Source organism: Phyllostomus discolor, chromosome 6, assembly GCF_004126475.2.
Source record: "Phyllostomus discolor isolate MPI-MPIP mPhyDis1 chromosome 6, mPhyDis1.pri.v3, whole genome shotgun sequence".
NCBI classification, from domain to species: Eukaryota; Metazoa; Chordata; class Mammalia; order Chiroptera; family Phyllostomidae; genus Phyllostomus; species Phyllostomus discolor.
Genome location: NC_040908.2, coordinates 14232704 through 14366132, shown reverse-complemented (window position 1 = coordinate 14366132; position 133429 = coordinate 14232704). Strand labels below are relative to the sequence as shown.

General features: G+C 52.6%; 3 protein-coding genes across 4 annotated transcripts; all 3 read right to left on the bottom strand.

The window, feature by feature from the left end:
• Positions 1 to 11811: 11811 nt before the first annotated feature.
• On the bottom strand, positions 11812 to 91233 carry DPYSL5 (dihydropyrimidinase like 5). The gene is made up of 13 exons (XM_028516648.1): positions 91118 to 91233; positions 57311 to 57575; positions 35021 to 35179; positions 32861 to 33040; positions 32160 to 32228; positions 30473 to 30517; positions 28889 to 28964; positions 27655 to 27811; positions 22864 to 23005; positions 21563 to 21705; positions 19618 to 19825; positions 16654 to 16822; positions 11812 to 14857 (listed from the first exon to the last, which is right to left on the bottom strand). The coding sequence occupies exons 2-13, from the start codon at positions 57569 to 57571 to the stop codon at positions 14772 to 14774; spliced, it is 1695 nt and encodes a 564-aa protein (XP_028372449.1). The 5' UTR covers positions 57572 to 57575; positions 91118 to 91233; the 3' UTR covers positions 11812 to 14771.
• Positions 91234 to 98234: 7001 nt separating this feature from the next.
• On the bottom strand, positions 98235 to 105300 carry CENPA (centromere protein A). 2 transcript variants are annotated; one of them, XM_036027746.1, is made up of 5 exons: positions 104998 to 105300; positions 99856 to 99962; positions 99389 to 99466; positions 98915 to 99085; positions 98235 to 98588 (listed from the first exon to the last, which is right to left on the bottom strand). In XM_036027746.1, the coding sequence occupies exons 1-4, from the start codon at positions 105110 to 105112 to the stop codon at positions 98951 to 98953; spliced, it is 435 nt and encodes a 144-aa protein (XP_035883639.1). In that variant the 5' UTR covers positions 105113 to 105300; the 3' UTR covers positions 98235 to 98588; positions 98915 to 98950. The 2 variants fall into 2 exon arrangements, with proteins under 2 accessions (XP_035883639.1, XP_035883638.1); XM_036027745.1 differs by having other exon boundaries at positions 98235 to 98590; positions 98941 to 99085; positions 104998 to 105299.
• Positions 105301 to 107361: 2061 nt separating this feature from the next.
• Positions 107362 to 124986, bottom strand: SLC35F6 (solute carrier family 35 member F6). The gene is made up of 6 exons (XM_028517486.2): positions 124748 to 124986; positions 116047 to 116119; positions 115137 to 115308; positions 114658 to 114870; positions 113590 to 113700; positions 107362 to 112141 (listed from the first exon to the last, which is right to left on the bottom strand). The coding sequence occupies exons 1-6, from the start codon at positions 124822 to 124824 to the stop codon at positions 111672 to 111674; spliced, it is 1116 nt and encodes a 371-aa protein (XP_028373287.1). The 5' UTR covers positions 124825 to 124986; the 3' UTR covers positions 107362 to 111671.
• Positions 124987 to 133429: the final 8443 nt, after the last annotated feature.

The window sequence follows — 133429 nt, the reverse complement described above, 5'->3', positions numbered from 1 at the left end:
ATAATCCTTTCCTACGATTACTTGTTTTGATGCTCAATTTGTCACAGATTTGGCCAGTGAAAGAAACTTCAAGCTCCTGGGGCCTTTGGATTTGTCCCATCATTCTTTGAACATTTCCTTGCTTGCTGGCACAGATGTCTCGGGCGCACCCTGTCCCCTCCCGGCCCCAGCCCTGGAACTGGCCACTCCCCAGGGAGCCATGGGTCCTCCTGACTTCTCGGCATTCTTTTTTTTTTTTTTTTCGTTTTCCCTTGCTCCCTAAATCTTCCCTCAAACAATGATGGTTCCCAGGGTCCCCATCTCAGTTTATTCTCGATTCCCTCCATTCACACTCCATCTGCGGTCCCATCTACTACCTTGACTCTGGATCTGTGTGTCCGTTCCCATCAGTCCTTTCAGCTGTCACACCTGCACACGTGATTGCCCTCTAGACATGCCCGACCCCGTGTCCCTCAGGAAGCTCAAACTCAGTGGGCGTAAACTCACTCACCCTTCCCCCAAAGCCTACTTTTCATATCTTTCTTACTACTTGTAATGGCATCACTACCCAAGAAAAACTTGAGCTCCCTAACCCACATCTTCTTGCCAACTGCCTGTAACAGAACAGTCTTCCAGTACTTCTGTTCCACCTTTAAATGGCTCTCAGATCTTTCCTGCTTCTCTATCTCCATCACCTTTACCATCTCTTGCCTGGATTATGGCAGAGACTCCCACCTGCTCTGTCTGCTTCCCGTCTCTCCTATGTTTGGCCCATCCTCGACATGTTTGCTAGAAGGCCCTTGCCAATAGATAAGTCTTATCGCATCACTCCCCTGCTTTAGTTCCACGGCTGTCCTTCTCAAACTGGCCGAAGTGACTTCTGAGCATGACTGGGGGGGGGGGTCCCACCCCCACAGGGACTTGAGGGGGTCCCTGTGAAGAAACAGAGTGGAGGAGCAATGGAATAGTTACCTCTCTCTCAAGTTTCATTTTCTGAAGAATGCAAGAATCACATGATTTGAAAGGCAAGACTTTTAGCCCTGGCTGGCATAGCTCAGTGGATTGAGCTCGGGCCTCGAACCAAAGCATCGCAGGTTCAATTCCCAGCCAGGGCACATGCCTGGGTTGCAGGCCATGGCCCCCAGCAACTGCACATTGATGTTTCTCTCTCTCTCTCTTTCTCCCTCCCTTCACTCTCTAAAAATAAATAAATAAAATCTTTAAAAATAAAAAATTAAAAATAAATAAATAAAAGGCCCTTCCATTAAAAAAAAAGGGGGAAATTTTTAAAGAGAATCTGAACTCAGACACCTCCGTGCCTGTACTGCTTACTGCTTTGGGGGTTACTTGAGCGGAAAGCTTGAGGAACACTGGCTTTAAAAGGTAAGACTCCTTCACATGGTGGGCAAGCTCTGTTACAATCCGGCCGCTGCTAACCATTTCCGCGTCGCCTTCCATTCCCTTTAGGGCCCAACCTCATTATCCCTCCGCCTGTGTGCCAGCCACACAGGGCAAGCCCTCGCAGTGGCCCAGTAAGCAGTTCTGTCTGTTTCGTGGCTGAGCCTGCCTGACCGGGTTCTCCCTGCTTGGAGTCTCTCCTTTCCCGTCATCGGGAAAACTCCTCCTCATTCTCCAAAACCAGCCTTAGAGTCATCTCCTCGGTGACACTGTCAGGGACCTCCTCCAGAGAGTTAACACGCTACGCTCTCTTCGGCACCAGACGCTTTCTTCATCATGGTTCCCACCGCCTGGTGTTATCATGTTGTTCACACCTCTCCCCGCCAGGGGTCCTCACGCTCGAAGACTATCTGATTCAGCACACTACGTGGGACTGAAAACAGCCAAGCAAGTTAAAAACGATCTGACCTGTCTGTACTTTTCCCTGGGTGACTGGGGAGGCCAGGTGGTGGAGGGAGTAGAAGAAAGTGGGTTAACTCTGGCCGGTGAGGGTTTAGATTTTAGATCAGAACCCGCAGGGCGGTCCTGCCTGGGTGTGAGCTGGAGGCAGGGCAGAGCTGTGATGCTGGTAACTGTTAACGACGGTGTTCATTATTCATTCGAAAGTAGCTGAAAGTGGAACAGGGCACTCAAAGAGGACTGATTCCTACACACAGGAAACCCTTGACTTGGTTTTAAAGTTTACAAGGACTTGTGTACGCAATATGTAATTTTACTGAGGAATGCATTTTCATCACACGACTTGGCGAAAATGAGCCCTTATCTAGAGAGCGAATCTAACCCTCCACCCTGCTGGAGCCACGCTAGCATTGGGTCTAACACTTCCTGGTTATGTGACCTTGGGCCTTGGCGTTTCTCCTCTGCTGTGATGGTTAAATGCGATAATATACGAAAAACGCCCAGCAGTGTCTCGTACACAGCAAATATCCAATAAATGGTAACTCTCAGTAATAAGCGAAACTCTCATTAGGGTCAAGAGGTCACTTGAGTTTCCTTCTCAGGTGTACTCTGCTTCACTATACAGGAAGAAATATGCAACTTTGGAATTTGCAAAGGGCTTAAGACAAACCTCCTATGAACATTAACGACCTACTGTATTCAGAATGAACAGCACCTCTTGCCAGTGGCTTAGATCTCGAGAAGCTACCCTGCTTTTGTGGAAGACGTCCACCATGATGGTGAGGTGGGTGGCCAGAGCCTGGATTAACTTGGATGAGTTCGAGGTGGCCTCAGGGTCCCCGGACCCTTCTCTTTCACCCTTCTCAGGCTTTGCATCAGCACCAGCTGCCCCGGCTGCTCAGTGGGCACGAATAGTGCCTCTTTTCCTAGTGATCACCAGCTCGAATGTCAAGGCCAACTCATGTAAAGGCAGCCTCAGACAGAGGTTAGGAGCATGGGTTAGGGTGCTGCATGGACTTGAGATGAAATACTAACTCTGTTCCTCACTTGGCCTGTGGCATGCTATTTAACTCAGTTTCTTCATCTGTAAAGTGAGGATAATGATAGTACAAACCTCAGAGAGTTAATATAAGGATTAAGTGGGGTCATGTTCATCAGGCGCTTTGGACAACACGTGGTGTGTTGTGGGCATTCAGTAAACAGTATCGGCTAGTACTCTTATTTTAAAAGTGAAGTGTTACATTCTGTGTAGACGTCTTCGCAGAGCAGGTGAAGTTCATTGCTCCCATGGCAATTTGAATTGTCTTTTCCCACGATGTCTCTTATTTATAAAGGGGAAACTCGCATTTGTTCAGCCCCCACTACAGCCAGGCGTGAAATGCACACCATTTCCTATAACCTCCTGGTCATCTCCCAAGGCTGGCAGCATCTCCATGTTCACAGTTAGAAGCAGAGGCCCCGAGAGGTTAACTCGCTTGCCTAAGATCACAGCTAGTGAACATCAGAAGAAGGGTTTGAACCTAAAGCCAAACATCTTTCCTTACCCCACGCTGTCTGCGCTTTCTGTACTGTAATTACTTGTCAAAGTGTCTTTCCCCCAAACCAGTCTGCGCAGTCAATCAGCGCAGGAGCTGCACTGGCTCCATCTTTGTACCACCTAACGCATGCCCGACAGGTGTTCTGCCAGCGCGCATTAGATGGGAGGTGGAAAACATGTAAGGAAACCTAAACTACTGATCTAGTGTCCAGATCAATTAAGATGCTGAGTTAAATTTACATTGATGTAATTAACAAGTAATTTTTATTTTTTAAATTGAGAGCGAGAGGGGGAGAGAGAGAAGAGGGAGAGAAAGAGAGAAACATCGATTTGTTATTCCTGTTATTTATGCATTCATGCGGTTGATTCTCATATGTGCTCCAACTGGGAATCAAACCTGCAATCTTGGTGTGTTGGGATGCTCTAACCAACTGAGCTGCCCTGCCAGGGCACAGATAACATTTTTAGTGTAAGTGTGACACAGACACTATTTGAGACACATCTACACTAAAAATACTAAACGTTATTTATTATCTAAAATTCATATTTAATAGAGCATCCTTTATTTTTTAAAGATTTTATTTTTTAAATTTGTTTTTGGAGGGGAAGGGAGAAAGAGAGGGAGAGAAACATCAATGAGTGATGTCTCTCTCGTGTCCCTGCACTGGGGAACCTGGCCCACAACCCAGGCATGCGTTGGACTGGAACCAAATCAGTGACCCCCTGCCTCGCAAGCCGGCACTCAATCCACTTAGCCACACCGGCCAGGGAGCATCCTGTATTTTTATTTGCTAAATGTGACAACCCTGAGATGGGCCTCGCAAGGGACAACTTCCCCAGGGGTTCTCTTGGTACAAGAAAGGCTGCTATGGCCTCCCATCCACACTCAAGGCTGACCAGATCCTGAGCTGCTCTGGGGAGCTGGGATTGACAACATGGTAACCTAACATACCTGCTTTTCTTGGGCTTTAACCTGTTCACGGGAAAGTTTTAGGGTCAAAGAAGTAGCCACTGATGAGCTTAAAGCGCCATCTGGAGGCCTTTATGGGTAGTACAGTGGTCAGGGGCCATCTCAGCCACCCAGGACTCCGGGGAGCAAAGCAAAGTCAAACAAGGAAGAGAGAGGGTAGAAGGGGAGGCCGGTCTGGAGACAGGCAGGGGAGCGTACACCTTCCTGGAATTTTCAGTTTACAGCTGCTGCTCTGGCGGCCCGGGAACTGAGGGCACGGGCTCTCCGAAGGAGGGCGTTGCTCAGGGCTTCCCTTTCCCGAGACCCTCTGCCTCTCCAGCTGTTCCCCAGGCCTCACGGTTGCCCGCATGGTTTTACATTCCCGCCAGCAGTGCACGAGGGTCCCAATTTCCCACGACCTTGCTAGCGCGCGTTCTTATCTGTCTTTTTGATGATCACCATCCTAGTGGTGGTGAAGGGAAATCTCATTGTGGTTCTGATTTGCATCTTCCTAATGATGAATGATGTTGAACTTCGTTCACAGGCTTATTGGCCGTTTGTAAATCTTCTTTGGAGAAATGCCTATTCGGATCTTTTGCCCATTTTAAATTGGCTTGTTTATCTTTTTTATTATTGAGTCATAAGAGTTGCTTATATATTCCAGATACAAATCCCTTATCAGGTCTAAGGCTTGCAAATACTTTCTCCCATTTTGTGGGTTGTCATATCGCTTTCTTGATAGTGTCTTTTGAAGCATAAAATGTTTTAAATTCCGATGAAGCCAAAGTGATCTAGTTTTCCTTTTGTTGTTCATGTTTTCCCATCATATCTATGAATTCACTGCCAAATCCGAGGTCATAAAGATTTACCCCTATGTTTTTGTCTAAGAGCTTCAAAGCTTTAGATCTCACATGTAAGTCTTTCATCTGTTTTGAGTTAATTTTTAAAATTTTATTTATTTATTTTAATTGTTGTTCAAGTACAGTTTTCTGTTTTGAATTAATTTTTACATGTGTGTGAGGTCAAGTTCCAGCTTTATTCTTTTGCATGTAGATGTCTAATTGTTTAAACACCGTTTGTTGGAAACTGTTTTTACCGATTAAATCACCTTGGCATGTTGGTCAAAAATGAGTTGACCATGGACACATTTTTAAAAAATGACTTTCAGTTCTCTTTGGTGGCTCCGTCCTCGTGCCAGTACTAAACTACACAGTACTGTTTTGATTACCATTGCTTTTTGAAGCCAGGACGTATGACCCCTCCAATGTGACTGCCCGTCTCTCTGTCCAGTCCGAAGGGGAGCAGTTTGCCCTTTGTCCTCCCCTCTCTTGCGGACCCAAGAATCATTGTTGATTTTTCAGCCTGTCCAATTCTTTGCTTGTTGTTGTTAGGACGGAGTAGAGACTTCCAAACTCCTTACATGCAGTACGGGAAAGTGTCGTAAGCACTTTATGGTATATCTATTACACTCAACGCAAAGCATTTGAATCGAGAAAAAAGATACATCTCTAGTATTTTACTGGACAGACACTGTGGTTCTTTACAGATGTATGTTTTGTTACTCTTTCAAATAGACTTTTTGAATTTTGCTTATAACCATAACGTCGTCCACTCTGCTTCCCCAGCTGTGTCTGGAGGTTTTCTTCTTTCCCCTTCCTGGGTTTTAAAAAGCCCCCTCCTCTACTGGCCATGAGCCAATTCCTGGAAGGGGTCTTCATTTACACCCATGGGTATAAGAAAGCCTATCCTTTCGATTGTTAAGCAATAGTGACAGTCATCAAGTTGCCACTTGGTGAGGCTTTCTCCCTTCCTGCGTGCAGACTGTCAGTAAATGGCAAACCTTAACTTTAAATTCTGCACCTGTGGCCTTTGGGTTTTGGGCAACATTCTAACATAGTTGCAGCAGAGTGTGGCACAACATGGAGTCCGATGACGGTGGCAGAGGGTGGCCAGATGAGGCCCGAGTGCACACGTGGTGAGACCTACCCATGTCCCACTCTCCAGGCATCTTCTGTGCCTCCCTTCTGCTGCCTGGGATGCTGTGGTTCGCCCTTGGGTGGTTTTAGTTCAAAAAGCTTTGCCACATAAAGTAGGCACTGGCATTTTGATTGGACAATTTTTATTGTGTGTGTGTTCGGGAGAGGCTGTTCTCTGCACTGTAGGATGTTTTAGCAACATCCCTGGCCTCTGCCCACCCCATTCTGTCGCACCCGCTGACCTAGTTTTGACAGCCAAAAGTTGTGTCCAGACATTGCCAAGCATCTCATGAGAGATGAAACCCACCCTGGCTGAGAGCGATTGGGCTGGACTGACTGAGTGAGTTATCTTGGCCCCAGGGGTCAGAAGGCAGCCCCTACCCCTGCTGAGACGCGGTTCGGACATTACAACCCCCAATCTATTACAGTTGTTTAAAAATTGGAAACAGTATAGCAGAGATGTCCGAAATTACAACCTCAGCCCGGTCGTTCCTGTGACCGTGATGCCAGACAGAGGCGTGCGTGGTCGCGCTGAAAAAGTGAGAATTACAAAAGGAAAGCAAAATCCTTTCACAGCTTCCCATACAGACTGATACCCAGGAGAAAAGGCAGAACCATTTTTGTGAACATCAAGTAAAAACCGTAAAGTGCTCCCAAAGCATAAGCCCAAACCCTCCCGACTTAGACAAGATACCAGCCTGGACTGTCCCCCCAGACCACAATTCACCGGGGAAAATTCAACTGTGAAGGCCTGGCCGTTGGGAAATCGAGGGTCTCCAAGACCTCAGCAACCCCCACATGGGGCCCCTGGTGCTAAGATACCCCGGAGGGTCCCTGCAGATTTCTCCTCCTGCGGACACCAGGAGTTCTGTTGGAGCACTGTGGGACAGGGACAAGGCCTCCAGACCCTGCCACCGAAGTCTCCTTTCCCTGAGGGCGCAAAGTGCCGCAGTCCTCCCTCACGGACATGGTTCCCCAGCGCCTGTGGCTCCCACCGCAGTAGAGGGATGGAAGGCCGACTCCGGGAGAGGACTAGTTTACCAAGACCTGCTCCAGCACTTGGCATGTGGCGTCTTTGGAGTGGACCAAAGGGAACAGCTGGCCACAAGGTGAGCCTGGACTGCAGACCTTCAGGGGCTAGTTCACGACCAGGAATCTAAGACAGCAAGAGGCACTGAATAGGTGTCGACATTTAAATATGCATGACCGTAAGCGACTGGTTTTCATTGTGAGGCGATCTTTGATTTACGGAAGAATTTGTTTCCCCCCCAAAGGGGCTCAGAGAGCTGTAATTCACAGAACATGTTGTTCATCTGTAGAAACAAAAATAGTGTTCGGTAAGCCCAGGGTCTCCAAAATGATTGTTTACTGTTAATAGTAAATATGTGAAGAATTTGCATTTTGAGGAAAATAGTCAACACATTTGTGTGATTCGAGCCGGAAAGCCGATATGACAGCTTGAATGTATTTGGGTAAAGCTAAAAACAGTTAATTAAGAGACGGGTGCTACAGAGTGTAAATAAAAAGTGTGTGTGTAAAAAGGCCTAATTTTGACTCACGTGTAAAGGGCATTTTAGATAAAACCTTAAGAGCCTGTGCTTATGTATCTCAACCCTGTGGCATTCTACGATACTAATATCTTCTTGCCCTCTCATTCAAAAATGAAAGATTTTACAGCTGATACCGAATTGGAAAAAGCTTCTAATGGGGGGGGGGGGAGTCATTTAGCACACATCCACAAAATTTAGTACAACTCATAGTATGAGATACATAGTATTTAGTTGGCCAAGGAAATTGCATATCGTAATAAGAGAACCGTGTAGCTCACAAAAGGGAATAATGCAAATTTAAAAAGCTGTCCTAGACTTTACCCAGGTGATCAGTCACCTTCAATGGTGACAAATCAGGTTGATGTACGAGTTTGCACCATAAACGTCATGTGGTGAAAAGAATGCTTCTGTGGCCTTCCTCCTGAAAACTCATTGACACCAGCCAGCCTCATTTTATTTGTTTGTTTCTTTTGAGAGACACCACAGTCAAATTCCAAGAGAGGAACATTCTACCAAATACCTAACACTACTCAAAACCATCCCGGTCATCAAAACAAGGGAAGTCTGAGAACCGCCAAAGCCAAGGGGGCCCGAGGAGACCGCCGACCGGACGAGGTGTTCTGGGCGGGGCTCTGGGACAGAGGGAGGACGTTCGGCAACAGCTGAGGGCATGGGAACGCAGTGCGAGCTTTAGTTCAGGACAGCAGATCAGCACTGGCTGGCTCCTCCGCTGCACCGGAGGCGCCGCACTGACGTCAGACGTCAGTCACGGAGGCGCTGCGGACTGCAGACGGAGTGTGGGGACTCTCAGGGTTACCGTTCCAATGTTTCTGCAAAGTCAAAATCGGTTCTAAAAAAGTCTCTTTTTTAAACCAAGAAAACTATACAGGGGCAGAATTAAGGTTAAATTTAAGGAAACCTTAACATGCAAAGGATTTAATTTGTTCAAAAATTTTAAAGGAGGCAGAATCCATTTGGCTAGAACTTGTATGTGAGTCTTGCACTAAGACCATGCGGCTGTGCATGCCCCAGACGGTGGCACAGTGGGACTCTGGGACCTAACTTTGGAGGGTTGAGCCACGTGAGTGGGGCTAGCCAGCAGTTCTTCCCTGCACCCTGTGGGAGCGGACTCGCCCCGAGGACAAGACTCAGAGCCAAAGCCCACGAGGACTAAGACCTGGCAGAAAGTACAGAATCGAGAAAGTAAAGATTTTAAAGCACCAACACCATTGTGTTAACATGTTTGTAGTGAGAGAGAACCTGGCCCTGGTTGGGTGGCTCAGCTCATTGGAGCATTGTCCCCTATACCAGAAGGTTGTGGGTTCGATCCCTGGTTAGGGCACATACAAGACTCAACCAATGAATGTATCAGTAAGTGGGACAACAAATTGATGTTTCTCTCTCTCTCTCTCTCTCGGCCCCCTTTCCTCTCTCCCTAAAAATTAATTTTAAAAATTAAAAAAAAAAGAGAAAGGATCTGCACACATTTGGCATTTTATATATTTGTTAGAGAAAATTTTGGCTTATTAGAGCAAGTGCCTCATGACTAATTTTACATGTGTAACTTAAGACTTACGACTTTAAGTTGAAATCTTACTAAGTTTATGCTTAGCAGTGAAACATCCAAACCAACCCCTAAGCTCACTATATTTATAAGCTTAATTTATCAGATTGGTAAAAATTATTTAGTATTCAGGAAAGATACTAAAAAAGGAAAAAGAATTTTAAATGTTGTTTAAAATGTAAGGTGTTTAATTAAGTTTATAAGTGGGATCAAAATCCCCTTAAAGAGAAATGACAAAACCTGATAGGCTTACAACTTTCAATGGGATAGTGAGGTCTGTGGCTCAACTGAAATCTCAGGAACGTGCCCCCAGGCCTGTACCGCTCCGCGGCACCCGCAGCCCCGGGACCTCAGGAAGCCTCCTGGAGCTGTGTCCCAGGAAACCCGTGTCCCCACCCACTCCAGGAGCACCCACTTTCCCCACTCCCACCGCACATTGCCCCTCATCTCTCAGCGATGGGAAATTGTACCTCCTGAGCAGGCATGTTAACAGTCTAATGAATACATAGGTGCACATAAGGTGACCGTGACATTTGATATCCAAAGCAGGACATATTTGAAAGTGGAAGGTGGCACTATTAATAATTGTTCTAGGGCAATAGACTTAAACCAGAGTTGTCCTGGGTGAAACAGGGAAGCTTCCTGCAGGTCTAAATGTGTGGTTTGCAAATACACAAGGGGAAGAATCCAACTTCCATCCTAAGACCATGTCAAACGTCAACAGAATGTTAGATCTTTTAATGTTTTACTGGAGAAGTACTAAGAGCTCTTCAAATGTGTTATTAGCAACACTGTCCAACAGCCTTTTATTAACCTAGGACTATATAGGTCTACCCTCCCTCTGTGCTATGATGTTTTTTCTTCCTTCCTGGGGTGTCTCAAGACCATCCCTCCTTCCCCTGCTACAATTTCTAAAGATTTCATTTATTCATTTTTAGAGAGAGGGGAAGAGATGGAGAGAAATATCAATGTGTGGTTGCCTCTCTCATACCCCATCCTGGGGACCTGGACCGCAACCCAGGCATGTGCCCTGACTGGGAATTGAACTGGTGACCCTTTGGTTCGTAGCCTGCACTCAATCCACTGAGCCACAGCAGCCAGGGCTACAAGGCACTTCTTAGTGTCAGGTTGGACCTGTGTGTAAAAACCAACCTGTAATTCTGAGTAAAGAAATGCAGGGTGATGGTTGCCTAGCAGCTGGCTGGTTTGGGGTTCCCAAAATGCAGATTCTCAGGCTTGGTCAAGCCGTATTTTACTGTCTGTGATCCTTTCTCTCTACTACTACATACATACACACACACAAAGGCATTAAGTGTGTTCCTGGGTACCTTATTTTTTTTCTCTATAAGTCACCTGCGACTGCAACGTGGCCTGCCAAATGCGTGCTCGCGGCATTTTTCATCTGAACACAATGGATTTTTGGCAGTTAATCAAATTCTAGCGTGCCTCCACGTTACGGGGAAACAGTAACACAGATGCTTTGGCTCAGGACCGTCTCGGGGCCTCAGCACCCTGCAAGCCGGGTCCGGGCGCCTCCATCTGGCTCAGGAAGCCCACTGGGGCCTGTGCACACAGCTCGTTTCCTTAGTGCTTCACCCTAACAGCAGGGCTCCGGGTGTTTCTTTGGCCTCGACCTGCCTTTACTTGCAAGAAGCTCACTGCTTTGCTGAGAGCTGGGAAGGTTCCCCTGCCCCAACCATTTCCCCGCACGGCCTAAACCTCCTCACTAGGGTTTTGTTTTCTGGGGCTAAGGAATAAGTGCAAGTGAGTCTACAGCACTGGAAGCAACAATTCCACCCACTCCTCAGTGTGAAATCGTTAGAGCTGTGCGTTCCTCCCGACTTCTGGCTGAGACCTGGAGAGAGGGCGGAGGAGTCTGGATGAGGGCAGGCAGGCTTTGCAGGTGCACGGGCCAGTCCAAAGGTGAGGCTCTGGGGAGCCGGGAAACAGCCTGAAGATCCCACACACTGGCCTCAGGATGCCTTTCGTCATGTGATTTTTGCAAGGCCATAGTCCCAATGCCTAAAGGGCCCACTGTGGGAAGATGGTTTCCAAAGTGGTAGCTGTGAGAACAGGTGACATGCTTCCCCCTAACTGTCCCTGTTTCAGATACCTCAGCAGCCTTGTCCCGGGAAATGTGGTGCCACAAACCTTGGCATTCTTCCCACCAGGTGACAGAACTGACTGTGAGCTTCTGGGCCCCCAAGGCTCCCATCGCTCAACTTTTTTTTTTTTAAGCCTGCAGACCCTGCTCAGGCCCCCTGGAAGCTGCTGCCTGCCAGCGCGGGCGTGGAAGACCAAAGCCAAGTCTTCTTAGCAGCTTCGGCGTCCCCCCAGCTACTGTAGGAGGGGTCTCCGCCAAACCCCCTCTTCTTAGAAGAAACACAACCGAGACCGAGTGAGAAGTAGCTACAGTTTAATACAAACCTGCACCAGAACACGATGTGTTGGGCTGTTTTGTTTTGTTTTTGCCTCAAATGGGGGGCCAAAGCACAGGACCGTGTGTTGTCTTGGGGTTCACACAATCTTAGCACCATGACTTTTACAGAGGAGTGAGGAAGTCACTTGGGTGCTGGGGGGCTGGAGGCTCCGTCCCGACCCCAGGCTGTGCCTGCCGCCTGGGCAGCTGGAGGGGGTTGGGTGTCTGTGTGGTTCTGTGGTTTCTGGGTCAGTATGGGAAAAGCCCTCGTCACGGCATTGGCTTGACAGAGACCTACTGTGGACTCCTAGCACTACACACACACACACACACACACACAGGAGCACAATTTTCTGTAACTTAACCCCACACACCTAGAGAGCAGCTAAGGCAAGAACGACAGTATTTATTCAGCAAGTACAAGACCAGTTTGAGAGCTGCATTCAGTGCAACCAGAGACCCTTTCATTCCAAGCAGGGAGGAGCCCGCCGTGCTGGAGGCGGAGCTGGCCGGGGCTCTGCACGGGGGCAAGGAGCGGGTGGTGGGGGCTGGCCATTTATTTGGTTCCTCGAACCTCCCTCTGATTTTCACCTAGAAGCTGCTGGGCAAGGGTGGGGTCTGTGTCAGGATCGGGGTGGATGGAGTGGAAGGCCACGGCGGACCACTCCCAGGTGTGGTCTCCCAGAGCCCAGGCCGTGCATCTCTCAGGTGGAGGCACTCGGAGGAGGTAAAGCTTTCCTAGCCCAAGCAGGGACGCCCTGCCCGTGGGCCGCCACCACTGCTCAGCTCTTTGGCATCTGCCCAAGGCCCATGACCCAGCAAGGGCTGGAAGAGAGAAAGATGCTGCGCGCTGTACCACGGGCTCAGCGCCACGGTGTCCCGGCCCGGACCCTGGCGCCCGCCCCCATGGCTGCCCCCCTCGGTGACTGCCTTTGCTGCCTCTGCTCCCTGGGCTGCGGTCTCTGTCAGCTTAGCCCCGGAGTGAGGAAGATGAGCGTGAAGCGACAAGTGAGGGTGTGGAGGCGGCTCAACCCGCAGGGGAACCCCCCAACAAGAAACTAGTTCTGGCTCACACAGTGAAGATGCATTAATTTGTTCAGGACAAAAACCTACCTATCTGTGCAAAACAAAGCAAAATGCCTACCAGGGTGGTGAGTCTTCTAACCGGTTACACTCTCGGTAGGGTCTACAAGGGCCATCACCCCACTCTTCCTCTCCATGGCAGGGGCAGACAGCCAGGCTCCTAAGGGTGGTTACGGACACTTCCGGGGTCAGAAGGCCTAAGCTTCCCGGGCCTCACCTTTGAAAGGGGGAGAATAACACATGCCGTGCTGTGAGAAGCAATGGAGAGCTCGTGTATGGAAGTGCTTTGAGAAATGAGAAGCACAACAGAAATGTACGGGGCACGACCACTAGCCCAAGAGACTAGCAGCCATGCGCTGCCTGGGGCGCTCACACGGAACGTGCAACGTGAAGTCGCTTCCCCGAGGGGAGGACGAGGCTTCCAGAGGGCGGGCAGCTGGGTCACTCCCCAGTTCACTCAGGGTGGAGTTCACCCAAGCCCCTAGTGTTTCCATGGAAACCCCCTGGCCCTTTGGAGGCAGGGAGGGCCCAGCTGGATGTGGGAGGCGGAGGTGGCCACAGCAGGTGAGGGCAGGGTGCTGAGCGCAGGAGACTGGAGCCCCGGCGCAGCAGTGTGGGTTGTACAGTCAGGTCCCGCTGGCCTGGTCTCCTCCCGGGCACGCACGGGCCGGCCCCCTCCCCCTAGCCCTGCTCCCCCTCTCTTAGCAGGCACCAGGCGCCATGCCAATCACACAGGAGGAGCAGCTAGGCCTCTGTGTCCCCAGTAGGGGGAGTTTACAGGAAGCTGGGTTTACGGGTGGTTGGGGGCGTTACTGCTGGGAGTGATCAGGGCCAGAGATGGGCAAAGGTCTCCTCGCTCCCCAAAGTTCCCCGGGGCCAGCATCCCGGGCCCCCTGTCAGAATCTGGGGAACTAGACCGGGAAGGGGAGGGGTGGGCATAGGGCCTGGGACAGGGCCTGTGCAGCCTGGAAGACTCCTGTGGGGAGAAGGGGGGCCTGCAAGTCCAGCACCCTCCCCGACCCGTGTTCCGGGCCGTCTGGTCGGTGTCGAGTGCAGCATCTCCTAAGGTCCACATCTATTCCTGTTTCTATGCTATGCTAGCGACACAAAGCACCGTTATTTCTCACGGGATGCACAAACAAGTTGAACCAAACCACGGCGCAAACCAAACGTGCAAAACAAATCATGTACACGCGCCCGGCACCAGCCTGGCACCCCGCCCAGCTAGCTCTTCTGGGCGCGACTCGCGGAGGGCGGGGTGGGAGGAGGAAGGAGCTGGCAAAGGGCGCAGAGTGTCCCAACCACACCCACACCCAGGGTGTCCCATCCGCACCCACACAGGGCCGGAGTCGAGTCAGGGAAAACGGGACATTCTGGGCATGGCTGGGCAGCCAACACCTGTCTAGCTTGAGAAAGGTGACCCCGGGGCCTACGGGGGTGGGGAAGGGAGTCCTTTTAAAGCACATCTGCTAAAGTGCTCCGGACAACTGGCGGGTTGGCCAGGGGCAGGGCACTGCAGCCTGGGCCTTCCCGAAGCCAGCCCGTGGGGGCAGGGGAGAGAGGAGGGGCTGGGCCGGGCTCTATGCGTTGGGCTCTGTGCATAGTGTGAGCTTCCCGGGCCCCACGGGGCCGGGCAGGGAAGGACTGCAGCAGGAGGAACACATCTCAAAGTGCCTGTTAGGGTCGGCTCGAAGCACAGTGAATCGCGTGTCAGACGTGGGGAGGGCTCCCGGGTCCTGTGGCCCCTCAGGTGGTGAGCTGCCCGGCCCAGCCTCTCCCGCCCCTGCAGCTGCGGCTGGAGGGTGTGCGGGCTGGTGGCAGCGGTGCATCCTCGCTTGCGGGGGCTGGTTGGTGCCTTTACCAAATGCCGCTCGACCTGCCTCCAGGGGGAGCAAGGATTCGAGCCGAAGCTCGCTTTGGAACGTGGTCGTCAATCTGAGAACCTGCAGGGAAGGAAGCAGAGGGTGAGCTGGGCTGCTCCCGCCTGGGTCACAGAAGCAGGGCCTCCTCTCCTGGTGGAGGCTGGGAGGCCCTCTTGGGACAACTCCACCCCATTTTACAGGTAAGGACACAGGCTCGGGGAGGTTGAGAACTTGCCCAGCGCTACAGTGTGTGAGCAGCAGAGTCTGGATTTGAACCCAGGTCTCCCTGATTTAGCACCTCCATGATTAACTGCCCTACTATGCCACCTTCACTGCTCCCAAACTTGGACATACGGTCTCTTGCCAGGAATCCAGACTGTGGACTGGCCTATTAGCGAGTGGGCCTTTGTCTATTTGCCTCAGGGAATAAGAGAGAAAGAAGGGAGGTCCCACTGTTTTGGGAAACCAAAGAAGCACACTCCAAAGGTCCCCACGTCTTGAAATCCCAAGACTTATTTAGAAGAGGAGGCCCAGTCCCCCAGAGAGCGCAGTGGGACAATCTTCAGCCCGTCCCATCCTGCACAGACAAGGTTTGGGGCAGAGGGAGGGTGGAGGCTGCCTAATGTTGGCTGAGCCCGAGAGCTCTGCCCCGTGGTTGCTCTGCCCCGAGACCTGGGGTGGGAGCAGGAGCAGCCAATGCCAGTGGGGCCCATGGCTCTGGGCGCCATGCCCAGGCAGCCAGGGGAGTCCACACCTCCAGGATTGGCAAGGCCGAGGGGCCACAGACACTCCACAGCACGGAACCCTTTCTGACTCCTGCCACTCGTGTCCTGTCGCTGGTGGGAGTGGTAGTGACCCTCAGGGTTGGGGAGCAGTTATCTGGGTATTGAGAGGAAGAGGAGTGGCGAAGAGGAGCCCTCCCCACAGGCTATCGGGTCCTCAAACAGGAACCACGTGACGTCTGCCCGAGCTGCCCCGAGCGCACAGCTGGCCACAGAGGAGGCTCAGCAGGCAGCCCCGGGGTTAGTTCTCTGTCTCTCAGGCAAGGAGGGTTTGTATGCAGGTCTCATGCCACGCCCCCGCCACGCCACGCCCCACCCCGCCCCCAGGGAAACGCCGAGCTCCCAGCGGATCTGGGTCCTCTTGCGGTTCTGCCCAGGACGGCACTGGCAGAGCAGATGCATGCTGGGCCTGCGCCTGGGTGAGACCCAAACGCTGTTCAGGGAGGTCCGGCCCCCCTTCCCAGTGCTGTCCGTTTCCATCCAAGTGCCTGCAGGACCAGCTTGTTCTCCATTGAAGGTTACCATCTCTGCGGCAGTGACCGTGCCCCGCCCCCCGCCCCGCCCTTAACTACTGCAGAACGCCTGGGATTCGAGTTGTTGACAGGAAATTTCCTGGGCAGTCACACCCCACACATTACACACTGTGTCACATGTAATACAAGTCCTAGCAAAGAAGGTGAGGGAGGAAAGAGGAAAAGGGAAAAGCCAGGTCTTTCAGAGAGGCCGGGAGAAGAGTGGGGAGGGGGAGGGGGTACAGTCCCACGTGGCACAGAGAGGGTTATCCTTCCTGATCTCAGACCTTCTCTGGCCTGCCATCCGTGTGCACGGCCCTCCAGAAGCTTCCAGGGACCGAAACAGAAATCACGTGAGATCCTCCTGCAGTCCACGGCCTGTTACGGTGGTGCGCAAGGACCCAGGGGAGCCCTGCTGCCCCCCAATACTTGTGTGTATTTAATAATGGACTCCACACTCATCACTGGCCATGCGACAGGGGAGGAAGGAAGAAGACAAGAGGAGAAGCAGCACCAAGCCCACTGCCTGGCTGGGCCACCCAGCCCCCCTCCCGCCACCAGCCCCAGCGGCCCTTGCTCTTACCAGAGAGGCTGAAGCTGGATTCGTGAAGGTCCCTCATGCCCCCGTGTCGGGTCACGGGCCGGGTAGGAGTGTCTGCGAGTGGCGTTCCCATCTCTTTTTTCCCAGGATGCACAACCACAGCGACATCACCCAGGTAGGGAGTGCGGTCCACTCCCCTAACCTTTAAGGTCTGGGGGTAGGGTGGAGGAGGAAAGGGGAAAAGGCACCATCAGATTCCCCCCCCCCCCCCCCCCCCCGCCAATGGAATCATCCCCGGGGCTGGCAGGACTCCAGGGGCTGCTGTGCAGTGCAGGCCCCAAGTTACCGGGACAGAGGCTTCCTGTACCTTGAGCACCAGGGGCGGAGAGTTCTTTTCCTCTACCTGCTAAGTAGCACCTGTGCATGTGTGCCCGTGCCCTTGTGCATGTGCCGAGAGGAGACTCCCCCTGGGTCCCCCCAACACCGGTGGAGCCCCTTCCGGGCAGCAGCCGGACTTCGGAGGCATTTGGCCTTCCGGAACAGCCCTCCTGTGGAGCTGCGTGGTTCCCCTCACTGGCCCGGCTACAAGAGGCCCCACCTTTCACTGTGATCAGATGGCAGCTTCTCGGGGACAGGGGCTGCCTACAGCTGATTTGTAGATGGGAGTCCCCCAGGAGCAAGGCCAGCTCCCCGAGCGCTCACGAGGGCCACGGAGCTAAGCACCCACACTCTTCGAACAGGCTGCCTGGGACCAGCCGCGGCCCCAGAATGTGACGCTTGGTCGGAGCTCTTTCGGTCTTTGCCAGGCTGCCCTTGGGCGTCCACTTCAGAGGCCTGGGTCCCGGGGAGGGGCGGGAGCAGAGGCCCTGGGAGAATCCTGGTGACTGCCAGGATTCTGGCAGAGCTGACATTTCCACTTTTACACTTTAGATCATTGCTGCTCAAATACCAGCTTTATGTGCCTCTACTTCGTCGAGAGTGGAGGGACCCCAGCAATGGCGGCACCTCAAGGCCCACGAGCCTGTGACTCAGGACCTCGGTGGTCACAGACACTCACGTTTCCTTCTTGTGCCTTTAGGAACTCGGGACTCCCGCCCTGCCCTGTCTGCCCAATCACTTAAAACACCATGTGGCACTCAGACGGACAGAGGACACCGGCATTGCCTGGTGCCAGCATTCCCCTCGCCCGCCTCACACTCCCTCTGAGAGCACGCTGGGCCAGAGGGTGGAGTCAGGCTGGGGTTCTTGTGAATGAACCTGTGGCAGGGGCTCCACTGAGGACCAGGCTCAGGGTGAAAGGAAGTCTGGGTTAGGAGACCGAGAGAGAGCATGACGGCCAACCTGCTCGCCACCCCACCTCATGGACACGTCCCTCCTCCGGTCCTTGCATCTCTCTAGGGCTGGGGCTCATGGGCGGCAGGAGCCAGGGTGTTCTCAGAAAACAGGGAGGGTGGAGTCTGGAGGGGCTACTCCTGAAAGCCTCTGGGTGGCCGGCCCCAGGAGGGACCCAGGGTGGCACAAATCAGGACGGCCTGAGGGACTCAGAAGGGGAGCTTGGCTTTTGCAAGAAGGATTAGAGAACTAAGATAATAAGAAAATTTGGGTGAAGAGAGGTCACGTGACCACTCACTGGCAAGCGTGCCAAGCCAGAGGCAGCTCTTGTAAGGTCTGCTCCTTAGATATTATGCAGCAGATTTCCAGAGCTCAGTAATGTGGCAGCTGCGTCTATTTTCAGCCACAGTCCTTTAAATCTCCGGTGCCCTGCTGGGTGTCGGAGCCGGCCGTGAGTGGAGAGAACAGGACCTGAGAATGGGAAGCTGATGCTGATCTGTCAGTGGTCACAGCATGGGGAGTGGGTGGGGGTGGAGATCACCTGGAAGCGGCCCAGAAACCGTGGCCCCTGGGCTACTACTCAGGGCCTCTGGTGAAAACACACACACACACACACACACACCATTTCTGGGTCTCCCTCCCCGGACAGAAAAGCAGCGGCTGACAAGGCCAGACTGTGCAGTTTCCCCGACTCCCGCAGAAACCACCACTGCCACTACCTCCAGAAGACAGGTTAAACACCTGCAGCGTGCAGAGACCGGGATGTCCAGGGCAAAAGGGACAAACAAAAAGGACATGAGATGCTGGGTGAGCACATTTTAAAAAGTGTTTTTAAAGGACTGATATGTCTTAACCATGCCACGCCTACAGCAGTGGCACCCCAGGGCCCGGGCAGTAAGGAGCCATCCCAGCCAGGGAGCGAGGCATGGGACTCCGAGGCCCTCACTCGATGCGTCTGGGAATGCTCGCCCGTTTAGGTGGCACCTGCAAATAGCCAAGCAGGCACATTCTGAGGTCCCAGTAACACGGCTTTAGGCCAGAGAGAGGGGGACAAAGAGCAGGGTGCTTTTGGCTGTCTCTTTGTCAGACTTGCTCTTTTCTGCTGATGTGGCCATAGGCCGCAGCCCTCGGAGCTGTCTGTGTGGATCCAGGCCTGGCTCTGTAGGGCAGCGCTCAGCCATACAGCTGGGCGGCAACCCCCAAGCAATGGGGGAACAGCCAGCCTTCTTCCGGGTGCGACCCTGGAGATGTGAACTACTCCAACCTGGCCCGACCACTCCGTGTTGGGGGCCCCAGACTCAAAGCCCACCCAGCCCACTGCAATCAGAAGGGAGGGGGGAGGTTTTAGGAGCAACTCCAGGCCATGATAGGGACCCCTTGCCCTGGCGGAGGGCAAGGATCCTCCCGGAGGCCACACGTGGGAACAGCCGTGCACAGCTCGTAGTAGTAATCGCTCAGCTCCAGGGGAATCGGGGACCCTCCCCAATACGCTTTACTTTGTCACAGGTGCTTCCTCCCTACTAGATATCATTCCCGAAGTGGCCACTGCAGGCAACAGGATTCGGTGGGAAGAGAGAGTGAGGACGTCTCTGAGATTTAGAGCCACCGTGGGCGAGGTCCCCGACAGGGGCCGCAACCTCCGCTCACACATCTTCCTCCCGCCCCTCCCCTCACCTTTTCTCTCTGGACCAGCTTCTTGTAAACGGTGTCTGGGAAGGACCGCAGGGGACAGAACTTGCCGGTGCCCTCGGCGCACATGAACACACCGTTCTCGTACACGACCCGCCCCCGGCTGATGGTGACCAGCGGCACGCCGTGGCAGCGCATGTTCTCGTACAGGTTGAAGTCTCCTCCCTGCACCTGCGTGCTGGCCGAGATGGTCCTGGCGGGGAGGCAGTGGCGAGAGAGAAAGCTCTGAGAAGAGGGGAAGTTGCTGCAGCTTAATGGGAACGGAAGATGTTCAGGGGGAGGGGGTGATGCTCAGGGGAGAGGGAAGGTGCCCAGTGAGAAGGAATGATCCCCAAAGGCTGGTGGTTGTGGACTGAAGTTTGTAGCTCCCCCAAATTGATGTGTTTAAGTCTTAACACCCAGTACCTCAGAATGTAACGGTATTTGGAGTTAGGGCCTTTAATTAAAGCTAATTACAGTAAAAAGAGGTCACTTGGGTAGACCCTAGTCATTTCTGACTGGTGTCCTACTAAGAGCAAACTGAGACACCAGGAGAGCGCACGCAGAGGGCATGCGTGTGAAGAGGGAAGACGGCCTTCCACATGTCAAGAGGCCTTGGAGCAAGATCAACCCTGCCGACACCTTGGTCTCAGGCTCCTGCGCTCCGAGCTCTGAGAACACAGGTTTCTGTTGTTTCAGCCCCACAGGCTGTGGCACTTTTTAAAGCGGCCCTGGCAAACTGATGCACTGAGGAAAGAACTCTGGGGGTCTTTCCTCTAACAGGCAGACCTCCAAGAGAGACCGGGACCAGCCCCTGGGGTCAGGGTGCAGAGTGGGGCTCCTCAGGCCCTAATGGAGGGGAGAGTGTTGTGGGGGGGATCCTGGCGGTGCCTGGAGTGAACTTTCTCTACAATTCAACTTTTATTTTCCATGTCCCAGCACATTTTTGTCTGTCTTGTTCCCTGCTGGCTTGTGCACCTAGAAAAGTACCTGTGAAACAACAGCATTTACCACACGCAGGGGTGGGCAAAGGTAGGCTTACAGCTGTCAGTATGCAAAAGCTTATTCTTGTATTATCATTGATTATTATGTTATTTATTAGTATTATTATTATCAACCAACTTTTACCCACCTTTGTATTTGTTGACTGAAATTTAATATTTTTTTTCCTAAACAAACTTAATTGTTTTTTTTTAAAGATTTTATTTATTTTTTTTTAGGGAGGGAAGGGAGGGAGATAGATAGAGAGAGAGAGAGAGAGAGAGAGAGAGAAACATCAATGTGCAGTTGCTGGGGGTTATGGCCTGCAACCCAGGCATGTACCCTGGCTGGGAATCGAACCTGGGACACTTTGGTTCCCAGCCCGCGCTCAATCCACTGAGCTACGCCAGCCAGGGCGAAATTTAATATTAAAAAATGATTCTCATTTCCCCTGCCCACATCTCCAAGTAAAAATGATGCTTTAGCTTTGGCTGGTGTGGCTCAGTGGATTGAGTGCCAGCCTGCAAAGTGTTGCGGGTTTGATTCCCAGTCAGGGCACATGCCTGGGTTGCGGGCCAGGTCCCCAGGCAACCACACATCGATGTTTCTCTCCCTCACCTTCTCCCTCCCTTCCCCCCTCTCTAAAAATAACTAAATAAAATCTTAAAAAAAACCCAGTAAAATGAAAATAAGAACTCCAGGTTTGCGCGCTTCCCAGGGCGGTGCGTCAGGTCAGATGAGGTAACGACGTGAAGCGGCTCTGAAACGCCGTCAGGCGCCTGCAGAGGGCGCAGTTCACTGCTGTGCTCCCAGCGCCGGGGCTCTGGGAGGCCCTCAAACGTGTGTTAAATTGAACACGCCCTTCTCTGGGCTGGAAGTAGTGCAAAGATGATATGCTTTTGGAGTGCTGTAACACAAGTGCCTTAACACCCCCAGCCCCCCAGCCCGGGGGCCCGGCAGCAGGTTTTACTTGGTGGCTTCCGGGTCCCACACCACCACGTCGGCATCGGCTCCCGGGATGATGCGGCCCTTGCGCGGGTACAGGTTGAGAATCTTTGCCGCGTTGGAACTGGTGACGGCCACAAAACGGTTCTCGTCCATCTTTCCTCCAACCTGAAACATTGCGGGAGTGTCAGCCAGGCCCCCTGTGTGCCTCCCGGCCCCGCCCCCTGCACCCCCCTGGGCTCTGGCCCGCGGCCTTCCAGGCGGTCAGAACAGTGGTGCTGGGGTGGACAAACCGCGGGCACTCTTTCGGAAGAGCCCGCCTGCTTGACTTGGCTCCAGGCCCTTGCTGACTTCTTTCTCCTTCACGCGGCAAAAACAGCGCGTGGGCCCTTGCTCCAAAAGGCTGCCTACCTGGTAGAAACCTACCTCCTGGATGTACGACCAGCTCTGCCCATGCGCGCTCTACAGAGGAGTCAAGAGCCTCCCTCCTCCAGAGAGCGACATCTATTCTGTGCTCTGGGAAAGCACCTCACTGCCCCACTCCCCGCGCCACCCACCCCGACAGCACGGTGGACTCTCTGCAAAGAGGGTTCCGGGGCCATCTCCTGGGCCCTCCCTGAGCTGGTGGCTTGGGCAAGGACATCAAACCTCCTTGGGCTCACGCTCTGTGCGGCACCTGGTCTGTGACAAGTTAAGACCAGCAATGCATGTTCCTCATGGGCAGAGCAGGCGGGATTCTAATGAAGCCCCAGCCCCTGTCTTTATTGAAAAGTAACTGAACAAGATATATCAAGAGCCTTAAACATGTTCATATCCCGTGGCCCGGAAATCCACTTCTAGGAATGCGTCCTCAGGAAACAATCAGAAGAGCAGACACGTGCCCATGAGCAGAGAGATTCTCTGCAGCATCACTTTCAGGGGCAGAAAGTTGGAAGCGCTGAAAGCTCTAAACATCAGGAAAGGGTTAACTGAAGTACAGGACTGCCGCTGGAGAAAATATTGTTTAACTGTCAAAAAAGATGTTTCTAAAGAATTTTCACTGATAGAGGAAGACACTCAAGAGGTGTTATATGAAAAAAAAAGGGATGAACCCAGCTATTAAAATGCAGTACATCATAGAACTAGGAAGAAACATATTAAAATATTAAGTTCAATTTCTGGGTGTGGAATTATGGGAACATTTTATACTAGGCCTTATTAGCTTTCTCATCAGGAAAAAAATGTTTTCAGTTCTATTTTTGAGGGAACCAGGAGCTGGGGTGGACCTGCCCTCCTCAGGGCCAGACTCCGCCGGGACCAGAGTGGGGAGTGGCCTCAGCAACGTACCACGCCTCTCTCCCAGATGACGCTCATGCGGTCCTGCACGCCACTCACGCCATGTGGGATCTTGGTGAAGTCCTCCTTGCCCATAGCTTTCTGCTTGGTGGTGAAAGGCCGGTGGTCTGACGCCACGATGTTCAGAGTATCGCTGGGTAGGGTAGAGAGAAGGGTGTGCCCAGTGAGGGGAGGAGGCCAGGGTCCCAGAGGGTGGTGACAGGTACAGGAAAAAAGCCTGTGTTTAAGAACCAGGCAAAGCTGATTTCAACCTCAGCTCTGCTACTTAGTGGCTGTACAACCTCTAAAGAGTGATTTAAACTGCAAGGGCCTCAGTTTCCCCATCTGTAGAGTGGAACAGGTGCCGAGGGTGGCTAGGACCATCAGTGTTGCAGGAGACATCGAGAGGCTTTGGGATGGTGACTTTTAAGAGTTAGGATATTGGGCAGAGAAAAACTGAGCTTAAGAGTTTAGCTAGAGTAAAGGAGGAGGTGGTTTTACCGCCATGAAACCACGCGAAAACTCCCTCTCATCCCCGCCCTCAACCCCCACCAGTCCCTGCCGGCAACAAGCACGTGCTTGGTAAAACACGCAAGTTCAATGCTAAGCTTTGCAAATAACTCTAAGCCATGGCCTTCCTAGGATGTGGGGACTCTAATGGTCCAGAAGGGGAAATGAGGGACAAGATGGAAAAGTCTGCCTTGTAAGCCAGCATCAGTGTGCAGGTCAACTGGGTCGCTGTCACTGCCAACGACCACCATCCTCAGACGGTTCCTGAGGCCGGTCTCCACGCCAGGCGGTGGATGGTCAAGCACGGCCAGGCCCCTGAGGGCCTTGTGAGTTGACTGACTATGGACTCGGGGCGGAGATGGCGGTGAGAGAGGGTACGCGGTGGCAAGCCCTCTGCCCGATGAGGGAGGCGGACAGCCAGCCCATGCTCAGAGACTGCTGGAGGCCTCAGAGATGGTGAGGGGCAGAGAGACAATCTCTGTGTCACCCAGGCCGCCAGGACAGCTCAGGGGGGCAGGGAGGGGACTGAACGGAGCACGGGGGTCACGTGGGACAACTGCTTGGACCACACGCTGGGGACCTCAGAGTCTAATTCTGCTTGTGGGAGGCACCGAAGCCGTGTGCACGTGGGCCTTCTAAGGTGCCCGCTTGGGGAGGGGTCTCTGGGAACAGAGGGCATTATTTCCCTTGGTGAAGGGGCCTGTCTAAGGCTCCTAGATGTCCTGGGTCAGGCCGCATGGAGGGCTTTCTCCACTGGGGCCCGGCGGGGTTCATCAGTCACAGCTCTTGCTAAATGACCGATATTCTTGGCCAAGTCCGCAGTGAGATGACTCAGCTCTCCCTGCGGCTTGGGCTGCTCTCTCCCCGGGCCAGAGACACTGTCAGGCCCTCTCAGAGCCTGCAGGAGGGGTTCTTCCATCGGGCAGAGGGTCTTTCCTAGGGTCCTCCAGGGCTCCCCACACTCCCCAGGCATGTGGAACCCACCAGAGATGCATGGGATCTTTAGGTTTCATGTTGTCCTGGGGGTTCTCCACACACCTGGGCAGGGCTCCTATCAGGAGAGGCACCCGTCAGTGTCACGGGCTGAGGGTCCCCGACCCTCTGGGCAGCTGGCTCAACTCCCATTCCTTAACCGACAAGTCTTATTGAGCACCCACCATTCCTTTCGGGTGCCCCCGGGCAGGTGAGAATGGGTGCGGTCACACATCAGGAGGGTCTCTGAGGTCTCCCAGTGCTGCCCTGAATCTGGGCGATAAGGAACACCCACCCCTACTCTTTCAAGTTTAAAACATGACCGGCTCTGTTAAGTAAAATTTTACATGTTCAAATGAAAATAATCTGGTCCTCTTAAGAAGTCAGATTTTAAACAGAGGACGAATCCTTACCTCTAGAGGTACTTTTTTACCCTGACCCATCCTAAGAAGTCACATTCTAAAGTAGCTCACCATGCCCTGGCTGGGGTGTGGCTCAGGGGATATCGGTTCACAGTGGCCTGTGAACCAAAGGGTCGCAGGTTCAATTCCCCGTCAGGGCACATGGCTGGGTTGCAGGCCAGGTCCCTGGTCAGGGGTGCATGAGAGGCAACCACCTATTGATGTTTCTCTCCCTCTCCTCTTCTCTCCCTTCCCCTCTGTCTGAAAATAAATAAATAAGACCTCTAAAAATAAATATGTAAAGTAGCTCATTAGGAAGATGCTCACGTTTTCTTACAGGAGCATAACTGGCATCTGGGCTTCCTATCAAGTGTGTTGTATAATATCAACCATCACCAAAAAATGTGTCATGAAAACAAAATTACAGCAATCATAAGTTCCTATAAATAATTAAAATATTAAAACCGTGCTCCAGACTGTAAAATTGCTCACGTTTACCGCATGCACCGATGAGAAAAGGGATTCAAACTATTCTCATAGTAGTTCACATGAAGTGGCAGTTCTGTTTAAGTGGATAGAATGCATTCAAATAATTTAATAAATCTGGCAAAACAGGCTGGATACAAAACTCCACCTCCTCAGTGACTAGTCCCTTCCCCGCCCCCCCCCCCCCCCCCCCCCCACCGCCTGCGTGTGCACGTCTGGGCACTGTGGTCTGGGTGGGCGGAGCACTCACTGTGTCTCTATTCTTTCAGTGCATTTGCCTGCGGTACGCAGAGAAATTTTAAAAGATTCTTTGACCTTAGAACCGAGGCCAAATAATTATATTGGATCCTTGATACTTGTTTGTTCTTGTTGTGACAATAACATTTTTTCCCAACAAAAAGCATTTTTAAAAGCAACAGCTGACCAAGCGTTTATTTCTCTCTTCATCCTCTCTTACTCTCTCAATTTACTTAAATCTGCTTAAGAGCCCTGGCTGGTGTAGCCCAGTGGATTGAGTGCTGGCCTGTGAACCAAAGGGTCCCCGGTTTGATTCCCAGTGAGGGCACATGCAGGCCAGGTTTGGGGGTGCATGAGAGGCAACCACACATTGATGTTTCTCTCCCTCTCTTTCTTCTTCCCTTCTTCCCTTCCCCCCTCTCTAAAAATAAACAGAATCTTAAATTAAGAGCTGCTGGTGCTCGGTCTCAGAGCAAAACTATGGTCACTGCCCCTGTGCCACCTCCAGGGGCCGCCATCACCCGGCCCCCACGCCCCACACCGCCCTTTAGGTTGTTAACACGGCAGGACGCCAAGTGGGAGTTTCCTGGCTGTTGGCACCCAGGACTGAAAACTAAGGACGTGGGCAAAATAAGGGCTCCGTTACCTAAGACAGCCCCTTTCCGCTGGGGCTGGTCGCCTCCCTCGGCTGCCCCCCACCATTAGCCTGGGAGAAGTTTATCGGCACCCGCCCCCCAGGTCCATAAAAGCAGAAGACCAGGGAGGGGACTGTGCTGTTGGCAGAATGCAAGTCCTGTGGCCTTTTTCCCTTTCCTTTTTCATGGCCGAGTGGTGCTTGCCTGCCCTCCCCCCACCAGTCTACCTCAAAGTCAAGTGGGGGGCATTTTCAAGAGGTTCGCCTGTGGAACAGAGGTGTGAGCAGTGGGCATCTGGGTGGGAGCTGGACCGGGGGCCTGCCTCTGCGCCCCGGGTGAGGAGGTCAGTGGCCTGGGGACAGCCTGCCCTCCCCTGTAGGGAGTGGCCTGGCTGGGTGAGCTTCCTCTGAGCCCCAGACACCAGGGGAGGTGGCCAGGCTTAAACTGCCGTGCCAGGGTCCTTGTTCTCAGGGACACTGCTAGTTCTGGAAGCTGGAAGGTACAGGTAAACGAGGCCGAGCTGGGGTCCGCCTCCTACATCTGGGGACCGTGTGAGGACGGCACAGGAGAGCCCAGGCTGGGCATGTGCCCTGCACCGGGAGGGCCCCGATGGCCAGTCCCTTTCGGCCCGAGGAGCAATGACAACTAATGCAGGACTGCAGGTGGGAGCTTGGGTGTGGAGAAGAATCGCCCCACACCATTTACTCCCAGTCTCTCTCCCCGTCCCAGTCCTGGGCTGGGGGTGGGGGGGGGGGGGGGAGGGGAAGAGACTGACTTTTGAACTGAACTAGAATTTAGTCACCAAAAGGGCAGAGAAGGCAGTGGCCTCTGCCCCAAATGTCCCCAGAGCCGAGAAAGAAGGTGCGAGCAGTGATTGCGACAAAACGAAATCTTGAGCCCTGGCTGGCATAGCTCAGTGGATTGAGCACGGGCTGGGAACCAGTGTCCCAGGTTCGATTCCCAGCCAGGGTACATTCCTGGGTTGCAGGTCAGAACCCCCAGCAACCGCATATTGATGTCTCGCTCTCTCTCTCCCCCCGCTTCCCTCTCTAAATAAATAAATAAATAAAATCTTTAAAAAAATGTTAACTCCTTTAAAACAAAACAAAACAAAAAAACCCCCACGAAATCTTTTCACACGTGTGCCCCACCGCATCCAGACGGTCACCAGGCCGTTTCCTGTGGAGTGGGATCCCGAGGGGAAGAGCAGCACCAGAAAAAGAGCAGCTGGCCAAGAGGAGGACTGGAGGGAGAGGAGGGATGGAGGGAGAAAGTGCGGAAGAAAGAGGGGAGGGGGAAGAAGGAGGCAGCAGCACAGGAGAGAGGCACGCACCGGAGAGAACTGCACGGGGAACAGGGCGGGGAGGGAGAGGTGGAGACACAGAAGGAGAGCCCACACCTATTCCAGGGTAAGTCCAAGGCCACATCCTACAGTTTCCTGGCAGTCTCCCGTGTGAGCTACCAGTGTCCTCTGGAATTTTGGACAACGGGTTTCCCGGGAGGGCGTGCGCGAGAGTCAGTGACAGGCTACGGGGCTGCGGGGTCCTGCGTGGGCGGCTTACTTGGCCAGCAGGCTCATGAGGTAGGTCGAGGTGTTGGTGTCCAGTCTCAGGGGAGGCACTGTGACGTAGGCGGCCGCGTGGGACCAGTCCTGGTGGTAGTAGTGTAAGCCTGTCAGCGTGGCGTGTGCGGTGGTGGTCTCGGCCAGCACGACCTTCCCTGGAAGGAGGAGAAGGGTCAAGCCGTCACGAGGAAGCCAGGGAACCTGCGGAGTCATTGGTCTGGGCATCTCATGTGACAGGTGACAGAGGTGAAGTCAGGGAGGAAGGGACTTGCTTAAGCTCACCTGGGTGTTTCAGAGCGCAGCTGGGTTCAAGGCCAGGGTGCTCGCTACCTGGACACTGAGTCCCCTGCAACTGAGGGGAATGGAAGGGCAAAGCCACCAAGGCAGGACAGCACCGGCAGAGCCTCAGGGGGCACAGGTGGCTGGGGCGTGGGTGCTGCAGGGTGCAGCGGGAGGACGAAGGGCTGTGGAAGCCAGGCCAAGGGGCAGTCAGGACGGTTTCCTGAGCAGGCAGGTGCTGTGAGCCCCTTCGGGAGAACTGCTGGGGGAGGGGTCTGTCACAGGGGCTAGAGGGTAGGGAGACGAAGGTGGGATGGCCAGGAGGCAGAGCAGTGGAAAGGCTAGGAGCCCTTGCTCCTGATGTATGACCATGACTCTCAGGTTTATGACCGTGACTTTGTCTCCCCCGTCTGCAGGCCCTCACTCACTGGCACCCCGACAGGCCGGCACTATGAGCAAGTACAGAGCCTTCAGGTGCGCTCTGGTGCTCGGCAGCAGGAGTCCCTTCAGGTGCCGGGCTCGCACACAGGGGTCAGTAGGGGAAGTTGGGTCCACACACTTATTTCTCTAGGGGTGTCCCAGGCATCCCCTGAAATGTCCATTGGACCTGGTCCAGGATTTCATGCTGGTTACCGAGGCAACCACTAGTAAAACCCAAAAGGCCGTCAAGATATCAATGAACGAGTCAATGAAAACAGAAAGTTTTGCCAGGCCCAGAGGAGGTGACAGACATTTCCAAGATGCTGCTGTGCATGTAAATGGGCGGGGGACACCGGTCCTGACGGACTGAACCCAGGCTAGCGCAGGGCGCTGCTGGGAAGACAGGTGGGCAAGAGGGAGGGCAGGCGCAGGGCCCGGCCTGGAGAGCCGGCCGTGGAGTGCACGGAGCTAGGGTGCCCATCTGGCCTCAGCCCCACCCCATGTGCCCTGTCCATCCCAGCTCAGGGACTCACCTTGCATCTTAGCAGCTGCAATGACATCGCCAGCCGAGATGCTGGACACGTTGACCAGGTAGATGGGACAGTGAGTCTGAACACGGAAACACGGTGGGAAGGAGACAGCATCAGCCCCACAAACCAAACGGGCACCCACGTCGCCCTGGCACCTCCCCTGGCATCGCTCAGTCCCACCCCCAGGGTGCCAGTCTCACGCTGGGAGTGCAGCCCCGGCGGCCGGCCGCCGCACAAGCTGCAGGAGAAGCGTGTGCAGCAAGGAGGGGCAAGCTGGGCCAGCACCAGGGCCCAACAGGGGAACGCACAGGGGGCAGGATGTCGGGAGCTGAACCTCATGTTTTCTACCAGCCGACAAAGTTTTTTTTTAATAACTTAAAACTATCTTAGTTTGATAGCCGTGACTGTGGCGACTCAGAGATAGTTGTATTACATTCTGTGTTAAAAACGGCAGTGGCTGCTGCTGAGGGCTGCCAGGTCAGCAGACAGAACGCGCCCTGGAGCCAACAGAACACAGAGGGCTCAGGGTCCAGAGTCTACACCAGACAGGGCCGGTCTTACACAGAGACGCCCAGATTTCGTAGCAATTAGCTTTCTCTCCCCCGAGCTGTGTGACCTCGGCCCACGGCTCAGCTGCTCTGGACAAGCTGCTCTGGAGTGGAAGGGGAGGAGCTGCCCTTTCGCTGTTCAGACCCTTCCACTGGGAAGTCGCTGACACAACGACAGTAGAACAATGTCCTCATCCAGCCCCCAGATTCATCAGCTGCTGACGGGAGACCGTGTTTTCCCAAATGCTACCCCCAGCCCTTCCGTGCGTGTCGCACTCGGACAGAGTTTAGGAGCCGGCCCCGAGTCTGATGTACTTGGCACCGGCTTGTAGCTCTGAGACCAGCTGGATTTCCAATCTCGCTGTGTTCCCCGGGGATTCCTAACAGCACGCCCCCTGTTTACATCCTTCCAGGGAGCCCGGGTCTTTCCAGGGGAGAGATTCTCCAGCAGGAGTCGCCAGCAGGCTTGCGAAAACACAGATGGCTGGGCAGTGCCCCGAGCTCCCGACTCAGTGGGCTGCGTGGGGCTGGGAACTTGCATTCCTACGTTCCCGTCTGTAACCAGTGACGCTGACGCTGCCGGTCCAGGGACCACACCTGGAAGGCCGGTGTCTCGGGGAAGGGAACTTGAATGATCTGAGCAGCTCACACCGGTGACGTCAGAAAGAGAAACGGCCTTTGCACAGCGCTCTGCTGTTTATAGCACTTTTCCTCTCACCACTCCTTGGTGAGGACTGATGCCGTCACCCCAATTTTAGGTGACAAAGCAGTGTAACAGAGCCGTCAAGTGCCTTGCCTGCGAGCGAAGGCTTGTATCGGGTAAAGGCCCTGCATCTCTGGCTGGGTGCCACCCCCACATGCACCAGCGCCCTGACCCCCCCACCCAGCCCCCTGCCTCCCTGGGGAGCCTTTTCCTCTTGAGCAATGATGCTGGCACTCAGGACAGAATGGGACTCCGCTGGACAGGTTGGTTTCTGACCCCAGATTCCAGAACAGACTTAGGGTGAGCGGTGTGGGTGGAGGGGTGGGGCCTACTCACCCTGTTTGCAATGGTGATAACTCGGTGGGTGGCTTCAGCTTCCACCTGTTAGAAACGAAGGACAGGAAGAAAACGAGCGTCACTGTCTCTCCCAAGTGAGCCCACCTGTGGCTGAGACCCGACTCCTCACAGGCACGCTGTGATGTCTGGCACAGAGCCAGAGGGGCCAATGGCACCCACCGGGCTGGCCGGGACCCAAGCCCCAACCCCCTCTGCTCGCCCTGAGAGAGTCCTAGGGCTAGGTGTGCCGGGTGCACCCTCGCTGGGTTTTATTGGGGCCTCACTGGAGTGGAAACGAAAGCAAACGGAAACCTGGAGTTCCGTCGCTCCCTGTTTCCTGGTGTATTCAGTGTCTCCGCAGCCACCACAGCACGGTGGCCAAGGAGCGGCATCGACTGACCTCAAGCTGGAAACCAGCCGAGAGCAGGGTTTCTGAACCTCGGACTATGGACATTCCGGGCTGGGCAGTTCTCTGTGGTGGGGAGCTGTCTGGGGAAGGTGGGATCTTCAGCAGCACCTTTTGCCGCTACCTACTGGATGCCAGGAGCACCTCACCCCTCAGCTGAGATCATCAAAAATATCTCCAGACACCAACAAATGGCTCCTGGGAGCCAAATCGCCCCCTGCTATAGACCCAGGACCCTCCCCTTGAACCAACAGATGACGACGACGGTCATTGTTGCTATTGCTGCCACTCCAGCCAAGCGTTGCTCTTCCACGCGTGTAACTGAACGAGTCCACTCCTGTGCCCACCCCCCGCCCACCCCGGCTCTCACAGGTGCAGTATTTACTTTGTTGAATCGGGTGCATCTTTCTTGGGCAATTCTTAGGTGTCAGAGCAGGAGCTCTATTCAAGGACTCTGGCAGACAGAGGCAGACCGGGAGAGGAGGAAGGTGGGACCCCTCCCTCCCAGGCTGACCCACCGTGGCCCGACTTGGTTCCTGTCTTATGGAAATACTATCACACACTGTCTCCAGCTCCTCACCCCTCCCGGCCTCCCCATGGGCCCCTTGTGGACAGCCAACCGCCACTCGGCACTTCAGGCTTTGCAGAAATGCAAAGCAGCTTTCCCCTCACAAATGGCCAGGGTCATAGGGCAGGAAGGCATTATCTGTCTAATGCGGTCCCTCTAGAGCAGACTTCTTTATCAGGGGCGTCCTGAGGGATTTGTAGGGATGTCCTACAAACCTACACAAGGACAGAACCGGAGGGCAGAAGCAGACCAGGGCTCTCGGGGAGCATTTCCGTGAGTAATAAGGCGCTGGGCGTGGAGGGAGGGAAACGGGGCGGGAACCTCTGGTTTCGGTGGGAAGGGTCCAAAGTTTTCCTCAGATACCAAAGGGATTTCATCCCCAAATGCTGAGTCACTGGCTTATAGCCTGAAATTTCTTCTAGCGTCTGAAGAGACAGACCTTTTCAGTCTGTCTTTTCTCTCCCAATCCAGTTTTGGGCACAGCTGCCCCTGGGGTGCTCCCATTGTCTCCCCCAGACCCTTGCAACCCGGTTCAAACGAGGCCGCGTCAGCCTCAGCCGGAGGCAGCTGCTCCTGGAGAAGCTTCCCCGGGGACCTTCACCCGCAGAGAAAGTGACGCGGCACCACCGACGTTTAGGGGCGCCTCCTCCGCCCTGAAGACCTCGTGGATCTCCGGAGAGGCGCCGCCACGGACGCACGGGGGCCTTCCTCACCTCTTCCGGGCGGCTGATCTCAATGCCTTCCGGGCCGGTGATGCCCAGATCCAGCGCCTCCTTAGCGCCCTGAGTAACGGCAAAAGAGGGTACACTGAGAGACTCGTAGAGACATCAGAAAATACCGAACCCAGGGGCAGCGAAACGTGCTAGACACAGCTCATCCGAGCAGGCTTGCTGCGCCTCTCGGTTGCTCTGAAGAGGGCCCAACAAGCCCCCGCCCCCCGTCGGGAAGGCTCTCCCGAGCCTCGCTTCCCCATAATCGGTAACGTCTTTCCCTTTTGAAATTGCAGCCCCATAACCAGAGACCGGGCCTGGGACACCAGAGGCGAGCATTTTTTTTATTGATCTGGAAGTCAGACTTTCCCTGCTGGAAATCTCATTAAAATATTTCTTAGAGCTGCTTTAAATTCCTTCGCTATAATGGAATTTAAATAGAGCATTAGAATAAAGACATCATTTAAGACGCAGAACCCCTTCTGGACTCTAAAGAGAGATTCATTTTTCACAGACAGTCGGAGAGTCGCAATTTCCTGGCAGAGATCTGTCATCTGGGGCGGTAACTTGTACGGCTGGTTTTGTCTGAGCATCGTGGGGTAGGCATGGTGGTCAGGAGTCAACCCGAGAACCCTGGCGCCCCGGCCCCCTCCCCCTCCCCCTCCCACCCCACCCCCTCCCCCCAGCATCCTCCGCCGCCTTGCCTCGGCCACGAGCTCTCCGTTCTCGGCGTGGACTCGGGCGATCGCCCCGATGTCTCTGCAAGCGTGAAACACTTGGTACAGCTCGCTGTCCCGGAGCATGTACAGGTCCTTGTAGGTCATGAACATCTGGAACGAGTTGACACCCTTCTCCCTCACCAGCGTCTCCATTTCTGCCTTCACCTGGGGAGCAACACGCCGAGGCCACGTGAGCACAGACGTTCAAGCTCCGCCCCGCATGGCGGAGGTGCGGCTCCGCCGGCGGTGGGGTGGGGGGTGGGGTCGCCGTGTGACCTCCGCCCGCAACCTGGCAGCGTCTCGCTTTCCCCCCAGCTCCCAGGCTGCTCCGCGGTCCCGTGAGCAAGCGCAGGAAGACGTACTGTGAAAACTGTCAAGCCTGACACACACCCAGGAACTGTACTGTCACCTTCTGGGCCTGTCCCTCCCACCATACAGGCTTGTCCTGCGTTTCCGACTCCGCATCGGCCTTACTCACCACTTTTAGTCCTGTGGCCTGTTCCTCTGACCCCATAAAATGGTATCACAAAGAAGACACAGTAACGCTCAAAATTCAGAGGCCCAGGGGTAAATCTAACGCAGGAACAGAGCTATGTGGGTAAGCAGAGCCATCCTAACATTATTTAGATTGGGAAAAAATGGAAGCCACACTGGCCCATGAGAGGCAGGAAGCTGAGGTCCCCCTGCTGGACAGAACGCTAGGCGGCCATTGCAGCGAGGCTCACGGAGACCGTGCAGCCAAACAGAAAAACGCTCCCACTGAACACAGAGGAGTTACCAGGGAAAAAGCATGCCTGAAAAAAAGACTGGAAGGAAATAGCTAAATAGCAAATAGTGATTGTGTTGGGGGGATCAGATTATAGGCTTCCTTTCTTTTCTAATTTTAAAAAATGGATTGTTAGAAAAAAGAATATAAAATCCTAGATGCATGAAGTCCCACGACCCCTGGGAATGGCTGGTCTGACCTCAGAGTTGCCGAGAGTCCCACTGGGCCCTCCACCGCAGGCCAGCACTGGGGGAGGGGATGCAGAAACCCTGGGGCGCAGGGGCCACCCCTCCAGGAGGCTGTCTGAAATGGGCAGCCCCCGTCTGACAGACATTCAGCGTGGTCTGCACGTTTATTCTGGTCCTGGGATGGGGGGTGTTCGTGGTGTGAGGCCTGAGGGCGCCAAGGCCTCTCACCAGCCCCAGGCTGGGAATAAGGGAAAAGACCCGGTGGCCTCACACCCAAGGACGGAAGTACAGCGATGCTTCTAATTACCACCTCGGAAGGGAGGCAGGCCCTGCAAACCGGGGTCCACCACTGAAGGACTTTGGAAAATTTCTTAGTGCTTGTTTCTTTTCATAACTCCAGGGCACCCACCCAAGTCCTGAGACAAGATGACTCATGAATAATTGATGAAAGAACAAATATCCAGGTTGCTTCCCTGGGGTGATAAACTGTCCAACTCCAGGAAGAAAGCAAAAGCTACCCGCCTGTGTATCTGTTTTCAGAGAGCAAAACTGGGACTGTGGGGAGACAGGAATAGACGCTGGGCCTGGGGCAGCTGGACCACAGCAAAGCCAGGCACCTGGGGCACAGGCTGAACTTCGAATGGGCTCAGAGGGAGCCAGCTGCAACCACACACCACGAGCAGCCTCAGTCAGGGCCTCAGAGCAGGAGCCGGGGTCCCAGCAGGAAAGAACTGCCAGGCGCATGCGTACCAGGCAGCACTGAGCCAGGCCGGGGCTCCCTGTGCTGAGACCTCAGCTCGGCGCTGTCACTCTCAGCACAAAAACATCGCGGCCCTCGGAGCCTGCCCCTGCCCGAGCCCAGCCCTCGGCAGCACGCGCAGCAGGTGTCAGCGGTACCTAATGTCCGGCACCAGGGGAGGCCGAAAGCCCTGGGGTTGGGGCAAGGAGCCAGTGCGCTCCCCATCTCAGACTCTGCGTCTGCTGGAAACCGGGCTCTGCAAACCAGCAGGGCAGGCCCGCCCACTGCCAGGCGGAGCCCTGAGTGCTTCATCTTTTGGCATTTGGGGGAGTTAGGAGGGTGGTGGGAGGCGTGTCCCACGCCTGCGGGAGAGCACCCCACCCCACCGGCTCCCGCCAAAGGGCCCCTCTGCCTAAAGAGCATCTGTTCATCTTTCAGGATCCCAGCGTTACCTTCGGGGCCCACCAGGTGATCCCCACGTGCAGAGCGTAGTCACAGCAGACCTTGGGGTCGGCCAGACCCCGGCACTTCTCGTAGGCGTCCACGAGGGAGGTCTCCTTGTCGGGCAGCACGTGGCCGATGATCATGGTGGTCCCTCCGACGAGCGCTGCCTGAGGGGGCGGGAAGAGCAGTCTCGTCACCTCTCTTCCCGCACCCGAGACTCCCGCACGGGGAGGCACGGGGTCCTCAGGTGGACATACAGGACATCCACGGACCCTACTGCCCAGGAGGCCGTGAGGCCCGAAGGCAGCAATATTTGGGAAACCGAGTGCTGTCTGAAGGCGCAGGGGCCGGCATGCGGCCACCGTCACTGTGGGCCCAGCACACAGAGGCGCGGCCTCCTCACCTCGGGCTGCGGATCGGCGCTGGGAAAACCACTGTGCGTGCTGCCCAAGCCTTCGGCCGCCCCTGCTTCCCAATGAGAAGACCCTGCTGCACATCTTTTGGCCAATTTGAATATATAATCAGATGACAATCAAATATCTACATGTGATATATGACATAATACAAAAGATGATCAGATGTTTACTTATAATAGTTATTCATTTAGTTGCACATAAACACTTAAACCATAATAAGTAAAATGTTAATTTGGATGCATATGCTCTCACATGTCATGAAATAATTCTACTCCAAGTTTTCTTTTGCATCTTCAGCATCAGGGTCCTTGTCTTTAGTTTTCCGAGTGCATTAACTTCACTTCCATCCATCTGCCTGAGTTTATCCGTGAAAAACCGTCCTACTCACAATCTCCACAACATACCACTTAGAAAGGACACCTTTGAAAAGCCTCATGTGTGGTCACAAAGCACACCTCCAGGAATGATCACTAAACCTGTGTTAAAGACCTCCCCACACCCGGCCCCCACACTTTTGTTTAAAACCAAAGTTGATTGGGCAAGTTCCACAAGTTTCCAAAACCAGAACTGACCAAAGGCTGCTGTTCTGGGCTCGTGAGCTAGTCTCAAACAAAACTACATTAAAGTTAAAATAATTGAGACAGGACCCCATAATATGAGAGACTTTGGGGGGCTCTGATAATATGAGGCACTCCTCTTTTTCCTGGCGAGTAGAAGGCCCGTCTGTTCGGGTCCGTCCTCCCAGTGACGGGGAGTCTGATCCAGGTTCTGCCCCCAACTCTTCCCCTCCCAGCTCAGTGACCTTGGCCAGGTGCCTCAGCCTCTCTGAGAGGCGGATCCTTTACCTACGTGGTGGGGATAGCTTCCTTCTCAGAGAGCTGTGAGTGCCAGGTGAACACCACTCATAAAGTGGACTGTGTGCAGCCTTGTCCTAACGTGTGTGTTTAATCACTCAGAACTTAGCTGTTTGTCTGCAGTCTGTCGGAGAGAAATGAAATCGTCTTAATGATTTCGTGCTCCTCTGTTCAGTTAAGTCCTTGATCGCAAACCAGAAATATTGCTGGGGAATATGGACCGGAAAGAATGTTAGTTCAGTGGCCAAAAAACAATTAAAACGAAAATTCTCGCAAAGTTGATTTTCCAGGCTGATTCTTGGTGGGCCAGGCTGCCGTGGGAAACCCAGGGGTCTGACTTTCTGCAGAGCCTAAAGCGACCACCAGAGGGCGCAGTCCTGCGGCACCTGTGGAGGAACCGCGATGAGGGCGGCGGAGAAAGGGACAGAATGGGGAGAGCAGCAGATTGTAGCTTTACTAGCTGGCTTCTATTTCTGACTTGGCTGGATTGTGCTGGGCTGATTCATCCCCATAGCAGGTGGTTGTACTCTACGTATTTCGTCCTGAAATGCGTTTCTTGCTTTTACACATGGACATGAGGGTGCCTCATATATTGGGATTTCAAACACTAAGTTATTACATTTTTCTGTGGTTCCGGATTGCTTTTCCTTGCACCCTCCACCCCAGGAAGACAGTAGCCTTAGATAGAAAAAAAGGGAACTCGGAAACAGGAGTATAATAAGACTGCTCTTAAAATCTGTGGGTCCCAGAGCAGGAGTGGAAAAGGAGGTCCACGCACCAAATCTCTAAATGGTTAAGTGACAGATCTGGTTTACACAGAACACAGCCCGGCTTCTTACTCAGCCAGCAAACTGCCACAATGACCACGAGGCCAGGCCTGAACTTAGACTTCTCGGAGACCCTGCAGTTCTGAGCTACATTGGAGGGGAAGCTGGCCTATGGCCTCTGCACCTGCCCCTGGCCCACACCCCCTGACCCAGGATTCATCCTGCAGCCCCCAGGTCTAAGCTCTGCTCACCCCCTGGCAAATGCTGCCTTTGAGCCCAGGCAGGCACACACTGGTGGTCTGGCCCGGAGGAGGACAGACTCAGGCCCTGGAAGAGCTCAGGCCTTCCCAGGGATTCCAGGGACCCAGAGTGTGGCCTAGGCAGACATGCTCTGGGCTCTAGGCAGACATGGCCCCTCTTGCCTGGGTCTTGGGATGCTCACCGAAGGGGTTCTGGGAGGAGTCGGGAGCATCAGAAGGTGGTGCTGACTTTCCCACTTCCTGCTGCGTGCCTGCTCTGCACCTCCCCCCTCGGGGGCCCGGAGAGGGTTGCATGGGAATGGGTGGGAGAGCACCGACAAGCTGGGGGGGGGTACATAAATATCTGGAACAGTGACTTCTGCTGTCACGCAGGCCTCAAAATAAGACTTGAATGGAATCAGCAAATACTCCCCCAGCTGCAGGTTGGAGCACGTGCTTCCTCGCTGGCGGGAGAGCCACGGAGCTGGCGTTTTAAATATGCAGGGTTCCTGCCCACGGGATGAATGCCCATGGGCTCAGTCTCCTCGGGAACGTGATAGCACAGATGTGACAGATCTCTTTGGTGTCACCCCCACAGAACAGCCCTGAGGAAGGCGACCCACTCCTGCTCCTCGGGCTTCCGAAAGGATTATGTTTACGAGGATGTGACTGCTGAGTGCTCACAACTGTTTTTATGCAAAACGGTGCTGGCTAAGCAAGCTGTGGCAGATCTGCAGTGGAAGTCAACAGAAATGATGCTCGCGGAAGCTAAGCTATCGTGTCACGGAAAAGGGGTGATGTTACAATGAGTGAAAGAGGCAGAACTCAACATGTGTATCCAAGATGCTGGAGAACTGTGTTTGAACACACACACTCCCACGAAGCACTATGTTTAAGCACACCCCCTACAAAGAACAAAAATGTTTGAACACACACACCCCCACAAAGGACCAAGAACAAAAAATGGAAGGAAATATACCAACACATTTAACAATGACCGTCTCGGGGTGCTGAGATTCTGAGCAATTTATTTTTTATAATTTTTCTGAAATGTATTTAATAGAATACATGACTTTCACAATATACCTTTTAAAAAAAATTTGGAGGAAGCTGAAACTGTTTAAAATTTGGTTATGCGTTTAAAATACTTTTAAAGTTATGAAACATTTCAACCATATAGTAGAAATATAGAAAATAATACAACATATACCCATGAACCCACTAGTCAAATATAGGAGGTTAACATTTTTGCTGTATTTACTCTGTGTCTTTTTTTCTAAAAGATGAGATAAACGATTCCCAATATAAGTGAAGCCCTCCTCCCCATTCCCACGCTTCTCCCTGAGGTTGATAAAATTTTCCCCCACCCATGTTTTTATGCTTTGACTATACTTGTTTTATAAGTTTTAAAAATGTATAGAACCCTGACTAGTGTGGCTCAGTGGGTTGGGCGTCATCCCACAAACTGAAAGGTTGTGGGTTCGATTCCCAGTCAGGGCACATGCTTGGGTTGCCAGCCAGGTCCCGGGTTGAGGGCCTGTGAGAGGCAACTGCTTGATGGAAGGGGAAGAAAATAAAATAAATAACATTCCCTCTCTCTAAAAAGAAATAACTAAAATCTTTTAAAAATGTATACAAATGGCACCGTATTGTCCATTCCTTTTGCAACTTCCTTTTTAAAAATTCAATATCATTAAGATTTATTTATGTAGACTTATCCATTTTAATTCATTGTATGAACACTCCTCCAGGTATGGAATCATTTCCGAGTTCGTGACATTTACTGCCGGGCACGGTGACTGGAATCAGAAAAGCATCTATCGTAGATGAACAGATTAAGGGCTACTTGGTCCCTGAAGAGGGAACACTAGCGCGCTGAGAATAAACAAATACATGGGTGTGCTTTGCAAACCAAGTGCAGTGCGAACATCTCTGCGTGTCTGAATGCAGTTGGGAGAGCCATCATTTGTTCAGATGGATCTGCTTCCCTGGGAACTGCTGAACCACGTCCTTTTCCTTTCACATGAAAATGATCCTCCCAAAGTACAAGGGAAGGAAAATGAACAGCTGGGTGGTTTCTCTCCCTTCTCGTCGGGGATCTGTCGGCTGCTTACTGACCCTCTGGAAGGCCAGCTCTCTCTCTTGTTTTTTTAAAAAAAGATTTTATTTATTTATTTTTAGAGAGGGAAGGGCGGGGGAGAGAGAGAGAGAGAGAGAAACATCAATGTGCAGTTGCTGGGGCTGTGGCCTGCAACCCAGGCATGTGCCCTGACTGGGAATTGAACCTGCGACTCTTTGGTTCACAGCCCACACTCAGTCCACTGAGCTATGCCAGCCAGAGCTCTCTTGTTTTCTTTTTTTAATTAAAACATTTATTTTATTTTGTTTTAATATTATTGTTAATATTTTTTTATGAAAGCAAGCATTTAAGCACCACCACACCTTGGGGCATGAAAAACTCCCCTAAGAAGGACCTGAACATTTATTTCACCAAGAGAGAAGGTGCACGTGTGGTCCATAGAACCAAGCCTGGTGCTGAGGTAGCGCATCCTGCTCCACCCTCCCCCCCATCCCTGGTACTGAAACAACCCCCCCCCCCCCCAGGCAGGGCCAGTTTCCTGGGCTTGTGGCCCAGGCAGTCCCACAGGCCCTGCATTTAGAAGGGCTCCATGCTCAGTGCCCTGCTGTTGCTGCCTTGAAATTCTTATTAATACTCTTTTAACAAGGAGTCCCTCGTTTTTATCAGCTACACTGGCCTGAACTGGGGAGACCGGGCACTTAGCAGGCTCACACTGGTCTTCACTGACAAGTCAGCCAGCTCCCTGGGGTGGGGGCCAGGACGTGGACCCTCTCTCTGGTCATTCCCTTCCCGGCTGCCTCGGTGCTAACCACAGCCTTTTTTGGAGTCTCCCCAGTGCCTTCTACCAAACGCCCCTTTTCTTTGAAAAACAAACAAATAAACACAACACACTGACACCCCACCCCCCCGAGCTTTTCTCCAGGGCATCCAAGTGATGGGTTCTGAGGGACCATCCTCCCTGTCCCTCTGGCCACACAGGGTTTTCTTGACCCGTCATCTGCAGCCTGTTGAGCTCCTGCTGCAGCTGACTGGTTTTCTCCAAACTGTACATTTGCAATTCGTTGCACCCTAAACTTGAACTTTCCACTCCTGGGGTGCGCAGCCTCTGCTACCTCATGAGGGCTCGGTCCTGACCATGAGATGCTCTCACTCCAAGCGTTGCCATTTTTGAAACTCACACTTCATTCTTCGACCTTTCCACACAGGCAACGGGCGACGTTCAGTCCACAGTACGCTTTGGGGAAGGGGCCTTTTCCCACACTTACTGTCCCTGTCCCTTAAAGGCACATTGTGTAGCTAAAGGCAAAAGAGCACAGTGACGAGAACCAGACTTTATGGCAGGCAGATTAAGGTTTGAATCCCAGCTCCAGCCCTCGCTCCCTGTAGACCGGGGGCAGGCTACTGAATCTCTCTGAGTTTCATTTCCTGACTTGTGAAATGGGGCGATGACACATCCCTTCTGGGGTTACTCCGAGAATTAAAGGGGATGAAGGATGCACGTAAAGCACCTAGCATGTCCCTGCACACAGTAGGAGCCCAATAAATAGCAGTGATTTATAACACTGTGATAACACAGTTAACAGACAAGCATCATTTCTGCAGCACGAACGTGCTGTCTGCCATGTGTACGGGATGCTCCGGATGAAGGGAGAAATGTAAGCACCCTGAGGGAGCTTAAGAGCCCAGTTAGCAGGACAAGAAAATAGTTCACTTTTGATAGAAATGACTTCAAAATGGCAAGAGAGTCCGTGGCATCACCAGGTGAGGTTCCTCATAATGCCGGCAGCATCAAGTTCAAAGGAGCAGAGAACGACGGGAAGGACGCCTTAGGATGGGTGGGCTGAGAGCTACACGGTGGGCGTGACGGAGCACACGGGGCCTGCAGACGGCGTCGGGGAGCCGGGGCGCAGCTGGAGGAGCGAGAACAGACTGCTTGGCTCTGGCCGACGCAGGTCTGGCCGGGGCCACACTGACTGCGTGAGCCTTGTTGCACCTGGATTCCCTCCGGTCGGCACCGTCGAGCCACTTGTGCTGATGGAGGTGACAGTCACAAGGGAGCTCAGCGAGTGCAGAGTTCGGAAGGAGTCTGGCCACACACCCCCCCCTCCCTGGACACGTCTGTAGTCCCAGCAGGCTCGTGGGCGGAGGAAGCCAGGAAGTCAGCCTTGGGAACCTGACTGTGGCTGCGGCACGAGAGCTCAGCTGCAGCGCCGAGGTGCCGGGCCCCAAGTCCCGGGAAGGGACGGCGGGACATGCGCCTGTGACACCTGCTCCCGGGAAGAAGGGAGGTTTGACGACAGAAGAGGAGGCGGTGTAAACAATGGGGGAGGTTTTATGCTGTGTGGCTGGAAAAATACTATTAGGAGAGGAACGATCGAATTTAGGAGGGAAGAAACCTTCAGGCATCTTCAGACAGAGCGGCCGGAGGGACACTGGGGTGGAGACGAAATCTCTAATTACGACCAACATCCACTGAGCATTTCTTCTGTGCCTGTTTGATTTTCACAGCGGCCCTGTATAATGGCCCATTATTATCTCCATTGTTCAGATGAGGGGTCTGAGGGTTGATATTCATACCTATTAGGCTGAGGGGGACACGTCCTCCCATCCGTCGGGAAGGAGGCAAATAAGGGGAGAGGTGATCAGAGGTGACACAGAGAAGTGAAGGCGCCCAGTTCCTCAGTCTCAGACTTCTTAGCAAAGCAGAAAATAATGCCAGCATCCCAGAGGAAAGGTTTTGGGGAAATCAGGAGTATTGGTCTGAGCGTGGACGAGGCTCGGGGAGACCGTATTGGTCTGAGCGTGGACGAGGCTCGGGGAGACCGTACGGGAGAGGCAGGCAGGGCCGACAAGCACACGCTGTTGTAACGGGCCAGGTCCGCAAAGCCAGGAGCAGGGGCAGAGAACCCAGGCTGAGAGGCTGGGAACCACTGAACCAGGGGTGGCCGGCAAAGGGGTCCAGGCGAGGTCCAGCGTAGCCAACCAATGGGGAGGGGTCCCAGAGTTTGACATTTGCGTTTTTAAGTTAGTTAGAAACACCGATCGATTCTCTGGTGGTGAATGGAAGCCGGATGCTCGGGTGGGAGAAGCTTCAACTCCGGAGCCTGGAGACCTGGATTAGAGTTCTGACTGCACCACTGAGGAGTCCTGTGGTCCTACGCAAGTGAGCGCTGGCTCGGGAGGATGGGGCGCCACTGCCGGAAGGAGGGTTCCCTGGGAGGGGAGTGGGGTTCTGGTGGGTGCACTGAGTTTGGGGGAGGTGACGGAGGTGTCTAGGCTGTAGCTATAAATGGGGGTCATCATTACCCGATTTGGTAGACAGAGGCGGCTAGAAGGAGAAGGTGAACTGGGATAGGACACTGAGAGGCAGCCACACAGGGAGGACTGAGAAACATACAGCCAGAAAGGAGACCGGGCAGAAACAGCGAAGAGGGAGGGGGAAGCCTGGGCTGGGACGGGTTATGGAGGCCGAGCCAAGCCAACCTTCCTACCGAGGTCAGAGGCCCCAGTTCACTGGCTCCCGGGGGAGGTGCGCTGTTCTAGCGTCAAGGTGCAGGCCCTCCTGAGAAACACAAGGTCCCCTCCCTACAGGTGAGTGACCCAGGGCAGCTTTGGGGTCTCAGGGACAGTGAGCACATGGGCTCAGAAGGCCTTGATTTAAGCCTGCCTGGCTCCTGCCCGACAGGGAGACCCCGGGCGCGCACCGCACTGCCAGCCGCCACGCACTGAGAAGAGAGGAAGGTCTGAAGTTCACACGAAACCCCCGTGTCCCTTCCTCCCTTCAGCCTCATCGTAAAGAGCAGGCCTGACTGCCACGCTGCAGGGAGCAGCTGGGCCGTGCAGGGGTTGCAAGGAGGGGTCACAGGAGCTCCTGCCCCCTTCCCTCTGCCACACATTCCTAAATGCAAAGGGGAGCTGGCTTTCTCCAGGCTGCTGATGCATGGGTGTGGGCAGCTGAACCACCAGGCCAGCCCAGAAAGGCTAATTTCCAAGGATCTACAGGGATCCTGGGAACCAGGATGTCACCGCAGGAGGGGCCATGGCAGCAGGGGAGCCACCCCCACTGCAGACACTTTTGGAGGAAACTGGACCAGAGGGAACCTCCCAGAGAGCTGCAAACCAGCCCAAGGGCCCGGTCCCTTTCTCCCCCAAAGCACGCAGCATGGGTCATCGGCAGAATGGAGCACCGCCGTCACCTCATCGTCACAAACACCACAGGGAGCACGGTTCATCACCTCGGGTTTTAGAGTGAGCTGAGACCAGGATCTAGATATTTTTGCTCCAAATCCCATGCTCTTATGTAATACTGAGGGCAGATCTGATACTGCTGAGATAGTAACTAAACCCTGAATCTCACAGCCTGGGGGGATCCCCCTGCAGCAGCTTTGGGGTCTCCCAGAGGGTGCCCTGGAAATAGACAACTGATAAGGACATACATAAGCATCAGCCCTAACGCTTCTCATTTTGGAATTAGGAATACGTGATTACCAACCAGTGGGAGGAACGTGAAAACAGGCATGGTTTTATCGTGAGACTTCATGCACGTTTCCGTACTTAAGACGTTCCCTTTAAACTCTGGGATGAATTGTGTTCCCTCCCAGGCACGGCTGGTTAGCCTGTCCCAGGGGCACAGGAGCAGCCTGGTAGCGAAGAGTGACACCACCTCACAGAAGCCACTGGACCACGGTGGCAGTTAGCTCCTGCACCGCAGTCACTTTCTGGAGAGAAAGCCATAGTTACTTATGGGACTCTGTGCGAGGTCCTTAACATTCATTACCCCACCGATCCTCGGAGTGGCTCGGTCACCGAGAGCAGGGGCTCGGACACTCGCACCCCCACGCCCACAGCAGCACATTCAACACAGTGTCCATACGGTGGAATACTATTCGGTTTCAAAAAGGACGGACATTCTGGCACAGGCTACAGCATGGATGAGCCTCGAGGTCGTCACACTAAATGAAATAAGCCAGTCACAAATGGACACATATTATATGGTTCCACTTACGTGAGAGACCGAGAGCCATCAAGTTCATGGAGACAGAACGTGGGGTGCACGGTGGTTTCCAGGGGCTGGGGGAAGGTGGGAGCGGGAAGTTAGTATGTACTAGGTCAGTCATTCCAGCTGGGGAAGTGAACAAGTTCTGGAGATGGATTATTGGCGTGGCAACATTGTAAATGTACCTGATGCCCCTGAACTGTACACTTAACAATGACGAAAATGGTAAATTTTATGTGTATTTTACCACAATAAAAATGTGATTCCATGGGGCGCAGGTTGCTCTTACTTCACAGATAAGGACACAGGCTGGGAGGACATCAGCCAGAGTGAGTGAGTGAGTGAAGGCCGTCAGATTCTAGAGCCCCCAGGTTTCCTGTGCATTGAGCTGCCGCTTCTAGAGCTCCTAGAGCTGGCCAGATGGTGGGGGAGGGGGGGAGGGGGACGGGGGTGGGGGGCAGGACTCCTGGCTCCAAGATCCCTCCGTCAGAGTGAAGTTGCGCCTCACTGTAGTTTAGAGACAGAGGGGTAGGCGTGGCTTGGGCTCGAATTACAGGGCTAAAACCGAGCATTGTGCCAACATGGAAAATTATGAAATGAGGAGCTCCAGGCTTCTCTCTAATCCAGAATGAATATCTTCACTGCTGAGCATCCAATTTAAATTCATTGTGTTTAATACAAAGCCACAGCACAGAGCCGGCTGTCTCCCCACTTGCAGTTACCATGGAGACTAGAGATGATCCTCAAAGGGAGTTATGTGGCAGAGAGAACGTGGCTGCCAGCTTCTGAGAAGCCCAGGGGCCCGGCGAAAGCATTCGAAAATAGAGCCACACAGAGGGGCCCTTTGTCACCCATCCTCCTTAGCAAAGCCCCCTTTGAATCCTGAAGTGGGAAAGTTGACAGGCCAGCAGGCCACAACCACCTTCATGAAGAAGAGTCCAGGCTGCCCACAGATGCCAGACAGGAGGGACTGGTCAACAACCCAGAAATAAACCACATGTAACCCCACTTGCTCTTCTTCCCTGTGAGAGGCCTCATTTTGGTCCCAAAGCTAAGTGACAACAGTGCCATCGGACTACTGAGAGAGGCTGCCCTGAGTCCCCCCTGCACACTGGCCTGGGGGAATGGGGGGCCAGGCAGACCTGTCCCTGCACTCACTAGCCTGGTGAGTCACTTCACTTGCTGGAGACTCTTCTTCCCCACCTCCCTGGAAAGGAGGGATACTAAGTCAGACCTGCCTGAGGGGACTTTAAAGATCAAAATAGGCATATAAGAATAAAGAAGTGCTGGGACAAGTGGGCCTGGGGTCCAGGCAGGAAGCTCAGCAGCCCTATAGTAGGGGCAGGGGATAGAAGTTCAAGTGCAGGTCCCTTGGAGAGTCATGAACAGCCAGGTGCCACCTGGAGGGGGGGGGTCTGGGATCCTGGAGCCCCTCAGAAGCTCAACAAGCAGAAAAAATATCCTCTTTGGTGGGCCCCTCAGTCTAGGGCTTACAGATGCAAAGCCGGGGAACTCTCCCAAACGTGGGTCCTGGAGTGTCATAAGCCTGGCAGAGCGAGAGCCAGGGCGCCAAACCAGACAGGAGGAGCCACAGCCTAGGCCGGCGGTAGCACAGGGCGCTAAGCACGGAAACGTGGCGGGGGTAGAGGAGAGGGTGGCAGTGGCTCTGCGGTGAGAGCTTCAGTCCACGGAAGTCTTACCCTAATCCAGTCCTCTCAGGATCGCCGGTCCACCCCTGTTCGCCATCGCCTCTCAGTGGGAGGCAGAGAGGGAGCAGGATGCACGCTTCCCTGAGACGTCACCGCAACTCACTGTGCGTGAGGACGCGGGTCAGGGGAGGACGACACGCCTACACCGACAAACAGCCCCGTGTCCCGCAGGACGACATGCTCGGGGACCTCATCTGGATGCCAACACCTAGTCTGGGTCCCTTTTTACCACGTGCTTGGTTAATACACTCAGTTCACGGTTCTCCTACGCTTTTGGTTTACAGCCTGCACTAAAAAAAGTTTGCTTGCAAGGGCATAGGAGAGCCAAAACAACTTTGAAAAAGAAGAACAAAGTTGCAGAACCTACAATACCTGCTTTCAAATCTTACTGTAAAGCTATGATAATCGAGACAGATCAGAAGAACAGAAAGGAGAATCCAGAAATAGACCCGTATGCATCATGTGGTCAGCTGGTTTTCAGGAAGGGATAATCTTTTCAGCAAATGGTGCTGGGACAATTGGATAGCCGTACACAAAACCCCTAAGCCTCACCACACACCATATACAAAAACTAAAGTAGACCTAAATGTAACAGCTATGGTTATCAAACTTCTAAAAGAAAACAAAACATTCTTAGTGATCTTGGATGTCACAAAAACTTCTTGATTACAGCACAAAAACTGAACTATTAAAAAAATCAATAAAAATCAACAAATTGAACTTGAAATTCAAAAATGGTTGCTCTTCAAAAGACACTGTTAAGAAACAAAAACAGACTGGTAGAACTGTTTGCACCACATACCCGACAATTGACTTGTAACTAGAACACACAACTCTGACAGCCCAATAAAAACAAGACTAACAGCTCGAAACATTAGCAAACAAGAAGTTTAAAAAATGTGAAGACTCCACCACAGACACAGAGAGAGCACATACAAAGACATTCGACATTAGCCGTTAGGGAAGCGTAGGTGAAAACCACACCACACCACCACTCGCACCTGTGAGCACAGGTAACATTAAAAAGACTGACCGACCGTAACAAGTGACAGCAAAGACGTGGAGCCTGGAAGGAATATAAAATGTCACAACAGCGTTGGAAACCAGTTTGACAATGTCCTTAAAAGCTAAACATACACGTTTCCGCTGCCCTAGGCATTCCACTTCCAGGTGATTATGCAAGGGAGATGGAAGCGTTTTAAGTATACTCATCACTTACACACAGATGTTCAGAGCCGCTTTATCTGTTTTAGCCACAACTTAATAACGCTGAGTGAGAGAACCCAGACCAAACAAGGCATACATACTGTATTATTCCATTTACATAAAAATGTGAGAAAACAGCCTTGGCTGCTGTGGCTCAGTGGATTGAGTGCCGACCTACAAAGCAAGGATTGCTGGTTTGATTCCCAGTCAGGGCACATGCCTGGGTTTCGGGCCAGGTCCCCAGTAGGGTGCATGAGAAAGGCGACCACACACTGGTGTTTCTCTCCCGCTCTGTCTCCTTTCCCCTGTCTCTAAAAATAAATAAATAAAATCTTCTTTAAAAAGTGAGAAAATACAAACCAATCTGGTGACAGAAAACAGATCAGTGGTTACCTGGGGTGGGGAAGGGTTACAAGGGATACAAAGAAAGTTCTGGGGGTGACAGGTATGCTTACTATGTTAATGGTGACGGCTTCCCAGTGTATACATATGTCAAAATGGATCAAATTATACACTTTAAAAATGAACAGCTTATTGTATGTCAATTATAACTTGATCGAGTTGTTGAATAAAAAAAGTAACACATTTTTTAAAAAAAGGTGGCTTCCTAGATTAGTTAATCATGACCTCCTTCATTCTATATATATTCTTCCCAAGAATAGAGTTCCCCAACATACATCAAGTTTAATTTCACTTTTTAATATTAATTAAGAATACCGTGGAGAGTTTAAATCTAAGCAGGGAAGTTATTAATGGATTAGGGGATGAACTCATTAATCTCTAATGATTGCTCCTTCCAGCTCTAAAATTCTGTGTATTAGTGAATGTGAGTGTGCAAATGTGTGAGCATGAGTATGTGCAAGTGTGTGAGTGTGTATGTAATATGAGAGATCAACACTGGCTAATGAGAAAGTTCTCACTATAGTTGGCCCATAGTTTTATATTCATATAGTCACTAATTAAAGACCCCACAGCTAATTTTTAATTAACTGGAAATAGAAAAGGACCACAAGGAGGAAGAAACACGGCTGGCTGCAGCGATGACAACCTGAGGGAACAAGAAGGCAGGAACCACCGGGGAGGGGGGCGGGAATACAGTGCCTGCCCACATTTCTACCTGTTCCTGAGCCTTTCTAAGGCCCTTACGCTCAATATAGGAATACGGCAAAGCTCAGGGAGGTCTTGCCATAGAGATATTGCCAACTGAGACTTTTGAAGCTTTCCATAATATCATACTCAAATATTTCTTGAAATGTTAAAAAAATATGCAAGCTTTAAGAAAAAGAAAACATGGAAAGAATGCCATTCATGTACTACATGCATCACTGAGGTACGTGCACAGTACGTAATGTGTTTTCCTTCTTTTTTCCCTTTTTTAAACCCCAAAGGATGAGAGGATAAAAGCAGACCTTGTATGAAGTATGAACGGTTTCCAAGATGCCTGGGCTCCACCGCAGAGGGTGCGTTTCTCTCTATTCTTTAACCAGAGGTTTTAAAAAGGCCATTGTCTCTCTGTTGATAAAGTCTTTGCAAATACTCTCGATTGTAAGAATGGAGGAGCTGCTTGGACTCCACAGGGGATTCTTTCCAATACTAGATGTGGAAACGTGTAAGAAACGATAGATCTCCTCTCTTCCATTCGTTCTAAGAAGGGTCGACCTAGCCTGCATTTTGGCCTGCCCACCAACGCAGATGCGACGCAGATGCGGAATAAAGGTTGCAGGCAAGGTCTTGCTAATGAGCAAGTTAACTGATTTGAAGCAGGACACCTTTAAATAGCTCTGATGCCTGCAGAGTTCAGGACTGGCTATTTCTGCTTTTAAAAAGAGAGAAAGTTAATTAGAAGTCACCATCATTACCATTGGGATCCACATGGAATCTAAAGCACACACAGTCAGCCCTGGGAGCCCAAATGGAATCCAGATTTTTTAGTTTCCATTGGACGCTTAGCAGTTTAATACCCATACTCCCGAGGAAGCTGCGCAAACGGATTTTCCAGGGGTCAGTCCCCGAGCAGCAAGATCGATTTATTTACTTAACGAGCACTCGTATTATGCTTCGTAAGCACTCAAGACTATTTTAAGTTCTTTATAAACAGTCGTTCATATTCACAAAATACTAGTGTAATCTCCATGTTTCAGAGACGGACACGGAGGGACAGAGAGATGAACTCACCCAAATCACACAGCTAGTAAACGCGGAGCTGAAATTCAAACTTCTCCTGAGTCCTCAACTCTGTGTTTGTAAGGGCATGCTACGCTGATGTGCCTCTATTTCGGGAGTAGCTACTATATGTTTAGAGCTATGTGAATTCTGTGGTGAGTCATGAGTTAAATATAAATTGTGGTCTTTTCACGCTGGTGTGGCTCAGTGGATTGAGCACCGGCCTGAGAAATGAAAGGTTGCGGGTTCAATCCCCAGTCAGGGCACATGCCTGGGTTGCAGGCTGGGTCCCCAGTTGGGGGCATGCAAGAGGCAACCCATCGATGTATCTCTCACATCGATGTTTCCCTCCTTCTCTTTCTCCCTCCCTCCTCTTCCCTCTCTCAAAATAAATAAATAAAATCTTAAAAAAAATTTTTTTTTGTTTTTGTCCCTCCGAGAGTCTCCAGTCTAGCTGAGAGATGAACTCTACACAGGACACACCGTGAAAGCCCCAGCACATTTCGGTTGGTGGCAGGAGAGGAGGAGTCTGGGTGTAAGAATGTGGCAGGGATGGGGCAGGCCTGGAAGGAAGGGTTTGTGGGTGGTGGGGGAGGGATGGCCGCGGGGAGCGTGGACCTTCACCGGGGAGGGGCAGGGGTGTTCATGAGAAAACCCTCCTCCTGACGGACCGGCACTTGCTGGGGAGCAGCTGGGAAGGGTTAGACGGAGCACGAGGTCCAATGGGCGTGGTCCAGGGCGAAACCCAGATGTCCAAGCCTGTTGTCTCGGTCAACAGGGCACCACTGCGGGTTCTCGAGCAGGGACATAGCATGAGACACAGGATGCTGTGAAGCAGAGGACGGCCAAGGTGACATTTGATGAAAAAGAAAAGATAAATGTGGGATCTTAAAAAGGTTTAAGCAAGAGATGTACCAGGGCAAAATGCCTACGGGACAGCCGTGTTTCAGCATGAGACCGCCGTGAGGTAGGTGGGTGACTCCCCATGACCCAGACTCCACACAGCCCCCTCGAATTCAGAGTGGGGGGAGCCCTGTGAATGCGGGCGGTAGCACGCCCGTGATTAGATTATATTGTGTGGCACAGCTGACTTAAAGGGAGAAAGGGAGATCATCTCAGTGGGCTAGTCAGGTGGGCTCTTAAAGGGGCGGGTTCTGCCTGTAGAAGGAGGTTCTGAGTCAGAGAGGTTTGAAGTGAGACAGGGATTCACAGTGACAGGGTCTGTGTTGCTGGCTTTGAAGGTGGAAGGGCCACGTGGCCACCGAGGCCGACAGCCTCTGGGAGTTGAGACGGGCCCTTAGCTGACAGCCAGCAAGGAATCGGGGACTTGAGTCCTTGAACTGCAAGAAACGGAATTCTGCTACCAGCACGTGAACTCGGCAGAGGACCCCGCATTCCGGATGGGAACGCAGCCCCGCTGGCACCGTGGCTGCATCCCTGTGAGACCCTGGGCCGAGACGAGAGCCCAGTCCCTCCGTGGCCAGACTGCAGACCTACAGAACTGTGAGCTCATAAATGGGTACTGTTTTAAATCGCTAAATTCGTGGCAATTTGTTACAAAATAAGCGAAAGCGAACACAGCCCCTGTGCAGGTGCGAGGTGCCACGGGAAGAGGCAGGAGAAAGGAAGTCCTCCCAGGTGGCCGGGGAGGGGCGACTGCGGGCGGCTCGGAGAAGACAGACCCCAGCCAGCACAGCCGGACCAGAGGGCGGCAGGGCGGCGGGGAGAATGGGCGCCGTGGGGCAGCCGCTGGCCGTTGCATACAGGCAGCACAGGCGCTAGACGGCCCACAGAGTAATTGCGCGGCAAAGTCCCAGTGGGCGGACCCAGCAACCTAAGAGACCGGCAGACGGGCAGCCTAGGCCAGGCCTGGGGCGAAGGCCGGCTGCGCGGCCTGGGGCCCGACTTTTACCGCACACATCCTCTGTGCCAGGCACCCTGCGCAGTGTTTCTCATGCATCACCCGGTTAATCCTCACATCACAGCACCCGTCGGTAGAGAGTACGTTACGCCCACAGGGGGGAGTGGTGCTTTATAAAGCGTCGTCTGAGCTCACAGAGCTGTCCGCCGGTGCATGTCAGTTCCAGGGTGCCTTCCTCTGGTCCAGGCAAGTTCACTGTCAAGGAAACTGTGTGTGTGAAGCCCACCAAGAAGTCACAGACTGTCTGAAAGCCAGGACTGTCCAGCTCGGGGTTTCAGGAGCCCCTGAGTGGTGTGGTGAAAAGGGCCTCAGACTCAGAAGCTTGCATTCTGGTCCCACTCCCTGTGGAGTTTGGGGCAACTTCTTCATCCTCAGATCAGCTCGAAGGGGGGACCAGATTTCCATGGTCACTTCCAGCTTTATAGACACACGTGAACTTGGGAACATCAATCAATGAGCAAGATTCTGTGAGTCTGGATCCCAATAAGTAGAAAATGTTATTGCAGAGCTTTACAAAAGACTAAAAAGGTGTTTTAGTCAGAATTAAACAGAAGTGGACAGAATACTGGAGTCAAGCAAAAAGAAAGGGAGTGAGGAGCATTTAAAGACTTAATTCCAAGACAGCAAAGGCAAAGAGCACACAGCCTGCCCAATGGATAAATGGGAACCTTGGGGAGGAGGCTGGCAGGCAGGGCACCACAGGGAATCATTGATGTCCTAGCCTGTCATGTCTCAGGACTCCACGGGGGAGGAGAGGGCGTGTCAGGAGCCCTCCGCGGGAGCTGGGACTAGGCCAGCCGTCCTGGCTTGCTTACGCGGTCGGACATTCCCTGGGCAGACGGCACGCTGGCCAAGCGCCCTCCCGGTGAGGATCTGGCTCCCACTGCAGACTGCCTGCAAGAATAGATGTCCTGCTGCTACTGCGTTTGAGCTGGTGGGAGGTTGTCTCTGTGACCAGATGGCTCTGGCACAAGCAGGAGTGAGTCTCTGGGCCCCCAAAGAAGAGGGAGAGACCCAGCCAGACTTCCGTTCGATGGCACCTTTGCTGCGGCCAACTTCTCTCTCACGGAGGGTTTCCGTGGGGTATAGACAGGAGGGCAGAACACAGGGCCGGGGAAACTTAGTAAGTACAGGGCGGGGTTTGGAAGCCCGATGATGGGACCCTGGGATGCAAACAGGAGAGAAGCAAATGAATGAGACTGGCAAGGCGAGGCAGGCCCACACTTTCAGAAAGGATTCAGAGGTCTGGGCATGTAGGGTGAGGGTCAGTCGGGCGACAGAGTAATGGGCAGGTCAATGTGCCAGTCAAAATAGCTGAGAAAGTTCCTTAATAACGTGCCTGCCAGTGTTAGAATCATCAAAGATGCTTTAAAAAAATAATAATAGGGTCCTGGCCGGGTAGCTCAGTTGGTTAGGGCGTCATCTCGAGATGCCAAGGTTGTAGGTTTGGTCCCCAGTCTGGGCACATACAAGAACCAACCAATGAATGCGTAAGTAGAACAACACATCGATATTTTTCTCTATAAAATCAATAAATTAAAAAAAATACTGACGGGGGAGGGGCAGACCCAGAGACATTGATTTCATTGGTCTGAGGTGGGGCCTGGACATTAGTATCATTTAAATTAAAATTCCCCCAGGTAGTGCTAATGTAATTTGCTGCCAAAGGTTGAAAACCATTGGCTCAGACAGTGGTTATTAATATGCTTTGGGGGAAGCAGGAGGCAAGAAAGGCATCTAGGAAGCTTGTATCCATCATCCACGCCTACCCCACGATCAACCTCTCTCAGTGAAGGGGTAAGGGGTTGTGCCTGTAGTTTAAAAAGCCTGGTTCAGATGTTCCCACTGGCCACTGTGGAGAGCCCTCAGTGGGGTGCACTAACAGCCTTTATTATGTAATATGAGATGTACACTAAGGAATAAATACAACTTGCAAGTTAAGCAGAATAATAATAAAAGACCCCATGACCCACCTGCAATCCTAGACCTTAACTGACCCAGCTGGTGTTACTGGTTCTCTCTCCTCCCCTCGTCCCCCTGCCCCTCCACAGGAGACAATCTCTGTCTTCGGTGGCGCCTGCAATAGTAACAAGCAGGTGGTCCTGGCACCCGTGGAAACCCAGGTACCGGGCCTTGGGGAGGATGCGGGGTGTAGGAGGAGGATCAAGTGACCAGCTAGCTGTGAGCAGGAGCCCCAGAGCCAGGGGCGCCAGGCAGAGCCTGCCCCGGCCTCCGACAGAGGCGCAGGCAGGCGAAGCGTTTGTTAAGGGAGCGCTGGAGAAATCCCTTTAGACCCAGCACAATGGAGACCCAGATGCTCTCGGAAAAGCCAGGCTTTCAATGATCTTGTTTTCCCAGCCCCGGCTGGTGCTGCCAAACTGACAAGCCCGCAAGAGCTTAGGGGGTGCAGAGTTCAAGGTCCCACGGATCTGTCAGACAAGAACAAAAAGATGCAACTTGATCTCTCCTTTTCTCTAGGCTAATCACTCGGGTGAGCTTTTCCTTGGGATTATTATTATTCCATTAGGAACTCAGGTGCTTGAAGTGACTCCACTGCCACCTTTCTTAGAAGGTCCTAAGTAGGTCAGTGGCAATTTACCAGGGTGCAGCCTGTGTGCGAGAGCCCCAGGCCGTGTAAATAATTAAACCCACATGTCCCTGGGAGCAGTGTTGCAACAGCAGAGCGTTTTCTCTCCCCAGGAGATTGTCAGGAACCACAGGAAAGAGGAACCCAAAATATCCAGCGGTAGGAGCACCGGTGTGGAGGGGAAATCCTGGAAGGGAGGGGGTTCCGGGGCAGGAAGCCCGTTCTCAGGAGGATGGGAGGCCCCGGGCAGGACTACTCTGGGTGGGGTCCACGGAGGGGGTCCGGGAGGACAGGGTTGTGGCTGTGTTACGAAACAGAACTCAGTGTGAGCAGGGGACAAGGGCCAGGTGCAGTCTCACTTAGGGGATGGGTATGACCAAAGGGTCTGTTTAGGTGACACTAGCAGCCAGGGTGGCCGGGGCGTTCCCCACATTCCCTACAACTAGGGCCTGGCACGGGGCGGGGCTGGGGTGCCTGAGGTAGCCTGAGCCCGCAGGCACTGGGAGAACTGGGGCCTTCAGTCACACGGGGGCTTTTCTGTGTTTTGCAGAGGCAGCTGCTTCCAAGGACGAGAGGCCTGGGGAAGATCAAGACTTGCCCACCACCTTGCACCAAGACGCACGTGCAGAGGCCTTCATGGGCTATAAAGAGCTAAAGGCTCTCAGGGGAAAAGCTGTCACTGCGGGCTAATGAGGCCCTGGCAGATGACAGTGTAGAAAACAAGACAAAAGAAGGCCAGCCTGCCTTCCCAGGGTAGTGACAGTGCGGCATCCGGCCCTGGGCTAAAGGTCTCCCAGGTGGGGAAAATAACCAGAAAGCTACATTTTTTAAAAAATTGATTTTAGAGAGAGGAAGGGAGGGGGAAACATTGATTTGTTGTTCCACTTACTTACTCATTCATTGGTTGCTTCTTGTATGTCTCCGACTGGAGATAGAACCCACAACCGTGGTGACACTCTAACCCCTGAGCCACCTGGCCAGGACCAAGCTACAAATTTTGGTGCAAGGCCAGAGCATGCCACAGAAGGGACCCAACATGGGCTGGTGTGGGTGTCAGCATCGTGCTGATGATAAATACTGTGACCTCTCTCACATGACGGCTGGGAGTATACACCGTTTCCATCACTTTGGAACATGATTTAGCAGTATCTCCTAAAGCTGAACATATGTTACCTATGTCCCAGCAATTCCACTCCTGGGAATACGCCTGGCAGAAACGTGTCTGCCAGAAGACACGTATGAGAGCGCGCACAGCAGCAGTGTTTGCGATCGCCTCACACTAGCAGCTGCCCAGGTGCCCACGGGCAGCAGAATGAGTAAGCGCTCTACATGGTACATGGTGGAGTGGAGCTCTATAAAGCAGTGAGAGTACATGACACACAACAACGCGGGGGAATTTCACAAAAGCAGTGCTGAGCCAAAGAAGCCAGCACAAGGGTACACACTGCCTGATTCATTTACACAAACAGCCAAAAGCAATTTACGGGAAATGTACTAAAGATCACTGACTTCTACACTTTAAATAGTAGACTGCATGGTATGTGAGTCATAGTGCAATTCAGCTGTTATTTAAAAACAAACTGTGGCATTAGAAGCCAGGACAGTGGTCATGTCTGGGGAGGAGCAGTGACCGGAGGAGGCGCAAGGAGGGGCTTCTCTGGTGCTGGCAGAGTTTGGTTTCTCCATTTGCATGCTGGTCACAAGGTGTGCTCAGTTGTGACGATGCTGTGTACTGATTATTTATGCACTTGTTGGTGTTTATGCTGCACTTCAATAAAAATAACAGCTATAACCACAAACAACACCAGTCCGGCCTGGCCTGGTGCATGGGATGGTGGACCAGATATGCTCACTGACTTCAGAAGGGACCGACTGCAAGAGGACCCTGCCAGGGTATGAGGGTGGGGCTCCCCATTTCACCAGTGAGGCGCCACCTGCAGGGCCCAGGGGCATTCTCAGAGGAGAAAATAGGGAGGGTCTGCCTACCCCCTCTCCTCCCTGGGCTCAGCTACAGTGCGCAGGTGTGGCCCCAGATGCTGGAGAATTAGGCTTAGGAGGACCAGTCTTCTAGGGCTTGGTCCATTGCTCCTGGATTGGGAAGGGGGCATATCCTCAGGGAGATGTTAACGGCCATCTGCCTGAGGTGGGCTGGCCCATGGAGCTGTGACCCCAAGACCAGCCCCTGTCCGTTCCAGCAGCCCCGACCATGCTCTTTGGGGGTCCGTGTGGGGGGCCTTGTCAGTGGCTGCCGGCAGCAGGAGTGGCTGAGCCCCCAGGAAGATGGATCCCAGGGGCAGTGTGAGAACCCTAAGCATGGAAAAGGGCTCCCCAAGAACTCCAGGCAGAACAGGGGTGGGATTTTAGGGTGCATGGGCATTGGGGATTTGAGGCTATGGGCTAACGAAGGACACAGGCCTGCAGCTGTGGGACCAGGAGCTGGTGGGTCCTTCTCACCCGGGAAATATTACAGGCCAAGTCCTTTGTAGATCAGACAGGACAAGTCAAATACTGGGTACCTGCTCTGGTTCCAGGTCGTTGGGCCTTTAAGAAGCCCATCATCTGGTGCCCAGGGACAGGCTGGTGTGTGAGAGGTAATTACAATGTGAAGAGGTGACAGCAGTGACAGAGGTTCTGGAGCACAGTGGCAAGGTACAAGAGCCCACTCGTGGCTCCTTTTGCAAAATGTAATGTCCTCCTAATCCATTTGTTTCACAGGTCTGCATTTTTGTATCTTGTATTCAGGAGTAAGCAGTCATGGAGGCTCAGCTCAATAACTTCAATACGGTTCATGATAATGCCCTCTGAAAGAGGACCCACTACCGGGATTTTTCAAGCTGTTTTTAAAAATAGCAAACAAGCTAGGAGAGATAATAGAAGATAGTACCAATAGCCATGTCGGTTTCATCATTTCTGCCACGAAAATTGTCTAGAAGAAACATGTACATTTTTCAGTCTTTAGGGAATTGATTTTGCTCTTCATGAAGGAGTGCATCAGACCAACCCCCAGCCCCCGCCACATACATGGACAATAAAACACACCGGCGAATTCTCTTCTTCCTCTTGGTCTGTATTACGTAACATAAAAACATGAAACGTCAGTTCCCAGCCCGGGTACAGAGATAAGTAAGCAATGGGATCTGCAAAATAGGCCTCGGTGCACCCTTTTCTGTAACCATGGCAATCCATGACATCTAGCCTGGAGTTTCCAATTTTAGTTGCCAGAGTGGCCCCCTGAGAGCACCCTCCTCCTCCTCTCAGCAATGCAGTGGGGGCGGCCGGTTCAGCCGGGTCTGGTCTGGAGCAGCCCCAGAAACAGAAGACGCCGAAGGGGCGGACCCCTTCGGCAAAGGGGAGCGTTACCTTGGTCCCGTGGTAGAAGTCGTCCACGCAGGTGGCGTTCATGAAGGTCTGGTGGAAGTGGGTGCTGGTGTCGATGCCGCCAGGGATCACCAGCTTCCCGGTGGCGTCGATCACCTTGGCCCCTCCGGGGATCATGAGCTCGCGGCCCACCTGCTGGATGATGCCATTCTCGATGTAGACGTCCGCCTCGTGGGTGCAGTCGTCATTCACCACCTTGCCTCCCTTGATGAGGATCCGCACGCTGGCCGAGTTGGCAAGCATGTTCCTACGGGAGGGGAGAGGGGTCAAGGTCAAAGTCCCTTCCCACGGCCACCGAGGTCCCACCTTTTCCCATCAGAGCCCAAACTCGATGGGCAGAGTTCAGTGAGTAGGGATGACGAGGGAGTTTCTCCACAGCCTGAGGACAATGGTCCTGCAGCCAGTTGGGGCCCGTGACCTCACAGTGGGACTTCCTGGGAGTCACGACACAGTGGCAGGCAGGGCAGAGCCGGGGCCCAAAGAAACATCAGTGTTTACCTTCCTGAAATGCCATGTGGGTTCTAAAGCCTTGTCGTATCTACTATCTCAATTTGTTCCAGAGAAAGCCTGGGGACTGGCATTTTACAGGCGAGAAAGCCGAAGCTGCCAAGTGAGGCATTTATGGCTACAAAGGAGCTGAGGCAAACCCAGATGTCTTGTATGGCCGACGTCCCCCACAGCACGTGGTCCTGAAGATATCGGGGGTCCTAGGGCATGTCTCAGAGAGCCAAATTCCCCAAGCCCCACCGCTGCTTAATTCACATCATTCTTCAGAAGGATTCTGCTTCAGTTCCCCCTCCTGTATTTGCCTCAAAAAGTCTGCTACCTCCGCTGGTTGCACATTAGTAAACTCATCTAAGGAGCTTTTGAAAAGGAGCTATGCTCAAGCCCCACCCCCAGAGATTCAGATTTTTAGGTTCCAGATTGGGTCCCCAGGGCCCATATTTTTGAAAGCTAGAGAATTTCCTCAAAGTCACACAATGCATTTGTAACAAAGTAGGGACTAAAAGCCACACGGTTGTCTTCGGAGCTGTTCCGGACAGAATGTTTGTGCCCTCCCGAATTTCTAGGGTGGCTGTGTTAGGAGCTGGGGCCTCTGAGGACATCTTTAAGGTTGAATGGGCTCATCAGGGTGGGGCCCGGATCGGACAGGGTCAGTGTCCTCTTAAGAAGAGACACCAGGGTGCTCTCTCTGTGTCTCCCCTCCTACCCCAGCACCGTGCACATGTCCAGAAGACCCCGTGAGGACACCACGAGAAGACAGGACGGCCATCTACCAGCCAGGAAAAGCGCTCTCATCAGAAGCAGACCGTCCTGGCACCTGCCTTAGACTCCCAGCCTTCAGACCCGCGAGAAATAACTTCCTGTTGGTGGCGCCCCCTTGCTGTCGACAGGCAGCCGACATTCCTGTGCTCCTCACCTCCCCCAGGCATCGCATTAGCACGGCATCCCTACAGCTCTCTCTGCTAGTCTTTGATAAAGGAAGAAAAGACGTTGCTGACATCCTTTTCCACAGCCTCCCTGTTGTCTGTGTCCCAGCGTGTGCATATAACAGAGTGAGGTGGTCGGGGAGACGCCCTGGATGGACCCCGGGGAGAGGCCCCCAGAGGGAAAGAGCCTGAGCACCACTGTTAAAATGCACACTCTCGAGCCCTGCACCAGCCACCGACTGCGAGTGTGTCCCTCTGCTACGGGGGGGGGGGGGGCAGCACATGCAGAGAGCATTCCAGTCAGGGGTGGTGGTCGAGAGGGGGTCAGTGTCAGTTTCACTAATTTGTGATTGATGCTTCGAGTCACCCATTTTACTCCAGAACGTGAGTTAGCTGGCGAGCCAGCACCTGGCCCGCTGGCTGACTTCATGCCGTGGAGTGAAGGTTTATGCTCCCCTCACATTCGTGTGTTGAGGCTCTAGTTCCAGTGCGATGCCATTGGGGGTTGGGACCTTTGGCGGGTATTCAGGTCACGAGGGTGGGGCCCTCATAGCTGGGATTGGTGCCCTTGCAGGAAGAGGCATGTGATCTCACTCTCTCCACCACATGAGCACAGGGGGAAAAGACTGCCTGCAAACAAGAACGTCCCCACCAGGAACGGAGCTGGCTGGCACCTTGGTCTTGGACGGCCCAGCCTTCGGAACCGGGAGAAACGTGTTTCCGTCGTCCAGGCCACACCGCCTGTGGTACTATGACGGCAGCTCACGCTGGCTGAGATGCCACACGAGGCAGCAATGAACAGTATAATCCAACCATCATGAAGTAACAACTGGGCCCTCAAATAAATGTCACCGCCTGGGAAGACTTCTGGCTGTATCGCACATTCCCATTTGTTTAATCAAAAACTTTGATCATCCAGCTATTTTGTCTATGCAAATGAAAGAATTCAAACCATATGTCTGTCCTCCCAGGCAGAAATAAAAAAATGTGCCAGATAGTTGAATGCTATCAGAAAAACATAAGTCAGAGATATGGAATTCTAGAGCCGTGGTGCTTCGAGTCCACCTTTCAGTCTGTTGGACTTGACCAACAACGACCTTGACTCAAGGGAACCACTCTAGGACTAATGGGGTGGTGCTATGCTGCACATACAGGGATTTAAAAATTTTTTAAATTTATTCAAGGAAACAATGATGTCCCCATAGCAAGACGGTGGATACATCTGACATGCCAAGATTTATCCGAATGCACACACTCGCCCCCCCCCCCCCCCCATTTCCTGATCCTGTGGCACGGGCTCCTTACACTCCTGCGCCAGTGAGGAGTTCGGTGACGTGCAGGCTGGGGAAACAGGGACTTCTGGGTGGGGGCGGGGGATAACGCTATAACTTGGGAATGCAGTCTTTCATGAGAAAGCCTCTTCATGTTTAAAATAGTAACAGTTATTACTGCTGTCCAACAACTTTTGCTAGATACCAGAAAACCCCCTGCGCCGTCCGCCCTCCCGCCTTTTGGCTGCTGTTGAGCAGCTCCGTTGTGGAGCGGCGCAGGGGGCTTCCTGCTGAGGGGAGCGAAGGTGACAGCTGCTGCTTCTTCTCGGTCAAGACATGCACCCCCTCGCCCCCCCTCCCCCCCGGCAACACTCCTAGAAGGCGCATGGTGTTAGCCCTGCCAAGGAAATGACAAGCCCAGCCCTGTGATTTGGAGCTGCCTGCCTCTGTCATCACCTTCCCCAGCTCCCCTGCGCCTGCAGGGAGGTGCGAGACAAGGAGCGCCTGTGCGGTCTGTCCTGCCAGCAGCTCAGCTGGGGGACGCCGGGGGACCCGGGGGCTCGGCACAGATGCGGGAGGCCAGGATGGTGCACAGGCGACACTTTTTGTAAAAAGACCTTAACATCAGTCTGACAGGGATTGAATGAGGACATACATTTCCTCTTAACAGGCGTTGGTTTGGGACTCACATTTCCTTCTGGCAGAGTCCACAGAAAAACGTGTGATTTTACGGACAATGGTAACCGTGGTACCGAGGAACACGGGCAGTGAGGGCTACACAACTGCCCGGTGACATGAAGGACCTGTGGCACTTAAGCCAATCATAAGGGTGGACAGGGGTAGCGCGTGGAGGGGTGGAGGAGCCAGCCGAGGGCACTGGGGACGCACTGAATGGCCTGGCTTTTCTCTGGCTCCAGGCGGACAACGTTTGCTAAAGGAGCAAAGGACAACATACGGCAGTGGTCTGGCAAAGAGAATGAAAACACGCAGCTATGCTTCTTCTGATGGGCACTTAGAAGAATGTGAATGACGGGTGAGCCATCCCCAGAGGGGCTGGCGGGCGCCACACCTGCAGGGTCCTGGGCAACTCCGGCACGGGAGCCTCTCTGAGCTGGGAACCGGGAACCGGCGGAAGGCTCAACAGAGCGCAAGGGCCAGAGTGGGGTGTGGGAGGTGAGTGGGGAAACAGCCAAACGTTAAAGTTCATACGTTTGATTTAAAAAATAATAAACTGCTCTCTTAATAGTGAAGCTCTAGACAATCTTAACGAGTATTAAGGCACAGTATAATTTTATAATGAAGTCTTAACCGGCTCCATCAACTCTTGAGTCAACCTAATGAGGTTTATGATCCACATGTGAGGTACAGAGACTAACGCCATGCACACGTGTGAACTCACCATCGCCATCGCTGTTGAAGTCCCCGTACCTCCCCTTCGTCCCACTCCACATGCCCTCCTCAGGGGGCACTACTTCCCTGGCCAGTGTGTGTGCACTAATGACTAGTAACAGTTAGGTGACAAGTTAAGAGGAAGACGACCAGATCGAGGCTGTCACTGTCCCAGGCCCACCAGCCGTCACTCTTCACCTGCCCTGACCCATTTCTTCGCCACCTAGTCCTCTGCTTTCCAGAGAAGGCAGGCATCTGAGAGCCTGGTCTCGCAATGCCCATAGTGCGGGCATGCAGGCATTCCAACATCATTATCCAAGCGCCTGCCAGACCATTTGTGCCCCGGGAATGTCCACAGGCAGTGCACCCAGCCTGTCCCAAACCAGCTGCACCATCTCCACCCGCCACCCCGGAATCTGGGGCTCCGCTGAGCTCCTTGCCAACTCAGGGCGGCGTCAGCGTCCTGCAGGGCTGGTGGAAGTGGTGGGCCTGATTTCGGTCACCTGGGAGTTTCGTGCAAAACATTTTAAGGTGTTCTGTAAGTAGAAGCCAGCCAGCCTCGGGACGAGAAGCTGGGGAAGGTCCGTCTCTCATCTGGGGCCCAGGCATCTCCACAGACTAGTGGGGACCTGAGATGCGGGGCCCGGACAGGAAGAAGGGCCACTCGGGCTGGCAGGGAAGCATATGGAGGGCAGACAGCCTGTGGCCGGTGTCACACCCACCCTGAGACACATTCACCCAGGGCTGGGCAGGGCGAAGCCCCTGGGTGCCGGGTGAGGGCTGGCCCAAGGTGCTCGTAATCCGGGGTCATGTGTACAAGACCAGGAAACATCTGAGTCTGGAAGACGGCCACCACCTCTACCACCGCACAGCAGCGAAGGGGTAATGCGCCCGATGGGTCGGGAGAGCGCAAGTCTGCAGGAGCGAGCCCAGCCCCCGGGCCGCCCACCCAGGGCAGCTGGAGGAACAGAGGCCGGCCTGCCCCGGTCTGTCCACGGGGTGGGCATCAGCACGGTGAACAAGGGCTTGCCCCTGAGAAGGCGTGAAAACAAGCTTGGGACCGAAGAGCTGCCACAAGCGAAGCCCAGAAGCAGGCCTGGCCTCTGGGCAGGTGCCTGTAAGTCCAGCGGGAGTGAGTTCTTAACAGGCTAAGATCAAGTAAGAGGTTTTAATCCCTCGGCTTCGGCGGACCTGGCCCGGCCCCAGGGGGCTGGGCTGGACGAGCAACCAGCAGCAGTGTGTGGGGGCAAGAGCGGCATTCCGGAGGATTAGCCAGGAGAGGGTGGTAAGGCGTGGAGCTGCAGACCACTTGTTCACCCGGATCAGCGAGGAGAGGAACGGGCAGCTGTCGGCAGACAAAGCCAGAATGTGGGCAAGTGTGTGGACAGGCTTCCCTGCGTGTCGACCCGGCCCACCCACACAGTCCTTGGCACTGGGGCAGCAACCTAGCTCCTCCAGGTGCCCACTCACTCCCTGGGGTCGGGAGCTGTTGCACTCGAGGCTCAGGGGGGCCCCCCAGTGCCCCCAATCGCAGGAAGTGCGAGTTCAGCCCCCACCCCGCAAGCCCAGCAGCTGCAGGGCGGAGGGCGGTGCGCACAGGCTGGAGACCAGAATTCCTGACTGAAGCTGGAGCCAGGAAACACCAGGCCTCTGGTGACCAGTAGAGTCACCACCAGCTGCCCCTCCCCCCCCTGCTGACCCTCTGGCAGATTCCTCAGCCTGCTGCGCTCTCCGTGGTCCCCACAGCTGTCTCCAGGCCCCAGAAGGAATTCCATTCCATCGCTTCCCCTCTAAGGGCGGCAGCTGCGGCTCCCAGGGCCTCCAGCGGCCCAGAGGGGGTTTCCTAGAATCCCAGCCCGAGGGCAGAGGGGCCAGCACCCACGGCCACTACAGGGGTGGCGGGGGCGGGCACAGACCCGTCTCAGGCTGAGACCTGCATGCTCAGGTGCAGGGCGGGAAAGTCACAGCAGGGGAAACCATGCGTCTTCCTAGCCAGGAAAGCATCACGAACCTGGGCTACCCGATAAAGTCTAGATTTGGGGAAGACATTGACCAGAAAAATAAAACTTCTATTTTTTTTCTTTTAAACTGACAATGAGTATGAATTACAGTCATCTACAGCATCATGCAGACAATGGAGGGAAAGAAGCAAGACACAAAATAGTAAATGTGGTAGAGATTTCATTCCCGTAACATTCAAAATCAGGCAACAGTGAATCACACAGTATTCAGGCCGAGTGGTAGAACATGAAGAAAACCGAGGAAATGATTATCAGGTAAGTCGGGGTGCGATCACCTCTGGGGGCACACCGTGGGGCTGACTTTGGGGAGGGCACCAGAGGAGAAGCTTCTTGAAAGCTGCATCCACTCTCCAGTCTTTTACCTGGGGCCGGGGGGTGGGGGGGAGGTGCACAGGTGTGTGCTTTAAAGTATTCTTTGAACTCTATGTATATTTTCTGCACTTTTCTGTACGTATCTTGTAAAACATTTAAAAATTTTAAAAAATAGAACTGCATACTAGTAAACTTTTTAAAGACATTTTTTTACTAGCTTACTAAGAAACTAGTACAAAAATGAAATGTTCGATTCTCAGTCAGGGCACATGCCTGGGTTGCAGGCCACGGCCCCCAGCAACCGCACATTGATGTTTCTCTCTCTCTCTCTAGCTCCCTCCCTTCCCTCTCTAAAAATAAATAAATAAAATCTTTTAAAAAAAGAAATGTTAGCTATTATCACAACCACATAAGCACATGCACACAAAAGCCAGACCAGCTGGAAGCAGACAACGGAGCTTTGTGTTAGGGGGCTGGAGCTCATTTCCCCTCTGGTTTTCCATGCTTTCTCTGTAAGATTATATTGATTTTACAATAAAAAGTAAATATGGCCATTTTAAACCATGCACATACATTTATATTGTTTGGAAAAAAACTGAAGATGAAAACTTTCAGGAAGTCTTGCCTTCACCTGCCACCTTCTGGAAGATTTCCAAGAAGCCCAGTCCTCTTCCTTATTTCCTAAGTAAAGATGACTTTCCTACAGCCCAGTCTCCTTCCTTATTTCAACTCAAATAGATTTCAGAAGGGCGCAGATTTTGCTCTGTGAGGTGACTCCTTCGCAGAGGTCCCAGATAGTGCATCTTGCACTTAAAATGAGCTTCCCTCTCTCTCTCCCACGTGCAATGCTTTTAGCTGCCATTGACGTCACACCGCTCACACTTCCCATTCAGTGACACCCCTCCCTTCAGTGCCCCTTCTGTGCCCCTTCTGCCACTAGCTGCCTTCTCAGGGACCCGACCCCCCTCCATCACTGAGCCGAACAGGCATTTTTACCCCGAAACAGAATTCCTGGAGCCCGAGGAGCAGACCTCATCGGTGCTTGTGGAAACACATGAGCAATGGAACCGGCTTTGAGGAGATGGGCAGCCAGGTGGGTGAGCCACTGGGGGCTTGCTCATTGCCCTGCCAGAGACAAACTCACACAGCCGGGCTCCCTTGGGAAGCACCGTGCCAAGGGGGCACCCACAGGAGACTGAGAGAAAGGACTGGGGGTGACAATGACCTTGTGCCCCTGACTGGGGCGGCGGCGCTACCAGCCCGACGGTGTCCGCAGTTCAGAGACCTGTGTCAGAGACCAGTGGGCGGGGGTGGGTGGGAACACGACGGATGCGAGGGGGGCGTGGGCAGGAAACGGAGGGCGAGATGGGAAGGCAGGGCCTGGAGCACCATACTTGGCCTTGGCCCTCCGGCTGCATGACTGTGGGCCGGCTCACAACCGCCCAAGCCCGTCTTCGCAGCTGCAAGGTGGGCACCACCAGCGCATCCTCCCTGTTAAACTCTTCAGGTGTCAGGCTCACGGGGCATTTCATACAAACCTCCTAACAGCCTTATGAGGTAATCAGACATTATTATCCCCGTGCTGTGGCTGAAGGAACTGGGTTGGGATTTGTACCAATTAGACTGGAATTCCTTGAGAGCAAAGCCTAGGCCTTCTTTCATCCTTCTAAGGGCCTGGCACGCAGAAGGGACCCCTTACATGCTAGCGGAAGGACCGAAGGAGGACTGATCAAATGAGACAGCGGTGTGAAAACACTGTGTGTGTGTGTGTGTACCGGCCAAGGTAACAGGCTATTAGTGATGGGAAGGAAGGCTTCTCAAGAGCTCTGTGCTGCCCGCGAGGGTGTTCTTGCAAAGCCCGGGGCAGCGGAACAAAGCAAGCAAGCATTCCCTGGGGGGAGGGGGGAAGACTGGAGGCTGAAGCAAGCAAGATTGGATTGGGAATGGCAGGCAGACTATATATATATATATATATATATATATATATATATATGCAGCCCTGGGGTGGACAGGTAAGACTGAGATGAGGAAGCAGCTCGGAGAGCCAAGGTGCGAAGTCAGGGAGTGCAGGGCCAGAGGCTCAGGCTTCTCCAGGTGAACCAGAAGGTGAGGGACAGCCTGGAGACTTCAGAGCGAGATGCAGGGGAGGGGGATGAACCGGGGCTGGTCTTCCTGCTTCTTTACCTGGCCCAGGTGGACGCACGCGGGGGTTGGGGGGAGGGCAGTGACTGCGGTCCAGGGGAGGGCCGGGGGATCAGCGTCTGCAGTAACCCAGGGGTAAGGATGCAGCGGGTTAATTAGCAGGGGCCGCAGGATGGAAGAGGCAGGAGCAGAGCTGGGCAAGGACCAACCCCTGGAGCTCCTGTGGAGGGAAAGGGAAGCGGGCTGGGAACGACAGTGAGAATGGTGGCGTGGGGGAAAGGGACTACGCGGAGACTGGTGGGGGCAGATGGAGACCAGCTGTCAGGACGCCTGTGGTCTGTGGGAACCAGTTATAAAGCTGACTCCAGCTTCTCTCTCCAGGAATCCCTCAGATCAGGGGTGTCAAACTCATTTTCACCGGGGGCCACATCAGCCTGGCGGTTGCCTTCAAAGGGCCGAAATAATTTTAGGGCGGTATAAATGTAACTACTCCTTAACTGTTAAGGAGCTGAAATTACATTCGGCCCTTTGAAGACAACTGTGAGGCTGATGTGGCCCCCGGTGAAAATGAGTTGGACACCCCTGCTGCAGATCAGTCAGAAGACAGTAACTGACCCTATCGCCCGAGGTAAGGGGGTGACCCCGAACATGTACGCAGTGCTACTAGGGTCCACGAAGGCCCTTAACACGTGGCATTTAATTGACAGCACAGCACACCTGCCCCAGGAGGTGGGATGCTGTTTCCACTTGATGGACGGAGGTGATGACGACCCCGAGTCATACAACTTCATGGAAAGGAACAGAAGTAGGGGGGATTCCACAGAACCAGAAGGTCCGAACCATGCTAATGGGAGAACTCTTGGGTTTATGCATGTGCTGAACATTCAGGAGACGCTTCACACAAGCTACCTCAGGCACCGTCTATTCTACCTACTAACTCTGTTCCTTAGCAAAGCCTCCTCCGGTCAGGCCCCTGTCATCTACCCGAACTATGACATCGCTATTACCTGGGTGCTCCTACTTTGTCTCCAAGCCTCTGCGCTGTTAGCACATTGCTAAGGTGCAAGGATCACAGACGCAGGCTCGGCTCCTGCCACACGGAACTATACTGATGTATACTGGGTGCCAGGAGCTGCACCCAGCCCCACGAGCTCATGACTTCGAAACGGGAAGAAACACAACACCCGGGTTCCCATGGGAGCGAAGGGAAGGGCTGTGTCAGGTCCAGGGGAGCACTTCTCTCTGACTGGGATGGAGGGCGGCTTCTCAGAGGGAGTGCCTGTGAGCGGAGTCTTGAGGGACGCTTAGGAGTGCACCAGGGGGTGAGGGGAGACCCAAAGGAGGGGAGGCTAGACGGAAGCCAGCACAGGCACCGAGCTCAAGCCTCAGGGTGGCTGGTGCATTGGATGGATGAGGGTGGCGAGCAGGGGGCAAAATCAGCCAAAGCCTGGCCAGAGGCGCTGAGAGTATGGACCCGCTGCTGGGTGAGGCTGGGAGGCTTGCTGGGCTGGGGTAGCAGGCAAAGACCTGACCTCATTAGGGTTGCCTTTTGGGTAAAACATAAAGTACTGAAAGAAAACGTAGAAAGACATGTCTATAAGTTCTGGATGGGGTAGCTTTCCTTAGCATAATCCAAAGCCAGAAATCATAAAAGACAGAATTGATTTTGATAGGGCTATATCACAATGAAAAACTGAGATATAACAAAAGATATGGCAAGCTACTCTTAATAAAGACAAGTAAAAATGGGTTATGACATGTTTGCGACATATCACCAAGGATTAATATCTGCAACATGCAAGCGCACTTACAAATCTTAAGAGAAAGACAAACAAATATTTCAATATAAAAAAACAGGCAAAGGATACGAATAGGCAACCCACAGGGTTGGGGTGGGGAGGGAATAAGTAGCTAATAAGCAAACGAAAAGAGGTCCATCTCTACTGATGATCAAAGAAATTCGAGTGGAAACGACGAGAGGGCATTTTTTACCTATCAGGATGGCACAGAGGACAGGGCACAAGGCCCAGGGCACGGGAGAAAAGCAGGCACCCCCCCCCCCCCCCCGCTGTTAGCGGGAGCTGAAACTGACACAGTGGCACCACCCGAAGGAGATCTGAAAATCTGGGTGAAAACTTACAATGTCTCACGTCTAAGACTTCTAAGGAAATAATTGGACCGTTGCCTAAAAATGTATTAAGTGGGTGCTTCGCTGCATCGTTGTTTATAACAGCAAATGTGTTTTGAGAACAGGCCTAAGGTCTGTCGAGATGAGGACTGTTTAAATACAAGCGGTATTGTCGCATAACAGGAGGCCATGCAGCCATTGAAAAGGGTTGTGTGGGGCTCTGCGTGCTGACACGGGACACTGACCGTGACCCAGGAGAAAGGGAAGGAGGCAGCCCATGGAATAGGACCTGAGGTGTGGGTATCTTCTTGTGTATTTATATATATACCCACATACATCCATGGAAACTCACTGAAATATAAGCGAGCTTTTGGCATAAAACATTGGGGAAGTTATTAACTGTAGGTGCCTCAGGAAAGAATCATAGCAAGACTCAATCTCCCTGTACTATTTAAGTGTAAAAATATTCTTATAGCCCTGGCTGGTGTGGCTCAGTGGACTGAGTGCCGGCCTGCAAACTGAAAGGCTGCCGGTTTGATTCCCAGTCAGGGTATCCCCCTGGGTTGCGGGCCAGGCCCCCATTTGGGGGCTTGTGAGAGGCAACCAATTGATGTGTCTCTTGCACATTGATGTTTCTCTCCCTCTCTTCCCCTCTAATAGTAAATAAGTGAAATTAAAAAAAAATGTTCTCATAATAAGCCAGCTGCGGAACCAACCACAGCTCTGGTGAGGGGGCAGTGGCAGTGGAGGGGGCTCTGAGAGCCTGCACGAGGGCGGGCAGTCCACGAGCAAGCCAGCATCTCCGCCACCATCTGTACATCTGCTGGCCCGCGGGGCCTCTGCGCTCCGATGGCTCGCTCGTCCTTCACACTCGCCACATCCACAACGAAGCGAATCGTGCTCTGTTTCCACACGGCTCCTCTCCCAGAGTCGCCCACCTCAGCGAAAGACACCGCACCCGCACCCCGGGAGCAAGCCAGCACCGGGGACATCACCTTCAGTGAGGAGAGCAAATGACAGGGCCACCGCCACAGGCAACAGCGACGGCCCCTCCCTCCACTCCGTTTCCCGGGGCCCCAGACGAGGCAGCGCCTTCTCAAGGGGCTGCAAACTCAGAGCAGAACAGCTCCTTTCACTCGGCCCACCTGGCTGCTGCTCTTCTCGAATGAATAGTCAGAGAGATGGAGCAATGGATTGTCTAGGGTTCAAAGGCTTTTTCTGGAAAAAAAAATGGAGATACCTTCACTCACGTAAATAAAGAGGTAATGAGGCTTTCCTCGGAACCCTGGCTGGGCTGTGGAGCACCTGCCTGCCAAGTAACTGCCAACAGAGGAGACGAGGCCTCCACCTCTCGGAAACATAAAGGGGGGTGACGGGGAGCCTGCCTGCCCGCCTGCCCACCTCCTTCACCCCCAGTGCCAGCATTCCCTCTTCACCTGCCCCTGCTAGCTGCAGTTGGAACTGATGACAGACGCCTAATTACTTTCATAAAGACAATTTATTCCCTTCTGCTTCCCAGAAGGGCTGGCCAGGTTCCCGAGGTTCCAAGTCCCTGGCAGTGCCCTCCCCGTCCCCAGCGCACGCCAAGGACCGGTCCCGGAAGGCGGGTCCAAGACTCGAGTCCCACGAGCGAGCGGAGAGTCTGGGGCAGGACTCCGGGTGCCAGACAAGCCCGGCTGTGCTCCAGCTCTGCTGCTGCTGAGGCTCGGGCCCCAGATTCCACACCAGAACCCGGCCCCTGTGCCCAAGCGCCGACTGGTAAAGGGCCCGCTCTGTGCTGCAGTCTCAGGAGGTCGGCACCCCCTTCCCAGTTGCCCATCGCCTTCTCTGGGAGGGCCAGGCCTGCCCACCGGGGTCTGAGGTGCCTCCCCCATCGGCACACTCTCCTGCCACCCACCGCCTCCTCTCACCACCTGTGCCCACACGCCTGTTGCTCTGCTCTGCCTGCCCGTTTTCTCCCAAATGCCCGTCTGGCCTCGCTGCCAGCTGCGGTCTCTGAGGTCACCGGTTGTTTCGCCCAGGGGAATGGACTCCTCCTGTGCCCGTGACTGGCGGTCCCCTTGGCTCGCCCATTCCAGTCCTAGCCTTTCCCCCTTGGCCCGATTCTGCGATGGTTCATCGTGACCCATTGCTTTGCTGACACCTGGCGGAAGGAGGCAGCTTACAATATTAAAACACGCTTAGGTCAAGAGGGAGGTGTAGGTAAACACACTGTATCTCCTTGCACAAGCACGGAAAGAATTACCACTAGAACTAAAAGCAAGGAACACCCAGAATAGTCAGAACATCCAGGTGTATGGAAGGCTGACAACTAAGGGTTTAAAGGAGCCACATCTACCCAGACGGGTGGGCAGGGCGGAGAGGAGGAGAGGCGTGGAGAGGTGCGGAGACACGATGTGGCTCGGACAGGCGGTGGCAGAGGTCCCACGCTCACGAGTGGTGGGTAAAAATCCGGAGGGATACCTTGGGAGCAAGCGATCCCATCCCCAGGCCAGACCACACAGCCCAGGGTTTCAGTACCAGAAAGATAAATCCCCATAACTTCTAGCTGTAGAAACCAGTGGGGTTTAGGGGTGTGGAAGACAAAGCCAGATTTTCAGGATATTCTGCTTGAAGGGTCAGCTTGGACTTACAACATATGAAGATGCGCCCTCTCTGGGGTCCAGCACCAGGGCAACCGCTGGAAGGGCACCAGCCGCACGTGGGGAGTAAGGGAAGTGACTGGAAAAAGGCGAGTGCTGGGCAAACCCCCAGAAGCCAGGCGGCAGCACTGTCCCCTCTCTGAGCCCTCCCCCCACACAGAGCCACAAAGTGGTGAAGTGGGTTGCCCTGCCCTGGTGATTACCTAAGGCTCCACCCCACACAATTTACAGGTGCCTTTTCTACAATAGGCCACGCTACTAAGACAGGGACTCAAAGCAGCTCTACAGAAACAAACACAGGGAGGCTGCCAAGTTGAGGAGACAAAGAAATGCAGCCCAAATGAAAGAACAGAAACAAAACCCCAGAAAAAGAACTAAACGAATTGGAGATAACCAACATATCAGATGCAGAATTCAAAACATTTGTGATCAGGATGCTCAACGAACTCACTGAGTATGGCAACAGCATAAAAAGACCCAGGAAGGCCCTGGCTAGTGTGGCTCAGTGGACTGAGTGCCACTCTGAGGACCAAAGGGTCGCCAGTTTGATTCCCAGTCAGGGCACATGCCTGGGCTGCAGGCCAGGTCAGGTCCCCAGTAAGGGGTGTGGGAGAGGCAACCACACATTCATGTTTCTCTTGCTCTCCTTCTCCCTCCCTTCCCCTCTGTCAATAAAAAAAAATATAAAATCTTTAAGAAAAAAACACTCAGGAAGGAAATGAAGGTTATATTAAATGAAATAAAAATCTTCAGGGAACCAAAAGTGGAGGGGATGATGCCAGAAGTCAAATCAATGATTTGGAACATCAGGACGAAATAAGCATTCTACTAGAACAGCAAAAAGAAAAAAAGAAAAAACGAGCCTCTGGGACATCTCCAAATGTACCAACATTAGGGATGCCAGAAGAAGAAAAGTAAGAAATTGAAAGTTATTCGAAAAAAATGAAAGAAAACTTCCCTAATTTGGTAAAGGAAATAGACATACAAGTCCAGGAAGCACAGAGAATCCCAAACAAGTTGGACTCAAAGAGGACCACACCAAGACACATCATAATTAAAATGCCACAGGGTTAAAGATAAAGAGAGAATCTTAAAAGCAGCAAGAGAAAAGCAGAGAGTTACCTACCAAGGAGTTCCCTTAAGACTGTCAGCTGATTTCTCAAAAGATACTTTGTAGGCAAGAAAGGGCTGGAAAGAAGTATTCAAAGTGTTAAAAAGCAGGGACCCACATCTAAAATTACTCTATCCAGCAAAGCTATCATTTAGAATGGAAGGGCAGATAAAGTGCTTCCCAGACAAGATAAAGGAGTTCATCATCACCAAGCCATTATTACCTGAAATGTTAAAGGGACCTAATTAAGAAAAAGAAGATCAAAACTATGAACAGTCAGTAAAATGACAACAAACTCACAACTATCAACAACTGAACCTAAAAAACAAAGACAAAAACAAATTAAGCAAACAACTAGAACAGGAACAGAATCACAGAAGTAGAGATCACATGGAGGGTTATCAGCAGGGAGGGGGGGAAAATGGGGGAATAGGTACAAGGAATGAAAAGCATAATTGGTAGGTACAAAATAAACTGGGGGAGGTTAAGAATAGTGTAGGAAATGGAGAAGCTAAAGAACTTACATGTATGACCCATGGACATGAACTGAGAGGGGGACTGCTGGAGAGAGCGGGGTTCAGGGTGGAGGGGGATAAAGGGGAGAAAAAAAGGGACACCTGTAATAACATATTCAATAAAATATCCTTAAAATGGCAAATAAGCACATGAAAAGATATTCAATATCACTGATTACCAGGGAAATGCAAATTACGACCATAGTAAAATATCATTGTCCATTAGAAATATGAAATATGACCATCAGAATGGCTAAACGTAAAAGGACTAATAATATCAAGGTTAGAACTGGAACTCTTGTGCGTTTCTGGTGGGAACATAAATGGCGCAAACAATTTGGAAAACACTCTGGCAGTTTCTGTTGAGTTAAACACACACTCACCAAACTACTGGTAATCTCACTCTAGGTATTTGCCAGAGAAATGAAAATGTGTGCACACAAAGACTTATAGTAACTTTTCGTCATAGCCCTAACTTGAAAACAACCCCAAAAGGCGAATGAGTAAACAATTTGTTAATACAGTACTAATTCCAAAAAAATAAGGGAGTAACACTCAGTAACGAAAAGCAAGTTACTCCTGCAAGTCATATATCTGATAAGAAACTTATAAAGAACTCCTACAACTCAGTAATAAAAAGACATATAACCCAATTTAAAAATGGGTAAAGGATCTGAACAGACATTTCCTCAAAGACATACAGATGGCCAATAGCACAGGAGAAGATGCTCAGTGTCAGTAGCAGTCAGAGAGATGCCAATCAAAACTTGAGGTACCACTGCACACCCACTAGGACAGTTACACTAGAAAAGACAGGTAGTGAGTGCTGATAAAGCTGTGGAGAGAAGCTGAGGCCCTTGTGAACTGCTAGTGGAAAAGTGCAAAAACACAGCCCCTTTAGAACACACTGTGGTGGTCCCTCAAAGAGCTCTAGAATTACCATATGACCCAGGAATTCCACTCTTAACTATATACTCCAGAGAAATAAAAAACAAGTCCTCGCAAAAACTTAGGCGTGAATGTTGGTAACAGCATTATTTCTAACAGCCCAGAAGTGGAAACCACCCAAAAGTCCATCGACTGGTGAACGGATAAACACAATGTGGCAAATCCATACAGTGGAATACTAGTCAGCCATAAAAGTACTGACTTATGCCAGAAGCCAGCCACAGAGGGCTACCTGCTGAAACCAACTGTCGCTTCGGGGCTGTGCAAACACAGGCAGCAGAGGCTGGGTTTGGGCCACGGGCCAGCAGAGCTTCAGTCTCGGAGTAACTGAAATTTTTGGCTTGTTAATTCTTTGCTGTATGAGACAATCCTGTGTGTTTAAGGATATTTTGCAGTATTCTTGCTAAACATCCTATGCCAGTAGCTCTGACTCGGTTGTGACAACCGAAAATGTCTCCAGACACTGCCATATTGTCCCTGAGGGACGAATTCGCTCCTGGTAGAAAAATATTGATCTACAGTGATAGAGCACTGGTTGGGGTGGGGAGGGTTGAATAGGAAGAGGCACAAGGGAACTTCCTGGAGAATATTCTCTATTTTGATTGTGGTGGTGATTACTCAGGTATATAACTATGTCAGAACTCTGAAATGTACACTGAAAATGGTTGTGTCTATTGCATGTAAATTATACATCCACAAAGTTTTCTTAACAATAACACAGACCGGGTGGGGTAGCTCGGATGGTTAGAGTGTTGTCTGGATACACCAAAGTTGCAGGTTCGATCCCTGGTTAGGACACATACAAGAATCAACCTCGGAATGCCAATGCATAAACAAGTGGAACAACAAATCGATGCCTCTATCTCCAATAGATAAAAAATGAACACAAAAAACCAAAACAAAACAAGGACACATTAAAGAGAATTGCTAAAGGGAAATCAGGAAAAGAAGAGCTGTAAGATAACAGGAATTAAATCCACTGCTAAGCTTCTGGGCAGTCCTGGCAGCAGCAGTAGCGGTCCAGGAAGGGGACTTCTCGTCGTTGCACAACGGGAGCTGAGGTCCTCCCCCTGGAAAGGCCGTTGAGCCCCAGGTCATTCGCTGGTCTCCCCCAGCCAAACAAACACTCAAAAGAAGGTTTCCCTCAGAAAGTTTTAGAGAAAGTTGGCCTGCTTCCTATGTAGATGATTCTAGAAGGAATTTATCGGATTACTATTTAAGGAAAATAAGAAACATGACAGATACATTTGACTGCCGTTTTGCAGAAGGCGCAGAAATATTTTTTTCTAATGGGCATTTTTAATATAGAGCACCATCAATAAAAGCCCGAGGAAATGCCATTAAATTGTAATTTAGGGCTGACATTTCTGGGGAGTGTGAAAGTGATAAGCCCAATTATAAATCTACATCTGGGGCTCTAACCTGCACCGTGGAGAGAATCCAGATACACCCTGTACGTGCTCTCTCTGGGAAACGGTTAGAAAGGTGTCTGAGTGTGGCTCCTCTGGTTCAGTCACACCAACCCGGTCACCACCGAGGTCAAACTCACGCTCCCTGACGGCCTCTGCCCTTGGCCCGGTGTTCCAAAGGTGAGGCCAGTGTGTGTGTGTGTGTGTGTGTGTGTGTGTGTGTGTGTGCGCGCGCGCGCGCGGATGGTTTCTGGGAGTTCGCCATTTGGACATAAATGAGACCGACCCTGGAGCCAGGAGGAGACGGTCCCTTTTTCAGTTCGCTTTCTGTGCTTCTTCTGGTCACATCAGGGGCAACGTCTCAGTTGGCAAGTGCGTCCCTTCTAACACCCAGCCCTTGCCGAGTCCCCCTGGTGACAAAGGGAAGAGCGAAGTCTGGACTGTCGCTGGAATTCAGTAACATTGCTCGGCTTCCTTTGTGCTTCTTGTTCCAGTAACGTACTTATGCCTGGCAAATGTTTCCGTGTATGATGTTGATAATACTTAAAAAATTAAAGTAAAAAAGGCAAAACTATTTAAAGAAAAATATTAAGCATCAATCCCATACATGGCATTCCGGTATGAAATGCCAGGAGGAGGGTGTATGCGAATGACTCAGGAGGGCAGACAAGACAATCCTCTTGGCCAGGAGTCTTTAAGCTTTTTCTGTAAAAGGCCGGGAAGTAAACACTTTCGGCTTTGCAGGCCACTCTTGGGCTCTGTCACATGTTCTTCTTCAAGTAATCCCTTGACGTTGTCGGAAACGCCAGGCTTGGCTCCCCGGGCCGCCGGGCCCGCAGGACACTCGATGGTTTGCCGCTCCTGCTCCCGGAGCCGTGCTGCCCGAGAGTGGCCGCCAGCCGCGCGTGGCTCTTGCGCACTCGAAAAACGGCTAGTCTGACGCCTGAGAAACGAAACATTTAATTGCACATTTTAAGTGGCTAAGGCACTCCGCAGCGCAGCTCTAGCCAATGATTAAGGGAAAGTGTAACTATTTCATACCAGGGTTAAATGGCTCATACCAGGGTTAAGTGGCAACCATCGATGGAAAGCTAACTGCCTCTCAACCTTGACTTTCCCGGCCTCGACCAGCTCCTCGAGAGCCGTCAATAGGTTACATTGTGACGGCAACTCACAGGCATTTTAGTCAGGAATAAAGCAGGGAAGCCTTCTCCGACAACGATTATTAAACAATGTTTGTCCTTTCCTTAAAAAAAATGCAGCCAGATGGGAAAATTAAATCCTCAAGATAAATATGGAAAAAAGAGAGAAATTATGTTATGATTGTATGCCTAGAAAAACTAATTGGTAAGATAACAGATTATAAGATAAATGTAATAAAATCAATGTATTTTTTCCTATACTAGCAGCCAACCAGCTAGAAATAGAAAAAAAAAGTTGTGTTCACAACAGTGAAAACCACTGCAGGACATTTACAGAGAAAGAATAAAGCACAGAGCCCTGGCTGGCATAGCTCAGTGGATTGAGCGTGGACTGTGAACCAAAGGGTCGCAGGTTCGATTCCCAGTCAGGGCACATACCTGGGTTGTGGGCCAGGTCCCCAATGGGGGCCACAAGAGAAGCAACCACATGTTGATGTTTCTCTTTCTCCCTCCCATCACCTCTCTAAATATAAATAAATAAAATCTTTAAAAAAAGAAGAAAGCACAGAGAACGGTCCAGAAAAGGTGAATCTAAATATAAAGCATTTTCTCTATTTTGGTCTTTTTTTTGTTTGTTTGTTTCATGGCTACCCAGTACCTGGAATGGGAACGGGAGTGACTGCAAATGGGCCGGAGTTCTCTTTTTTGGGTGATAAAATTTTTATAAAATTAAGCTACATGATGACTGCACAGCTCTTTATACATACTAGTGATCAGTGAATTGCACACTTAAGGTGAGTGAATTGTATCGTATGTATTTTATACCTCCATACAGCTTCACACACACGCACACACACACACAGACTAAGGCACAGATTCTCAGAGACCTTCTCAAAGTACATAAAACAGCATCTGAACAAAATGAAAGAAATATATTCTTAGATGGGGGAAGCTAACAGTAGAAAATGTCAGTTCTCCCAAAATATACATAAAGGTAATGCAATGCCTATTAGAATTCCTAATGGGTGGATTTAGAAATGGCTAACAATGAAATTGAGAAGTTAAGAAAATTATGAAAAGGAATGCCCCGGAGGAGGTAAAGGACTTCCTCGGGAGTAGGAAAAGATGCCGCGTGAGATTGCTGCAATTAAACTGTGTGTGTCAGCATACGATTAGACAAAGAATGGAGCGGAGCAGAACACGGTGCTTGGTAGCAGATCTCAATTACACCCAACAAAAGTGATTTTTCAGTCCGGCGGGGGAAGATGGATGGGGCTGGCGTCGCTGGCTATTTGTCTGGGAGAAAATGCAGTTGGCTCCCTACTCTAGCATTTCCCCGAATCTGTGACCTATCTGGAATTTATTTCAGTGTAAAACATAAAACCATAAAAATATGAGAAGAAAGTCCAGGACACTACATGTACAACCTAGAAATAGGGGAGTTTTAACTCAGTTTGGAAACACAGAAGTCATAATGGAAAAGTCAGACTTCTGACTTCATACAAAATTTTAAAATGTGGTAAAGGAAATGATATCATAGAAATAAGTCAATAGACAACGCATAGCCCGGGAGAGCATATGCACACAATGACTCTAAGCTCTTACAAACTGATAGGAGTACAATCACGAGAAAGACGGGCACAGTAAGTGGTACGCAGAAGAGGAAATGGAATGAGTAGCCACATGTAGAGAAGTCCAACCTCTCCAGCAATCAGAGATGCAAAGGAAGCCACGAGGAGGTGCCACTTCACACCCATCAGGGCGGCAAAGCTTCCAGGGTGAGATACCCCGCACTGGTAGGCTTGGGGGAGGCAGGAGTGGGGGGCAGGTGGGTTGGGAGTGGCTGTGGGGCAATGCTGATGGAAATGTGGATTACATGCTTTACAAAAACAGCATCAAAAGGCCTCTATTAAAATTTTAAAAAGATCTCTGAGTCAGCAACTCCACCCCTAGGACTCCACCCACAGAAATAAAAGCACGAGAACATAAGAGGGCAGGTACACAGTGGTCCACTGTGGCGCTGTTGGTAGGAAAAAACAAGCAAACAAACACACAAGCACAAAAACGAGCACCGGAAACAAACTGAATGCCCAGCAAATGGGAATGGGTGCGAACCCCGTGGTACCATCCAAAGGAAAACTCTTGCCTACTCACCGCACTTCTACACTAACCATCTGGAGTTGGTGCGGACCCCCCCCCAGGCTAAAGGCTCAGTCCCACCCACTGCGCTCACTGCAAGTGCCACTCACATGTCCCAGGCTGTCACCTGTACTTCCTACCAACCAACTCTAAATCAGAGGTTCCCACCAAACCCTTCCTCCAGTTGGATAATTTGCTAGGAGGACTCACAAAGCTCCGAGACACACTTTACTTACTGTTACTGAATAAAACCTAGGAACAGGCGAACGGAAGAGATGCACAAGGCAAGGCCTGCAGAAGGGCCGTGGGGCTGGTCCTGGTCCTCTCGGGGCTCACCACCCTCCCAGCACCTTGACGTGTTTGACCCGGAAGCTCTCCAAACCCCTGAGGGTTTTTACGTGGACACGACGGATCGATCATCATCGGCCATGGGTGTGTAACTCCATCTCCAGCCCCCTCTCTCCTCCCCAGAGGTGGGGTGGGGGGTGAAGTGGGGCTGAAAGTTCCAACCCTCTAATCACCAAGTTGGTTCCCTTGACAACCAGCTTCCATGGCTCCGAGAGTCACCTCATTAGCATAAACTCAGGAATGGTTGAAAGGGCTTATTATGAATAAGAAAAGACGTTCCTCTCACCCTCAATCAATCAGGAAATTACAAGAATTCTAGGAGCTCTTTGTCAGGAACTGGGGATGAAGATCAAGTATATATATATATTTATTACATCACAATATCACATTATGCATGCCATAGGATATTATGCAACTTTTTAAAAGATCTACACCAACTGGCTTAAAGCTTCTTCCCAAGTGCAACAAAAAAGACAAACTGTAGAGATGACAGATTTTACCAAAGTGGAAATCCAATACATTTATCCATGACATCTGTGTGTAATGGGATTCCATTCTGGTAAAATGAGTAAGGGCAAAAACTACCTAAGCACGTGTCTTTATCCAACATACAATGATGCACAAGAAGTAAAAACCGTGGTGAAACACCCCTGTTTACACCCATTACCTGGGGGTGAGGAGGTGGTACAGAGTTGGCAGAGAGAAGTAGAAAACAGAAGAAATGAGAGAAAGGGAAAAACATCCATTTTAAAATGAAAAATAAAATACCAACAATTAAAAACAGAACGGATGCTTTCGTGTGTGTGTGTGTGTGTGTGTGTGTGCACTTGCTCGCACACACACCTACACAAGTAGATGCACCAACAGTCACCAAAATACAAATGGTGGCGACCTTAGGGTCGTGGGGAATCAGGGGACTTCTACTTCATTTTTTGTACAATGCACATCATTTAAATTTTTCAGTGACTATAAAACGAGAGTCAGGGAAGCAACCCTGCCCTTTTAAGGCCACTCACACTTACCAAGCCACCGTGGTGTACCGTGCACATACCTCCTAGTCCTTACAGCGCAGTGCGATGCACAAGGACAGCGGGGTTCGGAGTGGTTCGGTAACTCACAGGGATCACGCAGATGACTCGTCAGTGTGAAAGGCGAGACCTGTGCCCAGATTTCACCCCTGCACACTGTACTCTCACGTTACGGGCCATACTGGTCACAGAGCATTTACCTTCTCTCCAGCCAACCCAGGTGCCCTTCACCCACCGGGTGCCCCTCCCTGTACTGGTGGAGGGCTTTGGAATGAGTTCTGTGGAACCCCCCACGTCTCCACCTCTGCTAGCACGGCAGGCCATGATGGCCAGGGTGGGAAGGCCTGTACGTGGGGGATCTCTGTGTTAACAACTGCGTTCATACTGGGCACGGGGTCTTGTAATGATCAATTGGCTGACCACTGCTTAGGAGCTGGAAACCACAAACAGAGAAGCCCTGAGCTATGTTTTCCAGGTTCCTGACTGTCTCTTCACTTACAGGGTCTTTCTCATGGGCCATACCCATTACGATACATCGTTATACCATAAAATATGCACCGATTACTCCAAGTTCACCATATACTTAAAAACAAAAAACCCGAAACCTACCTATACATCTTAATTGAGAACAGAGGATTCTACAATTAAAAGGAAAGATTGCATTTTCTATGCTATATATTGGCTATTTGCAGCATGAAGGATGTGAGCAAAGGTTCTCAAAGAAAGGAAGAATGAGTCCTGGCTGGTGTGGCTCAGTGGATGGAGTGCCAGCCTGCAAACCAAAGGGTCACAGGTTCGATTCCCAGTCTTGGGCGTATGCCTGGGTTGCCAGCCAGGACCCCAGTGCAGGGCCTGCAAGAGACAACCACACATTGATGTTTCTCTCCCTCTCTCCCTCCCTTCCTCTCTCTAAAAATAAACAAAGTCTTTAAAAAAATAAAAGAAAGGGGGGCTGAGACTCACTATTTTAAAACAAGCTTTAAAAAAAGAAAAAAAAACACATTACATTTATGCACAGGATTTTGTTAAACACAGACTAAACTAAATATATTTTGAAACTTACCATTGTCTTCATTGATTTTCACCAGTAAAAAAAATTTCAGAGGGTGGTCTGGAAGCCCCAGGGAACTAGAATATAAATTCTCGCAGATAAAGACAAGTTTTCCTCAGCGTACACCCTCTCAGGCCCCATCCTTGTTACTCCCCTGAGCACACAGACCCATGGAGGGGGAGATCCAGGAAGAGACGGAGCAGGGGGTGGGAGTGTGCTCGGTCGCTCCTACCCACCCTCAGGCTGCCCTCTGCCCTGCCCATGCCTTTCCAGTCTGACATCAGCCAAACTCATGCTTGGCCCAGCCTGCAGTCTCACACCCACCCCTCTGCCTGAATGCGCTCGTACCCCGATCCCGCCAGAACACCTTATCAGGGTTTTCCTTAAATCCTCACCTGAGGATATGTTTATTGATTTGGTATTTGATACACACACACACACACACACACACAGAAAGATGGATGTGAGAGAGAAATATTGATCGGTTGCCTCCCATGTGTACCCAGGGGATCATACCTCCAACTTAGGTAGTGCCCTGACCAGGAATCGAACCTGCAATCTTCTGGTGCTCAGGATGATGTTCCAACCAACTGCGCTGACTGGTCAGGGCTAGAAAGACCTCTGAGGTACCTCACGGCCAGAACTCTCAGCCTCGGCCACACCCTGCCACCTCTCCGACAGTGGTTACACAATCTTTAGGGTGGTGCCTCCCTCACCCACTGTGCTGAGTTAGCAGGGTGCCTGGCTAGCGGCAGATGCTCAGGAATCTGAATCACCTCCCCCTTTCATCACCTACGCAAAAAATCCTGCTTTCGGATTTCTACCTGCTCTGGATAGAGACATAAGGAGGCTGTCAGCATCAGTGAGGCCTGCCCTTTCAGACGGGGCCCAGGAGGGCAGCAGGAAGTGAGCCTTGGAGCAAACGGGGTGCCTCTTCCTGCAGCACGCTGGTGGGTTCCACATTTTAACTACACATAACTTCCAAAATTCTTTATAACTTCATATCAAAACAAAAAAGGTATATCATGAATTAGAGTGCAGACATTGTATTACTTTCTAAAAAAGATTATTTATTTATTTATTTATTTATTTATTTTTAGAGAGAGAGAGGGGAGGAAGGGAGAAAGAGGAAGGGAAACATTGATGCACAAGAGATATATTGATCAGCTGCCTCTCACACTCTCAACTGGGGACCTGGCTGAAACCCAGGCGTGTGCCCTGACTGGGAATCGAACCACTGTCCTTTCGGTTCACAGGACGGCACTCAATCCACTGAGCCACACCAGCCAGGACTGTATTACCTTTTTAAGATTAAAAAATGAGGCTTCGCCCCAGCTGGCGTAGTTCAGTGGATTGAGCGCGGGCTGTGAACCAAAGTGTCACAGGTTCGATTCCCAGTCAGGGTACATGCCTGGGTTGCAGGCCATGACCTCCCAGCAACCGCACATTGATGTTTCTCTCTCTCTCTCTCTATCTCCCTCCCTTCCCTTTCTAAAAATAAATAAAAATCTTTAAAAAAAATGAGGCTTCAACTGCCACAAAAGGCCACATATGATTCCATCTATATGAAATGTCCAGAAAAGAAAAACCATTCGAGATAGAAAGTAGATTAGTTGTTTCCAGGAGCTGGGAGGTGAGGTGGAGATAGGAGGGTGGTGGAGGGGTGTGGGGAGTGATTGTTAATGGATAGAAGGTTTCTTTTGGGTGATGAAAATGTTGTAAAATTAAAGTATGGCGGCAGTTGCACAACTGTGTGAATGCACTAAAACCCACAGAGTTGTACGCATTATGGGTGTCTTCATGGTGTGTAAATTGTACCTCACTAAAGCTGTTAATAAGGCTTCAAGGACATTCTGAACTTGTACCAGAATGCTTCGCGCTCAGACCCCAGGGCAACTTTTCAGAAGCAGTCACGGGAAAGACTGGAACCCCAGCCTGGCCCACAAATCAGGAAACAGGTTCCCAGGAGGGCACCGGGGTACAGCGATGGGTCCCGGGTCCAGACTGTCCCCCTGCTCCTGGCCAGCAGCTGCACAGAGCCAGAGTAAGTGGGGCTCAGGTGCCAAAGCCCGGCACTGATTCTGGAAGTGGGTCTGTGAAAATTATGTGAGCATATGGGCAGGGTTTGTAGAAAAAGCAAAAATCACATTAGCTGTATTAGCAAAATGGCCTATGGGTGATTTTATAATTGATTAAATGTTAGAATATTACATGAATACATTTTAAAGGTTAAAATTAAGTCCCATATTACAAAAGGTATGAAATATTTAAGTGCATAAAGGACTCAGAATTCAAGCGGTAAATCTAGGTTTTAAGTTTGTCTTTTTTTTTTTTTTTTTTAGAAAGGGGGAGGGAAGAAGAAAGAGAGGGAGAGAAACATCAATGGGTGGTTGCCTCTCATGCACCCACCCCTGGGGACCTGGCCTGCAACCCAAGCATATGCCCTAGACTGGGAATCCAACCCGTGACCCTCTGATTCGCAGGCAGGCATTCAACCACTGAGCCACACCAGCCAGGGCATAAATCTAGGTTTGAAAGCAATGATAAATCTGTTCTTACTCGCTCGCTTGTTTAAGGGCCAATATCAAACACGATAGGACATGTAACAAGAAAACATCTTTCTCAGCGACAAACCTGGGCTGTGAATGGCTCCCACAAGGAAAAATCAGCCAAGTTAGGAATTCAGGACTGCCCTGTCATGGTCCTTTGGCGGCACAGGTCTCATGACCACCGCCCTACTGTTATGACAAACTTGCCGGCCTCCATCTACCGAAACCTTGTTTATCACAGCCTCGGGGATGGGACGGGCTTGCCTGGTACCCGCAGTCTGAGGCCCGTTGTACGTATCTTTCCACCTCATCAGTATTGTTTTTCACTATCCACTGAGCTTTTTCCACTATAATCCAGTTGTAAAAATCACGTCTGTTTTAAGTCTTTTTAGAAAGCCACAAAAGATGGGATATATGCTATGCTTTGAATTTCCCATTAAGAAATACGAACTTCGGGATTCCAAGCTGAGACTCTGGAGGCCTTTTTTAGGCCACAGAAATCACCCAGTTCAGAACTGCTATCTGACCCAACAGAAGAAATACAAAGTAGCAAACAGAATAGAAAACTCATTTGTTCATCTTGGGCAAGGCTGACAGAACCCCTCTGGAATGATCTTTAAATCCATATTGCAGTTGTAATCTGATTCTCATCTTTTCCTTAAGAAACAGGAGTAAGAAAATTGCTATAGCAAGACTCAGACTGAAGCACGGCCATTTAAAAATGTTTGTTTCGCCCTGGCTGGCGTGGCTCAGTGGATTGAGCACAGGCTGGGAACCAAAGTGTCCCAGGTTTGATTCCCAGCCAGGGTACATTCCTGGGTTGCAGGCCATAACCCCCAGCAACCGCACATTGATCTCTCTCTCTCTCTCTCTCTCTCTCTCTCTATCTCCCTCCCTTCCCTCTCTAAAAAATAAATAAATAAAATATTTTTTAAAAAATGTTCGTTTCAGCTACCATGGAGTCAGATGCAGCTTAAAGTTCTATTTTTGCTGAAGAATGAGCTTAAAACAAATCTCTGAACAAGCCACACATTTTACCCACCTTTAGGGTTTCTAAAAATAGTTTAATCACAGCACTGCATACCTCAGAATGTTTTTTTTTAAATTCACCATTAATCTTACTATTCAGCATGGTCTACTAAAAACACAACATACCCATATCCTCAACCAGCAATTCCATTCCTAAGTACATACCCAAAAGAGACACACATCCCCTGACTGGTGTGGTTCAGTGGGTTGAGTGCCCACCTGTGAACCAAAGTGTCGCAGGTTCAATTCCCAGTCAGGGCACATGCCTGGGTTATGGGCCAGGTCCCCAGTGGGGGTACACAAGAGGCAACCACACATTGATGTTTCTTTCCCTCTCTTCCTCCCTTCTCTCTAAAAATAATCTTTAGAAAGGTTTTTTTAAAAGAAACACACAAATGTTCACCAAAGGACACATATTAGAATGATCACAATAGCACTATTCATGATAACCCCAAACTGGAAACTACCCAATATCCATAACAACATAATGAATTAAAAAATCATGGTACACTTACACAATGAAATGCTATATAGCAATGAAAATGAGCAAATTAAATGTAACACTGAGCAAAAAAAAAAAGCCACTTATGAAAGAGTGCCTCACTCTATGATTCCATTGTAAAAAGTTCAAAAACAGGCAGGGCGGACCTATGCTGGGCGGAGTCAGGACAGTGGTTAGTGACCTCGGAGCAAGAGTAATGACTGGGCGGGGCTTAGGGGGCTTCTGGGTACTGGAAATCTATGTCTTGGTCTGGTGCTAACCACATCTATGTTTAGTTTTCAGAAATTTATTAAGATAAACATGTATGATTTCATATGCTTTTCTGTATATGTTGTACTTCACTAAAAAGTTTTCAAAAACCTATTTTTAAAACACACCCTCCCCCCCCCCCCCCCATAAGTCATCATTTTATGTATGCCTATTGTCCACTTTTGGTAATATGGCAGATTTAAAACAATCCAAGGAGTTGCATTCAAGTTGAGTTTCACGGGTGTTAAAAACAGGAGCAAGAGCATAGTAAATGAAAAAAAAAACGAACAGAATGAACACATCGCCTCACAACCACCGAACTGGCTGAAGTGGTGAAAATAAGAAAGGAGGAGACCTCTCCGAGAACAGTGGTTCGAGCTCGGCAGAAGGACAAAGGGCAGGGCGGGACCAGACAAAAGCTGGTGGAAGAAAGGCCCAAGGCCTGAGAAACCAGAGCGAGCCCATGGCGATTGGAGATCAACAAAGGGGCCGTCTGTAACGGACACTGGAGTGACACGGAGATGGTGCGGCTGAGTGCTGGGCTCTGCCGCCCTCCGCAAGGCGTGCAGGCGGTGACAGACCCGAGGACTTTGCTGAGCCAGTGAAGATGGACACTGGCTCAGTGTCCATTTGATGTCGGGGGTGGGGAGCGACACCATCCCCAATTCACAATGCAGATACGCCCCGTTTTTTTCAGGAAAATCTAGTCATTCATAAAACCTGTGTATCACGTGGGCAAAATTTAAACAGGGAGCCGGGGTCTCCATGACTGGAAAATCTTGTAAAATATCACCAAATCATTCAGTGGTTGATTCTTTCAATATTGTCTATTGAAAACATACTCAGAGAACTACTTCGTGCTCAAGGCTCCTTGGATGAAAAAGGAAGCTCAAATTCTATTGAAACTAGGTGAGGAGCACCATGGCATTGCTCCTTGCTAAAGTATCTTTAGTTTATTGTAAATCTCATACCCGACATGTAAGGTTCTTCGCTTGGGGTAGTGTTTAAAAGAGTGGACCCCACGATGGTTAGTTTTTTGTGTCCATTTGGCTAAGCTATCGTACCCAGTTATTCAAATACCCATCTGTAAGTGTTGCTGTGAATGTATTTTTTTTTTGTAGATGTGGTTAACATCTACCATCAGTCGACTGGAAGAAAGGGGGGATTTTCCTTGACATTGTGGGTGGGCCTCGTGCAATCAGTTGAAAGGCCCTAAGAGAAAAGCTGAGGTTTCCCTGGGGAAGTAGAAATTCTGTCTTAAGACCGCAGCCTCACCTCCGGCCTGAGTATTTCCTGCCTGCCTGCCTGCCCGCCCACCCTGTGCCTGCCGGACTCTTCGCCCCCACAATCACACAGGCCAGCCCTTTCTGGTTCTGTTTCTCGGGAGAACCCCAACCCACACAGACTCTAAGCAGACTCCTGGGTTCAAAGCTCAGCTCCGCCACTTCTCTAGCTGGGTGGTTTCTGTACCTCTGTTGCTTCACCTGCAAAATCAGGCTAATACTAGTACTCAACTCGCAGGAACTAAACAGAACCCCCAACACAGAGTACGTAGTACTCTGCAAGTGTTTGTTACATGAGGAATTCCGTGGTGGTGAGTATACTTCTCAGTTGGAGAACTTGAGACGTTTTTATTCCCAAATATTTGCAATGATCTCCTTTTCCCCACACCAAGATCAGAACAGCCTCAGCACCGACAGCACCTCATCAGCCTCAGGTGCCTCTTCACTTAGACGGTGCAGGAGCAGGGTGACACGCCAGGCCAACTCTGCACGCGGCCACGACTCGGCAAAGCTGGGGTCGGGGCACTTCGGGACCATTCTGAACTCTGCAGCTCCTCAGCTGCTGCCGACAGCTGTGCTGAAAGAGGCTCAGACTCAGCACAGAGCTATTTCTACTATTTGCAAAAGGGGGAGCTTCGGAAAGGGGTCCTAACAAATTCTCCCTGTTCCCACGGTGGATACCCACTGCAGCCTGCCTGGCCCCTTGGGATGAAAGATTAAATGAGGAATCCAAATGCTGTTTTTGTGAGCACACGTTCTGGAGGGAGAGTGTGATGCTGGTGCCGATGGTGATAACGAACCTTCACAGAGCACCTGCTTAGTACCAGACACTGCCCTCGGCGCTGTGCATGTACCAACTCATATTATCCCCATTGCACAGGATCAGAAACTGAGTCCCTGAGAGAAAAGTAACTCACCTAAGGACAGACAGACAGAAAGTGGCAGAGGTGGCATTGGCATTGGACCCCAGGCTGTCTGGCACAGATGCCTCGCCCTCCTGTACATGTTGCCTCCGAGCCTGGACTGCGAGGGGGGGGTCCAGACGGGAGGGGGCGCGGGAACAAGCGCCAGACTGAGCCATGATGGACAGGAGGGCGGGAGGGCGGAGGGGTTCTGGGGATGCTATGGTTAAGTCAACTTATCATACATTCAATGCGCTTTAAAAATTGACATAGAACAAATCATAAATAATATTCCATCATGGCTTTCTTTTGTTAAAGTATACGATGTGTCTGCTCTTATATGTAAACATTAAAGTTCGTTAAAGATTCATACTATCATTTGAACCCTCATCTTCACATAAAAAATTTAAGGCAAAGCAGTTCTGAGGTGATTTCTTGTTTACTCACTAGAAACGCAATAAAATCAAGCACCTTACTTGTTATTCTCACTTGATTTCATACGATACCATCGTCTTCCCACAGGCTTTCACAGACAAAGATTTTCTGTATCACTGTTCCCCTATAGGATCCTACGAACTAGGCCCTGAACGACTATTCTGAAATATTTTCTTATAGCTCAGAAATAAAAAACGTGTGCATAAGATAAGATTCCACCAAGGAATCTTATCCACCAAGAATTTGGTTAAGCTTTACACCGGAACAACAGACTGGGTCTTGGACACTCTTTTCTAACAATACCTACTTCTCTGGCTCCCAGTATGTATCAAATCCTAATTTACCCCAGAGATCTGTCCACAGTTGTGATAGCCTCTGGCCCATAGCTCCCCAGAGCTAATGATGGATGGCGCTGAATCCTGGCTTGGGGGAGCTGTTAGCAGGGAGGGGAAATTCTCAGAGGCCCGTGGCAGAGGCCCATCGGTGGGGGTACCAACATGATGAAGCTTACACCAAGTTCCCCACCCTAATTCTGCCCAAGTGCGTGAACTTGCCTGGCTGTGTAACTGTTTCTAGAGGAGACAATGTGCGCTGCACTGAGAATGGTGATGCCGCCCTGGTCACATCTGCATCCCGGAGAGGCTATGCCGGAAACGGCCAGGTCTTCCCGCCCCGTGAACGTCTTCTGCATACCCAGCCCAGCCCTCCGGGCTCTTGGAGATGGGAATTAGGGACGGCACCCCAGAATCCTGGGGACGTGAAGCCCTTTTGAGGGCCACGTGCCTCTCCCCCCTGGGCCCTGTCTCCCAGGCAGGGAGACTGTCGCAGGAGGAGGGAAGGCAATGCTGCTTTCTCTCCATCTTCCCTGTGGCAACGGGCTGGCCATCGGGCATTCCTCATCTGTGAGCTCCCCGCCATGAGGAAAAGACCGGGTTGGATGTTCACGCAGGGCCTTCAGAGAATACACCCTTAAACAAACCCCTAAAATTCTTTCCAAAAGAATAAAACGAGAAAACACCTCCTCCTAAAACTTTTTCCCTTGGGCAATGACATGAAAACACATCTCCCATTGGCACCTTGCCACAAGAAACAGCCTCAGCACCAGAGTTCTGGTTTTTTAAACTGGGATGCCTGGTTTTCACCTACACTGGAGACAGGGAGATCTATTTAGTTAAACGCATACAATGGCAACATTCCAGCTAGTCCTTCCACACTGGTTTCGTAAAGTCTGAGAGCCCACCATCCTTTTAAACCTGCAAGACACAGCTTACGGTGCAGTCCTGTGGCCACTCCATACAACCCAGTCAAGGGACCTTCTCGCCACCTACTACCATACAGTACGGGCCAGAGCAAGAGCCCCACACACTCCTCACCTTAAGTATTGACCTGGTTAAGAAAGACAATCTTTCCAGGCTAGGTTAAGAGAGCCAAAGGATGCATCAGATAACTTAATGGCAAATACAAGCCACATCGATTAGTGCTATGATGCAGCCATTTAGCTAAGCTTCCTCCACTCTGGAATAAAAACGCTTTTGCTTTGCTTTTTTTATACTAATGAATGACAACTTAAAGTTATAAACCTCATGCTAAAAAGTCGCCTTTCATACCAGCTAAACAATGACCAAAGAAAACCTGCAAAACAGAATTCTGGCTTGGGGCTGGCCTTTCACAGGCGGAGGCACCGCGGCCTGCCGTGAAAGGTGCTTAGACCGCCAGCGAGGCTGTCTGAGTGCCTGGCAAGGGCTGTTGATTCTTGTTTTGTGTTTCCACTGCTGTTTATCTGCTTTCCCATGGGCAAGCAGCCACCTGCTACCACAGAGCCGTCCCTGTCTTAGGTCAGCAGACAATACCAGCGAAATCTGCAAAGGATCGAGGTACCGGCTTGGGTGTGGCCACTGGCAAAGCCAAGCGCTGGTCCCCGGAATGCGAGCTCTAAGACCAGGAGCCGCACCCTCGGCGGGTCATCTCCAAGACAGCTCCTCCCAATTTGACCAGAATCCCCACCAGCCTTGACTGCTCCCTCTAGGAACGCTCAGCAGGCGACGTGGCCTCCTCCTCAGACAAAGCCAGGTGCTCAGGGAGCCCGCTGGGCGCGGAGGAGACCTCCAGGTCACCGCCCGCCTGGTCGCCATGCCTTGTCTCCGGGCTGGTCTACAGCGCGGGGCAGGGAGCCGGGCCGGACTAGAAGGCACCAAGGCCGGGAGCGGCGGCGGTCTGCCGACCCCACAGTCTGGGGGGACGCGCGACGCCCACCCGGGCATTAACGGCCGAGCGGGGTGTCTCACACACACACCCCACGACGAGCACGTGCCCCGAGATTGCCCCGGGAGCATTTTCTGCACCAGAAAATTGCACACGAGGTCTAGGGGGCCCTAGTTCGCCATCGTCGTCGTCGGGCGGAGACCAGCGCCGGCTATTGTTCTCCTGGTGTCCCCGGGCGGGAGACGGCCCCCGTTCCACCTCCCCGGCAGCATCTGCCACAGGACCAAGCCTTTCAGCTCCGCGAATTAAAGGGTGTGCCTGTGGCGCTGCGGATTATCACAAAACCATGAGTCCCCACGGGCTTGCGGCAAGCCGGGAGACAAAGCTCCTTGGGGGACAGTCCAGACGGGTCCGGATCCGCGTCTGTCTCCCGGTCCAAGAGCTACACCCAGGCGGCCACCGGGACCTCCAGGCCCCACGCCTAGAGCTGGGTGTCCTCACCCGACAGGCCCGCCTCCCAGCTGCCTGCCCCTCCCTTCCTTGGAGACCTCCCTCCTCCGTACCGCTCGAGCCTCTTCCTCCCTCGCATCTACCCTTCTCAAAACCAGACGGTCTCCACCCTCCAGCATCTCCCCTCGCCGCCTTATTCATATCAGCCCCAGCTTCGCCTCGCGCCACCTGCAGCAAGCTCCCTCCCTCCCTCCCTCCCTCCCCCGACCCGCCCTCCGCGCTCTTTTCTTTCCCCCTCAAACCCTGGCCTCCACTTCCCCCTCCTCCCAGGCCCAGGCACCTGTCCCACCCAGCTGCCCCATCTCCCCATCTAGGCTCAAACGGTGGCCTCGTCTCCGCCCCTCCCATCCCAGCTTCTCTCCAGCTCCTACTACTGCCCCCTCCCCAGCCGGGCCTGGGGCGTCACTGTCTCGGCCGCCAAGCTCCAGGCTGCGGGTAGGGCTCCCGCCGTGGACTCGAGCGAAGCTGAGGGTCTTCTCTGGGCCGGGCAGCGCCAGGCGGCCTTTGTGGTTCAGGCAGGTGCCTGGGAGGCGGCAGGCGAATCGTCCTAATGCGCCCGCTCCGTGAGCCGGACGGGTGGAACGGGCCGCCGGGTCCGGTCCCGGCTCGGCAAATCCCAACCCGAAGGCGAGACAGACGAAGGGCGTGTGTACGTGTGGGGACCGGGGACAGCGCCGGGCTAGGGACTCGGGCAGGACGGGCCCGCAGCCAGGGAAGCCCCCGCCCAGCCTTCCAGCCTTTCGCTGCACCTGGACGAGCGAGGCCGGGCGCTTGCGGTGCCCTACGAGTGAAACCCTTTCAACCGTGCCGCCTACTCACTCCAGTTCTTTGCAATCCCACGAGCAAACATTAAACGCCTACTGTGAACAAGGCACCGCACGCCGTTCTGTGGGCGTATAAAGAGGACCGCATTCAGACCCCAGTTTATCCCCGATCGCCGCCCGCAACTCCAAACCATCCTCTCACCGCGTTCCCGGCTGCCCGGCCCTCAGGCGCACACCAGTCCCTGCCCTTTTGTGCACCTCCCCGAGAAACAGAGGTCGCGAGACGCACGTCCCAGGCCGGGGAGAAGAAGCCCACCGCCCGCCCCGCCATCACCCACTCTTCCGGGAAGCTGCGGCTGCGAGGGTCTGCGGGTCCGTCCGTCTCTCCCGGGTGTCGCCGCGGCGCCGGAGCTGCGGGTGCTCGGGGCGGCGGCGGCTGCTGCACGCGCGCTCGCTCGATAGCCGCCTAGGCGCGTGGGGCGCTGGAGTCCCCAGCCGCGAGCGGGGGAGAGGACGTGGGTGGTGGCTGGAGGCCGCACGGGCCAATCACAGACCCGAAGGCTCCTCCCCAGTTCCCCCACCTTGCTCTAGAAGGTTGGGGGAGGCGGGAACAGGCGGCGCCCCGCATCCTCCGCGCCTCGCTAGGCCACCGCCTTGGGACTACAACTCCCGGCAGACCCTGCTGCCGGGCCGGGGTCCGCGAGGGGACAGAGGGCGCGGCCCGGAATCCGCCGACTCCCCGGGTGACCTTCCCTGCGTTCCTTTGGGTTTCCATGGTGACTCCCGACGGTTCACAAAGCACTGGCGCTTGGACAAGCTGAGGCCTGGGTCCCCAGGACGGACCGCCTCCCACCCTCCTGCAGAACCCCACCCGAGGGGCTGAAACAATGCCTGGTCGCCGCCTCTCCGGGGCGGTGCAGGCCGGGCTCGAGCCTCTCCCGGTTCCCGCCGAGACCCAGTCCGGCGCCTTCGAAGTGGGCACCCAGCGGGATTCCAGGATGGAAAGGGCAGAGGCGGTTATCACGGGGAAGTGCTCTCACTTACAAAGTGGACGGCCACTCTGGGCCACCTGCGTTCGCATCTTCCCCCTGCTGTGGCCTCCACCCGAGTTCGCTCCGGGTGGCGCTGAGCTGGGGCTTCTCCGTCCAGAGCGCTCAGATTCAGCTGCCCGTCCTGACAGCCCTCGTTCAGGGGCTGGTGAAGCCTCTGGAAATGTGCGATAACTCAACTTACAGTTACTTCACCTGTTTTCTTCGTGTTTTAAAAGTACATATAATTTACTTATTAAAAAAATCTTAAAAGAGAGAGAGGATCATTACGCCCCGAATCCCTCTCAAGACTTTACCGTGTGTTATTTAATGTAATAGTTTGCCTCGTTTCACTGAACGTCACTCCAAAGGCACTGCTACTGATAAGATGCTAAAAATGCAGCGTTGAGTCCTTCCTTCCAACCCCATCGCGGGGCCCCTGGGGAGCCCCACTGTGCTCCTGCAAAGACCGCTCCTCTGCCGGGCCGGAGAAGGGATGAAGACGAGGGGGTTCCCCTACTGCAGCCGCACAGCCCCGAAAGGTGCAGCCCTCTGCGGGAGGCTTTCCAACAACATGGTGTTTCGCCGCTCTGGAGAGCGCCCCCTCCCCTCTCAGCAAAATCTACGCGCGTGCTGGCCCGCAGAGCCCGCGGAGGTGAGGTGGCCGTGGGCCGCTCTCCTTGCTGTCCTCTGCGGTGGGCTCAGGGCCTGGATCAGGCCAGGCTGACGTTTGGGGGTGCACTCTTGGATCACCTCCCTGGGGTTTCCACACCTCCTGGGCGGAAGGTTTATTTTTCTGCCCTCTCCCTACCCTCACCCAGTCGTGAGCTCATGCAGGGAGGCCCCAGATGAGCCTAGGGTCCAACCCACAGCACCCATAACCCAGGGGAGCCTAGGATGTGGGTGTGAAACTTGGGGGAGTCGCTCCTCCTTTTCCCACTGCTTCATGTTGGGGCACTGCCCTGTGAGTTTCTCCAGGCGTTGGCCAAACTCTGTACTGACCCAGGGATTTAGGCAAAATGGATCGCACCTCGGAGAGCAAAGTGGATCCCAGATCCACCTCCCCGCAGCTGCTGCGTCCTCGGGCACGTTCCATACTGCACTTTTTGCCTAAGGGGAGGGAGCCCTCTAGTGGCAGTCAATGGTTTTTCAACATTTATTGGACCTCGTTTGGATTCTTGCTTCTTTGCTTTCTTGGGCAAAAAAGAGCTGCCCCGAAGTCATCTGTTGACCTGGGACATTGATGAAAGTCGCACCCAAACCCGAGATTGTAAATGTCCCCAGTAGTTTATTTTAGCTTTATTTATTTATAATCTATTCTCTCTTTCCTGGAAAATAGAAAGAACACAGAGCTTAGGGTCACACATCCCTAGGTTGGAATCCTTGCGATACTTTCTGGGTACTTGACCTTGGAGAGTTACTTAATCCGTCTGCACTACAGCTCCCCCACAGGATGTGGGGATCATAATAATTCTCTTAACTTTGCTGTGATGATTACAGGAGGAAATGCATAAAAGGGCATAGCATACCACCTGGCATATTAGCATGCACTCAACAAATGTAGCTATTATTATTCATCTACTCAACAACAAACAGTTATCGAACAGCACGAGGGACAGAAGAAAATTACTCTCCTGTTATAGCAGCTACAAAAGGCAATATGTTTGACCTTTATTATAAAGCTCCTATGAGCAGTTTACACAAGGCAGAACAGAATTCAGGCAGGAGAGAAATCAGTTCTGAGCAGATCACCATGGAACGGGGGGGCCTGAATCTGGATTTTCCCCAGATGTTGATCTGCTGGAGGCTTCTAAGCAGAGGTCTGAGGTTCCAGGATGAAGGAGTCAAAGCTTGTGGGTGGAGAAGCTGAGGGGTGTTTGGAAGGCAGCTGAGGAAACCCCATAGCTTGAAAATCAAGTCCGTGAAAGGAGGTGGTGGGAAGAGAAGGGATATTAAGGTAGGCTGGTGAGTGTTGGGGCCAGTCTCCATGAAGTTCATGGCTACTGGCTTTTATGAGTAAATGTGTTTGGAGTTCCACTTGCCTTAACCACAAGCCTCTGAATACTGGGTGAGTGAAAGGTCACCATAAAAGGGGAAGGGACGAAAGACTGGTAGGTGTTTTTAGAGCACATCATTTAATCCTTCCCACTCCACATAGCAGGTGGCATTGCCCATGTCCTACAGGTGCGGAGACGGGGCTTAGAGAGGTTCAGTGACTTGTCTGGAAGGTCACACACACTGCTGTAAGTAGCAGAAGCAGGTTTCCAAACTCCATCTGCCCGACGCAAGCTGAGCCCTTCCCGCACCCCCTCCAGGAGGCTGGCAGACAGTGGGGACCATGAATGACTCTCAAGGAAAACCTGTGCCAAGTCACGGCACCCAGGTGGTCCTTCCTTTGCAGTTTCAACCTGTTCCTCCTTGAGGTGCCCTTTGAGAAAGGGTGTTCTCCAGCATTCCTGAGGAGCTTGACGTCAACCTAGCCACTAAAAAAAATGGTGAGCCAGCAGTCAAATCTCTATCTGCAAGTCAGTGCCATAGGGTAAGATCCCCCAAAGAGTCTGGAAAACCCAGGCAGGGGGGCCATGGCGCAGCAGCAGAGGCACTGGCTCTGAATCAGACTGTGGTGAGCTTGAACCGGACACGTACTGAGAGTCTCAGATGCCTCGTCTATAACCTGGGCTAACAGTACCCATCTCTCAAGGCCATGGCCGGGGTAGACGGTGCAGCGCCTGCAGCAGTGGGCCCTTCAATGTATGATATGTATTATAACTTGGGCAATCAAGGAGGGTGCTTGGTGAGCAGTTGCAGGAAAGGGTGACAGTAAAAGCCTGCTTGCAGGCTCAGCAACAGCCACTGTGGATAATCCAGGGGAAGCTTGCGGGGAGAGGACAGGTGGGGGTGGCTAAGAAGAGGGGCAGCAGGGGCGGGGTGGGGGGAAATTCTCCCAGCCTGGAGGACAAGGCCCTGCTTGTAGAAGAGGAAGACTGTCCCATGGAGAGCAGGAAGCTGAGTGAGAAGGGGATAAACATGGACATGTAGAAGGATTCAAGAGAGGGGGAGTCCTGGGGAAAGGGAGAGGGGAAGAGACTGGGAACACAGACGGAGTGTGGGGGCACCCTGGGAAGGAGATAAGAGCAAACACGGCAATGCACAGAGGACACCTCCCAGCCTGAGACTGGCTGGAGTCCCAGAGCCTGTCCAGAACTGTAGCTCAGTGACCGGGGCAAGTCACTCAGTCCCTCTAAGCCCCAGCCACAGAGTCCCTTGCAGCCCCTGGGGTCCAGCAGACGGAGGGAGAAGCTCCTCACTGAGGAACTGTGAGGATTGAACTTGGTGATGCTGGGAAAGTGCCTGGCACCCAATAAATGGCAGCCACTGTTTCAGTTACGGTTCCATGGTCATGCCCCCAGGGAGGCCAGTAGCCACATGGCAGAGGTGGGGCTTGACCGTGGTGCAGACCCAAGTCACGGGAATGGACACCCCAATATCAGGTGAGGAGCACAGTCACGTAAACAGGGTGGTGGCCTTCACAAGGAGCCCCAGGGTGCATTGCAGGATGGCTCAGAGGGGAGCAGTCTTGGGGGTGAGGACTTGGTGGGGCTCAGAGATTTTAAGAGATCCTGAAAGGTGGTCACCAGCTTTGAACAAAATTGGTCACGCTCAGCTCCAAAGCGCAGGGACTAATGCACCATGACACCTCGAATTTATTCTGTGCTTTTCTGCCAAGAAGATCAAAGCACTTCACAATAATTTCCTCTACATTTTTCTGAGAAAGAAGCCAGTGGGGGGAAAACCCTTTTCACCTATGAGCTACATTTAACATCAATCATCATCTTTGACATTTTATAATTCCTCATGGGGACCTGGCTTCTGCACGCTGGGGTGCACGCAGCCTCAGCAGCGCTCCGGGAAGTAGACAGACAGGCGGGACTGACGCCATCTTACAGACGGGTGCTCTTATAGACGGGTGCGTGGGAGCCCAGCACCTTAGCGCCTTTCCCAAGTGAGACTTCCTGTCCCACGGCTGCACACACACTGGTATTTCCCACCAGGAGCCAAATTCCACACAGACCCAAGCAGGGCCAGGCCCCTGGAAGGCCTTTGAACGGAGCAGCTCATGACAGTGCCACCAATGCCCCTGCCTGAATACATGGGGACAATGGAAGCAGCCCAGGCAGTGCTGAGCAGGGCCAGGGCTGTCCTGGCTGCAGGGGTCAAACTATTTATTTATTTATTTAAAAGATTTTATTTATTTATTTTTAGAGAGGGAAGGGAGGGAGATAGAGAGAGAGAGAGAAACATCTATGTGTGGTTGCTGGGGGCCATGGCCTGCAACCCAGGCATGTGGGACTGGGAATTGAACCTGTGATGCTTTGGTTCGCAGCCTGCATTCAATCCACTGAGCTAAGCCAGCCAGGGCTAACGTGGTTTGTTTGTTTGTTTGTTTGTTTGTTTACAGTTGTCGCCTAATTTAAGTGCCTGCACAGCTGTGGTCAGTGTATGATCTAGCTGGATTCATTTTCTTTCAGGTTCTCTCCTGGGCCTGCCAGTGGAAATGCTGGTGGGGGCCTGGAAAGTGGGAAGAACGAGATATTTTTCTTTTTTAAAGTTTCAAAGGGCCTTTGGCGGCACAGCAGCAGCGGAGGAAAGAGCTTCCCCAGTGTGGGTCGGAGTTGGGGCTCCTCCGCTGAGCTCTTGCTCTGCAGCAGCACGAGCATGCGTGCATGCGTGCCTGCGTACATGGGGCTCCAGCACAGTGCCGCTGGGCCCTGCTTCCAGGGCTGTGCTGAGCTGGGCTTGGGAGCGGGTAGCTCCCCGGGGTTTGAATGACAGCTTTCTTCCCTTTTGCTCTCCCGGCCCTCCACAACTTTATTGTGACCAAATCCCTTCCATTAAATTCCTCTGCTTGGGGCCCTAGCTGGCATAGCTCAGTGGATTGAGCTTGGGCTGGGAACCAAAGTGTCGCAGGTTCGGTTCCCAGTCAGGGTACACGCCTGGGTTGCAGGCCATGACCCCCAGCAACTGCACATTGATGTTTCTCTCTCTCTATCTTCCTCCCTTCCCTCTCTAAAAATAAATAAATAAAACCTTAAAAAAAATTCCTCTGCTTCAACTATCTAGACTGGTTTCTGTTTTATGAGTAAACACTGACTGACTGGGATGCTATAAAAGATAAGCAAAAAAAAAAAAAGGAGTTCTTGTATTAAATACATGAAAGCAGAAATAACAATTGAATGGAAAGGTTAGAAGACAGTGTTGATGGAATCACCCAGAAAGTAGAGATAAACAAAAAAATCCAAAAATGTAAGTGCCCAGCTGTTATATACTATTGTTATACTATGTAATAGTATATAAGATTGTTACACTGTAACAACAGTGTATAGCCCTGTGGTGATGTAAGTTACTTTCCTCACGTGACTGCCCCCAGCTCCTGCCTGGCATGTGAAGGGGACACATGGACATGTGCTGGTTGTGTGGTGTCCCGGTTAGTGCAATTTGAAAAAAAAGCTAGAGAAAGACAACAATCTTCTCATTAATAACACTCTCACAAGAACTTCAACTATATTCACAGATAAAATATATTAAAAAAATAAATACATTCATACATAGACAAGCTTTATTTGAATACCTGCATAACTACAAGTCGAGGTCAAACAAGATTTCCCCAAAGGGTTAATTTGTATTAAATGATAGAAGTTGATCCTCCCCTTTAGTCTGTCTCTGAGTTCAGTTGACTAGTCTGCCCTCACTCATCAGTTTGACCAGACACAAAATCTAGGAATCTTCGGGTAGCATTCCCTATTTGTCCAGAAATCTCTGAAAGTGCTTTCAGCCACAAGAGAAGGGCAAGGTTCTCATCGCTCGTGTGCTACTCTGCTGGAGACAAAAACACCCCCCTCGATGCTCATTTAACTTTTAGCTGTTTGCAAACAGTGTCTAAAGAACTTCATGTTAACGCGCAAAATATACATGTATGCTTTAACAGTAACTTTGCTTTAAACATTTTTCATTAAAGAATTATTTTTATTTTTACTATCTCTCCACGAAGAATTTATAAAAATATCTGTTTATACATTAAAAAGACACTTGAAAATCCGGGAATGAAAAATTCTAAAGTATAAACTGTGCTATATCCTCTGTGATTTACAAATAATAAAATTCTACAAGCTAGAATTTCTGAGTGATCTTGATAGAAATTTACTAAGAAGAACTAGAACATCAAATCTTGAAAGATTTTCAGTTTTCACCCCAGATGAGTTCTGGAAAAGCTGTAACTCATGGCGGGCGCAGGCCGCGCAGGCCCCTGCTGGCCGCCGCCGCAGCCGAAGCTGGCCGCCGCTGAAGCTGACCGGAAGGTCGGAGGTCTGTGTGCGGACGCGCCAGGCTCCGCCCCGCAGCTGGCCGGAGTGCTCTTCTCTTGTCTTTCCCCTTCCGTGTTAAACACAAGTAAATATACGTATGGTAAAAGCTTTAAATGGTCCAGGAAGATCTCAGACAGCACGCAGATATCAGCAAATCTGATGTCTCCAAAATCACGAAGCAGCCATACGAATAATTTACAAACTGCAGTCAACCTCGGAGCCCCTCTGTCTGGAAGCAGCCCCCAGGCCCCCGGGACCACGCTGACTTTCTCATCCGCGTCCTCAGCTGCAGAGGGAAGCCCGGCAGCCCACTCCTTTTTAAAAGAACCAGTTACAAAAGCAACATGCGCACTCGACTCAGAAACACCAAGTCCAGCCAGCACCTCGGACTCCCAGCTGGAGTCCCTGGTATCTTCCCTGAAATGAAGGGATCACCTCTACTAACAAGGCATTTTCAAAAGTAAGAAAACCTTCTCTTAATCAAAATGAGGTTGCCTGGTGCTCGTAAAATGGAGAGGCTTAACTCGGACGGACATTCGGGTCGTTTGGTCATTACTTTAGGGTGTGAGCCACAGCGTCCCAAATATTCAAGGTAAAACCAGGTCAGACTTCTCGAGAACAAAGGGAAGGCAAGTCGGCAAGGGACTAAGGATGGAGAAGAGACGAATGTGTCTTCGGAGAAACTCGCCCCTCCCCACTGACGAGGAGCCCAGTGCTCCCCCTCCCACCCCAGCCCCCCTTGGCCTGGCGAGCCGGACACACGGACCCGGGCAGGGGCAGCTCAGCCGAGCCCCTCCTCGATGCCTCGGATCCTCCTGGCCAGCTGCACGTCCTTCGGGAAGAGGGTGACGCGGCCGGCGTGGAGGGAGAGGAGGTAGGCGTCCTCAAAGAGATGCACCAGAAAGGCTTCTGCTGCCTGCGGACGGAGACAGAAGCGGACTGATGTAGGCAAGGGTGCACGCGGGGCCACTTTCCCCCGGGGGCCTGCTGAACCTAGTCTCCGAGGGCTCCAAGGACCGAAGGAAAGACTGTCCCTGAACGAGACCGAACTGCCTGGGTTTCTGCTACCACCAGACCAGGCCCAGCCTCCAGACCCTGGGTGTTCTTGGGGCTCTTTTCAAGGAGGCTTGAGTCAGCGGGAAGCACCCCACCGCCAGCCCTGTGCAGTTCCAGGACACCCCACACTTGCCCCGCCCCCATTGCACTGTGGCCCCCTTACCTCCTGTAGGGCCAGCAGGGCGTGAGCTTGCCAACTGAAGTCCACACCACGAGTGAATTTAACACATATTTCTCTTGCCTGTGAAGGAGTAGAGATGGGAGGCAAAGGAGAGCGGGGGTGGGGGGTGGGGAGCAGAGTAAAAGAAGAGAGACTCTGGGGGAGATAAGACTCTCCAGTGAGCCTCCCGGGGAGGGGAGGGGGTCTCCCACGGCAGGGCAGGGATGAGAGGGTTTTATTTACATACTCAAAGGACACCCTTTCGAAGGTGGTGGCTGTTGGAGATTAATTCCATAAAGAATTGGAAGGACCCTTGGTGGGCCCTGTCTTTTAGAAAATAAGGAGTCCCCTATCAAGTAAGAGAAGAAGTCCCTTGGCCATTCAGGCAAGAGACAATAGGGTCCCCAATATCTTGGACATTTAAAGAAAGGACGCAGCCTAGGGGTAGGCGGGCAGCCCCCGGAGCTCACCAGGCGGCAGAAGGGGGCCTTCCTTAACAAAAGGTGTGTGCTCTTCTGAAGATTTTTGATCTCCCTCAGAACCAGATGTCTCCGGTACCGACGACGGAAGGAAGGGCCTGAGCAAAAAGAGTCGGGTCATGCAGGTGAGGTGTGGTGCGGGGGTGGGGGGCGGTAGCTTGGTGGCCCCACAGTATGGTCCACAACAGTGGGGTTCTGTCTGTTTTATCCACTGCGGCCAACTTCAGCGACCGGGGAACAGCAGAGAGGTGCTAAGTAAATACCTGTTAAATGACCGGATGATCCTTGGAGGGTCTTACCGACCCTCGATAGCGACCCCTTGAGGGTTTGAGGGTATTATCTTAAACGCCTTTCCTGACTGCCAAGCCCTTGCAGCCGATGGGTCACCTCCCGCGGCTGGGCTCCACAGTGCTTGGGACACCGCTTCCAGCTTTCCCGCCTCGACTGGAAACCCAGTTACTTTGTTTTCAGGTCTTTATTTTACTTTATTTTTTGGAGCTGGAAGGAATCTCAGAGAGTGTCTCGTACAGTTCCCTCGTCTTGGTTACCCTCAGGCCTGAAGAGGGGAGACATTGGCCGGAGCTCATGAGCAGCCACGGTGGGAACCTCGGAAGTGGCTTAACTCAGCACCAATGCCGGGCCACTGGGCTCGATGTCTAGTTCCAACAATAAAAAAAAAAAAAATCTTAAAAACCTTCCCAAAAGCAGAAATAAAAAAAATCCAACTCTCCGACTAGAAATTAAACATACAGGAGCATAAAAATTTATCTAACTCTTGTGCTAAAGAGGAAACATAATTGAAATGAGCGTATTTAGAACTGACTAAAAATAAAATTTTACATCTCAAAACTTATGAGAGAGCCCTGGCTGGCGCAGCTTCAGTGGATTGAGCGCGGGCTGCGAACCAAAGCATCGCAGGTTCCATTCCCAGACAGGGCACATGCCTGGGTTGCAGGCCACCACCCCCAGCAACTGCACATTGATGTTTCTCTCTCTCTTTCTCCCTCCCTTCCCTCTCTAAAAATAAATAAATAAAATCTTAAAAAAAAAACTTATGAGATAGAGCCAAATAGTACTAGAAGAAAGTGTGTACCCTCGAGATCTGTTAGAAAACAAGAACATTAAAAGATATCTGACCTAAGTGGTCAACCCAAGTACTAGGAAGAGAATTAGTAAAACAAGCCGAAAGAGCCCTGACCAGTGGGGTTCAGCTGGTTGGGCATCATTCTGCAAAGGGAAAGGTCGCTGGTTTGAGTCCGGTCAGGGCACATGCCTAAATTGCTGGTTCGGTCCCTGGTCGTTGAGGGTGCGTTGGAGAGGCACTTGATCAGTATTTCTCTCCCTCCCTTTCGCTTTAAAATAAATACATAAAATCTTAAAAAAAAAAAAAAAAAAAAAAGAGCCCTGGCAGGGTGGCTCAGTTGGAGCATCATCCTGTACACCTAAAGGCTGCAGGTTCGATTTCCAGTCAGTGCACATACCTAGGTTGTGGGTTCGATCCCGGGTCAGGGTGCATATGGGAGGAAACTGATCAATGCTTCTCACATCATTCATTCTCTCTCTCTCTCTCTTCCCCTCTTTCTAAAATCACTAAACATATCCTTGGGTGAAAAGGAGAAAAAAAATTTTTAAATAAGCCAAAAGAAGGTAGAGCCAAAGAAACATTCAATAAAATGAATTAATGAAAAAAAGAGTAAACCAGAACACAGTAGAGCTGATCCACAAATTAAATCAAGGACCAATAGAAATAAATGAACCTCTGATAAGTTGAATAAAGAATAAAAACAGAAAAAAAAACCCCACAAAAACATTTGGAAGGGGAAAATGAGCTTCAGAAATGTTACTCAAGGTTCAGCCAAGAACAGAGAATCCACACCAAGTAGTTCAATAGAAGGGATTTAACCCAGTGACCTCATCGCAAAGGGTCAGAGGGGCTGCAAGAGCAAATGGGGCCGGTGGGGCAATGCAGAGATGCCCCTGCCGAACAGCTGGTGGTGCGGACTTTCTCCCTGGATCGGGCAACATGGGCCAGAAAAGCAGGGCTGTGTCTAGGGCACTGGTGACATTCAGGAGAAGGAGGGAGGCACATACCCAGGAGCCCAGCAACTGGCACCGGCCTCCCTCCTCATCACCAGTCAGCAACCCGGGCCGGCCCTGGAGACACCTCTAATACACAGGCAGCAGTCACAGAGCAGGACAAAAGGTCACATTTCAGAAGGCCAACGCCATGAAACGAGAGAACGAAAACTCAACAAACGAGAGGAATCTGAGTCCGCAGAGAGAAGGGATAGAAACTTGGGGAGAAATGTACATCAGAACCTCGGGGTGGGGGGAAAGGGGAGATAGGAAGCCACAAGCCAAGAACAAGTGGTTAGGGAAAGCATCCAAAGAGACAGCTCATGGGAAAGGATGGGATTAGACATTCAGTAGTTGGGTCTGGAGTGCCAGCATGTGCTGGGGTGATGGGAAGCCATGGAAGAGTTTTAAGCAGGGCAGAGGGTGATCCGCTTACATTGTGAAGACCATTCCAGCTGTTGTGTAAGGAAAGGGGCAAGAGTGGAAGGGGGGTAGTGGCTGGGCTAGGATGCTGGTGGCTTGGACCAGGCTGGGGGTAAAAAGTGAGGTGGTTAAGGATACAATGTGGAAGCAGAATTGCCTGGACCTACGTTTGGATTGGACATGGGGGTGACAGAAAAGGGCTTCTCCCAGGTTTCTGGCTGGAATACCTGGGTGGGTAGTTGTGCCATTTACTTAAGTGGGGAAAGGTGGGGATGAAGAGGCTGAGGGCAGTCATCAGAAGTTCAGCTTTTTCAGTACGTTTAGTCTGATGCACCCAGGAGCTCTTGGGAAGGCAGCCAGTTGGCTGTAGGCATCTGGGCTGGAAACAGCCATGTGCGAGCTGTCGATGTGTGAGTGGTACCGCAGTCATGGGAACGGGGGAGACCACCTGAGGAAGGGGAAGAAGGGGAAGAACACCATGGATGACCAGCATCCAGTCACCAAAGAGAGGCAGCCCGGCAGCAAGAAACGCCGAGCGGGAACTGTGGAGTGTGTGGTGTCACGGAAGCCGAGGGGACAGTGTTCCAGGGACACAGTGGTGCACTGTGTCAAATGCTTCTGAGAGGCAAAGTGAGAAAAAAAGCACAAACATGTCTATTGGGTTTGGCAACACAAAAGCAGCTGCTGACTTTGGCAAGAGGAGTTCAAGTGCACTAGAGGTAGGGGTAGTCGGACTGAAACTGGATGAAGGATGACGGAGAAGGCGGGCAACAGACAGTGTGTGCAGACTGAAGTCTGTGTTAAACAGGGCAGCGCTGCAGGGCCACAGAGAGAAGCGGAGAGTATGAGGGAGACGGATTAGGGGGACAAGGACCCGCCCCTGCCCTTTGTCTTTACATCAGAAAGGGCGGAGCCCGTTTGCAGAATGCAACTGTGAGGACTGTGAATTTAATTCTGTGTGCAGGTGAAGAGGATCACACAAGCTCCTGGGAATGTGGGAGAAGAATATGACCAAGGGCCCAGTGGGAGGAGGAGTGGCTTTGGATAGGAAGGAGGGCGCCTAGGTTCCCTGTGTGAGAAGATAAGGGGAGTCCAGTCTGGAGGCTTCCATCTCCTCAGTGAGGTTTGAGGCAAGCTTGTCGCCAGCTGAGAGCGGGATGGGGGTCTACAGTCGTAAGGGTTTCGAAGAGGCAGAACAAGGCATCAACTAGTCACCGGAGAATGGAAAAGCAAGACTGCTAATAGCGTTCAGTGTCTGTCTGAGATAAAACATTTAATTTAACTAGGAGTAGAGAGATGCTTCTATACAGGAAGGCAACAGCAAACATCATCCTAAAGATATTTCTGTTAGAATTACAAATGAGACAAAGATGGCCAAAATGCTGCTCTTACTTTAATACCAGTCTCAGGGCCTCACTAATACAATACAATAAGAAATAAAATGGCCCTGGCTGGTGTAGCTCAGTGGACTGAGCACAGGCTGTGAACCAAAGGGTTGCTGGTTCGATTCCCAGTCAGGGCATGTGCCTGGGTTGCAGGCTAGGTCCCCAGTGGGGGCCATGTGAGAGGCAACCACACATTGATGTTTCTCTCCCTCTCTTTCTCCTTCCCTTTCTCTCTCTCGAAAAATAAAGAAAATATTTTTAAAAAGAAATAAAATGCATACAAACGAAAAAGATTTAAAAGTCGTTATCTGCAGACAATATAATAGCCAACTTAACTTCAATAAAGTGACTAAAAGATTATTAGGATTAACAAGAGAATTCAGCAAGTGGGCTGGATGCAAAGGTTATTGAGATTTAGGAAAAAAAAAAAAAAAACCCTCCCATTCACAAGGGCAACATCTATGAACAATCTAAAACATGCTTTTCCCCACGTAGCAGAAGGCAAGCAGCCCACACAGTGCGGCGTCTGGTCCCCAGCCTGCAGCAGAGGTACCGAGGCCTGCAGGCAGGCGCTCCCGTCTGGGCGCACACCTCCCGAAGGGAGCAAGGTGAGAGCTCTCTGCCGGGGTTAAGAGCCCAGGTTAAGGCTCAACACAGCCCCTTACGGAAGGAAGAACAAACAAAACGAACCTAGAAGGCAGGGCATCTAACAGTAGAACTGTTGTTTGAAATAATCACAAAAAGCAGCCAGGAATTTCGCAATTTAAACCCCCCCCCCCCACAAACACCGACTTGTAGAAAGCCTGTGCCCGCCAGGACAAGCTGTGCGACCTTCTTCACATCACCTGGCCTGTCAGCACCTAAGAGTTCTCATCTGTAAAATGGTCACAATATAAAGCGGAGGTAACTTTCGTGGAGAGTTTAGCACAATGCCTAGTTAGGGGTGTGCACTCAATAAACGCGAGTAGTACCAAGAATTAGCATTAGGAGCCGGGTAATCTGGGCCAGACCTCTCTCCTCCTCGGAACTACCTTCCCCAGTCCCTTGCACGGCGTTGGAACTTGGGACCAGCCGCGAGCGGATGCTGGAGGGCCTGCGGACCAGGATCCGGGAGATCGGGCTCCTCCAGGCTCAGTAAGGAGCCTCGGTTTTCTCATCTGTGAAATGGGCACCCGCACTCGGCCGCATCCAGCTCACAGACAGGCTGCTGGGGGGCCGGCTCGGAGAGACAGGGGCGGAGGTCGGTTACCTCTGGAAGGGGGCGGACGTGGGGTGGCGGGGGTCGGACGTGGGGTGGCGGGGGTCGGGCTAGCGGTGCGTCTCCTTGGTGTTTCGGTCTTGCGCTTCCGGCGGCGCGGGCCCATGGCTGACGCAGAGGGTCTCGGCCCCGCGGTTCCTTCCCCGCCTTCTGGGTTCGGGGGTCAAGGCTGGTGTCCAGGTCAGGTCTAGGGGCGCCCCGACCACGTGCGCCCGCAGAATAGTGCACCAGCGGCACTGTCTGGGGTTCAAACGGCCCGCTCCGCAGAGTTGGGCTGGCGTTTTTTAAAACCCGAATCCTGCGACTCCCAGTGGCTGCGAGGGAGACCAATGAGAGCACAGGAGGAGAGGCTAACGGCGGCGGTGATAGGGAGAAGAAGAGGAGATCTGGCAGATGGACGGTGCAATTAGCCAATCGACTCTTGGAGAAGTGAAAGGATGGGGGAATTTCTCCCGCCCTCTACTTGTTCGAGGTGCCCGGGAGACTTAATTCCTCGGGTGCCCTCTGGTGGGGAAAGAGCAGCTCAATTCTGGAGATGCAGATGTGATTGTAGAGCGCTTTTCTCTAGACAAATCACTTTGCTCAAATATATTGTGTTTTGCCCTATCGACCCAGTGATGGCATTTAAAGATGAGGAGACAGGCCAACAGAGAATGTGACAACCCCTTGTCGCGCCTGTGACACTGCTGGGAACACCTTGCGAATAAGACTCAGATGCCGGTTTAACTGCATGTACGTTATTGATGATTAGAGTCCTGGCACAGCCAGGATTGGGGCTCTGTGGATGGGGTCAAACCATCCAGGCCTCAGCAGGGTCACACTCTCCAGCATTACAATAGAATTAATAGGATCGTCCCATGGAAATGTCGCCCTCCCTTCCTGTTGCGGATAATCGGCATTCAGGTCAAATGTACAACTGGGTAGTGAGCATAAAGGGGATTTTACTTTCTAGGCTGTGCTTTCTTGCATTATCTAAATGTTCTACAGTTAACATGTACTATAATCAGGAAAAACGTCGTTACAAAATTAGCGATTTTGCGGAACCCCTGGGGTTCACTGCAAGCACAGTGGAAAACGATTGCTCAAAAAATTAAACATAGAATTAGCATATGATCCAGCAATTCTACTTCTGGGTATATACTCAAAAGAACTCAAAGCAGGGACTCGAACAGTTATCTGCACGCTAATATTTACAGCAGTGTTATTCATAATGGCTGGAAAAGTCCAAGTGGATGAGTACATAAACAAGTCGTCGTATATACAATACAATGGACTACTATTCAGCCTTAAGAAGATAGTAAATTCTGGCACATGTTACAAGGTGGATGAACCTTGAAAGCATTCTGTTAAACAAAATAAACCAGACACAAAAGAACAAATATTGTGTGATTCCACTTGTATGCGGTGCCTACAACAAATTCATAGAAAGTAGGGTGGTGGTTGCCAGGGAGGGAGGGGTACGGGGGTGGGGGGAAAGGAATGGGGAGTTAGTATTTAACGGAGACAGAGTTTCAGTTCAGGAAGATGAAAACATTCTGGAGGTGGATGGTGACAGTCGTGAACAATGTAAACATTATTTAATGCCACTGAATACACTTAATAATGGTCAAAATAGTAAGTTTTATGTTGTGTATATTTCACAACTAGAAAGAAATAGAAGGGAGGAAAGGGAAGGAATGTTTAATTGAATCCTTTGAGGTGCAATCAAATCACAGAAATATGATTGGTTGTCAGTGATCTGGGTCAACACAGAGACAAGGAGTGCGGCGCCCCCAGTCCTCAGCACCCACGAATCAGACAAAGCAAATCTTCACTCCTTAATTCTGCTTTAGACATAGAGCTCCCACCTTGCTCTATTGGAGTAGAAAAAAAGGTAGAAGAAAGGATTTTTAAAAAAACCCTTACCAGAGGATATGTTTATCGATTTTATGTTTTTAAAACTTTTATTTATTTTTAGACAGAGAGGAAGGGAAGGAGAAGGGAAGGGAGAGAAACATCAACGCGTGGCTGCTTCTCATGAGCCCCCTACTGGGGACCTGGCCCACAACCCAGGCATGTGCCCTGACTGGGAATCGAACCAGCGACCTTTCTCCGTTCGTAGGCCGTCACTTAATCCACTGAGCTATACCAGCCAGGGTGGTTGTTTATTTACTTTAGAGAGAGGGAAACAGGAAGAGAAACATCGATGTGCTATAGAAACATAGATCAGTTGCCTCCCATATGCACCCACCTGGGGACTGAACCCACAACCTTTTTGTGTACAGGATAGTGTTCCAACTAACAGCCACTGGGCCAGGGTAGGACTATTATTATTTTTTTTAGATTCCACATAGAAGAGTGATCATACTGTATTTGTTTTTTCTGAATGAACGTATTTCACTCAGCATAATGTCCTTGCACTAGCAATTTTCCAACCGTTTTCATCTCATGGCACACATGAACTAATTACTAAAATTCTGTGGCACACCAATGAACATATTATTTGCAGATCTGACCAAAAAAAAAAGATACAATTTTGATTCATTCGCACCAGATGGCTATTCTTATATTGGCTGTTGTCCTTTTTTTAACTTGACAATCTCAAGGAAAAGAGGTCAGTGCCCCTGACTAGTTGGGCATTGCATATTTTAAAAACGCTTGCGACACACCAGTTGAAAATCACTGCTTTACCCAATAGAAGGTCCTCCAACCAAGGCCCCAGAAGGTCGGTCTTCTGCTGGAATGGCTCTTCTGCACATGCTCTCCGCCATTTCCACAGTCCAGACCCTAATCAGTTAGTGGTGATCTTACTGGCCTTCCGTGCTTCCTAACGCTACCCAGATCTGTTCCCGTATCACAAGATGGCCTTCCCAAGCAGCTAATCTGGATCATGTAACCTTCCCGGGGCACCCTCGTCTGCAGAGCCCTGACGCCTCAGCAAAGCCTGGAGGGCACAGCACTATCTGGGCACCTGCCCCACTCTGGCCGGGCCTCTGGCCACTCACTGCCGGGCATGCCAGTCTACTTACCTGCGGTTCTCGAATACATCACCTTGTGACACAGGTTTCTGTGCTTTTTGCAAGCTGTTCCCTCCTCCTGAAACACTTCCTCTTTCTCTCCCCCCAACACCGCCTGCCCATCCTTCAGCACCCGGCTCAGGTGGAGCTCTCTCCGAGTTCCAGGCAGGTAGCTGATCGCTCCTGCACCACCTGCCCCGCGCCCCGTGCAAAGGCCTCTCGTGCACAGCGGGCTGTGCTGGAGTTCCTCCTCTACACATCCGTCTCTCCTGTTTTCTTTGGTGGAGCCACAGCAAAGAGCACATCAGTTCTCAATGAAGTTTGCTGAATTCTGGGACGGAAATTCCTCATGAAAATCTTTTTTGGACAAGAGTTCTTAAAGAAGAATGGTGATTTATAAACTTGCGTGGCTACAGAGAGAATGCCCAGCTGACTTTGGGCTTTGAAAGGATGTAGTCAACAAAAGGCCAGACGGCCTCTAAACCAAGGCCAGTACGAAAGGGTGATACTGATCTAGCAGTGGGTTGGGAGAGGAACGCATTAGGAATGCTGGGAATTTTGCCTTTTGGGGGGTAGCCCGGATCTTGAGAGGTGAAATGACTTGTCCAAGGGTCACCCAGTCAGGTAGAGGCGGGGCTGCGGTCACAGCTCCGACTCCTGACTCTGCTGCTTTCCCCTCTACCACGTGTCCCTTGGCTCCAGTCCTCGGCCCTCCTCACCAGGGGCCAGAGCTCTGACTGCCCGGGACGCTGTTTGCTTACACTAGGCAGAGAGAGACCTTTGGACAAAGTGAAGGTGAACAGAACCTGGCAGGGCCCTAAATTTCTGCCCTGCAGGCAGATTCTTGGGGAGAGGAGCCTGAAGGGTAGCTCAGGGCCTGGCGGGCAGCCCTGCAGGAAGCCCCAGGACCGCCCTGTGAGGGCCCTGGCCCGGTCAGTTCACTACAACGCAGAAGGCTTGAATTACACTGTGTGTGAGCCGGTGTTTACAGAAGTCCATCAGTCAATCCTGATTTGGGGGCTCAGGGCCTCCGCGCCAAACTCCTGCCATTCTGGGCCTCCTCCCTCCGCTCCGAGCGGCAGGGCCACAGCTACAGACGTCCCCTACAGCCCCCCAGACTCAGCCGGAGGGTCTGCCCATGTGACCAGCACCACACAGCACTTCTCGACCTCACCCTCCAAAGCACCCCTGACAAAAGGACGGAGTGAACGCGTCCCGGGGGGTCGGAAGGGTACCGACTGCCAGCACCAAGTCTTCTTCTATTTGATCCTCTGATCTGTGAGTTCTGTGTTCCACCACATGAGGGTGTGTACAGTGAAGCCCGTTTTCTGAGCAAAGCGGGCGCGCCCGTGTGCTGAGCAGGGACCTCAGTGCCCGACAGACCCCCTGGTGGACAGAACAGCCTCACATGACACCCCATGTGCATTGGCCCTTACAAGCCCCTGCAATTTATTAATCTTGGGTAATGTCCATGCTCACCCTGCTGGAGGGAGGCCGGCTTCTCCACTTCCGACACGTGCAGACCCAAAGCTCCAGGAGGTAAAGCGATCTGCCGGAGCTGGTGGCCGGCCTGATGAGGTGGTCCCCCCACCCCCATGCCCTGCCACCCCTCCAGTCCCACGATAAATCCCCCCAACCCTTCAACGTTGAAATCCACACAGTCCCCCGTGGCGGCACTTGGATACAGGCCCAGTGCTCCCCGAACACCCCCTGAGGCGTGCTCGGCTGAGGCACAGGCTGGGCACCCCCTGCAGAGAGAGGGCAGCCCCGGTTTCTGGTACAGGCTCCTGGCCACGCTCCCTGCGGCAGAAAGGGATGGGCGAGGGCTGAACTGGGCATGCGGCTTTGCTGTCTCTGGCGGTGTGACCTTGGGAAGTTCTCCCCTCTCCCTGGGCGATCGTTTCTTCATCTGAATAATGTATGAGGGGCTGGGTGACTTCTGTGCTCTGGTACATTAGAGCTTTTCCAGTAACACTGTAGAGGCAATGCCCAGGGCGGTCTTAGCCCTGGCACTCCTTTCCTCATTAAAGAAAAGTCCGTACTGCCAACTTCCCCTTTTTAACTAAAAACAACATCCTAAGGTAGTTTTTTCGGACAAGGTGGCTGTCGTCCCCGCCACCCCACACTCTCCATCTCCTCCTGCCTGGGACACACGCCTTGGCCCAGGGACACTTGGGGGGCCCTGCAGCCCAGAACTGCTGGGATGAAAAGACCCTCTTCTCCCAAAGAACCTTAATAACCTGCTGGATTCCCACACAGCCTGAGGGGTTTGCTTGTCAGAGATCCCTCCCCCAGAACCTATTCTAAGGAAGGCATTTGGTGTTTTAAGATTGAGCTGCCCAGGAAAACGGCCCGAGGCTCCAGAAACTGCCACAAAATGAGGGGGGCCACTCAGCTCCCTGGGGTCCCTGGTGCCAGGGCCCTCTCTCAGGGGGAGGGGGAGTTACTGGGAGGACACCAGCTCGTGACGTTTCTATCCCAGCCACAGGAAATTCCCCCAAAGACCCAGAGTGAGACCAGTACAGTGGGTGGGGCTACAGACTGGGAATCCAGCAAACCCTTCTTGAATGCCTGCTCCATAAGGAAGTCATTTAGCCTTCGCTGGGCCACGGTTTCCTCATCTGCACCCACCTGTGGGGGTAGTTACTCAACAGAATGAAAGCCAAGCACTTCATATAATGCCCGGGCTACCAGAATTACTCCGAATGGTGGAACCCTGGGCAACCCACCCCCCTGGAGGGTGCCCTGCGGGGTCAAGGGGCTGCGGGCGGGGCTGAGAACCAGCTGTGCTCTAGGTCCCAGCCCGTGGCAGGATCACGTGGCTACGTGGCCGGAGCCCAGTGCAGGACACCCCTCTTGCCAAACAACTTATAACTTTGGGCTTCAGTTTCCTCACCTTTAGAACAGGAGGTGCAGAGTTCGTAAAAGCTGCCATCGAGGGCTGCCTGGAATTCCCCTGTGATCTCCTCCAGGAAGGGAGGCCCTGAGGGGTGCGAGCAAGGACACCCGACACCAAAACAAGCCTGGGGAGGAGGCGCTGTGGGCAGAGAGGAGGCGCCACTCCCTTCCCAGGTTGGTAAAAACAGGCCCACAGAACGGGCCCAGCTGGGCTGGAAGGTGCCCAGGCCACAATGTCAGCACCATCCGCTTTTCAGAGCAGGGCCCCGAGGCCCCAGCGACGAGGCTGTGGGCTGGGGAGCACACCAAGCCGGCAAAACCCAGGGCTCCAGGCAGGGTTAGGGGATATCTTACAAGTTTTAAAAAAATATGGGACTTAGTTCTGCTTTGAATTTGCTCGCTGACCTCTCTTTTTTGGAGAATTAATTTTGGCTTGATTTAGAAATTCCTGGGGTTATTAGTTCCTGCAATTCCACTTTGCAATTTTGCTCTAGTGTTGCCACAGGGGCCTGGGGGCCTGGGGGGAGCTTGGTGGGGTCGGTCAGTGCACTCGGGCCCGTGGGGGCTGGCTAACACCTTTCTGCAGGAGGTGCTGACAAAGGAGGACTTGGGTGTCCATCGTCTTCTGTGGTGGCAGCTGTCCTGGGGGCCTGTGGGGAGGGGCAGGGCGAGACCTCGGGGACGGGGACCTTGAGGCTCACGAACCCGTGTGGCCTCAGCCTCAGGGTGAGCGAGGTCCATCCAGGTGGCAGCAGAGGCCCCGCGGGAGGCTCAGCTGGTGTCGTTGATGGCAGTCCGCGAGGCATCCAGCAGTCTCTCTCGCTCGCCCTCGTCCGCCGGGGGCTGGCCTCGGGCCAGGCGGGCCAGCAGCGGGCGGTGCAGCCCGTTGTAGAGGGCCGTGCCCGTCAGGAGGATGAGGAAGCCGAGGATCTGCAGCGCGTGGAAGGCCTCCCAGCCCAGGGCCAGGCTGAGAGCCCAGATGACGACAGTCCGCAGGCTGTCCAGCACCATGCGGGTGGTGGCGCTCAGCTCCTTGGTGACGCTGATGCCCGCAAAGTTGAAGAAGGCGATGCTGCTGATGTTGCCCAGCAGCGCCAGGGCGATGAGCGGCTGCCGGCCCACTTGGCAGAAGGCGTCCAGCGCATCCTCCAGGGTCCCTCGAGGGTTCCCGCTGAAGGAGCCGGCGGGGATGTAGTACATGGGCACCAGCAGCAGGGACAGGATCACGAAGCCGAAGAGGCCTGCAGGAGAGGGGGGCAGCACGTCACGCTCTCTGCTTGGCCCCGCCTGCCAGCTCGTGGGGGCCCCAAGGCCTCCCCTGATCTGCTGCCACCCCTTCCTAGTGGCCCTCCCACTAGCACCTCCCACCAGCACGGTCCTGGAGCCGAATGGCTCTACCTGTGCCTTCTCCACGTCAATCTGCCTTTCCTGACTGTCCCAGGAGTAAGAAATATATTGTGCCCTGGCTGGTGTAGCTCAGTGGATTGAGCGCAGGCTGTGAACCAAAGTGTCCCAGGTTCGATTCCTAGTCAGGGCACATGCGTGGGTTGCAGGCCATGGCCCCCATCAACTGCACATTGATGTTTCTCTCTCTCTCTCTTTCTCCCTCCCTTCCCTCTCTAAAAATAAATAAAATCTTTAAAAAATTAAAAATATATATTGTGACCAGAATATGTGTGCACAGGCACACACACACACTTTCACAAAACAAGAGCTATCCCTACAGTGTACACTGCTGCCTGATACTTTCAAATTCTAGCCTGTTCATTTAGAAAAGAACTGCTGGCGATCACCGCTACAGCGCTCACCGCTGTGGAAAACATAGCTCTCTCATTCAGAGCCATCGGTCTGTGATAAGGAGCTGAACCACTATGTAAATCAACGCACTGCTTCATTCAGAAAGTCCTGTTAGAAAGAAAATGAGCAGGAACAAACAGTACGCTTGCAGGTGTCACTGATTAGTTGATTAGCATCCTGCCACAGCTGTCAGCTCGCTGCGGACGGGCCACAAACAGCGCCCGGGCCCGCCCACAGGCCACGCTCCGTAGCGCAGCTCCAATGCTCCCTGCTGGTCTCATACTTTTAAAGCATAATTGTCATAGTGATCTCCCTGCTCAAACACCCGTGATGGTCCTTCCCTGTCCGTCACTTAAAGTCTAAATCCACTTGCCTGATGTTCCAGGTTCTCCACGGTACGATCTTGACCTGATCGTTTCCCAAGGCATCCAACCTGTGTCTCACCCGAAGGACTCCTCACTAGATTCCAAGCTCGTGTCCAGCCCCCTGTGTCTCCGCTCTGCCTGGAGCGGCCTCCTTCCCACTCTGCCTGTGGAAACCGCCGCTCAAACGCCACCTCTCCTGACCCAGGACACTCAGATACGCCTGGCAGGGGAGACGCCACGTGAGAACGAGTGGTCTGCGCTCGAACGCACTGCTTGGTCCTTCCTTGCGGGTCGGCTCCAGGGAGAGGCTTATGACTAGTTCATCTTCAGCCCCGTGTTCCCTGAGCTCCTGGCCACGGCAGGACCGGTGCCAGAGGATCTGTCCACACGCACGTGGTGAAGGGAGGGAGGACGGGGCAGGACGCTCACCCCCTCCTGTGGTCCCTGCCCTGGACCTGCACCCCTATGTGCGCTCCGCTCCCCGTGCTACCCGACCAGTGCCCCCCCCAGCCCCCGTGCACACACACCCTCAGTGCCGACGGCCCGCAGGGGGTGCACATTGTGCTTGTAGACGAACTTCTCCTCCAGCACCATCTGGATGGCGACGATGACCTGGGCCATGATGATCAGCAGGTCCCCTGTGGGAAAGGACCAACCGGGCCCGGGGTGAGGGAGGCAGGGACACAGCAGGTCCCCTGTGGGAAAGGACCAACCGGGCCCGGGGTGAGGGAGGCAGGGACACAGCAGGTCCCCTGTGGGAAAGGACCAACCGGGCACGGGGTGAGGGAGGCAGGGACACAGCAGGTCCCCTGTGGGAAAGGACCAACCAGACCCAGGGTGAGGGAGGCAGGGACACAGCAAGGCCCCGGGGCTGGTGGCAGGGTGGCAGGCCCAACGCTGAGGGGAGACAGCTCCCATGGGGACAGGACAACAGCCCCTGACTTTTGCAGGCACCACACAGTCATGACTGCCCTCCTGCCTGACCTCCTGGCCCTTGACGGGCGCAGCAGGTGGACACGGCAGGTACTGGCACACACTCTGGGCACAGGCCCCAGAGGGTCCAGAGGCCTGCACAAAGGGGTGGGCGGGTCTTTTGAGTGGCACAGGCCTGGAGACAGACATTGCTGGTTTAATCCTATCTCCAAGTGACCAGGGCGGTCGCTTCATTGCAAAACGGGCTGTACTGCCTTCTTTCAGGGGTTGTGGGGATGTGAAGACAAACACAGCAGCCGGCACCAAGCTGGTCACACAGTAAGTGCTCAATAAACATTCGTTTCTCTCCTCTCCCAAATGCAGTGGTTTGTGTGTAGAGAGATTCATCACAGCACAAGCCCTCTGCCTCCTCTGACATCCGGCTCCTCCCCTACCCCTTTCTCAGGCTGCAGGGCCTCTGGCCTCCCCCACACTCTGTCGGTCAACTCGAGAGCCAGTGCATGCCCACAGTAGCCGGTCCCCCGTGCCCTCACCCAGGGCTTGGCCTACAGCAGAGTTTGTCAAAGTTTGTTGAATGACTCTGTGCTGGGCTCTTAGAGAGGACAGGACAGGACAGGACAGGACAGGAAGGGCAGCCCCCAGGTCCCCATTCCCGGCCACACCTGTGATCACTTCGCTGAGCTTGTGCTGGTCGTCATGCTTGCTCAGGAGGTCGGCCAGGCCCACCACCACCAGCCCCGCGATGGTCGTGAGGATGCCCAGCCACTGGCTCAGCACCAGCCTCCGCCCCAGGAAGGCCACTGAGAACAGGCCTGTGAATATGATCACCGCTCCGCGCAGCATCTGGAAACTGGAGGCGCTGGTCATGTTCAGGGCTAGGAGAGGACAGACACCTGGCATTAGCCCCCAGGGGCCGAGGCCGTGTTCACTGAGGTGTTCTCAGGGCTGAAGACACGCCTCCCGCAGCGCCTGTGCTCAGTAAATCTTGGGTGAGTGCGGTCTGTGAACGCCTGTGGGAGACGGGCAGGCAGGGGTGAGGTGAAGATGAGCTGGGGGTGGCGGTGGGGGTGACTGCTTCGTCAGTGGCCCCTGTGGGTCATGGGCCTCATGGACTCCTACTGAGCCTGGCCTGCCTACCTACCCACATACATGATGCTGGTCCCGGTCATGTCGCAGAGGGCCGGGGGCAGGAAAAGAAGGGGGTTGAAGGGCTGCTGGAGATCCACGCTGGCGTCCGGGTGCCTCGCAGCTCTGCACCGGAGTAGGTAGAAGGCAGCCAGGCAGGAGAACTCCCCCAGGAACATGCCCACGGCCTGCAGGGACAGAGCCCGAGGAGTTTAGAGCTGGAAGGAGGACCACCTTTAACACAACGTTTTTAACACAGCCTTTCTCCCAACGAGAGCTTTCCTACAACCCTAACACATACAACAGGCCAAAGCAAAGCTGCCGAGTGCGGGAGGCCAGAGACTGCCTCCTGGGTCTGCCCCGAAGCCCCTTAAACATCTTGACACAAACCCCAAGGCTGTGTAAGGCCCCGTCTGAAAACCACCGACCTAGGCCAGCCCCAGGTCAAGTTCCAGATGGGGAAACTAAGGCCAGAGAGGCTCAAGAACTTATTCAAGATCACAGAGCAAGTTGCTGGCAGAGCTGGGCTGGAATGTGGATCTCCTGCTTCCCAGATGAGCAGCGAGGTGCTTTCTGTTTGGGGTGCCTGCCCTGTTCTGGCGGGGCCTGGGCTCCCGGTGGGTGGAGCACAGGTTTTGCCACGAGGGTTGACGTTTTCCAAATGCGTCCTGACTCACACGTGGCGAGGGCTGGCCTCGCGGTGCCCAGGGCACGATTGCTCGCTCAGGCCTCTCACAGAGGCTGTGCCCCTGCCCCCTTCCAGGGCCACATGCTCTCTGGCCTCTGTTCGGGGGAGGGAGAGCGAAGAGGACAGCTCTTCTGGGAGCAGGGGAGGGCTCCAACCCTAGGTGGGAAAACAGCCGGGCCTCCGGGGCCCCTGGCCTGAGGCCTGGGAGACGGGAGGTGGGAGGGGACGCGGCAGATACCTGGAGGAAGGGATGCTGGAAGCTGTGCTCCTTGCTTCCGCCGCAGCCCTGGGCCACGAAGTTGTCTGCCCACCTGCAGCAGGGAGAGAGAAGGTCAGACCCACGGTGCGGCGGGTGCCTGTGGACAAGCTGGCTCCCTTCAATGCCGAGAGGGCATGCGTAGGGGGCTTGTCCCAGGGTGGGGTTCCCTCTCGAAGGGGCAGTCTCCACGGCAAGCAGCCTTCCACCGGGATCGTGGTTAGAAAGTGTGGGGGCCTGGGGACCGTCAGCTGAAATGTCATGAACCTCTAACTGACATGAGGCATTCCCTCCAAGGATGAATGCAGCACTGCAGGCCTGCGACTTGGTAACGCAGAAATCACAGCGATTCTCATTATCACGCTGGAGTCATTGCGGGTATTGTGAAGTATCATTTACACTCATCACGGCTCCAAAATATAGTAATTAGATTCGCTGCTTATAATTGTATGTGTTACGAAGTGTATGAACTTACGATATTACTATATCACAAATCTGCCTTTTTAATGTTTTGATAACTGAATTTCTGTAATCTGCAGTCTTTTGTTTGCATTTTTAAAAAAACGTATTTATTTTTTTTTTAGAGAGAGGAAGGGAGGGAGAACGAGAGGGAGAGGAACATCAGTGTGTGGTTGCCTCTCCTGCACCCTCCCCTGGGGACCTGGCCTGCCACCCAGGCATGTGCTCTGACTGGGAATTGAACCAGCGACCCTTTGGTTCACAGGCTGGCACTCAATCCACTAGCCACACCAGCCAGGGATATTTGCACCTTTTAAAACACGACTTTAGGCCTCACCAGATGATCAAAGGGCCCACATGGCACAAAAGTATCAAGAGCCACAGGTCTACAAGGGCACCTGGGCCCCAGGAAATGAATGCCTGACACAGACCACCTGGTCATCTCCAAGTAACCTGAAGGGTTTGGAGGGTCTTTCTAGTGCAGACTGTAAAGCAGGTGGCAAGTGTCCGGCACCAGCGGAGTGGCCTCCCTGCCAGCACCCTGGCAGACGGCATAACTGATTATGACACGCTTCCCCACTCAGCCCCCACACAGGCCCGGAACCCTTCCCGGGGCAGCCACCAGCATTCTGCATTGTCCGCCGTCTGTGCACTAGAGCTCCGCCCCCAAGTTTCATTTTTGATTTTTGCTGGGCTCCGCGGTGGCCCTGTGGTTGAGTCCGATCTCTTTCATTTCAAAGCTCTTCAGATCGCCGGAGACTTCCCACCTTCCGAATCTTCTCATCTCCGGACTAAACAGCCCCAGCCTTCCTGACCTTTCATTTCCCTGGCTGCCCACTTCTGGAAGCGCTCCGGTGGGTCCCGGCCCAGGGCCAAGGGCATGTGATCCGGCCCAGACTGCGCCTGGCGAGATAGCGGCCCCTCCCTCGGCTGCACATCCTGGTCAGTGACATGACTCGGACTGTGTCTGCTGACTGGTTAGTTGACACAACTTCAAGGGCATCGCGCTGCTGACTCTGGTCAATGTAGACCTCGGCAGCTTCCGGTGAGCACTGACCTGCCCCTCTGCAGCGCCCCCAGCAGGCAGCGGCTGTCTCTACACCGAGTCGGGACTTCTCCCTCTTATACTTCTGCCAAAGGTGGTCACACTGCAGCGCCCAGCCCTGCTCCAGTCGGCTGTGCACAAGCCTGCGCTCCTAAAGGGCAGGGGCGCCTTCTGCTTCCTGTGTCCCCACAGAGCCCCAAGCACCGGCCACTGGTTGGTTGTGCCAAGCAGTTAGGGTCTGGGTTTGACAAACATCCTGTCCAGAAATGCCCTTGCTTCTCTGCACCCTGCGTTTGGGGAGGGGAACAGGAGGCTCTTTCCCCCAGCCCAAGGCAAGGGCGTGAGGCCTGGATGCGCGAAGTGGGAGGGGCGGGCTGAGCCGGGGTGGAGCTCCTGGCCAAGGAGAGGGTAGCACAGACCTGTGAGGGGGAGACTCCATCTGCTCAGGGATCTGAACACCTACTCCCCAGGGAGAGTCAGCAAACAGGCCTAAGGCACATCTCACCGAGGGAGACCCCCACCCGCTCCCCAAGATGTGGAGTGAGAGGGGCAGTTAGGAGGGCGCGTGGTCCCTGGGAATGACCACGCCCAAAGGAGAGCTGCAGGGCGGGGAGTTCCGACAGGACTGGCTGGGAAGGCAGATAGAAATAAATCTGGGTCCGGGGACCAGGCCCACACCAGCACCCGGACCGATGGAGAAAGGAAGCCCTCCCTGTAGAACGAAACCACCTGCTCTCTGGGGTCTCACTTCTGCCTCATCTGCTACAGGTTCTCGCTCTTAGATCCCCAGGGAGGGCAGGGCAGGGCATGGGAGGTGGGTGGGGGCCGCAGACAAACCGTGGCTCGGGGCAGACCTGTTTTACCATCAGGCTCACTTTTGCCCCCGCCCCGGGAAGACCTGGGCAAGGCAACTGAGCAAAACAGAGGAGAAGCGAAGAGGTCAAACTTCACCAAGGGCACAGAGCCAACTTCCTGGGAGCAGGTGAGCAGGGCAGAGGGGTGGGATTCCTGGGGCAGGAGCCAGGGCTCCTCCAGGGGGGGCGTAAGGGAGGTCCTGCCAGGTCCATGAGGCCAGTGGGTGGCTGTGGGGCCCCCTCCTCATCTGCTCATTCCCGAGCAGGGACTGGCAGGCTGAAGAAGACCCCCAGATCTAGTGGTGGATCCACCTGCCAACCCCCCCCAGCCCCCCACAACTACTGCCTACACTGCTTACAGTAATGACAACTCACATCCGTGTCACTTTCTGGTTCCACAGTCACTGTCCCCTGAGAGTGTGAGTCCAGCACCCAGCGGCTTCCACATCGCTCAGGCCCCTGCTTCTGGCATATTACTAAACAGACGCTCACACAGTTTTTGGTCGAATGAATGAGACTTCCAGATCCCTCCAAGCGGACAGGCAGATACTACACAGAGTCCACAAGCAACGTCTCAAGAGTCCTGATTTCGCACCTGGTCTGAGGTGTCCCCTGCTGGTGGGACAAGCTGACCTGTCTTTTCCCAGGGTGGGACACCGTGTGGGGGGCTGGCTCTAGGGTTGGTGCTGAGCTCCCTTCCTCCTGCCCCAGAGGCCTGTCTTCTGCAAGGGGCAGGTCTGCCCGAACAGGTCGGGGCTGGCAGCATTCCCAGCCGGGGAAAAGGAGTCTTCTTGTATCTGAGAGCCTGGGGACGGTGCGTGGCCCGAGGGATTAGGTGTCACCGGGAGGTCTGCCCTCCCCAGCCTCTCTTTGGGCCAGACAGCAGGTCAGGCCGGGGAGGAGGTTGGGCCAGCAGGCTTGCTGGGAGGAGTAAGGCTTCTCTCCCAGCCCGGAGACAGACCTCAGTTCATCGTGCAGGCACCGAGGGGCCTCGGGCGGCACAGAACAAGAGCCAAAATCCAGCCGCAGTCCATCTGGGGATGACAGCAATGACCCCCCAAGGTGGGACAGCACTTGGCCATCTGCAAAACCTGCCACTGAAAGGTTTTTATAAGCAGAGGATCCACTGGGCACTGACTCGGTGCCAGGCCTGTGCGGAGCACTTCATGTGGGTGGGTTGTCTGGTTCAAGCCTCGCTTCAAGGATCCTCATCCGACGGACGGGGACTCCAAGGTGAGGGGTGGAGGGGTGGAGAGAGGCGCGCACGTTCAGGCTCGCCCAGTCAGCGACAGGCAGATCAGGCCCAGACCCAGTGCTTGAATTTACGTTCGGAAAAGGCAGCAGGCTACGTGGAAAGCTGATTCCGAGCCTCACAGGCTGGACGAGTTATAGTGTTCTTACCATAAAACGGGGATAACACTGATGAAGTGTCAAAAGTAATAAATAAAATAAGATACACAAGACCTGGCACATGGCAGGTTCTTTCCTGCCCCTCCTCCCTGTTCCCCTCCATGGAGCGGCAGCCACAGCCCCTTGTGTTAAGTCAGGCTTGGCTCCAGCCCGGAGGCTTCTGGGAGAGCAGTCATTCTCTGGGACCTACCCTGCTGGCTGAGGCAGAGGTGGGTGGGAGGCCTCTGGCTACTGCCCCAGCAGGTCCACAGAGCCCCAAAGTGCTGCAGGAGGAGGAGAACCAGCCATCATGCCGTCATGAAGCTCATTACTTGTATGAGGGACCAGACAGGGCTGAGGAACAAGGCTTGTGAGATGCCCAGAAGGGCGGGTGCCCAGGAGTCTCCGCCTCCAGCTCCACACCCTCCCCTCCCCTCGCTGAGATGGGAGGAGCTGGCTCTGCAGTTGTACCCCTGCCCACCCCCCCCATTCTCTGTGGACACCGTATCCAGGGAAAGCCATGGCCTCCAGGGCAGGCTGGGCTGGGCTGCCCTCGATGCGATGTGGGGTGAGTCACTATACACATCCTTGCCCAGGCAAACCCAAAGCTCAGCATTCTGAGAGCGGAGAGTATCTGCACGTGGGCCGGGGCGGCGGACTGAAACGGAGGAAGTGGGTGATGTGGCTGCCTCAGACCCGCTGGCTGTGTGGCCGTTCCCCGCAGAATCTCTGCCATTTCCTCTCCAGTGCCCGGCTGGTCAGGCCCAGTGAGTCAGCTGCTCTCTCCCGCAGGGATCTGCAGCAGGGCTGCTCCGCTCTGCAGGGCAGCCCTGGCTCGTGCGGTGATGAGTGATAAGTGAGGACAAGCCCTCCCCTGTCTAAGTGCAATGAGAATACCTTCCCCAGTAGATCATAACCCGTGTCTGGGGGAGAGGTGGGAAGTCACGCCCATTTTACAGATGAAGCTGAGGCTTGGAGAGGCCCTGTGACTCGTCTGGTCCCACAGCTTCCGGGTCTCAGGCTTTTCCCACTCTCCTGCGCTGCCCCCCTGACGCCAGGCTTTCTCCAGCTGGCCCAGGAAGCCTTCGAAGCAACTCTCCCACGCCAGCTCATGGGACCCAAGGGTGGGGGCAGCAGCCATGGCAAAAGTTAGAGCTGGCACAGAAGGGATGATGAAACTCCTTCCTTAACAGAGGCCTAGTGGTCCCAGGCTGCCTGCCACTTTCCTGGCAGGGTCCCTGGACCCAGCGGGCCTGGCTGGTGGAGGGGAAGTCACCCCACGGCCCCTCCCTGGCTGGGTGAGCTTCACACCGCGCATACATTTGTTTAGGAGGGGGTCTGAGCCTTCCTTAGTGAGTGTCTACTTGACCTTGGCTCTTTACGTGCAGAACCCCGGCTGGCTTCAGGAGAGCAGGGCGCAACCCCGGGGACAGGCGCTGGGTCAGGCAGACAGACCGTAGCAGTGCAGAGGAAGGCGAGACGTTTGGTGTCCAGGAGCCACATCAGCAGAAGTGCCTGGGGTGGAGGCGGCCACAGAAAGGAGAAGGAGCCACTTCACAGGAAGCGGCCCTCTGCAAAGACCCAGCGACAGGGCCAAAGGGGCAGCCTGCTGGGTGGGTTGCCCTCCCGTGGGTATGTGACGCCCACCCCCACCCCAGCCAGAGCAGGCCCATCTCTGTCTGCAGCGCTGCCGAACCTGTTGAGTGGGCAGAGCGGTCCCTCCAGCAGAGGGCTGACCTGTGGTCACAGCAGGCGGCACGTGCTCCTACTCACTTCCTCATCCCCTCTCCTTCGTCCTCCCAAGGACCCAGGGAGGGAAACTCGCTCACCTTCCGGGCCAAGGAACCGCAGGAGGCTGCTAGAGACTCTACACCTGAATCTTGCATGGCCTCTGGCTAGAGGGGGAAACCTAGCAGGGTGCCAGCAGGGTCCCCTGGGCTGGGACGGAGGCTCATTGCCCAGCCCCAGGGGGAGGGTGTGCTCTGAGAGAAGGGCAGGGAGGTGCCACTTAAAGGATCGCCCCTTCCGTGGGCACCTGTCTGTCCGTCCTTGCCTGGGGAGATGGGACAGAAGAGCCCAGGGGAGAGGGACTCCGGGTACTGTGGTCGGAAGTAACGGGGTTGGGCTGCAACTTGGAGACCCGGGTTCTGGTCCCGGCTCTGTGTGACACCGGCCGGCGGAGTCACAAAAAGAAACTTCTCTTGGGACTCAACTATTAAATTGTGGGGATGAGAATGGGTGATTTCCACGTTTCTAACGACTCCAAATGCCTCGAAAAACGGCCAGACGCGTCCCCAGCGCCATCCCACGGTGGTGATTAACAGCACGGATCACAGAGCTATTATTTAGGCTCAGATATAAACTTTCCAGATGAGTTAAACTCGGGCAAGCAAGTCCACCTTCCCACACCGGTCTCCTCATCCAAGGACAACAAGTCCGTCTACCTCATAGGGTGGTTCCTGGAACTCATTAAATTAACACACGACAGGCGGCCAGGGGAGGGCCTGGCACGCGGGAGTTCTGTGTGGATTAGCTCATCAGCACTTGCCATGATCGCGTTCTTGTCTGTCTGTCCCCCCCCCGCCAGAAGCTGCGGGTCAGACTGTGACTTCAAACTGATAATTAATTCCTATCGGGATGTACGCTGCCACTTTCCCAAGTTCTTTCTTGCGGAGAGCATCCTTCTCACAGTCTGGCCTTAGAACACGATTTAGAGTCCAGTTCTGGGGCCCGTCTCAGGCAGGGGGTGCGGTGCGGGGGGGGGGGGGGGCTCCTGAGAGGCCCTGCATCAGGCTATCAGGCGGAGGACAGATCAAAGGTTGGGTCCCGCCCCGGGAGACTCTTTCCTGCCCCTCAAGGTAAGGCCCCCTGAGGCTGAGGATCCTCTAGCTTCCTACCTGACCTGTTTGGAGTGTTTTAAGGAGCTGAGTCACTACAGTTTACCCTGGTACTCACTAGCAACCTCATCTCTCCTTGGGGACGGCAGCCCTGGCAGCCACGCTCTAAGCACTTGACTGAGATCTTGGCTGATGCTACAGACCGATGGAGAGTGACTCGTTCTGCTGCGTTCAGATCCAACCCAGAGATAGGGGCCCTCGGGGCGAGGCTCCTGTACAGCTAAGGGCTCATGGCAGGAATGACCTTCAGGAGGCCGCAGGGCTCAGGACACCAGCACAAGACAGACACAGACAGCTGACATGGAGAGAAGGTGGGCCCCGCCCAGAGCTCCGCTTCCTTTGGAGAAGGGAGGCCATTGCCAAGTGTGAACACATCTGTCTCCTCCACCTCGGGTTCTGAGCATCTCAAAGGCAGGGACCATTTTTGAGTCACTTCTGTCTGCTTCCCCGAGTCCAGACACGGCCTCACACCCTGTAGGCACCTTATACGTGCCTGCTGAGTTGAACAGGATACTTCTCTCCCTGACCTCTCTTCGGGGCCTTTCTCACCTCCCTGATGGAGTGTGCTAGGAACAAAAGACTCAAAAACGAATATGCTAGGGCCAGCCAGGGAGCACAGGCCAGAAGGTGACTAGGGTGACTCCCCTTTGCTCTGGAGCCTGCCAGGGGAGAGGCAGAGGTGAGGTCTCACTGGGAGACCAGTCTCCACTGCTCTCCATGCGTGCCTGGGAATCGGTTCAGAGACAGGCCAGGCTCTGGGTCCCGGGGCTCTTCGATGGTGGACAGAGGGAGGGAAGGCCCTGCTCTGAGGTGGGGGTAGAGAAAGGGGCAAAGGGCTGCCAGAAGAAGGGGCTGCCGCCTGGGCCCCGGTCCTCCTTGCACATTACAGAGAAGAGGCTACGTCGGGCCCTCCGCCTGACAGCCCTGGGTCCTCAATCCCCAGCCTCCTAAAGACCGCCCTCCCTGTTCCGGCAGCACCGCGCCCTCACACATCACGGCTGACCCGCTCGCTGGCCCACCTGCTCTCCCTGTCGGGGTGAACGGCACTCCTGTGCTCTCAGACAGAAACCCATTGTCTCTGGAGCCTGTGGGTCAGGCCTTGCAGCTTCATTCTGCACCTGGTCTCTCCCACCTGCCTCTTCCTTTCCCACCTCCTAGTTCCCCTGATCTACCACACAGCAGCCTTGGGGTGGTTTTCCCCGCACCAAACTACTCTTCACCTTGACCACCAGGTGGGTCATCATATCACTCTTAGCATGTCACTCCTCTGCTCAAAAGCCTCTCTCTCTCTCTCTTTGATTTAATCTTTATTGTATTGTATATTGTAATTCTTTATTGTATTGTATTTTCCCCCCATTACTATTTAGTCCCCTTATACCCCCCTCCTTGAAAAGCCTCTCTTTGATTATGGGATAAAATCCAGCTTGGCCATTAGTTACAATCTGCTGTCATCTGGCCTTGCTGTTCCCTGCCTCGATGTCCCCCGCGCACCCCCCACCCTCCACACACGTAAACTCCAGCTGTAACCCTTCCTCCGTGAGGGTCCGATAGGGCAGCCCCTTCTCTGCCGCCGCAGCCCTCTACGCTTCCATGGCCTCTACTGTAGCTCGCAGGCACCAGCCTGGGAACGTCCTCCCACCCCCACCCACCACTCCCACAGCTCCTGGAGGGCAGGGCCTCCACCGCCACCATTGAAAGGGGTACTGGAGAGGAACTGGTCTAAGTCTCCCGTTTAAAGATGAGGAAACTGGCGCGGAGGCGTAAGGTGGCTCGCCAGGATCAGGCACACAGCGAGTCAAAGCCGGGGCTCGGGTCCGCCAGATGGGGACAGGAACCCGCTCCACAGTTCCCCAGGCCTCACGCCCCTTGGATGGTACAGAAACCAAGTGAACCGACCGGAGAAACTGGACGAGCGGGTAAAGCTGGGAGGGGGGAGCTGAGGCGTAGGGCGGGGAAGGTGCGCGGGGGTCGCCAGCGCCCGCGCGGGCTGCGGCAGGCCCAGCAGAGCCCCCTCCTCTCCCCGCTGGGCATGAACTCACTTTGCCGAGAGTGTGTTGATGGAGCCGGTGACGAGCATGAGCCCGGCCAGGAACAGCTGGTACTTGGTCCAGGCCATGGCGGCGGAGGAGGGGAGCGCGACACTGCAGGGACCCCCGCGACCTCCACGATCACTCGAAACTACAGCCCCTGACCCGGTCACTCGGGGGTCTCGGGGCTAGCGCTTCCGGGCCGGGCGTCACGTGAACCGCCCGGGTCCCGCCCCCTGCCGGCTCGCCCCGCCCCCCGCCCCGCCCCGGGAAGGCGCCGGGTCGGGTAGCTGCGTTAGCCCAGCCCTGGTGCCCAGGTTCTCCAGGGCTGGAGCCCGGCGCTCTGTTTCCCACGGGCTAGGTCTCCTTTACGAAAGAAACTGATGGGATGATGCAATGAGGTGCATCTTGGATGTTAGAGCGTTTTGTAAACCGTTTAGAGAGGCTGAGCGGAATCATGTCAGAGGCAAACGACAAAGTGTTCCTGTCCAGTGTGGCAATCTCCTCTCCACTTGGAACCCTGGGAACTCCCAGGAGGCCTGGGAATTTTCTCTAGGGATCCCAGCCCGCGGTGTTGCTCACCTCTTCCAGAAAAGCCGTGTAGGAAGCTAGTCCCTGCTCACTGTGAGACCATATTATAGCTAAGGAAATGAAATTTAGAGCAGCCCAATGATTTGCTTATGATCACGCTAGTGAGTGATGGGGTGAGGAGCGGCATGCAGATTCTTCAGTCCACTGCTTCTCCGTCGGTCCCCAAGGTGCTCAGAGGCAATTGCAGCAGAAAGACCTGGGTTTGTTTGCAGGAGCTCTCAGGCTTTTACAACCCTTCTCCTGGTTTTCAGGCCCCCGCTGCACTCTGTCCTCCTCTCCAGCTTTCTAGTCTGCACCACATGCCTGTCACACCACAGGTTGGAGCCCGGGGCCTTCCAGGAACCGCCTCAGACCCAGAGGGCACATTTCCCCCTTCGCTGCAGATTTTGTTACTGAAGCTGCAGAGATAGGGCCTGTCTGCCAGCTCTTCCTGCTTACCTGCCCGAAGGCTGAACTGGTGAAAATGACCGATACTGAATCAGAAAAACCCTCAAGGAACCTCAGGAGGCCCTTTCATTGCAGGCAGACCTGCTGTAGGAGGTCCGATGATAGACAAGGAAGGGGTTTCCCAGAGGAGGGGATAGCAGGGAGGTGCGAGCGGGTGTGCAGAGTGTCTGACCCGCAGACCATCTGGCACTTTCCTCCTCTGGAGCCTGTTCTCATAAGTTGGCGGGGAGAACGGGAGACTCAGAGGAGGTTTCTTCTGAGCTTTTTGTCCTCAACAATATCATGAGTTTCATGTGATTTAAAAGGAATTAATTCAGTTATCCAAAGATAATTACTGAGACTCTGGGGTCTGTAGAGGTGAACGAAGCACAGCCTCTGTCGCATGGGGCGGGTGGGTGCACCCACCCCACACTGGCCGGACAGCCCCATCGCTTCCGGAAGCAGTTCCTACAGGTCACGATGACATGGTCTGTGGGGCTCTGGACCACCTTCCCCCTGTGTCCGAGCCAAGGGCACTATCTTGAAGTAAACGTGATTAATGATCGATGGTGTCACCAGCCCGACATGATGTCACTAGTAGCGTGGTCTTTGTCTGTCTCTATAACCACATCATAAAATGAATTTTAATTTATTACCGGGTTCTGATCATCCATCAAACTGCTGTCCCTGGAGCCAGGAGGCAGGAGGGTTTGTTTGGAAATGTACGTTTAGCCCACTCAGTGCCAGGCCCAGAGCCAGACGTGAGACCCCAAAGACAGCCCTCGAGGAGTTCGGGATTTTATGGAGGAGAGGGTGAGCACCGGGGTGACCACGGAGCAACGTGGAGGAGGCAGAAGGAGCTGGGCCAGGCATGGGGTTCTTCAGGAAAGGCGGGGGCAAGGGCATGGCAGTGACCATCAGAGCTGTGCTGGAGCCAGCACCCCCGTCTGTGTCCGCTTGTGCTGGGAGCTTGACTGCTGTGGTCTCTGTTCTCATAGCCGCCCTGTGTGCTGGAGGTCAGGGGAGATTCAAGCAGGGGCTTGACGGAGGAACAGAGTTGCTCCAGGTGGAGAAGAGGGTCATGCGGGGCAAAGACCACCACGTGGACATCATGGGGAATGACCTACAGTGATGCTCCCAGTCTCGGCCAGCCTGGCTAGACTGGGCTTTATAGGGGAAAATCAGGGTTGACATTAGTGTCCTCAGGTAGCTGCGAGCCTGGGGTTGGGGCCTCGCAGCCTCCGGATACAGGAATTCTGACAGCAGTAGAGAAGGATCAGCAGGGAAGGTGCGTTCATTCTCAGGTTTTGCAAAATCCTTTGGGTTATTATTTAATTGAATTCAGGGATAGAGCTTAATGTATATGTTGGATGCAAATTTACCTCATAAATTTAGAAACTATGATTTCCTGGATTAAATAACCTGTCCACGATGCAAACCTGAGACCCTGCTGAGCCTTTTTAGAAGGTCAGAGGTGGACCGCTTCTCGGCCTTTTGGCTAAGATCAAGCGTAGAAGGTCAGAGGGGGGCCAGCCCCTTCGTGGGGGGGCTTCCTAACCGCTTAGATGTGACCATCCTGATTAAGGACTACCGTTTGCCTGCAGACCATGAAGGTTGGAGCTACACGAAAGGGAGCTAATTTCCAGCAAAGGGAGGAAATTTGCTGAGCATAAGGGATGGTATGGTGGACAGAGATGGAAATTTCTCCATGTGCCCCCGAGAGGACAGAATCTTCCCATGTGGAAATGACATCTGAGCAAGTTGTCCAGACTAGGGGAGAGAGAGAGGGATCTGGAAGAGATCTGCTACTTCAAGCAAAGTGACCGTGGTTCCCTCACTCAAAGCGCTACTTTCCTGTTTGTAAAATGGGAAGAATAATATTCACAGCTCGTTGTGTGGAGGGAGGGAGGACAGAAGTGGAAACGCTGCATTGTGGGGGGTGGCCACGGGAGAGTTAGTTCAGTTGCTGTGAGAGGTCAGGGCTGGGCTAGCAGATCAGGTCCGAAAGGACCCCAGGCTGGGCGTTAAAGGGCACTCCTCTTGACTTGTGTAGGTGCCTCTTCTCCCACAGTCAGGGACATTTTGAACAAATTTGTACGCTCCCCTCCACAGAGCCTCTAATTTCCAGAGTGAAATAAAACATATCCATGCAAGCCCCTGCATTTGTATTCAAAGTTTACTGCCAGCCTGTGGCTCGTCTGAAAGACTGAACATTTCCTCAATCAATTTAATCACATCCTGGATTAGTCGAGGGTTTTTTTTTTTTTTTTTTTTTTATCCTGGGAAGGACAGAGACAGCCCAGCCAGACCGGTTTTGTTTAGAACAAGTGTTTGCTGTTTGTCCTTGGGCGATTTCCCTCCTGGGTAGCCTGTTCCTCTGGCATGATGGGCAGGTGACAGGTTAGTCAGGCTCCTGAACCTTCTCCTCCGCCCCTCTGTGTGGGCCGAGGATAAAATCCGGTTTTAGCAAGAACCCTGTAAAGTCACTTAAACCAGGACCCCGCATCTCCCCGTCTGATCTCCTTGTCACCTCGTCCTCGACCGTCCCCACGGGGATGTTTGACGGCCCCACCTGCCTTCAGCGTGGATGTCGTTGGGTCAGTTTAGCCACGTTGACCTGTTCCCTCTTCATCATTTTCCTCCCTTGACCCCACCCACCCTGCTATTCGGCTGTAGATGACACCCGCCCAGGCTGCCTTGGGGCTGAGGTCTGGATGGCTCTGCAGAGATGGAGGTCCCTTTCCCCCACTGCAGTATCGTTTTTTGTCGCTTTAGCTACTGTCTGGTTACGGTTTTTCTTTGGCACAGGACTGCGTATCCAGTTGCCTCTCCCAACACCGTGGGCCCTGCGGGGCAGCCATCGGAGGCTGTGGCTGGGGACAGGAGCCGGGGCCTTGGGAGGAGGCAGGCGGGGTAGGTCCTGGCTGTCTCCTGGGGGAGACATTGGGACAATGAGACCAGGCCTGACAGGACCCAGCCAGGGAAGGGAATGAGGACAGTCGGTATTGGTGGTGAGGAAGTAGGTACTGTTTACCAGGTCTTTCGGGTGGATTTGATGCTTTGTTTCCATGGTGACTGACTATGGTCGGACCAGGAGTCACCTGCTCCTTCTAGCTTCAGGCCCTCATAAGGTCATTCTCAAAACTTTCCCCTTTGCCTTCCTTTCTTAACGTGAATCCGCCTTGGGGTGGGTCCCTGGATCCTGGAAGCCCGTGTTTGGCTGGGTCCTCTGGGGGCAGGATCCAGTCAGATCCAGATGAAACCGGGACTGCTGCTTAAATTCGATTCAGATCAGAAATGAAAATGAACAATTGTTTTAATGTAAGTATATCCTCAATATCGTCTGGGAGTATAGTTATACCAAACAATGATTTATTATTTATCTGAAACTCAAATGTAATCGAGCATCCTGTATTTCATTTACTCAGGCTGACGGCCCCACGGGCCGGGCCCCCAGCGCTCAGAGAAGGTGGACTGCGACGTCAGCGGCTTCGAATCTGCGCGTCTCCAGCGCAAGTCTTCCTCTGAGTACGCTGTGGAATAAGCTCGCGGTATTTTCTTCCTCTGATTCCGTGAAGTCTCTAAATGGACACCAGTCAGTCCCCTTGGAGGCGAGTCTCGCACTGGGGGACCCTCCGGTCCCTGCGTGCAACGCTCTTCTGATTAGAGATGAGGGACGGTGGCATCTGCAGGGGATTCCGAGGCAGGCATGGGGGAGGGCCCTGCCCTCTTGCGCAGTTTCGGGGTCTTCTCAGCTCCTGCGCAGCCCAGGCATGAGTGCCCTGGAGGAATTGTGATCCAGTCCAACCCTCTTGCTGTCCAGGTGAGAAAGCCTTGTCCCAGAAAGGGGGCGACTTGCCCACGTCAGTAGTGAGTGGTGGGTGGACACTTACTTATTTAGGTTTGGTGTTATATTAATTTGCTTAAGCCGGATAGTAATAAAATATTGGCTGGGCCTCTAAATGCTTCATAACATTAAAAATGATACAACCAGCAAACAAACGACTGAAAAAAATTTTTTTTGAAACATCTGGGAGACACTGAACTTGGTTTCCCAGGAAAGGGAGTTCTTGCTAATTTTACTGGTTGTGTTAGTTTTCTGTTGCTGCTTTAACAAAACTCCACAAGCGTGGTGGTTTACAAAGACACACATTGTTTAATGTGTTCTGCAGGGTAGGAGTCTGAAATGTAGTCTCTGGCCTGACACTAGGACCGTGTTCCTTCTGGTGCTTCCCCTGGGGCGCCCGCCTGCATCCGTGGGCCGTGTGCAGCCCAGGATGGCTGTGAACGCTGCCCAACACAAAACCATACGTTTACTTAAAACATTATGAGATTTTTTTGTGTGATTATGTGTCGCCATGTATTTAATGTGTGACCCGAGACAGCTCTTCTCCTTCTGGTGTGGCCCAGAGACTCCAGAAGGTTGGCCACCACTGCAGGGGAATCTGTTTTCTGGCTTTTTCTAGCCCCAGAGGCCGCCTGTGTGCCCCCGCCGCTGGCCCCACATTGCTCGGGCCTTTGTTTCTCTGGTCACATATTCTTGAGTCTGCCCCTCTTGCCTCTATTAAAAAATTTTTTAAAGATTTTATTGATTTATTTTTAGAGAGAGAGGAAGGCAGGAAGAAAGAGAGGGAGAGAAATATCAACATGTAGTTGTCCCTCATGCACCCCCTACTGGGGGCCTGGGCCTCAACCCAGGCATGTGCCCTGACTGGGAATCGAACCAGCAACCCTGTAGTTTGCAGTCTGGCACTCAGTCCACTGAGCCACACCAGCCAGGGTTGCCTCCATTCTACAAAGACAAAATCCTTGCGATTCCATTGGCTGCATCTGGATAACCCAGGATAACCTCCCATCTCAAGAGCCTTAGTTTAATCATACCTGCAAAGTTCCTTTGCAGAGGCTGCGTAAGGCAATGACGGGGGACACAAGAGTTAGAAAATTTTAGTTGAGGTAATAGCTAATAAGCTAAGTAATCAATGAATGTAAAAAGCTGTTGTTCCAGGAACTGAAGGCGTGACCCACACCGGCTCCAGGAGTCCATAAGCAGTTCCACCTTTTGCCTCAGGAGCACTGCAAGCCATTCAAAGTGGGATCCGAGCCATCGTGCTCCAGGGTGAGATGCCCACCACCCAGGACACAATTAAAGTCCACCTCCCAGGACCCCGATGAAAGGATGCTGCAGCTTTTATCTGATTAACTTTTCCCCTGAATCCCAAACCCCTTACCTACTCTTTTCTTCTCCTTATAAAAAGGGTCGGTTTAAGATGGAATTTAAGGCGGTCTGTTAGGGTGCATAACCCATTGCCTTTTCAGATCGCCGGCCATGTGAATAAAGTGCCCATAAAGATTAAAAATTCAGTCCCTGTCTCTGCTTATTGCCTCTGGTGGTGACAAGAGACACAAACACTGGCTTTTCCGGTTTCAGGAACACATTTTGGGAATGAGGACATGAACACCTTTAGGGGGGGCATTATTCTGACTACCACATTGTGATAGAGGGTTCCTGATCACATCAAACAAACCTTGAGCTATCAAAGAGTGAAGCGATTACCAGTGAAATGATTTGCTTTAAAATATTCATTATGGGCCGAATATTTATGTCTCCTCAAAATTCATTTATTGAAGCCTTAACCCCTTTTGTGATGTGTTTGGAGGTGGGGCCTTTGGGAAGTCATGGGGGTTATAGTAGCTTAGGGGGTGGAGCCCTCGTGATGGGATTAGCAGCCTGATAACAAGAAGGAGGGAGAGAGACCTCTCCACCTGCACTCGCCACAGACAGGGCGGACTGCGAAGATGGTGCCCGCCCGCACTGCAGGCGAGAGCTCTGCCACAGACACGCCGGCCAGCACCTTGATCTTGCACTTCGCAGCCCCCGGAACAGTTCTTAAACTACCCAGTCTCCAGTAGTTTGTTGCGGCAGCCTGAGCAGACTAAGACAACTGTAGAAAAAGAAAAAAAAAAAAGGAAAAACTAAGAGCAAAAATAGGAGACAAGGAAGGCAGAAAGATGGTGGCTGTCGAAGCTGAGCTTTGGGTACATGGAGGCTCACTGTACTATTTTCTACGATTTTCCGCACGTTTGACATTTCCCAGAATAAAAAATTAAATAGGCAATCTTTATGATACTGGTATATGAACAGATAGATAAATACATGGACAAAGATAGCAAGTTCACCATTTCTCCCAAATACAGGTAGGAATTTAGTAAACAAAAGCATGGCATTTCAAATGAGTGGGGATTATTGGAACAGTGTTGGGATAATACGGTAGCTACCTGAAAAAAAGAAGATTGTATTTCTGCCTCTCACCTTACACCAAAATCATTCAGTTTGAGAGTTGACTGGACTGGGAAAGACTTGACTGGAAAAAAATTAAACTGTAAATTTTCTAGAAGAAAATATGGGAAGCCATTTAAAAACCAGTAATAGTTCTGCGGTGGGCACGATCTTCCCAAGTACGATACCAAACCTTGCAAAAGGGAGAAGACATAGAATCAGAGATATACGAGAGTCTGTGAAAAACATTTGCAACTCATGTTGTAGTTCAAGGGCTCATTTGCTCGGTAAGGACTGATGACCCTCATATAAAGAGGCCTTAAACATCAGTATGACAGACAGACGTTTCTCCAAAGCGGGTATGCAAATGGCTCATGAAACAATGCTCAACCACATTAAACCATTAGGGAAGCGCAACTCAAATCACAACTACCACTTGGCTATAATGAAAGAAATGGAAAATAACAAGTGTTACAGAGGATGTAGAGAAACTGGAACCCTTGCACACTGCTGGTGGGTGTGTAAAACGGGGCAGCTGCTTTGGAACACGGGCTGGCAGTTCCTCAAAAGGGGGAATGCGGACTTGCCGTATGACCCAGGAATTCCACTCTGAGTTGGCACCAAGGAGAAATGAAAACACAGGTCCACCTCAAAGCCGGTACGTGAATATTTAGAGCAGCGTTATTCACGACAGTCAAAGAGTAGGAGCAACTGGCAGATCCATCAACTGCTGAATGGATAAACAAAATGGCATGTTACATTCATGGAATATTCACACAATGGGATATCAACCACACAAAGGAATGAAATGCTGACACATGTTACAACATGGCTGAAACACGAAAACGTTATGTTAGAGGAAGAAGCCGCTCACAAAGATCCACACTGCATATGATTACATTTGTGTGATCTGTCCAGAATATGCTAAACTATGGAGAAAGATTAGCGATTGCTTAATTGTGGTGGAGTGAGTACGGTGTTCCTTTTTGTGGGGAATACAAGATGTTCTAAAATGAAATTGCGGCAATGGCTGTGACTACCCTAAAGCCACTGAACTGTATACTTTATGTGTACACATTTGATTAAATGTGAATTATATCTTAATAAAAGTATTAAAACACTGAAATACATACAAGACCAGAAACACAAAAGGAAAATGGACAGTGACTATAGCCAGACAACCCAGGGAAAAGAAAACACTTCATTTGACTTTACTTGTAAGAACAATGAAAGTTAAAAGTACAACAAATACCCTTTTCCCCTACACAGTTGTTAGATGTGAAACAAATATGGCGACGCAGTGTGGGCCAGGCTGGAGGAGACACTTTGCGCACCGGTGGTGGGGACCCAGGCAGCGCAGCCTCTGAGGCGGGCAGTGTAGCAGCGTCCGTGCTCGCCCT

Excerpts from the sequence above, each read along its gene's own strand:
- DPYSL5 (XM_028516648.1), bottom strand. The coding sequence starts at position 57,571 with ATGCTTGCCAACTCGGCCAGCGTGCGGATCCTCATCAAGGGAGGCAAG. Across the intron at positions 32,229-32,860 it reads ACGGAGAGCTCGTGGCCGAG|GGCGCTAAGGAGGCGCTGGA; the intron begins GCAAGGCGGCGG and ends GCCGTTACTCAG. Across the intron at positions 21,706-22,863 it reads TCATCTGGGAGAGAGGCGTG|GTTGGAGGAAAGATGGACGA; the intron begins GTACGTTGCTGA and ends GCAATGTTTCAG.
- CENPA (XM_036027746.1), bottom strand. The coding sequence starts at position 105,112 with ATGGGCCCGCGCCGCCGGAAGCGCAAGACCGAAACACCAAGGAGACGC. Across the intron at positions 99,963-104,997 it reads ACGTCCGCCCCCTTCCAGAG|GCCCTTCCTTCCGTCGTCGG; the intron begins GTAACCGACCTC and ends CTTTTTGCTCAG. Across the intron at positions 99,086-99,388 it reads CCCTGCTGGCCCTACAGGAG|GCAGCAGAAGCCTTTCTGGT; the intron begins GTAAGGGGGCCA and ends CTCCGTCCGCAG.
- SLC35F6 (XM_028517486.2), bottom strand. The coding sequence starts at position 124,824 with ATGGCCTGGACCAAGTACCAGCTGTTCCTGGCCGGGCTCATGCTCGTC. Across the intron at positions 116,120-124,747 it reads ATCAACACACTCTCGGCAAA|GTGGGCAGACAACTTCGTGG; the intron begins GTGAGTTCATGC and ends TCCCTGCTGCAG. Across the intron at positions 114,871-115,136 it reads GACCAGCATCATGTATGTGG|CCCTGAACATGACCAGCGCC; the intron begins GTAGGTAGGCAG and ends GTCCTCTCCTAG.